The sequence below is a fragment of the Dermochelys coriacea genome, chromosome 1 (assembly GCF_009764565.3).
Source record: "Dermochelys coriacea isolate rDerCor1 chromosome 1, rDerCor1.pri.v4, whole genome shotgun sequence".
Lineage (NCBI taxonomy): Eukaryota > Metazoa > Chordata > Testudines > Dermochelyidae > Dermochelys > Dermochelys coriacea.
In genome coordinates this window covers 186,433,304-186,566,633 of record NC_050068.2, presented here as the reverse complement: position 1 = coordinate 186,566,633, position 133,330 = coordinate 186,433,304, and the positions used below count along the sequence as shown (strand labels likewise).

Sequence of the window (133,330 nt, the reverse complement as noted above, 5' to 3'; positions counted from 1 at the left end):
ACTGGGAATGGATGAGTCATTACACAAAGTAAAACTATTTCCCCATGGTATTTCTCCCTTCCCCCCCCCACTGTTCCTCTGATATTCTTGTTAACTGCTGGAATTAGCCTACCTTGCTTGTCACCATGAAAGGTTTTCCTCCTTCCCCCCCCCCCCCCCCGCTGCTGGTGATGGCTTATCTTAAGTGATCACTCTCCTTACAGTGTGTATGATAAACCCATTGTTTCATGTTGTCTGTGTGTGTGTATATAAATCTCTCCTCTGCTTTTTCCACCAAATGCATCCGATGAAGTGAGCTGTAGCTCACGAAAGCTTATGCTCTAATAAATTTGTTAGTCTCTAAGGTGCCACAAATACTCCTTTTCTTTTTGCGAATACAGACTAACACGGCTGCTACTCTGAAACCAATGAAGCACAAAGTGCATGAAGGACGAAAGCATTACTGCTTCCAACAAAATAAGCACACAGGAACTGCTGAAGAGAACAGGGGAAAGAGACAAAGACCTGCAATTCCCCCTAGCTTAAAATATTCCAGGTGTATTCATTTTAGCAGCAGAAACAGGCTAATGAACTGCAAACACATACTCAGCAAGAGAAGAACCAGGTAAAAGTAAAAGGGTAGGTCATCTTGTCTGTTTCTCATTCCATCTTCCCCCACATCCTAGCCAAATCCCAGTCTGCTTTCATAAATCACCTAAAAAACTACAGTTATCTTACCCACGATGCTTAGTAAGTTTTGAAAGCACAGCGAAGAGAGCTGCTTCCCCTACCCAAATCATGAGTTGGAGAGAGTCCTAAGCTGTTGCTGAGAATCAGGCTCCCCCTGTTCTTCTTGCAAGCAAGGAACACTCAATCAGAAAAACCAAGCCACCCAAGGGAGGGGGACAAGAGAAATCCCCAAATGACTGAGGTTTCCTTTTCACCTTTAGAATGCTCCGAGAAAATCAGCTTTTGGCTATCCCAGAGCTATAGCCATAGGAGGCACATATTGTAGGTGGGGGAAGGCTATGCCTCCCCAAACAGCCCTGCATGGCCATGCCCACACTCCACTCCGAGGCCCCCTCCTGCTTACCGCTTCCCCCTTGGCCCCAGCCCAGGCAGGCTGCTCCTCTTTCGGGAAGTGTGTGTGGGCTGGGGTGGCCAGCCTGTGGCCAGGACATGGGGTGGCTGAGGTTGCCCAGCAATGGGGTGCCCCCGGGCACTGGGGCTGCGCCACCCAGGGCTTCAGGGCTGAGGGTGCTGGGGCCTTGGCACCTCGTGCTCCAGGACTGGAGGCGCTGAGGCTTCCTACTCTGTGCTTGGTGGGGTTGGGGGCACTGGGGCTGAGGCCCCAGCAGCCGGCGCCCTTGGGCTGGGGGGAGTGGGCTGGTGGCCTTTGGCAGGAGCCTCTGGGCTTTGGCAGGAGAAGGGGGGGCAGGGGCTTGGGCAGAAGGGGAGGGCCAGACTGCGGGCTAGCCTCCCTGAGCCTGTGGTTCACCCATTGCTAAGGCTATGATTTACTCATGGATATTTTTAGTAAAAGTCATGGACTAGTCACAGGAAATAAACAAAAAGTCACAGCCCCTAACGTGTCTATGACTTTTACTAAAAATACCCCTAACTAAATCTTAGGTGCCGGGGGTGGGGGGTGTGCTTCCGTGGACACTACTGCTCTGGGGAGGACGCTCTTGGGGATGCTGCTGCTCCTTTGGGGGGGATGCTCTGGGGCCCCGCTGCTGCTGGGGGGTGGCCCAGGCCTCCCCCCCGCTGCTGCTGCTCCGGGTGGAGGACAGCGTCCCAGAGCCCTGCCGCCAGCACAGTGGCTGGGGGAGCAGTGCCCTGGGGCTCCATTGGTGCTGCTGCTGGGGAGGGGGCAGCCTGGGGTGCCACTGCTGCTCCCGGACTACTGCTCTGGGGCAGCGTCTGAGACCAACTATCTGGGGCCACCCAAGCAGTCGCCAGTGCAGCTGGCCCCGGGGCCACCCCAGCTGCTCAGGTGGCCCTGGGGTCAGCCGCACCAGCTGCTGCAGAAGTCCGGGAGGTCCCAGAAAATCATGGAATCCGTGACTTCCGTGACCTGAGTGAAAGACTCGCAGCCTTACCCATCGCCCATGTCTATAGTTAACATAGCAGCATGGCATACACCGAACTGCTTCTTTGTTACACAGCCCCTAAAGGGAGTCTCTCTTTTTGCTGGAATCTCAGTGTATCATGCTCTGTAGTGTCTCCCTCACTCTGCCCTCCACCCCACCCCACCTCCACTATCAACAGGTACTTCATCTCTGCTTCCCAGGATGATTCTCTGGCTTCAAACTTTGCTGCAAGCAGATCCTTTAGCTTGGGAGTTGCTTGGGACAGGCACAATTCGGAACCTGATTTTTTAGAAGCAGCTAAGGAGGCATAGCAATAGTGATGTCATGAGTTAGGATACACATTTCCATCCCTGTTGGTTGGGAGAAGCTCCTGTCTCTCTCCTGGCAGATCATCCAGGCAGAGAATTTGAATTAGCAATTTCTCTGAATTGTGTATGAGTTATAAACTCTGTCTGCTCCTGTCATGCTTCCAGCCTCATTTTAAATCCATAGCACATTTTTAGAACCCTCTCCCCAGCCCAAAGAGGTATTTAAATACTTCAACCTAAGGATTAAGAGTCCAAATGAACGATCAGGTAAGGGCTGCTGGAACCTTGAGAAAGGTCTCATATCTGTGAACATTATCCTCCCCTAGTTGCTACAAGAGGATTCCAGCTGACTGGCACCCACACTGCCCCCAGACTTGCTCAGTTTCATACCTTTGGCCTCAAGGCAAGCATTGGCTCACCTTGTTGCACAAACACACGTTTTTTATGTCCTAAGCACACAATACTGAATTAAAGGGGGGCTGAGGGGACTACACCCCTCAAGCCTCTGCTTTTCTGGGAGACTTCCAATCCATCACATATAGACTATAGACAAGGGAGATTTTATTTATGCTAACACTAAAAAAGAAAAGAAAAACAACTAAAACATAGATGCTCCTTGCTGACACTGATTTTGTTTTTAAGCTTTCAGTTAGGGTTTAATTTTTTTCAGACGTTCAGTTGCTGGCGATGGGGGTCTGAATTGGAAGCGCTAACCGCTGGCTGCTATTGGCTGCACTTCCCAGTACTTCTTTAGTATTGTTTTAATTCCCAAGCGGAGGGAGCAGCGAAAAGGAAAGCTAAGTTAGAAAGAGAGAAAACTGTAAACAAATTACCAAAACTTGTTGCTAGTACTACTTCAGAATCATTTTCCAAAGAAGCTGAACAGTCTCTCTCAGAAATGATAATCAAAGGGAAGATAAATACATATGAACTCATTCCCTCAGGAGAGGGCAGAAAAAAAGGCAAACATTCTTGAAATCCAGGACAAAAGTGATACTGAGAATGATGACCCATTTTTTCTACCACTGTACAGAAGGCAAAGAGAATAATAGTAATAAAGAGAATAACATCATTAGTGTTTAACAATATCCAGTTCAATGGCCTGCTTTGATAGCAGGGGAGTTTCACCCCCAATGTATTGAGAAAGGTCTGCGCTGTCTTCAGAATCCCAATGACAAATTTATAGCTTCTGAGCAGCAGTATAAACATCAGAAAAATTCTCTCTCCTCTTTTCTTTTTGAATAAAAATTACCGAATGGAGCGTATTATCAGAGGCATGGCTTGATGTATTCTAAATCCACAGGAACAGTATTCTCTTTCATGTGCAAACTATTTTCCTCACCTAACAATCTTAGCACCTTTGTAGCCCCTGGCTTTTCCAACTGGAAAAAAGGAGAGATGACTTGTTACAGTGTGAAACATCATGATGCCACGGTTACTTGGCTAGCCCGGTTGCATAGCTAGCCCATTTGCAAGGCAAGAATCACATTGACAGGGAGATGGTGTGGCTGCTTCTAACAAAAACTGCCTACTTGAAGGAAGTTTTAAGGTGTATTGTGGTAGTTGGTAAGTTTCTTGCTCAATGTGGTTTAGCATTTAGAGGAAGGCAGGAAATTACCGTCTCTCCTCAGAATTCAGAGTAGCAGCCGTGTTAGTCTGTATTCGCAAAAAGAAAAGGAGTACTTGTGGCACCTTAGAGACTAACAAATTTATTAGAGCATAAGCTTTCGTGAGCTACAGCTCACTTCATCGGATGCATTTGGTGGAAAAAACAGAGGAGAGATTTATATACACACACACACAGAGAACATGAAACAATGGGTTTATCATACACACTGTAAGGAGAGTGATCACTTAAGATAAGCCATCACCAGCAGCAGGGGGGGGAAAGGAGGAAAACCTTTCATGGTGACAAGCAAGGTAGGCTAATTCCAGCAGTTAACAAGAATATCAGAGGAACAGTGGGGGGTGTGATGGGGTGGGGGGGAGAAATACCATGGGGAAATAGTTTTACTTTGTGTAATGACTCATCCATTCCCAGTCTCTATTCAAGCCTAAGTTAATTATATCCAGTTTGCAAATTAATTTCAATTCAGCAGTCTCTCGTTGGAGTCTGTTTTTGAAGCTTTTTTGTTGAAGGATAGCCACTCTTAGGTCTGTAATCGAGTGACCAGAGAGATTGAAGTGTTCTCCAACTGGTTTTTGAATGTTATAATTCTTGACGTCTGATTTGTGTCCATTCATTCTTTTACGTAGAGACTGTCCAGTTTGGCCAATGTACATGGCAGAGGGGCATTGCTGGCACATGACGGCATATATCACATTGGTAGATACGCAGGTGAACAAGCCTCTGATAGTGTGGCTGATGTGATTAGGCCCTATGATGGTATCCCCTGAATAGATATGTGGACAGAGTTGGCAACGGGCTTTGTTGCAAGGATAGGTTCCTGGGTTAGTGGTTCTGTTGTGTGGTGTATGGTTGCTGGTGAGTATTTGCTTCAGATTGGGGGGCTGTCTGTAAGCAAGGACTGGCCTGTCTCCCAAGATCTGTGAGAGTGATGGGTCGTCCTTCAGGATAGGTTGTAGATCCTTGATGATGAGTTGGAGAGGTTTTAGTTGGGGGCTGAAGGTGATGGCTAGTGGCGTTCTGTTGTTTTCTTTGTTGGGCCTGTCCTGTAGTAGGTGACTTCTGGGTACTCTTCTGGCTCTGTCAATCTGTTTCTTCCTTTCAGCAGGTGGGTATTGTAGTTGTAGGAATGCAAGATAGAGATCTTGTAGGTGTTTGTCTCTGTCTGAGGGGTTGGAGCAAATGTGGTTATATGGTAGAGCTTGGCTGTAGACAATGGATCGTGTGGTGTGATCTGGATGAAAGCTAGAGGCATGTAGGTAGGAATAGTGGTCAGTAGGTTTCCGATATAGAGTGGTGTTTATGTGACCATCGCTTATTAGCACCGTAGTGTCCAGGAAGTGGATCTCTTCTGTGAACTGGTCCAGGCTGAGGTTGATGGTGGGATGGAAATTGTTGAAATCCTGGTGGAATTCCTCAAGGGCTTCTTTTCCATGGGTCCAGATGATGAAGATGTCATCAATGTAGCGCAAGTAGAGTAGGGGCATTAGGGGACGAGAGCTGAGGAAGCGTTGTTCTAAGTCAGCCATAAAAATGTTGGCATACTGTGGGGCCATGCAAGTACCCATCGCAGTGCCGCTGATTTGAAGATATACATTGTCCCCAAATGTGAAATAGTTATGGGTGAGGACAAAGTCAGAAAGTTCAGCCACCAGGTTAGCCGTGACATTATCGGGGATACTGTTCCTGACGGCTTGTAGTCCATCTTTGTGTGGAATGTTGGTGAAGAGGGCTTCATCCATAGTGGCTACGATGGTGTTTTTAGGAAGATCACCAATGGACTGTAGTTTCCTCAGGAAGTCAGTGGTGTCTCAAAGATAGCTGGGAGTGCTGGTAACGTAGGGCCTGAGGAGGGAGTCTACATAGCCAGACAATCCTGCTGTCAGGGTGCCAATGCCTGAGATGATGGGGCGTCCAGGATTTCCAGGTTTATGGATCTTGGGTAGCAGATAGAATACCCCAGGTCGAGGTTCTAGGGGTGTGTCAAAGGAGGTGCTGTCGTCATCATGAGTAGGTCGGAGTATGAACAAGAGGCTACTAGGCAGTTCTCCAACACGACTTTCTACAAGCCATTACCCTCTGATCCCACTGAGAGTTACCAAAAGAAACTACAGCATTTGCTCAAGAAACTCCCTGAAAAAGCACAAGAACAAATCCGCACAGACACACCGGTACGTAGCTATATGAATTAACATAAGGCCATTTGCTTTTTCCTTCACCATTCACAGTATATTTCAGAGAGAGATGAATACCAAGATATCCTGTAAAAAGAAAAGGAGTACTTGTGGCACCTTAGAGACTAACAAATTTATTAGAGCATAAGCTTTCGTGAGCTACAGCTCACTTCATCGCATGCATTCACGATGTAGCTCACGAAAGCTTATGCTCTAATAAATTTGTTAGTCTCTAAGGTGCCACAAGTACTCCTTTTCTTTTTGCGAATACAGACTAACACGGCTGCTACTCCGAAAGATATCCCGTGTTTACAATTAATTTAAATGATATAAGAATACAGCATAGGCAGGTACTGTTGATTACATTGGCGACTCTACTCATACATATGTAAATACACAAAACCACAAACATTATCTCCCTACATGTCTTTTGAGGGTTATCTATTTTCCAGGATGTTTAACTCTTTCTAGCCATGCGTCACAATGAATTAGCTAATTCAAAGGCAGAAGCAGCTAATTCAAAAGCAGAAGCTGACATTCTAAGGTTTCAGAGTAGCAGCCGTCTTAGTCTGTATTCGCAAAAAGAAAAGGAGTACTTGTGGCACCTTAGAGACTAACAAATTTATTAGAGCATAAGCTTTCGTGAGCTACAGCTCACTGCATCCGATGAAGTGAGCTGTAGCTCACGAAAGCTTATGCTCTAATAAATTTGTTAGTCTCTAAGGTGCCACAAGTACTCCTTTTCTTTTGACATTCTAAGGTTTCAGAATAGCAGCCGTGTTAGTCTGTATTCGCAAAAAAGAAAAGAGGACTTGTGGCACCTTAGAGACTAACAAATTTATTTGAGCATAAGCTTTCGTGAGCTACATCGTGAATGCATGCGATGAAGTGAGCTGTAGCTCATGAAAGCTTATGCTCAAATAAATTTGTTAGTCTCTAAGGTGCCACAAGTCCTCCTGTTCTTTGACATTCTAAGAACAGGGTTCAGAGGGGTAGCCGCATAGGCGCCGACTCCGTGAGTGCTCCGGGGCTGGAGCACCCACTGGCAGCCAGGCTCGCCCCCCCGCCCCGCACCTCCTCCTCCGGCTCCTCCCCTGAGCACGCTGTGTCCCCACTCCTCCGCCTACCTCCCAGCGCTTGCCACTGCCAAACAACTGTAGCAAGCTCCAGAAGGGAGGAGGGAGGAGTGTGGCATGCTCAGGGGAGGAGGCGGGGCCAGGGCGGGGATTTGGGGAAGGAGTAGGAATACGGGCAGGGAGGGGGTGGAGTTGGGGTGGGGACTTTGGAGAAGGGGTTGGAATGGGGGCAGGAGGGGGCAGGGCAGGGGTGGCATCCGGTGGGGCCAGGGACAGAGGGGAGTCGAGCACCCACCGGCACCAGTAGAAGTCGGCGCCTATGGGTAGCCATGTTAGTCTATATCAGTTTGTTATGCCCAAATAAATTTGTTAGTCTCTACGGTGCCACAAGGACTCCTCGTTGTTTTTATTCTAAGAGCAGAGGTTGACAATTTGAGAACCACTACTTCAACACAGGCAGCTCAAACTGCAGCCACGCAGAAGGAATTAATCAATTCAAAAGTAAAGATTAAATGACTGCTTTCATAAGCATTAGAAGCCACTCAAAAGGCAAATCTTCAAAAATCATTTAAACACAGCCCACAATGTGCGACAAGATAAGAAGCAGGACTTAAATCAGGCAAACACTCAGTTAAATCAGGCGACAGGCTAGCATGAAGACAAGCAAACATGCTGTACAAAGTTGGAAGCCAGCCTCAAAAAGTATAAAGAGAAACACCTTTGTCCAGAACAGAAATTGGAAATGGTAGAGGAGCAGTTTAAGAAATTTAATGCTGATATTCTTGAGGTTAAAGCAAGCAAAGAACAAGCTCTTCAGAAGTTACCAGAGCAGCACTGTACGCAGCTAGGTCTCAAAATGATAGAATTAATTCAACAGCTTAAAATAGAAAACAAAAATCTAGCAGAGATACAGAAAATGGCAGTTCATAATGCACCACAAGCTGAAGGGACTCTGGTTTTGGAATTAGGCTTGGCAGTAGAAAGCGCGGTGGTAATTCAGATGCTGCTGTGGGTAATGTAGAAAAGGCTGTATATAAAATACAAAAGGAAGCATTTCCACCCCCAGAGAAAAAGCCTGAAAAGGTATTAGCAGTAACTGTCACTAATAATGATCCTCAGCGAAAAGGGAGCCAGCAAGGTAGACAGAATGGGGAAAATAAAAGTAGAAATTTTAGTAGGGAACAGCAGAAACCTTCTAATTCACTGAGGAATTTCATTTGGAAGTGGCTGTTACAATATGAGAGTAGGGAATCAAATTGATGGATTGTCCACTGCAGAGCTGCTCTGGAGGTTAGCAGACCATGAGGGAGCATGAACCACCCACTCCCTGACCCTTCAAGGAGATAGCCTAGGGAAGCAGGGTGCCCCTGATCTTTCCAGTTTCAGCACAAGATCATGCTTGTTTGGTGACACATTTAGATCAGGATACCTGGGGAGACCCATAATCTAAGTGAATTTTTAGTAAGCAGCGCAGTTAAAATATGTTGATAAATCATTAATCAGTATTAGTCTTGAGATTAGTAAAAATATGAAAAGCATTAAGTAACCCTAATTATATTTCTTTGAATAATATGGAGGGGAAATGGGCAACCGTGGAAAGTTTTCATCAAGAAATAAGGTTAAGCAGATGCCGGAGGTAACCAGCTTGAATAAGGATTTCCAAGAAGGAAAAACCCAAGAATAGGGACTAGCATGTCGTACAGGACCTGTGCCCAAAGATTTATATTTTGAAAAATCCCCTGTTCCAGTATGGCATCCTGGGGCAGTAGTGTGTCTAACACCAGATGAATGGGGAAGACCCATGGTATATGTGGTCACTGAAGGAGGGGTATTCATCCAAATGATGTATTTGGATACAGGGGCCACCTGCTCCTTCCTAAATACCACCATCAATCAGCAAGCAACGAAAGTAATTAGCTACTTAATAGCATTCATCACAATACAATTTTGACAATTTCGCTACCCCTTTTATGATTTATGTTCTGCCCGCTGGTCTCATATCTGGATCTTACATTTTTGGTGCGATTGGCCATTTTGAAACTTTTTTTCCCCATTTTTTTAATGGGGAATGTTAGGGATGGTTTCTGTGTGTGTGTTTTTGCATTTGAAGGTTAAAAAAATAGGTTTATAGGTGTTTTTAGATAATTTAGAAAATAAGGCAGATTATGAGAGTTTTAAAAGTGCTTTAGAGAAAAATAAAGTTTTTTAGAAAAAAATAAGGATTCTGCATATAGGTTATTAAAGAAAGAGGGTTATGAGTGTAGAGATATGTTTGTAGAAGATTATAATTTAGAGATGCTTCCTCATAAGGGACAGTATTATGAACATAGACATTTGGAGATGTGTCCAGGAGGCGGGGGTTGGGAACATGCATCGCTGTGTGCAGCAGCTCACTACAGAAGCTCTCCAATTTGTTTTATTAAAGTTTTATTATTTTCTCATTCACTAGTTTGTTCTTTAGTGACTCCCAAGATGGTGTCAGAAGTGCTGAATGACAAGGAAACTGCAATCTTTTGAAGTTAACTCCTGTGTTTGCAACTGAAAGCAGAGACAAAGGGAGGCACAGAGAAGCATGTGGAATACCAGATACAGAGGTTTTTGCATGTATTTGGTGAGCACAATAGTAGCTTGATTAGCTTAAGAATGGGAAAAAGCCAGTCTGCAATTGTCAGGCAATGTTGCAGAGAATTGGAAAAAATTCAGACAGAGATTTGAATTGTATTTATCAGCCAGAGAGGCAGAGGAGAAAAAATGATAAAGTGAAATCATCAATCTTTTTGCATGTTGTTGGAGACTAATCATTGGATGTTTATAACAACTTTAAGTTTGAAGAAGGTGAAAGCATGAAGTTAAGTAAAATACTAACTACATTTGAGGAACATTGCATGCCAAAAAGGAATGAAATCTTTGACACACAATTTTTTTATGTGCATGCAAAAAAACTGATGACACCATAGAGCAGTATGTCACAGTATTAGGGAAACTTAATAAAACCTGTGACTATGGTGAGCTGACAGAGTCTCTGGTCAGAGAGAGAATCATTTGTGGCATTAAAGACAATGTGTTAAGAGAGAGACTTCTCCGTGAAGGAGACTTAACTTTAGAAAAAGCTCTCCAAATATGCAGAGTAGCAGAAACTGTGAAAGCACAAGCCAAAGAGCTGAATTCACCGGAAGGGGTTATCCATGTATTAAGTACTAAAGAATATAGCCAGAATAGATCAAATCAGAAAGTGGAACCATTCACTATGAAAATCACTGCTAGGGGGAAGACTGGATACAACGACTATGTGGAAGGTGTGGCGCACAGCATGGCTCTAAACAATGTATTGCCTTTGGGAAAATCTCTCATAAATATGGGGAAAACAATCATTTTTCAAAATGCTGCAGTTCCCAAATGCAACTATATTCAGTTAAAGACAATCTGGTTGAGGAGTTTTTCATAGATGTACTGGGATCTACCAAACCTGATGAGAGACATTGGATACTGCCTGTGACAATGAATGGAATAATTATTTCACTGAAACTGGACACTCAGGTTAATATTCTGACTGAACAAGATTATGAGAGATTGAAAATAAGACCAAAACTGTAACCAACAAAAATAAAAGTAACTGGTTATTCTGGAACAAATATACCAGTGAAGGGAGGTGCATTGCTAGCATCAACCATAAAAACACCACATACAGCCTCCCATTCATTGTAGTTGCAAAAGAGGTGATGCCAATTTTAGGCCTGGCTGCATGTGAGAAACTCTATTTAGTAAAATGGGTGATCTCGCCACAAGATGAACCACAACCCTGGCTATGAGGCCTCTTTTGGGAATATCATGACCTGTTTCAAGGACTAGGTTGCTTGCAGGGTGAACATACAATCTAGATAAACAAGCATGTCCCTCCAGATATCCATCCGTGTAGAAAGGTGCTATTTGCACTCCGTGAGAAACTCAAGGCTGAGCTTGCAAGGATGAAAGCAATGCAAGTAATACAAAAAATTGGGAAGCAAACAGAGTGCGTGAGCGCCTCCCATCATTGAAAAAAGTAACAGTCAGCTATGCAAAAAGAGAACATTTCAAACTAACAACCAGAGAAGAGATTATGGCTCAATTTGCAAATGCTCAATATTTCAGTAAATTGGATGCATCGTCAAGGTTTTGACAGCTAAAATTAACTGAAGAAAGCTCAGAGCTATGCCCATTTAATACCCCATTTAGAAGATACAAATTTTTACACTTACACTTTGGCAAGCTTCAGTACCAGAAATGTACCACAAAACCATACATATGATCTATGAACATATTAATGGTGTGGACACCTCAATGGATGACATTATCATCTGGGGCTCAATGAAAGAGGAGCGTGTTCATAGACTTCAGGAAGTCCTGGATGTAACTAGAGTTGCAAACCTCAAACTAAAGAGGGAGAAATGTATTTTAGGAGTCATAGAACTGACGTTTGTTGGGGACATTATTTCCAATGAAGGTGTAAAATCTGATCAGAGGAATATTTCAGCCATTGAAATGATGAGACATCCCCAGTGAAAGAAAGATGTCCAACAGTTCCTGGGAATGGTTAACTACCTTGGAAAAGTCAGACCTAATCTATCTACCAAAGCAGCAGCTTTGAGAAAACTCCTAGAGAATAAAAATGAAAGGTATTGGGGTGCAGAACAGGAGGAATTGTGGGAAGGTTTAAAACAACAACTGATACAAGAGCCAGTATTGAAGTTCTATGCATCAGGAAAGCCTATTAATATTGCAGCAGATGCTTCACAGCCTGGGTTAGGTGCAGTGATTTTACAGAAGCATGAGGACTGTTGGCAACCAGTGGCACATGCATCCAAATCACTGACTGAGGCAGAAACCAGATACACACAGATTGAAAGGAGCTTTTAGGAATATTAGTCTGTGAGAGATTCAATAAGTATATTTATGGATGGACAGTGGAAGTTGAAATGGACCATAGGCCCCTGATAGCGTTATTTAGCAAACCACTAAATGACTGGTCTTAAGGCAGTGGTTCTCAACCAGGGGTACGCGTACTCCTGGGAGTATGCAGAAGTCTTTCAGGGGGTATATCAGCTTACCTAGAATTTGCTTTTTTATAACAGGCTACATAAAAAGGACTAGCAAAATCAGTACAAACTAAAATTTCATACAGACAATGATTTATTTATATTGCTCTCTATACTACATTATATGGTAATGTAATGTGCATATATGCACTGTACTAGATATAAGTTTTATATCACTTACTGATGCGTACAAGCACATTAATGAGGTTGAAGTTGTCATGGTTTGGTATGCAGTTGTGATGTAAAACTAAAGAGATTTTTAAAACGAGAAGCGATAGGGGTGACAGTGAAAATTGTAAGAAATTGAAAATGACTGAAAAAAACCCCCCACTGTCAGTTCTGTGAGGAATATATTGCTTTTGGATTCACATCTACAAATAGTTATCCACAAGCTTTATTTCCTTTGCGGAGAAACTCTATTCAATAACAGTATGAAGCCACTGCATTTGCAACGACATTTGAAGACAAAAATATGTGTTCATGCGAGTAAGCTAATAGAATTTTTTCAAAGAAAGCTTTCTGACAGACTTGCCAGCTTAAAATGAAAAAAGCTTTTATAAGCATTATACCATCTGCAAATATTGCAAGTAGTTTTTAAGTGAGATGAAACTTGGGGTATGCAAGACAAATCAGACTCCTGAAAGGGGTACAATAGTCTGGAAAGTTAGAGAACCACTGCATTAAGGATTCAAAGAATGAGGATAAAACTGCAAAAGCATGATTTGGTTGTGTTAATTCATGTTCACTGCTGAAGCATTTTCCAGAGCAGTGTAGCAAGAAGGCATGACCTCCCTCGGAGATTGACAGCAAAGGAGGTCTGCTGCCCACCCCATGATGGGCAGAGCCACATAAAGGCCAGCCTGCCCCGCCAGAAGCAGAAGGGCGGGACAGGAAAGGAAGGATAAAAGACAGGCCCTGCAGCTCAGTTGAGCCGGAACTGCCATGGGAGACAGATACATCCTGCCTGCTGCTGGAGCCTGCAGAGGAGCCCCGCTACCAACCCTGGTGCGACACAGAACACCTACAACATGGAGGTACCAAATCCTGGGGACATAGGTAGTAGCCCAGGGGCAGCTGACTGCAGGCTGGCTGTGTTGCTTTCTGAGTACAGGTCAGCGTGTTGTGGTTGGATTCCCCGCTGACCCAGTGACAGAGCACTGCGCCACTGTTGGGGCCCTCGGCTGGCACCTGATGTAGTCGTGGGCTTGGGGCCCCCTGCCACCCCACCCCTGTGGTGGCAACCTCCCCATATTTGGCCAGGAGGCCTGTGTCTGGTGCTCACCCCGCCTGAGCCCCTAGACTGTTTGCTGCCCTGCCCTGACTGAGGGCCTGGGCTCACAGACCCTTTGCTGGTCTGTCCTGACTGCAGGCCAGAGCCTTTGACTGTTTTTTGCTCCATACTGCCTGAGGGCCTGGGCTCCGGGACTTTGTATTGCTCTGTCTGGCCTAAGAGCCTGAACACTAGAAGCAGCTGATTTACCCCTGCTGAAATCACCTTCACAGGTGCGTGACAGCGAGGAGGTGTGGCCTCCCTCAGAGATTGACGGCGAGGGACGGCCACGTACTCCTACAAGCAGTGGCTCCCACAAAACCAGAGAAGACTTTAGAGATGCAATCTCATGTAAATCTGACTGTAAAATAAGTTCCCATAGCTAACAGGAAACTGCAACAAATAAGAGAGAAAACAGAGAATCATTGGGAATCCTTAAAGAGATGATAATTAAAGGGTGGCCTGAAGAAATAAGCAGTTGCTGTCCAAGTATAAGAGACTATTGGAACTGCAGACATAAACTTACTGTTAATGATGGGGTGATTTTCAATGGCAGTACGGATGTAATTCCAACGAATCTCTGAAAAGAACTGCTACAGAAGATCCATGAGGGTCATTTAGGAATTGAGAAGTGCAAACAATGAGCATGAGAGAAGCTGTACTGGCCATGGATTAATCATGACATTACTAATGTGGTAGGAAACTGCTTTTCATGCTTGAAATGCAAGCTATGCCAACTGCAGTTCCACAAAGGCTTATGAGAAGGTAGGCACTGAATTATTTACCTGGCAATCAAAGGATTATTTAATAGTCACAGATTATTATTCTCTGTATCCAGAAATTTACACACTGCACAGTACTAATAGTAAGTTAGTTATAGCCAGCATGAACAGAATCTTCTCCAGACATGGAATTCCAGATGAAGTCTTTAGTGGTAATGGGCCACAATTTTCCAGTGCAGATTTAAGGCAATTGTCATAGATTGGGATTTTCATCACAAAACATCAAGCCAGTTATCCCCAATCAAATGGATTTGTTGAACGGTCTATACGGACAATAAAGAACCTTATGAAAAAGACTTTTGACAGTGGGGGGTGATTTGTATAAAGTGTTAATGGTTCACCAAAATACACCCCTGGAGAATGGCTTTTCTCCAGTTCAGCTGTTAATGGGAAGAAAGATGAGATCTAATTTACCAATTACTGATACCCTGCTGAAATCTCATAACAATGAAACCATACAGAAGATGAAAGAAAATCAGAAATGGAAGAAGAAATACTATTTTGACAAAAGGGCCCTTTATCTCCTCTCTCTTAACTCAGGTGATAGAATGTGCCTGAGGAATCACACCTCTAATACTTGGAGCCAAAGAGGTACAGTTAAAGAACAGCTGCATCAATTTTATGTAGTCCAGACAGACCAGGGGACACATTTGGATGTAATCAAAAGGATCTGCGAATAATCCCAGAAAGTTTCAATGCATGGACAGTAGATGTGGACTTTGGCTCTTCCCATCTGATTGTGCATTGATGATAAAGGATCAAAAGAGAAACTGTCAAGGAAAAAGAGAGCAAATCAGACTCAAATGAAAAGCCGAAACTGAGAAGATCAGAGCGGGAGATTAAATGTCCTGAAAGATTCATAGAGTCTTACTAACCTGCCCGGAGAAGGGGTATTTGAGGAAAGTGAATCGTAAAAAAATGTGTTGATAACCTCTCCTCTCTAAATAGTTGATACATTGGGTTTATGGAAATGTACTACATGGGTTGAGAATTTAGAGCATGTGTTATTACATTGGTGTTAGCTGCTTATATATAGATATAGATATGTGTGTGTGTGTCTATATGTAAGAGTTACTTTTTTTTCTTTAAGAGGGAAGATGTAGAGATATATTTGTAGAAGATTATAATTTAGAGATGCTCCCTCATAAGGGACAGTATTAATAACATAGGAATTTGGAGATGTGTCCTGGAGGCAGGGATTGGGAACCACATGGCTGTTTGCAGGATCTTACTACAGAAGCTCTGCAATTTGTTTTATTAAATTTTTATTCCTTTCTCAGTCACTGGTTAAGAACCCCAAGATCGTTACAATGAGACTTCTTCTTCAAGTGCTTGCTCATGTCGATTCCATGCTAGGTATGTGCATGCCCATGTTGAACGGCTGTTGCAAATTTTCCCCTTAGTGGTATCCATAGGGCCGACTGTGGTGCCCCCAGGATCCCCATGCTCATGTGCCAGTATATTGGGTACCACTGGCCCTGGGCCCTCTCACTTCCTTCTTACCGCCCATAATGGTTGTTGAAACACTCCTTGCTCTCGCAAGTTCCCTAGTGGTATTTGTTCTTGGACTCTGAGTTTTTTCCTTGTAAATAGTTGAAAGTACTGAATAGTTTTTTAATTAGTTAGTTATTAGTGGGAGTCCCATCAGGGACATAGCCCCAGGGATGGGGAATGCCCTGGTCCCCAGGATTTAAGCCGTGTGCCGCATGTCACAAACCTATTCCAGTTAGTGACCCACACACAAGCTGCCTTAAGTGTCTCGGGAAGGCACATCTTAAAGAGAAGTGCAGGATCTGTAAAAGTTTCAGATCTCAGACTCTCAAAGACAGGGACATTGGGCTGAAAGCCCTGTTGAGGGAGGTGGCCCTATGCCCTATGTTGGAAACGTGCCACTCCAACTCGGCACCGAGCACATCAGCCTTGGTGTGGAGTGCTCCAGTGGCACCAGACCCTTCCTGGCGCTGCCCCCCATTCCCCATCACCCGTTCCCAAGAAGAGCCACAAAAAGTTGTCATTGGATAGAAGTCGCTCTCTGGCACCACAGACAGCTACACGGAGTCTCCAAACGAGACAAATCCCGTGTGGCCACTTGTCATCACCGGAGCAGCAACCGACAGGGGGGCAGGGGCACTGCCTAGGGCACCGAGTCCAATTTGGGACCCGCCACCAACTCCCAGGCCCCCTCGACACTGGATGCTTTTCATGCTGTGAGGGACCTGATGTCTCTCCCAGTGCTGCCCACATCTTGAGACCTGTGTCCAATTTCGGGAGAATTCTTGAAAGTGGTCCCCTCTAAGGGTAAACCCTTGATGAGGCCACCGTCTTGGTCTTTAATGTGGCACTGATGGCTGTTGCAGCACTGGTCACTAGCTTGACACTTCCCATCATGGTGGCATTGTTTGCTGGCCTCCTGGTCTCCACCCTCCTGGCACTGGTCGGTGCATTTTCGCCACTGAGACACCAGCACTGCTCCACAGTGTGGCACCGATCTTCAGCCCACCACAGCCACCAGCAAGAGGCAGCAACAGCTCCACCCTACTGTCCCTGGAGGAGTGTCCCTGGCACTGTTCCTACTGGCCAGACTTCACTGCAGGCCCGCAATCTGCTCAGTGGCCACCGCAATGGCAGTATTGGAACCCTTAGGGGTTCCTTATCATGCCAGGCACATATTCTCAGCAGGTGTCCTCAGTAGTTTCTGAGGGACAGGCTCCAACACATCTGGCACCAGAGATCTACTCGGAACTAGACTCCAGTACCAAAACCCTGGCAGCCCCGGCGCAGTCAGCTCCAGTGGTAGAGGGAGAACCTGCCACACCACCTTTGCCTGCCTCCTCCTCCTGTTCCACCAATGAGGCGGTGGCTGGACCAGCCAGCCTACTACTGCCTGACAATTTTCGGCCCATCAAGAACTCCTCAAGAGAATAGCTGCCAATCTAGAGCTAGAGATTGAGGAGCTTAAGGAGCTGACCAATAGCCTTTTTCATATTCTGACTGTGGCAGCTCCATCCAAGGTGGCCCTACCAGTGCATAATGGTGTGTTAAAACTTGTCAAAGCACTGTAGGAAATGCCACCATCTCTATCCCCAACATCTAAAAGGACAGAGAAAAAGTACTATGTCCCTTCCCTGGGCTGCGATTACATGTACTCTCACCCACTCCCAGGGTTACTGGTGGTCTCAGCTACCAACAAACAGGGCAATCTAGCACAACCCCTAAAAATAAAGAAACTTGACCTTTTTGGTAGAAAAGTATATTCTACTGCCAGTCTGCAACTACATATCACCAGTCAGCATGCATTGCTGGGGCAATACGATTACAACACTTGGGACTTGATGGCCAAAGTTCAAGGACTCTCTGCCCCAGGAGTCAAGGCAGGAGTTCTTGGCTATCTTGGAAGAGGGAAAGACAGTGGCCAGGGTTTCTCTTCAAATGGTGTTAGACATGGCTGATTTGGTAGTACGGTCAACGGTATTGACCATCTCCATGCAATGCAGTTCATGGCTGCAGTCCTCAGGGCTCGCGAACGAGGTCCAACTATCCATCCAGGACCTCCCCTTTGAAGGCAACACCCTGTTTTCACAGCAGATGGACACCAAGCTGCACAGGCTAAAGGACTTGAGGACCACCCCTGTGCTCCCTTGGCTCTACACATCTCTGACCTCAAGAAGATACTTCTGGCCACCTTCGTTGCTGCCCAGTTACTTGGGTCCACCCCGACAAAACTCCTAGAGGAGGAAAGACAGAGGCTTTAAATGCTGTCAATCTTCCCCATCCTCCTCAACCCCACAGTCGGGTCCCACAGTTGGGTCCCACAGTCGGGTGGCCTGCAGCAGACATTTTGAGGGTGTGTCTGAGGGCAACACACTGAATTCACCCCACAATCCAGCCCCCTTTTATTTTTGGACTGGTTGTCCCCGTTCCTTTCTGCATGCATAACCCACGCACCTCCAGGGTGTGGTGTCCTGTCCCATCTATTGGCACTGAGGGGTGGAGGGGGGAGAGAGAAAAAAAATGAGTCTGCTCTAAGGCCTAAGCTTTCAGCCAGTTGGCTTTTAACTCATGCGGTAGTCTCATGCACTAAGCTCCAGAGGTCCCAGATTTGATCCCGGCTGCTGGTGCTGGGTCTATTGGCTTTACGCATGCTCAACAACATAATGTCTGGTTACACCCTGCAGTTCTTCTCCAACACTCCACTGTCCCTCTTCAGGCACCCTTCTCACGAGAATCTTCTCATCCAGGAGCTGAAACCCCTCCTATAGGAAGGGGCCGTAGAGGAAGTTCCTCAAAATATGAAGGGAAAAGGGTTTTATTCCCACTATTTCCTAATCCCAAGGGAGGCCTCAGACCCATCCTAGACCTTTGTCGCCTCAACATCTAGCTCAAAAAATTGAAGTTCCGCATGGTCTCCCTGGCCTCCATCATCCCCTCTCCGGATCCAGGAGACTGGTATCCTCCCTCAACTTAAAGGATTCATATTTCTATTTTCCAAGGTCACAGGAGATTCTCCTATTCATAGTGGGCCAGCACCATTACCAATTTACGGCACTGTCCTTTGGTCTTTTGTCTGCTCTATGGGTCTTCACAAAGTGTGTGGTAGTAGTGGCTGCTGTGACAAAGCTCTGTCCTTGCCTCCGTGGGTCCCGCGTTTCCTGGCAGATTTTGCTAGCCTCAGAGGCTCACTGTGACCCTCCACGTAACCCTTCTTTCTCTAGAGACAAGGGTCACAGTCTACTGAGCCATTTTCATCATAAGCCAGCGAGGCAGGTGAGGAGAAGTTATCCTTCCTTGCACAGTCTCTGTTGTCTCTCAGTCTCAGTGATTAAACAGGGGGAAAGGAGGGGGAGCCCGGGCCCACCCTCTACTCCGGGCTCCAGCCCAGGGACCCTAATAGTATCAGCTACAGTAGCTGACCTTTTAGAAACATGACATGTACAATTCCCTGGGCTACTTCCCCCACAGCAGCCCTCACTTCCTCAAGCTCCACTTCACCCTTACCTCAGGGCCTCCTTCCTTGTGCCTGATACGGTGTGTACTACTCAGCCTCTCCAGCCGCGCAACTTCTTCCCACAGCTCCTGACATGCACACCCACCTGACTGGGAGGCTTTTAACTAGTTTCAGCCAGCACCGATTGGCTTCAGGTGTCCCAATCAACCTAGCCTTCTCCCTGCCTTCTGGAAAGTTCTTAACTGGCCCCAGGTGTCTTAATTGACCTGGAGCAACATCCATTTCACTTACCCTGGTACTAGGGATTTGTTTAGCCTGGAGCGAATCTCTCTCTCCCTCCCACTGCTCTCCCATAGCCTTCTAGCTTGGAGGGAGGTGGGAAGCTGCTACTCCTCTTGTTGCTGCTAGGACCTAAGCTCTCCCTGCTGCACCAGCTGCTCCCCTGGCTGGGCCAGACACCACCACCCCCCCCGGTTCTCTGCTATCTGGTTGCTGGACCCCCCATTCTCGGGTGCTGCTACTGCTGCAACTGCAGCCCCGGGGGGGGCTGCTAGCCCACTCCCCAGAGAGGAGGAGTGAGGGACCCCAGCCACTGCTGTTGTGGACACCACCACCACCACCTGAGAGGGGTCCTTTCTGCCTGCCTGGACCACCACCTGGAGTTCCTGGAGCTGCTGCTGCTGCAGAGGCCGCTGCCTGGAGCTGCTGAAGCCCGAGGAGGAGAAGAAGAGGACCATCTACCAGTGGGGGAGCACCTAGAGACTCTGCAGACCACCGTGGAGGGGGCCCTAAGACTGAGTAATTTTCAAACTTTGCTCTTGTGGTGGGGGTCCTGACTGTGTTTGTAGGGACACAGGGGGTATGGCGTGGAGCTGCCCCCCGATCCATCTGTGTGTCCCCCCAACCCCCACCACTACTACCACCACCGCTGCCCCCTCCACCACCCCCACTGGCTGTATACCATCTACCTCAGCTCCTGCCTCTGAACTCAGCTGCTTGCTTGGCTTGCCACGCCCTATTTCCACCCTTTGGGCCAGAAGCAGCAGCCAGCTAAAAAAGACTTGTGCAAGTGCACGTGGGCACATGTGCCCCCCCCCGGACTGCCTACCCCCCAGCTTTGCCCTTTACTACCGGCTCCATTTGCCACTTGTAGCTTTGCCGTCCCTTTTGTCCCAGACCCCCTTACTAGCTACAGTTTGTTTGCCTGCCCCGCCCATTTCCTTCTGCAGCCTTTGTTTCTTTGCCCCGCCCCAGCCTCTGAAGCTAGCCCCTTGGTTTCCCTGTTCTACCTCCAGACAGCTTAGCCCCTCGCTCCGTGTGCCCATGCCCCCTTCCATGCGCTTGTGCAATTCCCCATTTTAGTTGCAACCCTCTTCACTGCACCCCCAATGTTGTTGTATCTCCCCCTCCCCTAGTGCACCAAGAGGAGCTGGAATTCCACCTTGGGTCGGTGACTGACCCCTAACCCCTGATTACCCCCTGTCCAGCCCACCCCTTTTGGCGCCCTCCTACCCTGCCTGCAGCCTAGTGGGGAGGAGTGGTTGACCTGCTTCCCCTCTCCCCTCCTCCTTCTGGTGTCCCCCCTTCCCTCCTTGCTCATGATGGCGGGGGATGAAATGGGTGGGACCCCTCCAGTAGCCCGAGCTTCCCCTCCCCCGCATGCCCCTCTGTCACCCCCCCAAGCTTCTACTTCCGCTGCCAAACCATCTGCCACCGCCCCGGCTGGGGCACCAGCAGCGACGGGCACTGGGATGACCTCCACTGCTACCACGTCTCTCACCTCCTCAGATTCGGGGGGAGCCCCCACAGCCGGCGGGAAAGGCCAGGGGAAGAAGAAAGGGAAGGGCCCTGCTAAGAAGACCAGGCCCTCCATGGCAGGGGCTGCCCCCAATGCCCCGGCCCCACCGCCAGCTGGGGCATCCCTCCCCGCTGTTCCCTCCACCAGCTCTGCGGGTGTCCCTCCCCCGGCCCCCAGGGCGTACGCCCAGGTGGCGGCAGCCCCCCTGCCTGCCGCGACGTTATCTCTCCTGCCCACCGCCTCCACTACCATCTATAGCGGCCGGGGTCCTTTCCCACCATGACCAGGAAGCACGGCATCCGTTGCCTCCCGGTGCCCGCCTCGCCCCACGTGGAGACCTATGTGCGGGCGTTGGCGAGGGTGGTGGGGCCCACGGCCATTGTGGCGGCCTCCAAAATGTATGGCAAGGTCGTCTTCTTCTTAACATCGGAGGGCGCTGCCCAGGAGGCGGTGGAGAAGGGCCTGGCGGTGGGGGGCGTCTTTGTCCCCTTAGAGCCGCTAGAGGACCTGGGCGTCCGCCTGGTCCTGACCTCCGTCCCTCCCTTTCTCCCCAATGCCGCCCTGTTACCTGCCCTTTCTACCTTGGGGAAGCCCATCTCTGTCATCAGCCCTCTCCCGTTGGGCTGCAAAGACCCCGCCCTCCGTCACGTCCTCTCGTTCCGCCGGCAAGTGCAGCTTCAACTACCGCCGGCGGCACGTGACCTAGAGGTGCTGGAGGGGTCCTTCCTAGTCCCCTACCAGGGGGCCCGTTACAGGGTGCATTATTCCACGGGGGAGGCCTGGTGCTATCTCTGCCGGGCGATGGGGCACGTCCAGAGGGACTGCCCCTTGGCCCGGCAAGGAGGGGCATCCGGGACCCCCGAGCCCGGGCAGGGCACCGGCCCCGTCATCGCCGGTGCCCCTGGCTGCCCGGCGCCCAAAACCACCCCTCCTCCTTCCCAGTCCACCATTGCTCCCGCTCGGGCCCAAGGGGCACCTCCCCCACTATGCCCAGACGAGCGGGAGAGCCCCGCCCCCGCTGCTTGCAATCTGGCGGGGCCTGTGGAGGAGGGTGCATCAGGGACACCGCCGGGCACAGGAGAGGGCCCGCCCCAAGGGGAATCTTCCCTCCTTTGTGCTGCCCCACCGTTACCCCCTCGAGTCCCTGAGCCATCGCCTCTGCCCCCTGACACAACCGCTACTAGCCAGCCCCCGGATGATGCCATGGAGGGCTGGGCCCTAGTCCAGGGGAAGCGAGGCAAGCGGAAGGCTCGAGCTCTGCTCCTCCCATCTGATGCGGAGGCCCCCCGAAAGACCAGGAAGGGGGGCACCAATGCCGAGCCTTCCGCTCTACCCACGGGTGTGTTCCATCCACCAGAGCCGGCTGGGGAAGACGTGGCAGCACTGGAAGGCGGTATCTCCCCTCCATGGGAGTCCGTCCCCTCCAAGACCCCCGAGGCACCATCCGAAACCCCAGTGTGCCCCGAAGCAATCGTTGCGTCAGGTGCTGGCAGGGAGAATCCCGGGGTAGCGGAAAACAATTTCCCATCTATATATGAGGAGATTGAGGCCCTGGGTCTGACCCCGGTCACCCAGGGGGAGGACGATCCTATGCCAGCGGGCCTCGATCTGGGCGACCTCACTCCAGCCCCCCTTTCCCCATGTTCCCTCCCCCTAACCGTTGCTTCCGCTCCCACCTCCGAGGAGCCCCTGGACTCCTCCATCAACCCGGCTGCAGAGGGCACCCCGCTGAGAGCCGCCGAGCCTGTTGAGGCGATGGCCAGTGCCACGCGGCTGGAACCTGAGCCACCAGCGGCACCCCTCGCTGGTGAGGAGCATTCGACCTCCTTCCCGGGAGAGGGCCCTACAGAAGAGAGTCCACCTCCTGATGCCGTGGCTGCCAAATCCACCAGAGAGCCTGTGCCCGGCATCACTGAGAGCCCTTTCCCGCCCACACTCTCACCTCGACCCCTGCCCCTGCCCTTATCCCGTCCACCTCCCGAGATGTTATTGCCACCCTGGGACTGTCTCCTTCCCCTTTCCAACAGATGACTCCCAGGGAATGGCCTTTGTGTTTACCCGTCCTGACCCACCAGGGGCTGCTATCCTCCCTCCGCCGCCCCCTATCGCCCCAGCATTCAGGTCAACCCATCAGGAGCCCCGTCGGGGGTCCGCATCCTGTCTGCCCGTCTTGGTGGGCCACGGGACTGTACTAAGGGTGTCGTCGGGGAGTAACCAGATTGTAACCCCAGCCCCCCATGCGCTGCGAGAGGAGTTGCGGGAGTTTCTAGAAGACGTCCGTGGCTCCCGCAACAAAGTCCAGCTTGCCCTCCAGCAATGGGGGGACTTTAATCAAATCCTCCGGGCCGCAAGGGCCCTCATGGGGGAGGGTAAAAGGACCGGGAGGCAGGGCGCCGCGGCCTACCAGCGGGTCCGCCTCTTCCGTGACTCTTTACTCACCTACAGGGTGGGTCACGGACTGCTGCGCGGCCCATCGGGAGCCGCGAGCGTCCCTGCCGGTGAGGATCCCCCCCAGCCCTCCTCATGGCACCCTTTACCATCGCAACATTGAACACCCGCGGCTGTAGGATGGGTCTCCGCAGGTCCCAGGTGCTCTCCTTCCTTCGAGAGGGGAGGTACTCTGTGGTTTTCCTGCAGGAGACCCATACAGATCCGACCGCCGAAGACAGCTGGCGGCTGGATTGGGGGGACAGGGTCTACTTTAGCCACCTCACAGTTCGTACGGCTGGAGTGGCGACCCTGTTCTCCCCCGACCTACGGCCCGAGGTGCTGGGGGTCGCCAAGGCTGTGCTGGGCTGCCAGCTGCACCTCCGGGTCCGCATGGAGGGGCTCATAGTCAACCTCGTCAACATCTATGCCCCAGCAGCGAGCCCGGAGTGGCTGCAATTCTATCAGCAGGCGTCTGCCTTCCTCGGCACCTTGGATCCTCAGGAGTGCCTGGTCCTGGGCGGGGACTTTAACATCACCCTTGAGGAGCGGGACCACTCGGGGACCGAGCAGAGCCGGCCGCTGTCGCCGTCCTCCAGGAGATAGTCGAACACCACTCCCTGGTGGACGTCTGGCGCGACCACCACCCGGATGACACTTCCACGTTCACCTTTGTCCAGGTGGAGGCCCATCGGTCGCGCCACTCCCGGTTGGACCGCATTTATTTATCACGCTTTCACCTTTCACGAGCCCACTCCTCCAGCATCCGGCCAGCCCCTTTTTCTGACCATCATATAGCCACCGTGACAGCCTCCCTCTGCGCAGAGAGGCCAGGGCCGGCCTATTGGCATTTTAACAACAGCTTGCTGGAGGATGCGGGCTTTGTGGTGTCCTTCCGGGAGTTCTGGCTGGCCTGGCGAGGGCAGCGGTATGCCTTTCCCTCGGCGCGGCGGTGGTGGGACCTAGGGAAGGTGCGCGCCCGGCTCTTCTGCCGTGACTACACCCGGGGCGCCAGCCGACGGAGGGATGCGGCAATAGAGCAGTTGGAACGGGAGGTCTTAGAGCTGGAGAGGCGTCTGGCCGCCAGCCCCGAGGATCCACCCCTCTGTGGAGCGTGCCGGGAGAAGTGGGAGGAGCTCCGGACCCTCGAGGACCATCGGGCCCGGGGGGCCTTTGTTCGATCCCGCATCCATCTCCTTTGGGAGATGGATCACAGCTCCCGCTTCTTCTACACCCTGGAGAAAAAGAGGGGGGCAAAAAACCATGTCATCTGCCTACTGGCAGAAGATGGCACCCCCCTCACGGATCCGGTGGAGATGTGCGGGAGGGCGAGAGCCTTCTACGCAAGCCTTTTCTCCCCGGATCCAACCGATCCTAATGCTTGCAGAGTGCTTTGGGAGGAGCTCCCGACGGTCAGCGCGGGCGACCGAGACCGGCTAGAGCTGCCTCTCACTCTGGCCGAGTTCTCGGAAGCCCTCCGTCGCATGCCCACCAATAAATCTCCGGGCATGGACGGGCTGACTGTGGAGTTCTACCGCGTGTTCTGGGACGTCCTGGGCCCAGACCTAGTCACCGTCTGGGCCGAGTCTTTGCAGAGTGGGGTCCTCCCTCTTTCGTGCAGGTGAGCCTTGTTGGCCTTATTGCCGAAGAAGGGGGACCTCCGCGATTTACGAAATTGGCGTCCCGTCTCGATCCTCAGCACGGACTACAAAGTCGTGGCAAAAGCCATCTCGCTGCGGCTAGGGTCCGTGCTGGCGGACGTGGTCCACCCAGACCAGACCTACACCGTCCTAGGCCGCAGCATCTTCGACAATCTATATCTAGTCCAGGACCTATTGGAACTTGGGTGTAGGGATGGTCTGTCGTTCGCCCTCCTGTCCTTAGATCAGGAGAAGGCGTTAGACAGGGTGGATCACGGGTATCTCCTGAGCACTCTGCAAGCGTTTGGCTTTGGACCCAGGTTTGTGAGTTTTCTACGGGTGCTGTACGCCTCCGCAGAGTGTTTGGTCAGGCTCAACTGGACCCTGACCGAACCGGTCAGCTTTGGGCGAGGAGTACAGCAGGGGTGCCCCCTCTCGGGCCAGCTGTACGCTCTGGCGATTGAGCCCTTCCTCTGTCTCCTCTGAAGGAGGTTGACAGGGTTGGTGCTGCGGGAGCCGGAGCTGCGGCTGGTCCTGTCGGCGTACGCTGATGACGTGCTCCTCATGGTCCAGGACCCGGGCGACTTGGCGCGGGTGGAGGCTTGCCAGGCCATCTATTCGGCAGCCTCCTCTGCGCAGGTCAACTGGGTCAAGAACTCTGGCTTGGTGGTAGGGGACTGGCGGCAGGCGAGCTCCCTCCCACCCACGCTTCAGGCCATCCGGTGGAGCACGGGTCCGCTGCTCTATCTGGGCGTTTACCTTTCTGCCACGCATCCCTCTCCGCCGGAGAAATGGCAGAACTGCAGCCCAAGGTTCTAGCCATTTGGCTCAGTGGCAAACTGCAACCCTTCACTGGCCATTCCCCTCAGTGACAAATAAAGGCAAGGGTGGTGGAGACGACCCTGGCCCGCCCACTACTCCGGGTCTTGACCCAGGGATCCTCTAGACAGCAGCCACATGCTGCATCTCCTTCAATTCCAGCTGTCTGTTTCCCTGGGCCACTTCCTCGGAGCCCTAGCACCTTCTCTGCCCCGTATCCAGGCTTCAGTCTTTCAGCCAGTCAGGTTGGAGCTCCCTCTTGCTCCCCTGACCAGGCCCAGCACTGCTCTGTCCAGAGTGCTGGCAGTTCCCTCAGCCCTTCAGGGACTCAATCCTTTCTCCCTGGGCTCCCCAGAGGGAACTGACTCCTCTGCCCTGCAGCTCTCTTTATGTATGGGCCTGCTCTGCCCTGATTGGTTGCTCCTTGAAGACTCTTACTGATTGGCTGTCTGCTGTGCAGTCTCCCCAGGGCTGCTTTCAACCCTTTCTCCACCAGTGTGGGGAAGACTCCCCATCACACACCCTCCCCCTTAAGACAATTCCCTGTGGCGGGGAGGATTCTATCTCCCCAGCTTCCCTCTCAGCTGGGCCAGCAGGGAAACCCTTCCCTGCTGCAGGTTCTCCACTGTCCGGAGCAACCTGCTTCCCTCTTCCAGGGTTTGGGTCCCCACCGTAGCCTTCTCGGCTCTCAGGTGGGTTCCCCCTTCTGTTTGGGTCCCCATCATAGCCCGTCACACTTTGGTGTGGGTTCCCCTTTCTATCTGAGGCCTCTCTGCCCCAGCCGATGTTTCTCTGAGGGTCCTGGTCCTCACTGCCACTCTCTTTTGGCCAGTCGCAGCCTGAGCCCGTGTCTCAGACATCCCCCCCTTCTGCCTCTGGGGGCAATGCCGTTTTATATGGCCCTCTTGGTGGCATTGGACACACTCCTCGTGCTTTCCCTTGGCCATGGCCTTCTCCACACCTACCCCGGCACAGCCCCTCCCTCGGGGCTAGCCTGGGCCCTGCAAGTCCCGTAAGGGCACTCCCTTTTCAGGTGCCCTGGCTTCCTGGTGCCCCAGGCCCAACATGCCTGTTGCTCTCCTGTTTGCTTCACAGAGGAGCCTCTATTGGGCTTCTCTTCCTTAGTCTCTGGGTGGAGCCTCCACGCCCCATCCCGGTATGGGCACTCCTTTCTGAAGTGTCCCGGTTGCCCACAGGCGAAACAATTTCTTGGACCAGACACCTGCCTCCAGCCCCTGATGCCTGGCCTGCAATGGGTGCCATGGGCCCCCTTCTACAGCAGCTGGAATAACCCCCATTGCTGCTTGATGAACCAGGCCACCCAGGCTCTCCAATAAGAGTCCATTCCCATGGTCTTCACTTTGAGCCTCTTAAACAGGCAATTGTCCCACAGTCCTCTCTCTTCCCCCTTGTATCAGGGGTGACTACATGCCTGCATTCTCCACCATGTGTAGCGGTTCTGCCTCACCACTGTGGTGCCTCCTGCTTGTCGTTATGAGAATTAGCTCAGTCTTTTCTCAGGGCACCCTCCTCTGGCGGTGTGTCTTCTGCCATCACTTCTCCTCCAGACTGCTCCGGTCCTGCGTCGCCTCAAGCATCGTGACGTCCTCTTCAGAACATAGCCCTCCAGCCATGCCTCACACCAGGTCAGAGCCTTTCTGCCAGAGGCATGATTCCAGATCATGTTGGACTTCATCATGCATATAAGATCCCATCCACTCATGACTGCCTGGGTATGCCTCAAGCTGCTGGGCCACATAGCAGCATGTACATACATGGTCCAACATTCGCATCTATGCCTGAGACCCCTGCAGATATGGCTGGTGTCTGTCTGTGCTCCCGGCAGACAAGATTTGGACCCAGTGATCACCGTCCCATCGCACTTCCTTTCACCCCTGCCTTGGTGGACAGACCCCCAGTTGGTGTTGGAGGGGATTCTCTTCGTGGCCCCATCTCCATCAGTGATAGTGGTCTCTGATGTCTCAGATCTGGGGTGGGGAGCCCAAGTCAATGACCTCAGAACACAAGATCTCTGGTCTCAGGAGGAATGTTCCCTCCATATAAATGTCAGGGAACTTACGGGCAATATGCTTAGCTTGCCAGGCATTTCTTCCCTACCTGATGGGAAGAGTTGTTCAAATCCTGTTAGACAATCCCGTTGCAATGTTCTATATCAACAGGTAAGGTGGAGCTCTCTTGTCAGCCCTGTGCCAAGGCCCAAGAGACTATCTGGTTATGGGACTTCTGTATGCAGCATGCCATTGGTCTCATGGCTTCGCACCTCCCGGGAGCCAGGAATTCGCGGGCTCATCTCTTCAGCACATCCTTCTTGTCTCACCACAAGCGGTCACTCCACCCAGAAATGGTAAATGCGATCTTCAGAGGTGGGGGACGCCCCAGGTAGACCAGTTTGCGTCCAAACTGAACAGGATGAGTCAGCAATTTTGTTTATTTTGTGGGCTCGACAGCGGCGTGTAAATATAAAAACCCACCAAATCTATTATTTTTATATAATCACATTATTTTCCAATCTCATGATTTTTGGTGAGCCTGATTCTTGGTATTTGAACATTTGGGGTTGGCAATACTATGGGAGTGACTTGAAAGCGTTGGTTTCACTCCTATTTAAAGTCATTTTCTAGTCTATTATTTGTAGTGGGATAACACCCCTAGCGCCCCAGGCAGGTGCAGTATAAACTCATGGGGCCTTGCCTTACTAGGATATTTCCAGAAGTTAAATGATCTATTCCAAGCTTGATGAACTGCAAAAAAGTGATAGAAAAAAATCTAGGTTTTTCTACAACAGTTTCAATTGTTGTATTCAAGAGTTAGTAACAAAGTAAGAATATACATTAATTTTTTAAACCTAACCAGGCTTGCTCTCAAGGAAACCAGGCAAAAAGGATAAGAAACGAGTTGCTTTGCAAGGACTCCTGCTTGCAACCACAACTCTAGATACAGAAATGAATAAAGCATTAAAGAGAACTAAGAAAAGAAAAAGTTAATCTAACAGCAGAAGCTGATACACTGAGAGCCACTATTCTGACTCAAATGCTCCAGATTGTTGAGTCAGAGAAATAATTACATTAAATAAAAGAAGAGCAAAAGAAGCTCATAGTAGAATTTGAAGAATGGAAACAAAAGACAATAGATAGAGAAGCTGCAATGAAATTAATCATTTCAGACACAAAGGAGAAAGAATTAAATCATGAAGCATGCAGAAGGAAAATTCATGCACCAAAGGAAGAACTGAAAGCCAATAAAGGAGCTATAGCGGCAATAAAACACCTAAGCGGTGAAGAGGTGGAATCTGATGAAGAAGATATGGGTCCTCCTCAGGCTTGCTGATGGAGGTGGGGGGAGGAGGGGGCAAAGGGGGCAACTGCTCAGGGGCCTGGGTGATGTAAAATGGCCAGGGGACCCCTGGCTGCCACTGCTATGGTGGTGGCCGGGGGCCCCCGGGCCCTTTTAAATCACCCGGGCAGGTGGCAGGGCTCCTAGGCGTGAGTGAGGTGGTACCAACGGTGGCCAAGGCAGTCAGGTGGGCATGTGGAAGCCCTGGCCTTGCCAGATGAGCACACCCAGCAGCGCAGCCGACAGCTCGCTGGGCACCAGCAGCACAAATGGCAGCAGCTTGCTGGGCACCAGCCAGCACAGCACCTCCCAAATATCAGGCAGGCCTTTCTAGGGGCCCCATTGACTGTTCTGCCATGGGAAGAGCTGTCCCTAGGGTATGGCTAATTGGGGCGACCATTCTGGTCCGGATGCTTTGGCGGGCTCCGCGGGCTGGTGCAATTGACTAGCGCGGTTGGTCCCGGAGGTGACGGGTCGGTCCCAGAAGTGATGGATTCACCACTTCCACCCCGGCCTCTGCACCGCCCTAAGGACAGCCTTGGCTCTGGGGCCCGGAATTGCTATCAGTGGGCCTGGTCCTCCTTGTTATGAATATCCCAAGGAGTCCATTCTGGAATTTTATAACTAACCATGGGAAGAGCTGGAAGAATATCAAAGACCACCTCCCGTAGCTCCAATTATTACCTCCGCAGTAACCAAAACTACTGCATAAGGAAACGGGGTACAGAACAGAAGATAGAGGAAAGACCCAACACCCCTGAGCAAATTAAAGCTCTAGGAAAATCCCTGGGTCCTTTGAACAGGAACACAGTGATTGGATGGCTAGCAAAGACAATGGGGATACCTGGATTAACAGGAGGTGATCTCTCTTCATTAATGAAAGAATTCATAAATTCAGATGAATTTGTTGGACTTCCTTACAACATCCAGGGAGGAGGAAAAGGTGATACTGATATAATAGGATAAGAAATGTTGAAATTTTTCTTTCCTGGAGAATATCCAGTGATGTGGTTTCATCAGGAGAAGCAAAGACCAAACGAAAGACCTGAACCGTATAGAAATATAGAAATTAGAAAGAAATTATTGTACAAACATGGGGGGGAAGGAGGGGGCAAAGGGGGTAACTGCTCAGGGGCCTGGGTGATGTAAAAGGGCCAGGGGGCCCCCGGCTGCCACTGCCATGGTGGTGGCTGGGGGCCCCCGGGCCCTTTTAAATCACCCGGGGATGATGTGGGAATCATCCCATTGAGATATCAATTGATATGTGATTCCCCAGTTTAAGAGCATTAATGCTAGGCTTTGATCCAAAGATCAGAATGGCGATGGTCTCTGATAATCCTGTGCAAACCCCTCTGCACATCATAGAAGATAAAGTAAAAAAACCTTTTTTTTTTTTTTTACAAAGAGAGCTAATGCCACCTCAAAAGTCATTCCAGAAAGGAAAATCTGAGAAAGTATCAGTAGTAACTTTCTCTAATAATGGTATTAGAGGACGAGGAAATCAGCAGAACCAGCAAAATTGAGAAGGATCGAAGCAAGAAGAAAATAGGAATAGAAGGATTGTTCCTTATGAACAAAAAAGAGGTGATCCTGGAAGAAACTGACTTTGGAAAGAATTTTTACACTATGAAGCTAAAGAACAAATTGATAGGCTTTCCACAGGCAAAATGCTTTGACGGCTAACAAATCATACAAGGAGCATGCCCACAGCTACATTCCATTCTCAAAATCAAGCATAGGGAGGCCGATCACCCCCTATTTCCCCAATATTGGCAAAAGAAGATCATGCTAATTTAGTAGCACATTTACAAACGGATGACTGGGAGACACCCACTGTATATGGTTCACTGTCCTAGATTTAGCCAGTGTATTCTTTGCAATCCCTTTACACCCAGACTTCTGGGACAAGTTTGTCTTTAACTTCCAGGGAAGACAGTTCTGTTTCTGTTGGACACCACATGATTTCCATAACAGCCCTGCTATCTGCCTTATGCACGTGAACAAAATGTGGGATAACATGCCTAATAAGGATAACATCATATCGTATAAAGAAAAGGAGTACTTGTGGCACCTTAGAGACTAACAAATTTATTAGAGCATAAGCTTTCGTGAGCTACAGCTCACTTCATCGGATGCAAATGCATCCGATGAAGTGAGCTGTAGCTCACGAAAGCTTATGCTCTAATAAATTTGTTAGTCTCTAAGGTGCCACAAATACTCCTTTTCTTTTTGCGAATACAGACTAACACGGCTGCTACTCTGAAACCTATCATATCGTATGTAGATGATATCCTTTTAAGCACAAAAACTAAGGAAGAAAATTTAGAAATATTAGATCAGGTACTGCAGAAAATAAAGGAAACTGGGTTTACGTTTAGTCCAGAAAAAGCCCAAATATGCCAACAGCAAGTAAACTACTTAGAAGTAATGTTAGGACAAAAGGGATAATCATCAGATAAACAAAGGGTAGAATTATTGCAAAACTTACCAGCCCCTACAGATATATCTACTTTAAGGTCATTTTTGTGTATGACAAATTTCTCAAGAGAATTCGTAGAGAATTATGCAGAGAAAGCCAGCCCCACTGAATATATGATTAAAAAAGGGTAATAACTGGGGATGGGGATTAGAACAGCAGGAAGCTTCTGCACAGCTTAAAAAAGTGTTAGCACAAGCCCCAGCTTTAACATATCCAAAAGTAGGACATCCTTTTGTGCTCCAATTGGCTACTACTGGCATAGTTCCCTGTAAGGTGCATGCCCGCACACGAAGCAATGAAGGGCCACACACCTAATTACTGGAGCGACGCAGTGTGGCTCCAATAATCAGGTGCCTGCTCCTGAGTCCTCACCCTGCAGACAGAGAACATGAAGAAGGTGAGCTGATGGGCTTGACGGGGAAAATACGGGCTGGGTGGGGTGAGTGGAGGGAGTAGGGGATGGGTGGGGGTCAGTGGGGTGAGGTGGGGACGTGGGGTGGGAGAGGCAAATCAGAGATGAGTCCGACTCTCTCCCAGGCAGCCCCAAGCTAGGCTGCGGTGTACAAGTGGCAGTCAGGAAAGGCGGGACAAGAGAGTCCCAGGCAACCCCATCTGGGCTGCAGACTTTGCAGTGGGCAGGCAGTGGCTGGGAGAGACTGAACAAGGGAGTCCCACAGGCAGTCCCAGCTGAGCTGTGGGCAGCGGCCGGAAGAGACAGACAACTGCCACAATACAGTAAGAAAGATTTAACTTAGAGTTTGTCTACACTGCCCATGTTACAGCACAGCTGCGGCCGCGCTGTTGCATGGGCAGTGTAGTCACGCTTTATCACTGGGGGAGAGCTCTCCTGGCAATAAAAAATAACCACCCCTATCTATATTGGCGCTTTTCAGCACTAAAACTTTTGTCGCTCGGGGGGGGAGTGTTTTTTCACACCCCTGAACGACTAAAGTTTTAGCGCTGAAAGTGGCAGTGTAGACACAGCCTAAATGTTACTTTTTAAATGTTATATTTGTTTGTCACTATGTTGAAGATTACCCCATATGTGCCATTTACAAATATATGCATTTTGCAGGATTTTACCTCTCTCTGCCTTTTTAATGTAAAAAACTAACAGATTCAATCATCAAATGTATTAAGCTTCATTTTCATTATTCTACCACTGATTGTATCTGAATTTTGTACAGAAGTCAAGTCAAGGCAACTGAATAGAAAAAGTAGAAACAGGATTTGAGATGTGCTTTATATACAACTGCTATTATTTTTCCAAAAGGGAGATCCCCATAGATAAGTAGTTCTGGCTGGAGAATAAGTAATTGTTTTTTAAAAAAGAATCCAAATTAATCATCTCCCCAAAACTGTCATTAAAAATTGCATTTAATAACTATATAATCACGAAAGTGACAATGTATTATTTATGCCTAGCTTTTGCATTGGATGGTATTTCAGAATTGCTTAACTGGTATATAGGTTAATTAATCTAGTTCCTAAAATTAATACTACCTCCACCAGCTGCTTAAAATGTTTGGATTTAGTTTTGTCTGGGAAATCTATTACACCTTTAAAGTTTGATTTGGAGTAATATTCTTTTATTTTCTAACCTGTCATGTCTCAGCCCCAGCTCCGGGGCTGTAGTGGCAGGAGAGATGCCTCCAGACAAGTGATTTCCATTAAGTTTCAGAATTTGTTTGGGAAGAAGTCCTGAAATCTATTAAGGTCAGATCTTTGCTATCTGGTATAGTTCTGGCTCTTCAGAATACTCCCATTGACTCATAAGTAGCAACTAGCAAGCGCTTGGTGCGAGGTGTTTTGTAGAATGAAGACTTTATTTGCAAGTTTTTTGAAGCAGGGGTCTGTCTGCAAACTCCGAAGTCATGTGTTAATGTGCTCCATTTACTTAAGGCCTGTAAAAACTTAATGAGCCTACTCCCTCTGAGTTTTTGAGTTGGTGAAACACAAAAATTACAATGTGAAACCAGGAGAACTTTGTCTTTTTCTACAGGGCTGAGAGGGCTCTGTTGCACGTTCAAAGAAACACTCATTTAATATATCCATAATAACAACCAACCAATTGATGTTTTACTTCCCTTTGTATTTTCAGTGTTAGTTTTATTTGCTGTCTGTGTCACTTTATTACTTATTTTTACTGTTCTTTGTGTGTGAAGTGTTAATCAAATTAAGAGTTGACATCTCATAGAAATTGTATAAGCCTGAGTGAATGCCTTTTACTCTCCTTTCTAGTATCAGAAAATATTGTATTAATATTTGCAAGGAGAGCATGACTATTTCTAGTTGACTCATAGATTTGTTTTGCATCTTAAAGCTGAGCTATGTGTGCAAATAATATGCATGCAAGAGGTATAGTTTCGTGGACTGCAAAAGTCCGTACCATGCTAGTGTTTTAGCAGATGCTTTAATTTTTGAGAGCAGATTTCCCTGAAGATTTAGTGGTCCATGGGAGTAAGTTATTAAATTGGGCCTCTGTGTCATATTTTTTATGTTTTCACTTAATGGCCATGTCTTTGTTTTATTTATACAGCTATTTTCAGTATGCCACATTTTGGTGTCAGAGTAGCAGCCGTGTTAGTCTGTATTCGCAAAAAGAAAAGGAGTACTTGTGGCACCTTAGAGACTAACAAATTTATTAGAGCATAAGCTTTCGTGAGCTACAGCTCACTTCATCGGATGCATTTTGGTGTGGTTACTAGTTTGAGTTGTTAGAAAGGATGATAAAATGCATGTACACCATTCCAAGGGATACTTAGTCAGCTCCTCTCCTAAGATAGTATGGGCTATAACTGAGGCTGGGTGGCACCACAGCAGTGGTGCCCCACATTGTGAGAAGACAATCAATCACATATAGAGAGTCTACTGTCTTGTCTCTGTCCTATTTCAGTGTAATACAGCCATCAGCCCAAGCCCAGCCACTATTTCTCTGGCTCTGGTTCATTGTGTGATGTTTATGATTGAAAAATTCTGGTTCTACCATGGGTTTGAGTAGATAGGAAGTAAGAGCAGATGACTTAAAATATCTCCAGGCTTCCCTCTCTGAGTGTGCACCAACAAAACAGAGAGAGCAATCCAGATCTGAGAATGAGACTGCTAACTTGGTGCTAAAATGCTGAAGCTGTCCATCCATTGCTTAGGTGCAGAAATAAAAATAAATGAATAAAACATTCAGAAGGATTTCATTCCTCAGTCTTTCCCAGAGCAGAATCACACCCTCTTTGATGAATGGCAAAGCAAATTGCTCTGGGTTGTCTGCAAGTTTTGAGATGTGTAAACAGAAATATTAAAAAATCCTATTTTGCTGATAATAGGGAGCAATTTGTGAACAAAAAGCATTCAGAAGTGAACCCATTAAATAACATTTAACCAGTAGCTGAAAACAATTTAAAACATCTATTCCAACCCAATCACTGCCAGTTCAGGCCCCAGTGCCTTCAGCTCTACTTTCCTGATTTAGCCATGGCAAAGGCAACAGGAGGAGATGCCTTTTTAATAACAGCTGCATATACCTCATACGTGCCCATGATTTTTTCCTAAAAGCAGGATACATAACATTACATGACCTCCTTCTGCTTCTTTTAACAGCCATGTGTAAATGAAGGCACGCAGCATCAATCAACAAAGGAACAAATCCTAAGAAGAAATGCTGCCTCACATTCTAAGCAGAGTGGCTGGATGAAATAGTTGAAACAGAATCTCAACAATCTAGAGGCAAGATTCATGTACAACTGAGAGAAATATTCCAGTACATTGCTGATGTGAGCTTGAGCTGCAAAATTTGTGCTCAAGCTAGAATATCCAGCGACTTCTCTATAGTCAAGAAATGGGAAGATGGATGGAAGTTGGATTACATGAAATGGCATTTATCAAGCAAAGGTCATGAATCTGCTGTACATGTTCTTAGACGCATACATTCTCGTCCACTGGGATTTGACTTGCGAAGTATTGTAATAGAAACCACTAATGATAGACAGAACAGCCTGGAACTGCTGGAAAGATAACAATGAAAGCCAGAAGAAATAAAAATTCTCATAGACAATGTTCTGCTTGCAGTACAGATGAACAGCTCCATGACCTATGTGCAAAATATAAATGACCACATGGCAAAGAATCTGCATGTAAAAGCTGGCGTAGCAAAAACTATGCTTTTGAGTTTTTGGAGTCAATCAACAGTGTTGTCCATGAAGAAATCATGTCAGCTATTCGCCGGTCTTCCTATCATACACTTATTATTGATGAAAGCACAGATATTTCTGTTGACAAGATAATTTACTTTAAATTCAGAGATGCAGCATCTGCAGTGCATAAGACTGTGTTCGATGGAATTATTAAATGATTTGCTTGTAATGCGCAAGCTATTACAGCAGCTATCAAAGATTTTTACACTCTGAATAAGCTGAACATGATGAAAATGGTGATGTTCATTTCAGATGGTGCTTCTCTTATGCTAGGGAAAAACAATGATGTTGCCACACAACTCAAGCAGTGCATTCCACATTTAATAGAACAACACTGTGTGGCCCATTGAGAAGCTCTGGGGTTAGTTGATGCGTCGAACAAAGTACCAGTGATGAAGACAATAGAGACACTTTTGAAGACCAATTATACAGTCTTCTGCAGATCTTCAATCCGAAGAGGACAATTTGAGGAAATGGCAAATGTCACAGATAATGAGACTGTATCATTTAAACCTCTAAATGAAGTGAGGTTTCTATATAGACATAGGTGCTTTGATACGCAATTATGAAACCCTTCTTAAATATTTTGAACATGAAATCTCAGAAAATAATGACCCAATAGCAAAGTACTGCCTGAATAAGCTCTCTGACACTAATTACCATATCACTCTAACTGCATTAAATGTCTTACATGAATTAGCATAACTGACCAAATGCTTTCAGAAGAGCTCTTTAACAGCAGTTGAAGCTGTACAGTTAGCAAGGGCCCATATCCGCAAGATGAGAGGACAGTATCTCAGAGAAACAGTCTCTTGGTGCAACAGTGTGAAAATCTAATTGTATCAAGCACCAGAGATGAACAATTCAGCGGTGAATCTATTCTAAATTTCATATCCCTACTGTGTGATCATCTGAATAAAAATCCAGAAAAAGAACTAAATGAATGGGCAGCTTTTGACTTTGCCTCACTTTCATCACAGCAAATCAGTTATGAATTTGGCACTGGAAACATTAGCAAGCCACTTGACAACTACAGAAAAATTTTGGACCTTAGTTAAGTGAAGTCATCTGCCCAAAACAACATGGGGAAGAAGGAGTTCATTGTGAACCAATACAATGATTACAAATACATAATTGCAGAAAAACACGAAGCAAAGATTATGACTAATTTCCAGGAAATGGTGACTTTCGCTCTATAGAATGCAGAACAATACAGTGTAGTTTCACAACTAGTGGATATATGTGCAGCCTTTTCAAGCTTTCAGTGCTGATTGTGAGCTTGGCTTTAGCCTTATGCATAATATCAAAACTAAATCATGAAACAGATTGAAAGATCACCTGGATATGCTAATGAAGATCAAATTTCACACTTCGGGTGGTGGAGAAGTAAACCTTAACACTGTATGTAAACACTGGAAGAATTGTAAAGACAGAAGAGAAAAGATTCATGACCAGCAGCAAGTATCTCCCCCATTATCTAGCCTGTCAACGACTGGCTCAGGGTCTCATTCCAGTAACTGTGATTAGTGGCCTCCTAAATCAAGAAAATAAATGAACTAATTTCTTTCATGTGTCAAAACAAATGTTTAATTTTATGTGTCACAAGTTACAACAAAAGGGAATATATATACATTTTTGCATATATTAAGATACTAGATAAAAACTTTTTTCATGTGTGTCAAGCCAAGAGACAATCTTTAATTTCAAGCATAAAGTGTAACAATTATTTCATTTCATGCGTCAATTCTAATGATAAAATATTTTGTTTCCTATATCAAGAAAATGGACAATTTTGTTTTATGCCTCAAAGGAACAGATATATGTAAGATTCTAAAAGGCTACTGAAAATTTTGCAGTGTTAATTTTCTTTGTATTTGATTTCGTATTAAACAAACATTTAAAGTTGTGCACCTTGTTAATTATCCCTTGTTTTAATATTCTTTCTTCTTCTTCCATAACTTTTTACAAATATATATTATTATATCTAGCATTTTTGTTTGTACTGGTGGGTACCACAGTTGCATACATCCGCACAAGTGCACATTACCTCAATATTGGTGTGCATAACAAAACTCATTCCGCTCATGGATGGAAAAAATTAGAGGGAACATTGACATTTTGCTCTTTAAAGCCTTCGGCCTTAGGCTATGTCTACACTTGCCATTTAAAGTGCAAAATGTCCCTTTTTTGCTCTAAAACTGTGGGAGCGTCTACACTTGTTAATGACTTTTTGCGGTGAAACTCGGAAGTTTCACCGCAAAAAGAAAACCACCTTCATGAGAGGCATACAGCTCTTTCTGCTGTTCTTTTTGCACTGTTGTGAAAGTGAAGACACATTCTACCTGTGTAAATATCTTTTGGCCTCCGGAGGATGTCCCACAGTTCCAAAAGCGACCACTCTGGCCAGCATCTCCGCTGCTCTGACGCCAGGTAAACGGATTTCCACCCCTCCCCATGTAAGCCCCAGGAAGTTTGAAACTCCCTTTCCCTTTGCTTGTAGATCTGGCGGGAAAAGCAGCCAGACAGCAGGGGGTTTAAAAAAATGCCACCAAAGAAACAAGAAAGTAATGGGGCTGCTGGGATATCAAGTGGTGCACCATGAGGTACTGAGCAGGGACCCAGAATGCCTTCCACTCACCCCCCTTCCCACAAGACCTATCGAGAGAGCTGCACTGTGGGATAGCTGCCCTACAGTGCTGCTCTCATCGACAATGGAAGTGCTGCTAGTGTAAGCACTCTCTGACACCTGAGGAATTAAATGAATAAGCAAACCTGCACTTTTCTTTCACTGGTTCCTTATCACCAGTGAAATTTACAGCACAAAAACTCTGCAAGTGTAGACATATCCTAATATTGAGGGCTATCACGGGAACTGTAGCGTCACATGTTGCAACTATGTTTAAAACCATGACAGGGAGAGATATGAGGTTGCTTGAACAATGGTGAGTAATTGGTGCACCGCCAGAGGGTTTCAACCCAGAGTGCTAACAGACAAATGGATGCAGCAATTACTAAAATCTATTGCTGAAATGCATAAACAGATAGTAATAGCACTTAAAGCGAATGTTCAGCAAATGGATAGAAAGATGGGACCAATCTTGCACCCTAAAGAATGGCAGATAGGTGATATGGTCATGTACAGACAAATAAGAGAAAAAGGCCATATCTTAAGCCCTATATGGGAAGGACAAGTTAGAATAGTTAGTAAAGCAAGTCCCACAGTGTATCAGTTGGATATGCAACAAGGAAAAAGGAATGTATCAAAATGGTTTCACTCATCACAGTTGAAAAGGTGGAAGGGAGATCAAAATTAGATACAATGATATTTCTCTTATTATAGGGATAGGAGAAAGATAAGATAGGAAAAATGGAGTGAGAAGGAATGTTGAATGATATATGAGATGAGGAAGATTGGTGTTCACCTTTCGTTTCCTTTACCTGGACAGAGCAGGAGTTAGAGGAGTTTATGGAAAATTTACCTGTTCTGGAACCAACTAGTCAGAGTTCAAGGTTGGACTAATCATCCCAAATGGAAGCTGTACCAAATGGAAGGACAACCCCTTCAAGTTATAACTCCTTTATGTAGAGATCAAAGTGGAAGACCAACAGTTACAATGTACATAAAGGGGGGAAAGATATGTCAAGCAGGTTATCTAGACTCGGGATCGTCATACTCTGTGTTAAACAATGTATATAACCTCTCAGATTTTTTACCCTATATCTCCTCAGATATAGTAGAAGTACAAGGAGTATTAGGGATAAAAAGGGAAATTCCTGTAACAATCCCATTGAAAGTTAAGATAGGGAATAGGGAGATACATAATATATGTTTTGGAGTCATGAATTTGGGGCTAAATGAACTCGAAATAATGGGAATGGACATCCTTACTGCATTGCGATGTTCAATAGATTTGGATAGAAGTATCTTGTGGGCAAAATAAAGATGATTTTTATCAATAAAATAGATGTACATACAGATAAAGTAGTGTTTTGTCTTTATTATTTTTATTTTGTTAGAGAAAGAAAAGGGAAGAATAGAATAGAGAAATAAAATGGCAGGATGATTTGAGGAAATTCCAAATATGGAGGAAGAAGAAACAGGTGATTTGATGGATGATGAAGAAATAAAGAGATGTATTAAATGTAGATATGCCAATAGAGGAACTTATATTACTAGGTGTGCAATGAAGGAAAGAGATACGGATGAAGGATGGATGGAATGGATGGAGGAATGGATGGAGGAAGAAGAAGAGGGAACTCCCCCACTAATTGTGTACCAGATAAATTTAGATCAGTATATGAGGCCAATGGTTCCAATCCAAATTATTGGAGCAGAAATTCAAATACTCTGCTATATGGATCCTGGATCATTGGTTTTAATGATAAGTACAGCAGTAGATGTGGATATTACACAATATATGTCAAGAGACATGTATATGCTTACGGAACTATTGGGAGAACAGATACCCATTCCCTTAAGTGTTCCTCTATCCATCAACATAGGTATTTGACAGATAGATAATGTGCAATTTGGTTTAGCAAATATGGGAATCAGTAGTAGAGGACTCATTGGCATAGATATTATAAGAAGATTGAATTGTATGATAGATATAAAAGCAAAAGTACTGTGGAATGTTGACTAAGACCATAAGAAGCAAGAAAAAGAAGTATACAATTCAGAAGATTCAGTTGGGTAATGGATGAATGTTAAGTGTAGTAATAAGAGTAATCATAAGCATAGAGCATAAGCTATAAAATAAGTTTAGTAATAATAAATAAGTTCAGTGTAATAAGTAAGACTAACAGTAATATCTGTAAGTATAGAAATAAGTTATACTAACAATAGGATCATAAAAATTAGGACTAATAGTAAGTGAAGAAATAAGATGAACTAACAATAATAAGTTAGTGATAGTAAAATAATAATACTTTTGTTTTAAAAATAAGAGAGGAAAAAGTAGAGAGACAGACAAAGAAAAGAAAGGAAGTAAGAAAGAATATGGCCGAAAATTGGTTCAGAAATATCCCAGGGATAGACAAGGAGGAAATAATAAACTTAATGAACATGCCCGAGTAGGAACTGGAGGAAATAAAGATATAGAGAATATAGAGGAAGAAGTGGAGATAGTGGCGTAGAAGAATCAGAAAATGAAGATGCAATACCCCAAATAATAATTATGCCATTATTTTTAGACCAAACTAGAAAGCCATTAGTTCCAATTATTTTTAATAATCTCAATATCAAAGTAAGAATGTTGTGTCATATTGATTTGAGCTCAACCCTATCAATTTTAAACATTAATACGGAAATTGATCTAATGCCATTTGCTTCACAGGAGTTTTGTGTGATAAATGTAGTGGGAGGACAAATTTTTATTCCATTAAGTGTGCCAATATCGATTAACGTAGGCCAAAGACAAGTGAACACTAGATTCAGTTTTATGCATAGAGAAGTGGCAGCATATGGAATTATAGGGATTGACATAATAGAAGTACTGAATTGTTTTACTGATGTCAACAACCAGGTGTTATGGAGCAGAATTTAATGTTCTCTATTCGTTTAATGTTATTGGTATAGAAATGTTTAAGAAGCATTTTTTATTATATATGATAATTGCTAATGATAGGGAAATATTAAAGTAAACTTAACTAAGGAAATGTATATATATGAAAAATAATAAATATTATGTTATAGTTAAGAAATAATGAAGGAAAGCTATTGTTAGTACTGAGAAGAATGTAGCTATATTTTATGCAAAGGAATTTTGTTTTACCGTTAAGTTTTTATATTACTAAAATAAAAGATAAATTTGTCTGAAAAAGAATACCATCTCTCATTCTTTATATCTTTCAGAAGGGGAAGCCAAATGGTAGACGATGCGGTTCTATTCATCTTGGCTCTTCTGGGTATTTGTGTCTACAGGATTATGCTATAGTGGTGCGGACAAAACACCAATGATCCAATGGGCGAAGTCTCATCCCAATTATAAGGATTTGGCTAATAGGATTGAGGAATGTGTTTTAATCCCAAAATTAAAGAATACATCAATAAAAGTAGTAATGAGGCCTGTTCAATTTATAGAGTTTATGGCACAAAATCATATGGATAGGGTACTCATCAGAGATGATGCCCACAAATATAATATTTTATTCAGAGATCAAGAAAAGGGAATATTGATATGGCAGAGGTCTGATGAGAAACCACCACAACCTTCAAATTATATGTGGAAGTCTGATGAAGGAATGGGAACCATACATGATAGAGTAATTAGGGTCGGACTATGGCAGTGTGCACTATTAGAAGGATTAAAGATAATTGCACGCTAGCCGAATCTGTTAGTAAGTGCAGAAGAGAGAGTAGATTCAGGTATAGAGACCACAATCAAACCCCAGAAAATGATTATGAAAAGAACAATGAAGGCAAACACAGACACAACACTACAATGGATCAAACCTAATACCACAACCACTGTCAACAGTATTCAAGGATGTAAGTTCACAGTTCAAAAGAATGATAGAGCTAAAGCAATAACCATTATCATGGGTCCTATAAAAGCTATAGAACAAAGTTTGGAAAACAGGAAGTTTATTACAACCTATTATGATGCTAATAAGTGCTCCATTATTTATGTCTCCTAAGGGTGAGGACACTTAATGACCCATCCGGATTATCATAACTCTCCAAAACCATCAAACTGTGATTGGGATGCTACAGATAAAAGGGGTAAAATATACAGGAAAGTGATAAGAGCATGGCAATGGCAATGTGCAATAATAGAGAGACCTAATGTAATGACATGATCAGATAATTTGACCATATATCCAAATAAGAATTCTTCATGTGCTGTCATACCAGAAACCTGGTATGTCCCTGAGTGGAGTAAGGAGAGTTTAAGAACAATTGTTGGTATCATAATTTTGTTAATTTGACAGAAATCCAATTTCAAATTATGGACCCGCAAGGAGGGGGTCAGTGGAATATATATTTGGTGGCAATTATGAATTGAAATTGTATATAAAAGTCAGATGAAATTACAGATACCATGGTATGCACATATGATAGAAAGTGACATGCGAAAAAGGAAATTTGGGTCAAATTTTATTTCCATTATTGGAGTGAAGGTACTGCAAATATAAATAAAAGGTGAGGAAGTGGAACATGGAGAATTAACGGTCCTCATTTTAGTTATCCTTCTCTTTTACATGGATATCTAAACCGGGGTCAATGGGCTTTGTGTAGCACTGTTTTATGCATATGCATTAGGTACTTGTATGTTACATTGTAATAAGTCCAATGTTATTATATTAGAGGTCTTATGCATATGTATGAAAAGTTCTGTGTGTACCAACTTGCAACATTGTATTTGTCTCATAGTCTGTTTAATCTTCTGAGTCAAACTGAATGCGTGATCTTTAAAAATAATCCAATTGTGCCTTATTACCTATGATACATTGTAATTATTTTCCTTTCCTTTCTTACTTTACTGAATAATATACATTGTAACCTTTTCCTTTGCTTTCTTGCTTTACTGAATATACTGTAATCACCTCATTTTCTCTCAATAAATAAGACTTTGTTTTTGAAGTATTACTGCTTGTGTGCCTATTCTTGATCAGAAGGCTGTATCCATGTCCTTTCAAGGGTTAGCAGGATTAGCTCTGGGGAGTCCTCTGCAGGTCAGAGAAAAAACCTCTGGCAATACCCTGGCAATTCCTTTAGGGTGGATAACCACTTTTCTCCACATTTCAACAGAATAATTATAAGCAGGCCAGTATTTGGATACGTGAAGTCCGAATAGTGGGGTAATACTACGGTGACACTGCACCCCATATTCTTCACAGTGATATTATTATGATATGATTATGACATAATTATAATGTATTTTATGCAAGATAAGTCATGTGAGGTGTCATTGGAAAAGTTATGATTTTCTGAATATATTGTTCTATTTGTATGCATGTATCATTTTTGTATCTGAAGTTATGAATGTTGACTATGTATCTGTTTTAAATATAGTTACACCTGGGTAATGCCCACTAGACAAGATGATTTTAGTCTAGATAGTGAGTGAGGAAGGGCCTATTCAGGGCAATGGGCCATTAGGAAAAAACAATAGGCCTTAGGAAAAGCTTATCTTCCACCTGGGGAGCTTTCCTGAGAATGCTACAGACGGCCTCTGAGTAATGGCTGCTATGACTCTACAAGGTAATGTAATGAGACCACACGTCTCTAGACTCTATCTTAGGATGTAAGTATTTCCCACAGCTTTGGGAACAAATGGTTCCCACTATATGCAAAAGCTATATAAGACAGGGAGTGACATCATCTGGTGTTCTTCACTCCCCACCCAAGAACACTCCTAGAAACACCTGAGGAACAAAGACTGAACTGGGAGAAGTGCTGGACCCAGGTTAAAGGGATTTTTAGCCCATGAGTGAAACACCTGGGGATTCCAAGCTGTAAAGCGAGTGCAGCTTGCCTCTTAAGAATCTGCAGCCTGCTTGTATCATCTCTTAGGGTGAGAATCTGCTATTCATATCAATCTATCTAGTATAGTAAGCTTAGTTTGCGTTTTTTGTTTATTTGCGAGGTAATCTGCTTTGATTTGTTTGCTATCACTTATAATCACTTAAAAGCTATCTTTTGTAGTTAATTTAAACATGTTTTTGCTTTATTTAAACCCATGACTTGGAGTGAAGCGTGTGAGAATCATAACTCTCACAAGTAAATAAAAATAATTTATTTTTGTGGGACATTTAAAGCAATAGTAAGTGGTGCAAGGAAATGTTCATTTGACTAAGCTATTTAAGAAAATCGCTTTATCAAAACTATATTGACCATATCTGATTCAAAGTAAAATACAATAGAAAAACCTAAGTTTATATAGTTTCATCTGTAAGATATGGACTTGTTAGCAAATGAGCTTTCAGATGTTTTTCAGTATTACTATGCCTGATGTGACCCATTAAAAAAAACCTTGAGGAAAGACTGTTTCACTTCAAAGGTTAAAACACAATGCCAAGTTCAAACTTTATTCTCCTGGAATTGTGAAATTTGACAATAAGCAGTTCTTTAGGATCCTGACCAAGTCGCTATTTTATTTTAACAATGTGAAAACACTTAGAATATTTGTACAGATCTAAAAGTTTTGGAATTATAGAGAGGTTATGTGCAATCTTAGGACTTAATTGGAAAACTGTCTTAGATTTTTTTTTTGAAGCGCTATTACTAAATGTTCTTGTGCCACTTAGAGGATATTTTTAAAACACAGTTATGATCGTATGTGAAGCTATGATTTTTTTGTAGACTTCCAGGTGTTCTGTACCACAGATGGAATAGCCATAGGAGAAGTGTTTCCAAGCTTCTTTTAAATTGAGACTTTTCTTTGTATAACTTCCTGCAGTTACCACATCTACAGTGTTATTTCTGTTTTAGGCACACAAGTTTCCCACTTCTACATATATCTGTTATAGCACTGACAAACTAACAATGTTCCATTTGCAACTGCTGTACGAGTTCTGATTAGCTACGCACCCAGTGTTGCACTATACAGCGATTTTCCCAATGAAATTATTTTCTTCAGTAGGATTTTAAAATGTAGGTTTATTAGTTGAAATAGCTTACACATTTCTAGAATGCCTCATCTCAAGAGATCCCAGTGTTTAACAAGTGATAACTTGTTTAACTTGTTTGTGATAAACAAGTTAGTCACTTCAGCCACCTCTAAAACATAGGTGAAAGTCCCTATATCTTTTGAGGCAAAACAACAATTATCAGGAACAATTGTGTATAATTGCCCCAAAACTTCATTAACATTAATGTCATTAAGGTTGCCTAGCACTGGCTCATTCCCTTACAGGAGAGTTGCAGCTACTTTTAGAAAAACAAAACTCTGTTTCATTATTCAGGAAACGGGAGGTGCCCAAGTCATGATTATATTACCCTAATGCAGCTGCTTAGAGTCTATCAACCTCGCCTCTATTTTTCTTGACAATTTTTCAAACATAAAATCAGTGTATGTTGATTTTTGAGCACTTCGAAATTGTGGCTGTTAAACTAAAAGCTTTATCTCAGGGTAAAGCTTCCAGAAGAAGCACCTCACTTGAAGAACGCAGGCCCCCTGTGAGGAATGCACACACAATGTTCTCAGAGAGCTGCCAAGGCACCACTCAGATTCACAGTATATGGGCAGTGCTCAGGTTCTCGGGGTGTCCATGAGTAAGAGTCACACTTGTACACCCTGCCTCCAGCAAGAGAGAGATTTGCTTGTGCTTAACAGGGCTGTGTCAGGGTGAACAGCGAGCCCACCACAGTCCCAGATTACACACTGGGGGGATCTAGTCACATAGAGTGTTGGGTTCTTAGGGATTGGCTTGTTTTGGCCTTGTTCTGAAAGGGTATTAGCTTGATTTTTGGCTTATTGTGAAAGTCAGGGTGCTTATTTACTGCGTGAAAGTTGGCAACTATGGTTTGTGCGCCTGTGCGCAGTCCTTGCGTGCGCGGCCCTGCCTGTGCCCTGTGGTGGGTTGGGTGTCAGGGAGGCTGCAGCAATTGCGGGGCCGGGTGGCTCTCAAGCAGTGTCTGCATGAGGAATAGTGCTGCATGCTCACTTCCCCCGCTAGCACACCTAGAGCCAGCTAGGAGCGTCAGAAGGGGCTGTGCTCAAAATCCCGCCTTTCTGAAGTGGCTGCAGGGTCATATCCAAGTGGCTGAGACAGGCTAAGGCTCTGAGGCATGCTGCAAAACCATGGCGAGGCTAGGAATGTAGCAAGGTGTGGACTGAAGCTCTGGGTTTTGGTCTCTGCTCTCTGATGCAGTTCTTTTGTATCACATCTAAGTTGCTCTGTCCAGAAAAATGGAGCTGCTGATACCCCTCTTCGTGATCCGCTGAGATCTGTACATGAGTGGTGCATGCATACAGCAATTACTATATCTTTAATACTATCCAAATGTAATAGTTGACTGTAATACACTCTCGTCTATCTGTGAGCCTGCTGGTAACAGCATATGCAATACCACGTATGTGACATACTGATCTTCTCCAAAGCAAAAATCATACATCTTGTCATATTAGCAATAATCACTTTCATGTTTAAAAGAAAAGGTCAAACCCCTGTTGCCACAATTTCCCCTGTGATCATCTGAAATTTTGCAGGCTTAGCAGGCTTGTCTTAATACTTAAAAAATGTGTCATGCCAAAGAAGCAGTATGCTCTTGAGCCCCTTGAGCTACTGGAAATGACTTTTAATAGAAGACTTGGATTATGATCTTACTTCTTTAAATTCCCCTGAAGCTTCAGTCAGTTCTCAGCCACTTGTAGTAATTTAGTCACCATTATGCCAGAGGGGTAGCTATGCTAAAGTTTAGATGAGCTTACTTTCTAGAGCACTTTAAAAAAGTCTGCATGCTTGATTGTATTGTCCTGAAAATTATTGTGCATCATCAGGGTCTGAAGTAGGATTAGAGATCAGACTCTGCAGTTGTGGAAGCAAGGTGTTCCTGAGCTAGTGTCCCCAAAAACGCTGTATCAAAATTTTAGTTTGCGTCTGTCCTACATACATTTGAGGCTCAAACAGCAGCTCTGATCTTGCCCTCTGCCGGTGTCTGTGGTACAATCTGGCCCTTTGAGGAAGCAATATTTTAAAGTCTATTTAAGGTGTAATTTGCAACTGCTATTAGAGACAGCATGAACTGTGTGGCTAGTTGTAGCGGCGAGGTGGGAATGGGGACTACTGAGCTTTGGTAGAGGATTGGCTAAGCCGTAGCAAATGAGAGGAGGCACTGAACAGTGGGAGCAAGAGAAGTGGTTCATGGCAATTGGGAGGCAGGGATTGCAAACAGCAGGGTGTGTATCAGGTAGGTAGCAGCAGCTGGAAGGCTCCTGAACTGTGAGGAACAGTCAGACAGACACAGCAGTTGGGAATCAGGCAAGTGAGGTGAGCAGAGTACCTTGAGCAGTATGGGAGGGTCAGGAAAGGGAGTCACCATTGTTGTTGTGATTGTTACTATTTATTTGTATTAATGTAGCTCCTAGGCGCCCCAGTTAGGGACCAGGATTCCATTGTGGCAAGGCACTGTACAAAAACAAAACAAAAAGCGTTTACAATCTACGTATAAGACAAGAGACAACAAATGAATACAGACTGATGGGGGAGTACAAGGAGACTATGAGACACTATTGATCAGCATGATAGGCAGTGGTATCACTGCACCAGCACCCTAACTGTAGTCAAGTTTTTTGTAGGCCTAATGGCAAAGGAGAGTTTTGATGGAGGATAATGAATTAGTTTTGAGGATGTTTATGGGGAGCTTCTGTCAAGTGTGTGAGACAGCATGGGAGAAAGCACATAGCTGCTTGAAAATTTAACTAGTGGGTGATAGAGACTGATATCATGGGCTGATCAGAGGTGAGAATCAACCTTTTGATGCTGAATGAGAGATGATAGGTCGGGTGCAGGTAGGTTGTGAAGGGCCTTGATATTGAAGACATGTAGCGAAGAAGTGATCAACCATGTGTACAATGGATTACAGCTCACAGGAAAGCATTTAGCAATGCTTTGTTTATACGGCTTATAATTAACTCTGTTTAAGTTTTGATAAAGTTTTTTACTTAAAGAAATGCTCTGGTGCATTAAAAGAGGCAGGTGGTTTAGCATCTAACATTTTAATATCTTAGTAATTGTGCATTTGTATACAGAAGAGGGCAGCCTCTCTGTTTCTTCCTTCAGAAAGTCAGTGAAAGTAGCATAGAAGTGTAATGATAGTAGATACAGGAACTGAGCTATGTTAACATGATAATTTGCTTATACATATTGCTGGGTAAAACATGGTAATTGATAGTGGCCTGGGGTATCATTGCAGTTTTGTCTAATGTGGGTTAAACAAATAAGAAGCTAAATTGTATGCCTAAGTTACACTGTACGTTTCTTGGAACAGCGACCGTATCTTCTTATATGTCTGTAAATTTCCATGCACACCAATGCCGCTCTATTACGTTACAAAACTGACATGAAAATTTGCCAGACAAAACCACCCATTTACTAGCCAGCATGTTAATATGATGACTGACAATATTACAAATGGTATTCTACATCCCCATTCAAAATAAAATACTTGCCTCAGGTGAGTGAGGGAACAAAGTCTTGCAAAACTGTGCTATAAAAATAATTTGTCCATTAATTGCTGTGTTTGCAAGATTATTTCTTGGAGCCCCATCAGTAATGACAGAGTATCTCCAGCTGGCAAATGATCAAACATTCTGTCTCCTCCCAAAGAGTTTTGCTATATCTTTTTGGTGAGAGGAAGGTTGTCACAGTATCTATTTCAGCCCCATCCAAAACAGGAAAAAATCTTTAACAGTGGGAAGGCAGAAACCATAATTTCTTCCAGCTGATGCAAAAAAACATCAAAGTTGGAACTCCAGTACCCAGCATCTCTGCCCAAATGATCACACCACAAATTGGATTACACTTTCTCCGAGCAAGGTTCAGAAGCACCAGGTCATTCTGCACTAGTGCAGTCCTGGTATAAGCAAGTACTAGTGTAACAACTCCATCCATGCAATTAATCCTTCCACCCCAGTACTACAGTGCACCAGTCACTGCGTAGGTGGCCTTGGGTTTCTGTACACTACTGACCCGGAGTCAAGATTTCTGTAAACTTGTCACCGCACACGACTGAAATCCCATTGCATGACTTTGTCACCAGCACCCACTTCCTTGCTATTGCTTTGTTACCAAGTTGCTTTTGGAGCATTTCTGAGGAGAAGTCATCGTCACAAGAGGTTGCTAATAGCCAGCCTGAGGCATACATCAGAGCATTTGTAAATATCTGGTACTATGAGGCGATTCAGTCTCAGCTGACCTGTTATTTGGAATACCCAGAGATCAGTTATTCCTTTTTTTGTAGCCCCTACATCATCTTGTTTTGTGTTTGTGTGTGTGTATGTATGTGCGTACGTGCAAGCGCGGGTCTTTGTTTTGTTGTTTTCATTGGTTACTTATTGCAGCTAGCTTGAGTGTTTTTGTGTTAAAAAAGTTAGTTTGCAGTATTTACCTCTTTCCTTAGCGTTTATTAAGCATACCTTTATTAAGCTTCAGATAATTACTGCTTCGGTATTCCATAATCTCCCTCATTCAGACTCACATAACTTCACAAAAGTAAAATGATAAAGAGACCAGCAAAGAGCTGTGCCTCCAGGAATTAAACCCACCACCACCAAAGGGAGCAAGGATAACAATAATAGCAAATGAGAACAGTAAATGTAGCAGTTTTCAAATCTCTGCTGCATCAGCCCTTCACACACCCTGCACTAGCAAGAGAGATGCACAAAACCTCCCTGATGATAAGGATCACACATCTTGTGCAGGCACTTCTGACCATGTCAGGTGGTTCTGATTACCTGTGCGGCAGCCTAATTTGCAGCAAGGCCTAAGGCCTCAGTTTACTGTCTGTTAGATACTCCACTCTTATTTTCACAAATGTTGTGTTGAATACTATAAGCAGATTTTGCGATACCCATGTTGTAGATTGTGCTGTGGCTGCAAGTCACCAGACACCTTCAACTTGCTTTAAGTCTCCCAAATGCACACTCGACCACTACTCGACCCGCTGAGTCTATAGTTAAAACAAAACTAGACGGACAGCAGTTTATCAGGAGTAGCTGGGGAGCCATTGGTATGGAAGGGCACAGAGTATCAAGGTGGGGATGGAGTACCTATTAATATCTCTGTAATGTGTGGGGGAAGGGGAGAAGTGTGCACCTCTTTTCCACTTCTGAAAAGTTCAGAACTTTCCAAAATCTGGTATCATGCACTTTGCCTGGCCACCCAATGTAAATACTCAGCCAAGAATGGCCATAATAATCGAGTGGTACCTTTTCTGATTAAGATACTTGCTAGTTTGATATGGCAAACACACAGAAGCTGAAAACCTGGTCTGAGGAGGTCATTTAATGTGGAGGGTTAAAATACACAGGAAAAAAATGTCCCCACTGCATTCCTGGTCGTCAGCAAACTCAGAGGAGAGGAGTCTTGTTTCCTCATTTGGAAGTTCTGCAAATGTCTCAAATTGCTCTGCTCCATGTCTCTGTGGTCATGGTCCTGACCCAAAAGTGGTGCTCCACTCTGAGGAAGAGTGAACACTGACAATTCAGGTTGGCTTCCATTTTGAGAATATGTTGCAGACTGGCATAATTTCTGAGGGACTTTTGTTTCCTTTCTCACACAATTCCCTTGGGCTCCCAAAAGGCCTTTCCTTCAGGGCTCTGTGCTGGAACTCTACGTTAGGTATCAGAAAGCAAAGCAGTTACAGTATTTGTTTAGGTTTCAGAGTAGCAGTCGTGTTAGTCTGTATTCGCAAAAAGAAAAGGAGTACTTGTGGCACCTTAGAGACTAACAAATTTATTAGAGCATAAGCTTTCGTGAGCTACAGCTCACTTCATCGGATGCATCCGATGAAGTGAGCTGTAGCTCACGAAAGCTTATGCTCTAATAAATTTGTTAGTCTCTCCGATGAAGTGAGCTGTAGCTCACGAAAGCTTATGCTCTAATAAATTTGTTAGTCTCTAAGGTGCCACAAGTACTCCTTTAGTATTTGTTTAGAACACTGTGTATGCATGCAGGGCACAACTCAGCCCAAATAGGATACCTAATGTGGATTCACTGCACTATTGTTATTTGCACAGGTGCAGTCCCTCTGGTCCAGTTAGCCACAGTACTGTTCTTTATTGTAGACACACCCAGGACCTTTGTTTCTAAAACCAATAAGCCTCTACCACTTGAACTAAAGAAGACTCTCTTTTACTAATTCATGGCTGCCTGTCATGCTTGACCAATATTATCTCATGATTTCCTTGTACCTCCCTGTGTGTTTGTAACCATCTGTTTTCTTATACTTTAGATTGTAAACTCTTTGGGGCAGAGACTGTCTGTGTTCAGACAGTGCCTATTCAATAGGGTCCTGGTCCGTGACTGAGGCTCCTAGGAACTATGAAAATATAGACAATACTAATAATAACAACACAAACATGCATGCATAGCCTTACTTCAGCTCTATCTTCGTTCTGGTGTGTGCTCACAAAATAGGGACGAGAAAAGCCTTATTTCTCCAGCTTTATTTTGCTGTGAAATATCTTATGCCGTGCTGACCTTCACCTGCTGCAGCAGCTGCTATGACATGGAAAACAAGGAAGTTTATTTACAAATTCTTACCTCACGCCTGTCTGACACAGTGGTTGAAGCCACAATGTTTCGCTTCCAAAATATCCACTGTCCCTTTGTGAGAACTCTAGTTCTGAGTCAGTAAGGAAGTAATTGAAAAATAGAAACAGCCTTTAAGCATTTCTGCAGTTCACAGTCTTCAAGACACACCACTCAGTATGGATTAAGTTAGTTGAATGTAGAGGTTTCCTCAAAAAAGTACAGTGTATGTGAAATACTAGAACAAAAATCATTTCTGAAATGTCATCTAGTTTTACCTTCCAGTCTACATTGTTTGCACTTATTATTCTCCAGGGTAAGCCATCTTTCTTTCTTTCTTTCTGTCTTGCTTTCTTGATTTCTTGCTTTCTTTTTAAGAGTGGAATGTGTTTATACTAAATTCAGATTAGACATGTGATTCTGTTCCAAATTAAATCAAGGGGAGTTTTGCCATTGTGTTCAGTGGTTGCAGGATTGGGGCAATACTGAAGCATGTTTTAGGATGAAGTAGAAGTACTTCCTCAGAGTGTTTCAGTCTGTTCATTTCTGTATGTAGCCTTAGCTTATAGTCATGTTGTTCATTGAAGAAGAAATGACCTCAGTATAAGAGGATTTCAGAGTATCTGTAAAATAACCAAAGACAAGCATAATAAGAAATTCATTTATTATAATAAAATATATTGTACATTTAATGTTGGAAAGACTACTGCACTGAATTGTGTTCAGATGATAGTAAGAAGCTGAAAAAACTTTAAGGATGCTAGGTGCGGTATTTCTGAGTTTATATTTTTTTGTGTTTCCAGAAGGCAAAAACAAATAATTTGACTAGTATTAGCTGCTGAAAATTACCCACACTTGGCATTAGGATATACTGATAGTGGCATCTTTTCATCAAAGGATCTTAAAGCACTTTAGAAACATTACTTAATTAAGCATCAGAAGGCTGTTAAAAGAGAATAAAAGTTGTAAAACATTTGACAGATGGGGAAAGTGTAGCATTAAGAAGCAAAGTGATTTGCCCAAGATCATACAGTTAGGACCCAGGCATCCTGATTTCTAGTTTCCTGCTCTAGCCATGAGGATACATTTCTGTCTTAGAATTTAGAAATCTGCATCATTTATTTCAGTATGGTGCCCAGAAACATATTGTGTTGTTCTGTAACTAAAAATGTTTTGCATGTATTATATTTCCAGTGCACATTGAAGTGACAACTGTAAATGGGATGCTGGGTAGTCCTGTTACACTGCATCATGAGTATCCTGACTTGGAACACCCTGTTCACATCACTCGGAACAAGGGAAAGACTTTGTTAAGTAGCTGGACACATCGTACCAGTAAGTTTACTATCTTTTTTGATGGAACTGTAGCATTTTACAATACAGAGAAAAAGGATGAGGGACAATATACAGTGAATGTGTGTAACAGAACTAGAAATCATGTCTACCAAAGAGTTTTTCAGCTACACATACATGCTAGGCATAAAAGTAATATCCTAATGTCTTACTCTGTAGGGATGTGTGCTGCAGACCCATCCAGGTTTGTTATGGCTTCTTATGTTTTTCAACTTGTTATCATATGCTCCTCACTTTAGTGTCTGCTAGTTTTGAATTTGTTTGGTCCCATGAGTGACCCGAGGTTTTGAGATGCACTCAATGATAATATTTATTAGTCATTCATAGCACCCACCCTTGGGCCAAGACTTCCAAAGCCAAAAGCCTAAAGTCAGTCTCCTACAAACTTTACTTAGGCTCTGAAATGAGTAACCTGATTTTCAGAGGTGCGAAACACCCATCAGCTCCCTTTGGGAAATCTGCTGGATGCTTAGCCCACTGATTTAGAGCTAAATTAGTTTTTGAAATATAATTTTAGGCATCTGTTTTTTTAAATCTTGGCCTTACTGTCTCTAGATCATGTTTTAGAATGTTCCAGCCTATACCATGAGAAGTGTGAAAATAAATGAAAGATTTAGTTTTTTATTTTAAATTGTGGTTTGAAGAAACAGCAGTTAGAACGCAAGATGCATTTGCAAACCAAGTCAAGTAAGATTTCTACAAATTTACATTGAAAATTCAAAGTCTGCACTCTGTCCAAGCTCTACTCAAATGGAGCGGAGAACTGGGGGGCTAGTTGTGGCTCCCTGATTCTCAGCCACCAGGCCCAGTGCAAACTAGTTTCTCAGGGACCTCGTGCAAGTGGAAGTCTGGACATTACTGCCCTCCAGACAGTCTGCCTTCACTGCACTCCTGATACACGGTCTCCCTCCTCTTTTGCCAGTAGTGGTGGGGCTTCAGGCAGAGCAGGCAGCTGAACATCCTCTGCCAGAGAGACTTGCACAGGAGAAATTCTCCATTGGCCATCTCAGCTTTAAAGTTGAGTGGCACAAAGTAGCCTTAGCAGACTAGAGAAGCCGACCAAATGACATAACTGTTCTTATGACATCTTCTTTCTGTGTTTCAATTACAGTGAGAATGACCCTCCTCTCTTTAGGAGAGGGAAAAGTCAGAGGAGAAGTTGGTAATTTTTATTATAAAGTGGATGGATGGACAGAAGGACCCATAAATGAGAGACCTTAGTCCCTTCCTGCTATAGCTAGCTATCCATTTTAAGCCACATTTTGACACACAACCAATCTTACTATAGTCATTATGAAGCAATCTGTGTGAAATCTCATGTAGGTGATTTTATGTTAGGGTAGAATTTGGTATAAATTGGACATGGGTGTTTAGATTATATGAGTGTGCAAAATGAATTGCTTGCACTTTCTGAAAAGTTTCCTAACATTTTTATTTTTTGGCTCCTGCTATTGCAGAAATTACTTGGTCTAGAAACTCCAAATTTTTTTGGTTCTACTGGCCTCAATGATGCATCCACTAGTTATGGCGAATTTGGGTCAGAAAATGATTAAAAGCCAATGATATATTAGGGACTTTGCATACTGGCTTTTATATACTTTACCAAATACCTGTATGGAGCTGTTGTCTTTTCTAAGCATGAATTTGAGCAGGATGTCTGCAGCTGGATTGGAGTTGTTCTCATTCACACATTAGGGTTAAAGGCTTCTTAAAGCTCATATCTGTACCAAGTTCAGCTTAGTGTGCCACAGATTTTTAGAGCTGCTTGTTTCTGACAATAGGGTAGCCAAATACCAGGAATCCATCCCTGAACCATGATAATAAACCTTAGGACCTTTTTCTGGAAAATATTTACATCTATTACTCTGTGTCTACATGGCCTAGCACAATGGGGCCCTATTCTCATTTGGTCCTTAGGTGCTGCCATAATAAACGTGATAATAATGGTATGGTCCAGGAATGTTTCTTCTGTAAACAGGCTGTGCACGTTTCAGTAGGAGTCTCCATTCCCAAAACAAGTCCAAGTAAATCATGCTCTCTTGGCATGACTTTGGTCAAGGAAATAGGCCTTCCCATGATTCCAAGGAAATTATTCATAGACTTAAACAATTGCAGTTTCTTTATTAAAAGCAAACGGTTGGTAGGTAGGTTCCATTATCACAACACTGCTAATTAACCTGGGAATCTGTCTGTAAAATGTCTTCAAGCTAGTAAAAGATTTTAAAAGCAAATGTATATAATTTCATGCAGTGTGTAATCACCCTGAATGTAAAATGTACATTCTGTAAGCAAACGTTCTCATGCACATGTATTCTTTCTTTTTTATCAGGAGCCACCGAAGGGATGCACACTGTCAGAGGAACTGTAGATGACTGTGTTATGCTTGATCTGCACAATTTCACAAACAGGCGTATTCATGTTACCTGGAAGAAAGGCAATAAGCAAGTGGCCAAGATGAAAGGTCATCCTGTACAGGGCTCTGGAACATACAGCGAGAGATTTCGTGCATTCCCCAATGGCAGCTTGAGTGTTTGCCCCATGCAGCCAGGGGATGAGGGCCAGTACACAGCAGAAGTGTTTGATCATGACGGGGCAGGTTTGGACCATCAAAAAATTCTACTAGAGCATAGCGGTAAGTATCAGCCCACTATGCAATGCCTGTCAGGGCCTGTAGATTATATCAATAACATGCAAATGTGAAAGTGTAGTTTTAGTATGCGTCAGTGTATTGTTCAGGTCAGTGATCTCTATCTGTAGTTGAAAAATTGGTCTGAAAAGGTCTTTTAATGAACTCAGTTTTTGAGGAGGATTAAAATACCCAGAAAAATGTTCCCATATTCCTGAACTGCATTCCTGGTCTTCTGCACCATGTGATCCCACAGTGGGTTATTAACCAGAAACAGCAGAAAGTCGATCTCCTTGTAGAGATGGAAGACCTACTGCAGATAAAATAAGAAACACACATTTTTATAACCAAACTTGAACCAAAACTTTTTAGAGACTCTAATGTATTAGGAAAAAGAAAAGGAGTACTTGTGGCACCTTAGAGACTAACAAATTTATTAGAGCATAAGCTTTCGTGAGCTACAGCTCACTTCATCGGATGCATTTGGTGGAAAAAACAGAGGAGAGATTTATATACACACACACACACACAGAGAACATGAAACAATGGGTTTATCATACACACTGTAAGGAGAGTGATCACTTAAGATAAGCCATCACCAACAGCAGGGGGGGGAAGGAGGAAAACCTTTCATGGTGACAAGCAGGTAGGCTAATTCCAGCAGTTAACAAGAATATCAGAGGAACAGTGGGGGGTGGGGTGGGAGGGAGAAATACCATGGGGAAATAGTTTTACTTTGTGTAATGACTCATCCATTCCCAGTCTCTATTCAAGCCTAAGTTAATTGTATCCAGTTTGCAAATTAATTCCAATTCAGCAGTCTCTCGTTGGAGTCTGTTTTTGAAGCTTTTTTGTTGAAGTATAGCCACTCTTAGGTCTGTGATCGAGTGACCAGAGAGATTGAAGTGTTCTCCAACTGGTTTTTGAATGTTATAATTCTTGACGTCTGATTTGTGTCCATTCATTCTTTTACGTAGAGACTGTCCAGTTTGGCCAATGTACATGGCAGAGGGGCATTGCTGGCACATGATGGCATATATCACATTGGTAGATGCACAGGTGAACGAGCCTCTGATGGTGTGGCTGATGTGATTAGGCCCTATGATGGTATCCCCTGAATAGATATGTGGACAGAGTTGGCAACGGGCTTTGTTGCAAGGATAGGTTCCTGGGTTAGTGGTTCTGTTGTGTGGTGTGTGGTTGCTGGTGAGTATTTGCTTCAGATTGGGGGGCTGTCTGTAAGCAAGGACTGGTCTGTCTCCCAAGATCTGAGAGAGCGATGGCTCGTCCTTCAGGATAGGTTGTAGATCCTTGATGATGCGTTGGAGGGGTTTTAGTTGGGGGCTGAAGGTGATGGCTAGTGGCGTTCTGTTGTTTTCTTTGTTGGGCCTGTCCTGTAGTAGGTGACTTCTGGGTACTCTTCTGGCTCTGTCAATCTGTTTCTTCACTTCAGCAGGTGGGTACTGTAGTTGTCTACATTGTCTACAGCCAAGCGCTACGATATAACCGCATTTGCTCCAACCCCTCAGACAGAGACAAACACCTACAAGATCTCTATCATGCATTCCTACAACTACAGTACCCACCTGCTGAAGTGAAGAAACAGATTGACAGAGCTTAGGGTTATACTTCAACAAAAAAGCTTCAAAAACAGACTCCAACGAGAGACTGCTGAATTGGAATTAATTTGCAAACTGGATACAATTAACTTAGGCTTGAATAGAGACTGGGAATGGATGAGTCATTACACAAAGTAAAACTATTTCCCCATGGTATTTCTCCCTCCCACCCCACCCCCCACTGTTCCTCTGATATTCTTGTTAACTGCTGGAATTAGCCTACCTGCTTGTCACCATGAAAGGTTTTCCTCCTTCCCCCCCCTGCTGTTGGTGATGGCTTATCTTAAGTGATCACTCTCCTTACAGTGTGTATGATAAACCCATTGTTTCATGTTCTCTGTGTGTGTGTGTATATAAATCTCTCCTCTGTTTTTTCCACCAAATGCATCCGATGAAGTGAGCTGTAGCTCACGAAAGCTTATGCTCTAATAAATTTGTTAGTCTCTAAGGTGCCACAAGTACTCCTTTTCTTTTTGCGAATACAGACTAACACGGCTGCTACTCTGAAACTAATGTATTAGGGTATGTTTAATTTTCCATTTTTGCATAGTGTACTCTTTTCTCTTCTGGGGTCCAGCCCAGACTGGAGCCAGAACTGCTCAGATTCCCATGGGATAGGATGGTCTAATGGTTTACTGACGAGGACTGCAATACCGAAGTGCAGGGCCCTCCAATAGAGAGCTTTCTAATGAGATTTTTCAGACCAGCGTTCAGACTACAAAGATTTGGGTAACCTTTGGCTAAGCCTCAAATACAGTAAAATATCCAAATATGTGGACACTTATCAGAAACAAACCCAAACTCCAAACCTTCCTTGGGTTTCCAGTACAACAGTAAATCAGAATATGTAGGAGAAGAGTTCAGTTTACACCAGTATTTATTGGTGTGACTATTGGGTTGTATTTGCCCAATGTCTGCCAATAAGTATTTTAAATGTTGAAACGTGGTCCAATTGTACATGCATTTAAGAAAGTTCTGCCTATTCTAGCTCTCCTTTTATTCCTTGCCCTGCTGTGTTTTGATCTCACAGACTAAACAGTTGCAAGCCACCTTCAAGTTGTCTCCTTATTTGCATAGGAGAGCATCAAGTGCTGCATGAAGCTGTGCTGGTGATTCAATTGGTGGCACTTCCATCTGTATCAGAACTGAACCTAGACCTTGGCCAAGTGCTAGGGGGCATTGTTTTGCAGGAAGTGCTGACTTTTGGATGAGAGATAAAAAACTGAAGCCAAGACTACTCAGAAACATTAAGATTCCACACCACATTTTGTAAGAGAAGGGGCATTAGTTATAGTAATCTGGTCAAATTGTGCAGTCTGCCTTCTCTAAATTCTCCCAGCCGTTTTGATTGGATATTATTGCCGTTTTTTGACCTGAGTAGCTAGTTAAAGTTGGGGCCCTGTGGGTGTTGCAGTTGGGAGTAGAAATTGGTGATGGTCAGGCATTTCTTTGATGCACTTTTGTTTATTTACACAAGAATGTACAAAGTCTTGTGTCTCTGAATGCAGAAGAAATCAAATAGTGGGAAACATCTTCTTTTGCTCACAATACCAAGAGTGCTCTTTTCAGCCTGCGCCCCTGACCCAAACACCTTTTTCCAGGTTTCTTCTAGGATCCATTACACACTTTTAGCTGTTCCTTCGGGCTGCCTCTCTCACTCCATCTATTCATGTCTGACCTTAGTTTTCTGAGAGATCTTTCTTTGCATGTGCCCACACACACACACACACACACACACACACACACACACACACACACACTCGTACCCATGACAATACTCAGCCTAACGTTCACATACATCTTTTGTCTTAAGTGGTACTTATGTTTATGGTTATGTTAATTGAAGGATGAGTTTGCACTGACCAATCTCAATGGAGTTTGAACTCGACCTGTAACTAGGTTTCACCCAGTTTCTAACAATATAGTATTGTTCTTCACTTGCTTTTCTAAACTGTTGTGCAATGTGGCAGTGTGTAGTGTTCCCGTGTTTGCTCTTGATGTAGTGTATAAACTACATTATGATCATTTGGGATGGAAAAAGTACAATAAATATGCAGGAAAGCATTATTTTTATTTTAAGTCCATATGTATGAAACTAGGTTTAACAAACATACTCCCCAGCACTTGACTTCATTCCTCCATTTTGAAAAGATACAACAGAAAAGTGATCACTCAGAGTTAAAAGGGAACATAAGGAATGCTCCCTCCCTTAAATTTAACAGTGATGGCTTTTCCCCTTCAGGAAATAAAACAGCACCTGTTCAAGAACTAACAGGAATTGTTGGCAGCTCTGTGTTCCTACCTCTAGCAGCCAAGGATTGGAATGACTTGGTCCAGATAATGTGGAAGAAAGACAGCTTGTTGGTTGCTGAGTTAAATTACTCCCGGTCGGAGTCCAATGCGGGAAACTCCTACAAATCTCAGATCCTATCTGATGGCACGCTCAGACTTGACAGGCTTCAGGAAAGTGATAGTGGACGATATTCAGCTGAAGTGCGAAACAGAGATGGGAAGATTATATACCAGAGAATGATTGATGTGAAAGTGGGTGAGTATTTCTCAATTTAAAATGTTAGCAAAAATGGGACAGTGTTAATATTCTGTCTACTTTAAAAGCTATTTTATTCCTCAGTTAAATATTGCAATAACACTCATTCCAGGTTCAAAATGTGAGCACAGAAGAACCATGTCAGAGACATTCCATAACTAGTTAACCATTAATTGATTAATACATTCATGAAATAGAGGCTAGAGCTGGGTGAAAATTTTAAGCTGAAACATTTTTAGTGAAAAATAAAGTTTGGGCAACACTGAAATATTTTGCGAATTTGTGTTGATTTTGCAGAACTGTTTCACTCAAAAAAATGTTTAAAAAATTCTGAAAAAATATGAACTTTTTTTCCCCAACATTTTTGAAAAAAAAAAAAAAAAGGTTTGATTTTTTTGGTTCAAAACTACTTTTTATTTTGAAATTTCCTTTAGTTTTAACTGTTAAACATTAAAAACATTTTTAAATGCTCAAAATTGTAAAAAAATGTTTTGGTTTTGGTCAAACTAAATGTTCAATTCGACCTAAAATATTTTTTTCTGACACTTCAATGCACTGAACATTTTGAAAATTTTTTGTTTGGGGTCAACTCAAAACAAAGCTTTCATTCTGATTTTTTGTAATTGAAACACCTTTATACCAACATAAGACCTTTATGACAATATAACTGTGCCCACATTAGTGGGGTCTGGACCTTCATACTAGTATAGTTAAAGTTGTACAAATTTTGTGTACGGAAAAGCCCTTAGAGAGGAGAAGATAGAATTCTGACACTAAACTGGACCAGAGAGAAAGGAAACATTGCTTCAGGCCTCTCCCTTATTATTCTTTCTAAAAAGATTAGCCTTCTTACTTGCCGAGAAACATTAAACTCAGTTTGGGCTGAAATTAATTATTATGAAAAGGAATTCAGATTAGGGTTAGCTTTCTCCCCCATTTGTTTTAATGCCATCAGAACTGATAGCTGTAATCAGCTAAAGCAGTGGTTCCCAACCTTTCCAGACTACTGTACTACTTTCAGGAATTTGATTTGTCTTGCGTACCCTCAAGTTTTCTCTCACTTAAAAACTACTTGCTTACAAAATCAGACATAAAAAATACAAAAATGTCACAGAAACTATTACTGAAAAATTGCTTACTTTCTCATTTTGACCATCATCATTATATTCCTATTACACCTCTGGCGTTTAGGGCAGTGATGAAGCTCCTCTGCTCCTGTCTGTTTCTGGCAAGTCTTTCAATGGTTCCCCAGCTGTGCCCCAGGTTTTCAGGTCTGCTTCCTAAAATCAAATTTTTACCATGTAATTATAAAATAAATCAGCTGGAATATAAAAATTGTACTTACATTTCAGTAAAAAGAAAAGGAGGATTTGTGGCACCTTAGAGATGAACAAATTTATTTGAGCATAAGCTTTTGAGAGCTACAGCTCACTTCGTCGGATGCATTCAGTGGAAAATACAGAGGGGAGATTTATATACACACACACAGAGAACATCATACAATGGGTGTTATCATACACACTGTAAGGAGAGCGATCACTTAAGATGAGCTATTACCAGCAGGAGGGGACGGGGTGGGGTGGAGGAAGTGATAATCAAGGTTTTGCCATTTTGTAGTGATAATCAAGGTGGGCCATTTCCAGCAGTTGACAAGAATGTCTGAGGAACTTGATTATCACTACAAAAGGTTTTCTTCCTCCCCCTCCCCCGTCTCCTCCTGCTGGTAATAGCTCATCTTAAGTGATCACTCTCCTTACAGTGTGTATGGTAACACCTATTGTATGATGTTCTCTGTGTATATAAATCATCTCCCCACTCTATTTTCCACTGAATGCATCCGATGAAGTGAGCTGTAGCTCACGAAAGCTTATGCTCAAATAAATTTGTTAGTCTCTAAGGTGCCACAAGTACTCCTTTTCTTTTTGCGAATACAGACTAACACTAACTAAAACCTTACATTTCAGTGTACAGTATATAGAGCAGTATAAACAAGTCCTTGTCTGTATGAAATTTTAGTTTGTACTGACTTTGCTAGGGCTTTTTATGTAGCCTGTTATAAAACTAAGCAAATATCTAGATGAGTTGATGTACCCCCTAGAAGACCTCCGTGTATCTCCAGGGGTATGTGTACTCCTGGTTGAGAGCCACTGAGCTAAATTACTTTAGCTAACAGCTCCCTGATTTAAATGGAAGAGAGGGGGCTCAACTGTGCAGGGTCTCAACTGTGCAGCTCACTTCCCTAGTGTCCCTTGTCCAGGGGCGGCAAGTTGTATGGGTCTCTGGTTCCTGGGCTCCAGCAAATTCGGGGCCCAGGGGGCCTGGCTCCACCAATGTTCGGGAACAGGTCTCTCCCCCGGCCCCGCCTGCCACCCCCACACACCTCCCCCCGAGCTTCCCTGCCTGCCCTGGGCAGTGGGCAGCTACCCCCTGCAGTTCCGCTCTGCACTCCCTCTCCAGGCACTGCTGCGGCCGGGTACAAGGGAGCGGTGCCAGGGGCAGGCTGAGGCAGCTACTGTGCCTGCAGAGGGATGAGGGGAGGAGGCACATGGCAGGCGCCCCCCGTCCTCCGGCAGGCAACTCCTCAGCAGCAGCCTGGGGGGGCTTGGGTGAGTGTTGGGCTGGGGGGGGCAGGGAGGACCCCCCCTCCCCTTGATCTCACTGCTGCTGGCAGGGAGAGGGCTGGGGGGAGTCCTCCTCTCTGGCCCCCTGTCCTAGCCCAAAGCCTGTACCCAGCACCCAAACTCCATCCCAGAGACTGCATCCCTCCCGCACCCAAACTTCCTCCCAGAGCCTTAGGCTGGTGTGGGGGCGGAGGGGGGTGGTGGGACTTGGACCCATTCTGGGTACTACCAAAAATTATACAAACCTGCCACTCCTGCCCCTGTCTTCCTGTAATCTGCGTCTTACGCTGTTATTTTGCTGTGTGGATAAGACCCCCTAACGATGGCGGTATACATGCATTGGCTTTTCTCCTCCTTGTTCGCTGTGCAGTAGGACATCCCAGAGTGCATTGCCTCATGCACTGTTGCTGCCACTCTTTGTGCATGTCCTTCAATCACTCTGTCTCATACGAGGCACTATGGGATAGCTGCCCAGATTTTCCCAGTATGTGCAATAGGGTGACCAGATAGCAAGTGTGAAAAATCGGGATGGGGTGGGGGGTAATAGGAGCCTATGTAAGAAAAAGCCCCAAATATCAGGACTGTCCCTATAAAATTGGGACATCTGGTCACCCTAATGTGCAAAGACAGTCAGGATGATAGGTATGGACTCACAAATTCAGTTGGTGAATGGTTGTGTTGTGAAAATAGCTGCTGTGTAGATGTAGTTCACCAACTGAGCAGAAAAATGTTTGTATTTGTCACTTGATCAAGGTCCTTACTCAGATCCAGAATAGTTTGCTTTTTTGTTGACACTGTCACCTTTCATTTTCAGACAGTAATAACCACAGCGACCAAACAGTTTGATTTCAGGTACTGTACATACAGTTGATACTCAGGCATTCTCAGGCTGCACCAAACTTTTATAAAACGCAAGATTGCCAGCCTCTAAGTCAGATGAGTTATACGATAATGACAAAAATCTTTAGTGCAGGAGAAAGCTTAACTAGAAGAACTTCTATCTTTGGACTGAATTCATTCCTGTCATGGCTCCACTAGAGTTACACCAATGTGGAATATGACCCAGATACTTTAAACCAGGGGTGGGCAAACTACGGCCTGCAGGCCGGATCCGGCCCACGAGCTGTTTTAAACTGGCCTGTGAGCTGTACCACGCGGCTCAGCCCTGCTCTGGCACTCTGGCTGGGGCGCTAGGTCGGGGGCGCATAATGTGGTTCGGCCCCGCTCCAGCTGGGCCACTGGGTCGGGGCCACACCACGCAGCTCCCAGAAGCCATGGCATGGCCCCGCTCTGGCTCTTATGCGCTCCAGTGGGGTGCCTGCGGATGGGGCAGCGTGCGGAGCCGCTTGGCCGCACCTCCGCGTAGGAGCCAGAGAAGGGACATGCCACCTCTTCTGGGAGCTGTTTGATGTAAGCGCTGCTCGGAGCCTGCATTCCCTCAGCCCCCTGCCCCAGCCTGGATTCCCCTCCCGCTCTCCAAACCCCTCATTATTTGCCCAGAGCACCCTCCTGCCCCCCAAACCTCTCATCCCAGCCCCCCCCAGAGCCCGCACCCCTTCCCACACCCCAACCCCAATTCCGTGAGCATTCATGGCCCGTCATACAATTTCTATTCCCTGATGTGGCCCTTGGGCCAAAAAATTTGCCCACCAATGCTTTAAAGGAATGTTATGGTCAGACAGACTGTGAAAATATCCTCTTCTTGCCCAGTGGTTCAGCTCTCTGTGTGCTTTTACGTCACATGTTGACTTCACACAGACCAAAACAAGGTTTTTTCTCCTCATAGCTCCTCAAGGGCAAGCCAAGCTAGAGGACAGAGATCTGGAGCCTATACTGCCTCACAAATCTTCAATAGTGTCACCAGCTTGCGTCTGACCACGAACTCTTTATTTCTGGTAATTTTGTATGAGGCAGAAGGAGCACAGCTGGATCGTCAGATACCATGCTGGGTTTGCAATGCCAGCTGTTAGGAAATCTCATTTGGCTTGTAAACTGGGCCACTTTAATTTGAAGACACTGAGAAAAAATAAATAGGGAATCCCACAGCTTTGTTTCATCAGGTCACTTTTCTGACTCGACTGAACTTGAAGGGAAGTCAGAAAAACAGAACAGATAAATAAGGCCTTGTTGTACTGTTGTTCAGTTTGTGATCTTTTTATACTGTCTGTATATGAATGGAAATTACAAAAAGAACCATGTGTAACACTAACAGAATGGGGCAGAAGGCATTTTAAGTCAATGATTTTTTTTTTGCCATTTTATTCTCATTTTAGAACAAGCGACGGTGGCCTCACCGGTTAACCCGCATTTACTGTTATTCACCATAGTGGGAGTGCATGTTGCTGTATTCATTGTTGTGTTGGGTTCACTTATATGGCATTTTGGAAAGTGCAAACACAGAACAGGTAAGGATTCCCTCTTCAACTCTGTAACAGAATGGGGTAAACCGTTGTCACTAAAAATCAGTACATAGGGACAGGTTTCAGAGTAGCAGCCGTGTTAGTCTGTATTCGCAAAAAGAAAAGGAGTACTTGTGGCACCTTAGAGACTAACAAATTTATTAGAGCATAAGCTTTCGTGAGCTACAGGATCAGGAACAGTCAGCATGGATTCACCAAGGGAAGGTCATGCCTGACTAATCTAATCGCCTTTTATGATGAGATTACTGGTTCTGTGGATGAAGGGAAAGCAGTGGATGTATTGTTTCTTGACTTTAGCAAAGCTTTTGACACGGTCTCCCACAGCATTCTTGTCAGCAAGTTAAGGAAGTATGGGCTGGATGAATGCACTATAAGGTGGGTAGAAAGCTGGCTAGATTGTCGGGCTCAACGGGTAGTGATCAATGGCTCCATGTCTAGTTGGCAGCCGGTGTCAAGTGGAGTGCCCCAGGGGTCGGTCCTGGGGCCCGTTTTGTTCAATATCTTCATAAATGATCTGGAGGATGGTGTGGATTGCACTCTCAGCAAATTTGCGGATGATACTAAACTGGGAGGAGTGGTAGATACGCTGGAGGGGAGGGATAGGATACAGAAGGACCTAGACAAATTGGAAGATTGGGCCAAAAGAAATCTAATGAGGTTCAATAAGGATAAGTGCAGGGTCCTGCACTTAGGATGGAAGAATCCAATGCACCGCTACAGACTAGGGACCGAATGGCTCGGCAGCAGCTCTGCGGAAAAGGACCTAGGGGTGACAGTGGACGAGAAGCTGGATATGAGTCAGCAGTGTGCCCTTGTTGCCAAGAAGGCCAATGGCATTTTGGGATGTATAAGTAGGGGCATAGCGAGCAGATCGAGGGACGTGATCGTTCCCCTCTATTCGACATTGGTGAGGCCTCATCTGGAGTACTGTGTCCAGTTTTGGGCCCCACACTACAAGAAGGATGTGGATAAATTGGAAAGAGTACAGCGAAGGGCAACAAAAATGATTAGGGGTCTAGAGCACATGACTTATGAGGAGAGGCTGAGGGAGCTGGGATTGTTTAGTCTGCAGAAGAGAAGAATGAGGGGGGATTTGATAGCTGCTTTCAACTACCTGAAAGGGGGTTTCAAAGAGGATGGCTCTAGACTGTTCTCAATGGTAGCAGATGACAGAACGAGGAGTAATGGTCTCAAGTTGCAATGGGGGAGGTTTAGATTGGATATTAGGAAAAACTTTTTCACTAAGAGGGTGGTGAAACACTGGAATGCGTTACCTAGGGAGGTGGTAGAATCTCCTTCCTTAGAGGTTTTTAAGGTCAGGCTTGACAAAGCCCTGGCTAGGATGATTTAACTGGGACTTGGTCCTGCTTTGAGCAGGGGGTTGGACTAGATGACCTTCTGGGGTCCCTTCCAACCCTGATATTCTATGATTCTATGACTTCATCGGATGCATTACATAGGGACAGTCCACCTTACATTGTGGTTCCTAATTTATTTTTTGGCTCGCTCTGTTTACCTAACTAAGGGCCAGATTTTTAAAGGTATTCAGTTGCTTAATTTCCATTGATTTTCTGTGGAAGTTAGGTGCCCCAATAACTAAAAATGTGGCCCAACCACCTTAACTGTACCAGAAATCTGCTGCCATCTAATAGGCTGTGAAATTTGGATTGCTTCAAAATGCAATCTCAGTTGTGAGACTAGGATTTGGAAGAATGGAATATAATGACCTGAGATAGAATTTGGCCATGATACCACGATGATACCACTCTGACTTTTGTTAAAAGGACCTGAGATTTAAAGGTCAGAAGTGCCCAGGACCTCAGTTTTATGTCTCATTTAAGAGTTGTATCTCAAGTATCCCTGGCTCTGTCCTGAAGTGGTTCAGTTCTGACTCCAGGTGCCACCTGGGCCTTGTCTACATTACCGTGTCTGAAAATGGTTATGAAGAGCTGAGATTGCTGATCTGATGCTGACCAGTGAGTGTGGACTAAGACAAATTACATTCACTATTGAGTGGAAGGATGACCAGTCCTTAACCCCGCTGGTTGACACAGGACTGAACAAGATCTGTCCCAGTCTACACTGGCCTCTAAGTCATCGTCAGCATTGTGTCAGCTAACTCTGTCTCTCAGAACCTTGTTCGGCCATTGTAACACTTTGTAACGGGGTCGTAGCCCTACTGAACCTCCAATCCTCTCTGCTGCACCTGAGTTTAGGCTGGAGGTCTCCTGTCCAAGTACTGACAGACCATCTTTTAGCTCGTGAGTTTTGATAAGTGCACAGCCCTGTATGGCATAGTCATGGGCATGACTCTAGGGGATGGGAGTGAGGAACAAATGCCTCCAAGTCTAGTTGAGGGGAGATAACTTTGTCTTTCTTTCCACACCCTCCTGCCGTAGATGGGAGGAGGAGTTCAGTATGTCCCAGAAAGACCTCGGTTAGGCAAGTCTCCCCATCCCCCGGAAGCCATTAGTCAGCTATTGACTGGATGTTCTTTGCTGCACAGAGACAGAGGGGGTCCTGCACACAGGCAGCATGAGGAGCAACAAGTAGGACATACCATACCTTTCCTGCCAGCTGTGTGAGGCAGGAAAGAGAAAGGAGACCAATCAGCCCTTTGCTCCCACACCCCACAGGCAAATGGAGAGAGAGAGGGGGAAGCTCACCCCAGCATAGCATTCAGGAAGGGCAGAGAGGAGGAATAAAAGTAGGAATAGAAGGGGAGAGCAGTATTATTACCATCTGTAACGTCAAGACATACACATTTTCAAAATGATGCACCTCTGGGAGGGGCAATGAGGAACAGATGTGGTCCTCTTGCTCCATGAAGGAGGTGAGAAATTAAATGGGATGAATGGACTAGTAGTTTGGGAGTCTTTGAAATGTCTCGGGGGGAGGGGGGGAGGATGTGATAGAGGGGAAATGAAAGAGCAGAATAAAAGGAGAGTGATCATATTGAAGGGACAAGTAAACAGGCAGCAATATATGAGATTGAAGAGGGAGGCAAAATGGGGGAAGCAAGATGTCCTGAATGGCAGAGTGGTAAGAAATAATAGGCATAAACTGAGCAGTTCAAGAGGCATTAAAATTATCCACATAACACATTCATTGTTTCAAATTCATCAGCTGGTCTTCACTTTCCCAGGACTCTCAGATACCAGGAGGGGTGATGGAAAGCAGTCCTTAGTAGATTATACTAGTTTTATCTTTCATTGAGAGTCTTTCCCAAACATCTCATGCTTTTCTTATTTTATTTGAGTTAAGGTCGCATGACAAACCTAAGCTTCCGGCATGTGACTTTGGGCCGAAGCGGCTATGACGAGGACCTTGTAGAATGTGGAGAAGGAGACATGAGCAGCCCTGACCAAGGTGAGTACTCCGGCTGCCTGAGAATGGTTCTGGGACCAGGAGAGTAAAGACTCTGCTGACAATGTGATGTATTTGATACTGCTGGTCGTGTTTGAAGCAGAGCCAGACAGAAGAGGAATTCTTAACCATGAAAGCAACTAGTATCACAGCAGTTACCTAACACAAGCACTCAGGGATGGTAGCAGGGTATCCACAAAAACACCAGTGGGCCTTAGGTGATACCAACACTGAGCCTTAGTACCACTGAGATTGGCTGGCTCAGTGGTCTCGGTGTTATGGCTGTTATAACAGGCCCTTCCTGCCCTTCACATCAAGCTACCCATGGGGTAGGATTGCTAATAACAACAAAGTGCTGTAGATTAATACTGTGACACTTGATGTAGGCTTTTGGCCCTCCCCAGCCCTGTTTTTTCAATATCTTTCCCAGGGTGGGTTGACTTCTATGCCTGATAAGTTTGCAGTGGGTAAGTTTCTTCTGGGCTGTCAAGAGAATTGCTGGCAGTGATACTGCAGCCATATGCATGTTACATACAGTACATACCATTGGCAGTGGCCAGGAGGAGCAGTGCTGGCTGCCCCTCTGCCAACGCCGGTTTGGAGTGAGTGACATTGTAACCTGGTGCACAGGGGTCACAGTGCCAAACCGGAGCAGCACCACAACCTCCATGGTCACAACCTGGTCACCACGCCACTTGCTCAGTTTTGGGCCCACATCTCCCTGTCACGATGGAAGGTGGGTGGGGCCAAACCTGAGCAGGTGGTGGGGTATCCAGCGCTGCTCCTTCTCACTGCTGCTGTGGGTCTGGCTTCTGTACTAGGGATCCCCCCACGGGCCTGCCCAGGCTCACCCCACTTCCGGCAGCCTATGTCCCGCCCAGGCTGGAAGCATGGGGCTGAGCATGGCACAGATTCAGCAGGCATGGTGCTGGGGCCAGTGGCTTCAGTGGGGATGGCTCCACAGGTACTGATGGTGTATACCATGGGAAAAGTTTCTCTTTTCTTTAGCTCTATTTGGTCACCCTTCTCTCCTTCCTTTATCCCTCTCTCCCACCCCCATTAAAAAGACATATCTTGAAAAGGCTCATTGCACTGATAAGGACCATTCCTCCTTCTGCTTCAGAGCCAAGTCTGCTCTTTATTTATTATGCTGTGTTCCTCACAAATAGCACCTCCATTAACATTGCAAGAGCACTGACAGTTCCCTCAACACCATCAGTAGGAATCAGAGGGACCACAGAGTTTTTTCAAAAACAGTTAAAAATGTTATTTCTAATATGTGTCCCTTAGGAGCTGTAGGGCCTTCGCTATGGATGCGACTTAGTTCCAGCAGGTGCAAACTGAACAGTGCAAACCCAAGAGAAACAACACATTCACCCGGGTTACTCAAATGAAGTAACTGCATTCCACCAGCCCCTCTGCTCACACTCTCTGTAACAGCAGGGATTGCAGAGCACAGTGAGTAGAGTCCTGCGGAGCTCAGCTGTTCCACTTTGGAGGAAGTGGCTGAACTGTTGGGATTGGTTCACATGCCCATGAATTTTGAGATCTACTGAACCCAAATCTGAAAGCAAAGCTCAGCCAGAGCTCCAGAAACCTCCTGAATTGTGCTTGGTGTCAGGCTGTAACAATGGGACTATTCTGAGTTTTGCTTGCTTTCCACTTCAAACAATAATTCTCTTCTTAGTGCCTGGAACTTTATACAAATTCACTGAAATGCCTAGGAATCTCTGCAAGCCAGGCCTGTGTTTTGAGTCTGTAACAAAACCTTGCTACCAGCTCTAATGGTGGCATCAGGGGAAGTAACCTGCTGAATGGAGTTCTTTAGTAGGTGCCATCAGCGATATGCATGGGTCTGAGGTTCTGATACTAGGCTTTGATGTACAGTGTGGGTTTAGTCATATTCAGAAATTGTATATTTTAAACATTGATTGAGATCCTGAAAAATCTCAGAAAAGTGGATAAGGGACCCCATGTGAGACTTTGGTGAACTCCAGTCTGAGACAAATATCAATTTCCATTGACTTTATCAAGGGTGAGCCATGTTTTTAGGCCACAGGTATGTGCAGTAATGTAGAACGTGAACCATGGCTTGGAAAAAATGGAAGAAAATCAAATGGGGCTCTCAGACCTACTCATGTGAAACCCAAGAGAATTAGATGCAGCTACTATTGAATTGGGCTGCCACTAGCATTACTCAGTCTCTTGCCTCATCTGAGTCACTGCTTAGCAAGCCAGTGCCTCAGCATTGCTGGATTCATCCACCAGCCCCAGGAAATGAAATTCTAAAAATACAAGCTTTCCAACGGGGAATAATTTATACAATTTCTAATCACTGTAGTGTGAAAATGCTGTAACTGTATATGACAAAGAGCCTTTCCTGGCCAAAGCCCCTGTCTCTCCTCCTCATGATGCTGTGGCTCAAACCGCAGTTTTAATTTTTTACCTCTGAAGACATCTTTACCCAGCTTGCAGTTGCCACTGAGACAGGCATCTCAGAGCACCAAGGCATTGTCCAGGGAGAAAAGCTACCTCAGAGCATCAAGGCAATATCCAGATAGGAAGGCACTTTGTGAGCCACTAGCCCGGCACCCAAGCCGTAGGGCACTCTCTGAGCTGCTAGCCCAATGCCCAGGTCTTAGGACACTCTACGAGTCACTAGCCCAGGGATGTCAAACTCACTCTGACGAGGTCAGATTCCATTTTTAATTATGTTTAGTGGGGTAGGACATAAATATAGGACTACACACTCTTCTCAGTCCAGAGATGATTTCCCACTCATGTCAATGGGAAATTTGCCCTGAGAACAAGAGGGAGAATATGGCCTTTATGTGGTAATTAAAGTTTTAGTTAATATTTTTATTTATTGTTTATCCGGTGCCTTAGTGTTTCATTTGGCATCAATGAGCAAAAAGGGAGCATGTGTGTGTCCTTTCTTTCTCTACCTTCCACAGCCTCCTTTCTCTGTTTCTCTCCCTCCCCCCGTCTTTGTGTGCCTCCTATGTTTTTCCCTCTGCATTTCCTTCCCTGCAGTCACTCCCAGGCAGCTCCCACCTTTGCATGGGCTTTGCTCCCATCACCTTTCCTTGTGCTGTAGCAGTGGGAGTTATGACATGGCAAGCTGGTGCACTGTAGATTCACACACTGGCTTGCCACGCAGTAACTCACCATGTAGACAAGCCCTGGGTTCATGTTTGGAGGGTTGGGTTTTTTGGCAATCATGAAAGCTAGAAACTTACCTTTTTTTCTTAAAGATTCTGCCCAATCTTAATATATCATGTGGGCATCATAATTACACATGAGAAGGGTGGAATCAGGTCCACTTGCCATATGTTTGACAATCCTACCCTAGGGCAATGCCTACATTCTGTATCTGTTTACTTAGATATCTTTTGCTTTCTTGGTTTGAAGAGAATGGAAATCCAGCTTCACAGGAACCAGGGGCTGCAAATTCCACTAAGCAAGAGAATGAAGCTTTCATTAAGGAGACTAAAGGGGCAACAGCTGCAAGCTTTTACACTGAGCAACCTCTGTCTTTAAATATCTCCACTTTTCAAGGTAAGCAGAGACAAAAACAAACACAAACCCCAAACCACATTTCAAACAGGAAAGCAGATTATTAACCTAACTGAAGAGTTTCCTGTGACACTAAAGTCCAGGGCTCTCTTCGATGCGATTGCAGCATAACTGTAATGAGCTCTATTTCAAGTCTTGCGGGAGGCAGAAGCTGCAGATCGTGCAGTGCTGCAGGACGCAGTGCATAGTCTACGCTCCAGGTGACTATATTTGGATTACACACACACACACATGCTGTGTACAGTTGCTCCAAAATTAATGATACCACAAGCCAAGGGTCTTTTCAGCCAATCAGAGCAGCAGCCAGGTTTGGTTTCTCTGAAATTCTTTGCTCACATCACTAACTGGTGCTGAAGCAGGAAGCAGTAAAACTGTGACCAGCACCCTGCTCCCACTAAATAACTGTATAGGAAAGAAGCAGCTTGTAAAGGAAAGCTCTGTGTTTAATACTAGTTATAATTATTATTAATACATATTTCCAGAATGCCCTTCAAAGTGGTATCTGGGTGCATTTAAATAGCTTAAATAGAATCACAGATATTCCTAAACAGGAGTAAAACCCACCAGACTCACCTTCTGCCTGCAGCTTTGAGAAAGAGGGTGGACAGGGATTTGGCCACTTCGCCCAGGATTACATAGCACAATGAGTTGGAACCCTGGGAAGGATGCATCTTGTAACTCTCTCTGAATGTGGCTGACTAGGTTTGTATTGCTCTAGCCTTGCCTTCCACTGGAAGAGCTTAAGGCATTTTGCAAATTTTAATAAATTAAGCTCTGTGAGGCACAGCAGGTGAATATTATCTCTGACTTACAGATAGGGAAATTGAGTGGCTTGCTTGAGGTCATTTTGTTCTGTAGTGGAGTCAAGAATAGAACCCTAAATTGCTGGCCAACACCTCTAGCCCACACTCCCTCTTGTAATGGTTATGAAGACAGAAACGAGAACAGTGAAGTTATAAATAGACACAGTGTCACACATCCTTACTTCCTGTTATTTCTTTTCACCAGGTTTGCTCTTGTTCATCTGTTTTCTCCTTCTCTGCGCTACCTTTTTGACCAAAAGTGGCCATTCGGGCTTACAAAGCCCAGGGCCATAGGCCCCATCCTGATTTCGGGACCTTATCAATGCCAGTGCTAAGATCATGTTTAATTAATCAATCAATCAATCAATGCTAAGATCAGGTTAATATAAAGCAGAAAGTAAGTCTCTAGCCCTTCTTCTTGTGGGAAGATCCTGGAAAATGTAACCAGTGCAATCTGCTTGCTTGAGTTTGGAAGCTTGTCCCTTACTTCAGAGCTTCAGCCAGTTACCTCCAGGAGTCAGGAGGAACATTTTTCCCAATGAACAATTAGTTAAATGTATTTTGGGTGGTTTATTTTGCCTTCCTCTGATGCATCGGTGACTGACCACGGTTGGAGACAGGACATTGGATGGGGCGGATCAGAACTCTGAGATGGTACAGAGAATCCTCTGGCTTAGATGTCGGGCTGCTGTGCCTTGTTCATCTGCTCAGGGTCAAACTGATTGCCAGATTTGGGGTTGGTAACGAATTTTCACTCGGGTCAGATTGGCAGAGATCTGGGGTTTTGTGTATGTTTTTTTCTTTCCTCTGCAGCATGGGGCATGGATCCCCTGCTGGACCATCTGGGCATCTCTCACTTAATCAATTCCCTGCCATTGCAGAGGCTTCAGGCATTTGTCCTTGATCCTTCCAGTTCTCTGCCTGTGGCACACATCATTTTAGTCTCCTGAAGACTGAAATGCTTTAGTTTACCTAAAGCAGTTGTGTGAAGTTTAAGAACCTGTGATATACAGGAGGTCAGACTAGATGACCTAATTGTCCCTTCTGGCTTTAGTGTCTGTGAACACTATACTTTTTCCTGAAACTCTCATGTTATTCACCATCCTCACATACAGCTATCCAAGGCTGGACTATGTGGTGAATGAATCCAACAGCAATTTGAAGCTGTGGGGAATGCTGCTGACAGCTCCAGCGATGCTGTAAGCTCCCTCTGGGCTGTCAGTCAGCTGCTTGTAGCTGAGCCACTTCATTGGTGAACAGTTCTAGCCACAAAAGATGCTGCCTTACAGCATGAAAAGCAGTGTGGGATAGTGGAGTAAACATGGGCCAGGGAGCAAGGGACTCCTGTATTCTAACCCTGACTCTGCTCCCTCTGTTACCTTGGGCAAGTCTCTCAAACTTTCTGCCTCAATTTTCCCATCTGTAAAACTGGGCTAGCAATACTAACTTCCCTCATAGTGAGATGGTAGCTAACATTTGTAGAGTACTATGTAAGTGGCAAGTATTAAGAGTGAGGAGAGTTATGGGAGAACCTTGGGGCATTAGGGAAAGAGACAACGTAACGGGGAAAGGAGTAGAGGGGTGGATAACAGAATGAATATGAAAGAAAAAGGAGAGGAAAGAAGATGCTGCTTTCTAAAGAAAGGAAAGAGGGGTGATTAACTAAGAAGAGAGAAAAACATTACCCAGAAATAAGAGAACTGAACAGAGAAGAAAAGTATGAGGTAGCAAATGAAAGGAACGGGATGAAGGAATAGAAGAGAATGGGCAAGAAATCACATGTATGACTTCTAGCTTAATGACATTTATGCTTAGTGACATAATACACTTCCGTGGAAACATGTAACTTCTCTATACATTTGGGGCGGTGGTATTTTAAACCCTTGTTGTTATACTAATATTGCTAGCTCCTCTGGCTTCTATATTTAAATAAAAGGAGCAGGAGACAGAGAAAATAACCTAAAATGCACAAAGAAAGCATACAGACCCCTGCAATTCACTGTGCAAATTCTGCAGTGATGTAAAAACATGGTTTAAATGGGCCAGAAAAACAGGGCAAATAAGTGTGAGGGGTAAAGCATTGTGTGACCCACTCCTCCAGTGTAAATTACATTAACATAGACTTTGGTGAGGGTGCCAATGAATATCTGGGACTCGATTTTTAAAACCGCTCAGCTCCCATTTAGGCACCTAAATAGGGGCTAGATATTGAAAGAGTTCAGCACCCAATGTGCTGAAAATGTGGCCCTAATAGGGGTAGTAGGATGGTGTATAGAAAGAAAGCAAATAACAGGGGTGTATGAGATACCAGGAGAGAACTGCTTTTTATTAAACTCTTCTGTTCGAGATTTTTCTTGATACTCTCCCCCATCTTTTCTTCAATATGTAAATTCCAGTGTACTCATTTTGCACACCCAGAGTGCCAAATTGGAATAAAGGACATTCCTTTGGCACTTACACCATGCCCACCTTTAGGTTACCCCAAACTTTGGCCCACTCTATACAATCCATGCTTAAATGGTAGGATAATAATGTATAATATGGGATATGTTATTAATTTACTTTTTTCCTTCAAGGGAAGGAAGGACCTAAATCACAGCCCAGGCCTGTGCATGCTGGAAACAATGTTGCCTCAGTTACTAAAGACTGTATTCCTCTGAAAGATGGGAACTATATTCCTCAGGATGACAGGGACTGCGTCCCCCCAGACTTTGACGACTGTGTCCCCCCAGACTTTGACGACTGTGTTCCTCCAGACTTTGACAACTTCATCCCTCCAGCCTTTGACAACTGTGCTCCTCCAGACTTTGACAACTTAATCCCCCCAGCCTTTGACAACTGTGCTCCTCCAGCCTTTGACAACTGTGTTCCTCCAGACTTTGACAACTGCATCCCCCCAGACTTCGATGACTGTGATCCCTCAGAATATGATGACTGTGGTCTCCCAACATTCAATGATTCTGGTCCTATAGATGGCAGGAACTATACTCCTGTGGTCAATGGGGACCATATTCCTCTGGATTTTGGGGATTAAGTCCCTCTGGACATTGAAGACTAAGTTGAAAGATGGAGCTGAATGAAGGGAGCAAGCCAGGGTTCTACTGCCAGCAGAGATTGAAACAAAATTTCCGGAGGACATATCTGAAGATCTTCACATTAGATTTTGCCAGGTCATATGTAGCATGTGCCTGTTGATGGTATAACTGTAAAATCTGACTGTTGGATCCACATGTTGTCTCTCATCTGGTGATGAGCCAACCTCCAAATTCTGGATTATCCAAATTCTGTAATGCTTATCCATTCCTTATTCAAGTTATCCAAACCTCTTTGAGTCTGAAGAATTGGGCTGGTAAGCTTAAGAGAACCCATCATCTATAGCACTTTAGTTTGCAGTCATGGATGTAAACACAGAGAAAGGAGCTTTGCTCGTTATATTTCAGCACTTCCAGCTCGGAGCCCGGTTGCATACCAAACACAGAAAATAAATTCATATTTTTTGGAATCTCAAAAAAAGGTTTGATTTTGCTTTTGTTTCTAAAAACAAGGAATGGTTTAGAGACGAGAAGGATTTCCTAGTTTTCTGGACCTATGTGCTTAGCCCTAGTCTCGACACCAGTCTTCTTTTCTGCTTAATCCACAGGTGAATGTGCGAAGAGGGGAATATCAAAGTCAAGATGCCCCATCTCAGTGGATCTGATTGCTTGGTGTTGCTGCTAGCATGGCATTTCGGGCCAAATAGGCTGTAGTTTAATGTAGTGAAGTTAGACAGAGGTTTATCTCATGAGTTGGTTTGTTTAACTGTATGAACAGTATATCTGGTAATTTATTCTACTAAAGTCACATTAAAAAGGAAGCTACATTGAACTTGTGCCTGGCTAGAGGCTGAACACATGGTTATTTTGACAAAAAAACCATTGAATTGCTAGCAAATTGTCTGAATTTTAAGCATATACTGTTGAACTTGTGATAATTTACATCCTTAATAATTTGAAACTGTATTTCTTGAGCTTCTTAGAGTGTAATAACACCTCTGTTAAAGATGTGTAATTTTTATTATAATAAAGCTTTTCACTTTTATTTTGTAGTGTGGTGTATGTGCCGGTTATTAAAGTGTTAATTTGTTTTTTAGATGGCAACAGAAACAATGTCATGTCCTTTTGGGTAGGACCAGCCAGTGAACATTTGCTCTGATGTCTAATATGTCTAACTTGTGTTTGATTGGTTCATTGTGCTGTCACTAGACTTCCTTCTAGAGAATTTAGAGGTTGGATTCTGTGTAAGCTCAAAGATTCTCTCTAACACATACAGTTCTAATAAACTCTTACTAAACTCGATTGTTATTTTTCTAACTCACCTCCAAACTCTGAAATTCTGTTGCTCTAACCAGGATGTAGAATGTTTTATTGCTAAGGAGGCCAAACTACTTTGGCATGGATTAAATGCACAATTTAATAAGGCGCTCATTCTCAACAACCAGTTTTGTCTGTACTTGCAGTTGATTCAGTCATGACTAACTTAATATCTGAGCTCCCTTTCCTCAGATCTATGTCCTGTAAAAAATACCTTTGACATAATTCATCACCCAAATGTTCACAATTCTCCAAAACAGATTAAGAACCAGGATCTGGTATGAGGAAAATGGGAAATTATCTTTTTTAAAGAACTAACACCTCAGAACAAAACAGTAATCTTCAAACTTACTGTATCAATAATTCCTAAATATTGTACAGCTGTGCATATTTATTTTTAGTTTATGGTTTATCTTATGCTTTAGTCAAATTCTGATAAACAGCCTGTGTAATGCATGATAATTGTTGAAGTGTTGACTCACTAACACTTTCCACACAACATATATCCTGGAATTGCCCCCATCTGGAGAACCTGAAAGGCCATTGAGAAAGCTCTGTGAAATTTGAGGAGAGGCGATGACTCTGGAACCATAGCTGGGTTCTGCTGGATTTAATGATCCAACACTGCCTGGCATTAGTTTGGCACTAAGTCTGAATATAATCTCAGTAGGAAATGCAAAGACATGTTTCACTGAACAGTGGAAAGAAGAAAGCCACGATGGTTGAAGACTGGTTATGAGGTGGCACAGCATCACCTATCTGAGGGAAAAGTGTATGGAAGGAGATTGATTATTTTTGCCCTCTGGCATCCATCCTCCCAGGCTCAGGGAGGAGGCATGACCAACAAACTTCTCTGTATAATTACAATATTATAAGTAATTTGAAGGAGAAACTGCCAATATTTAATATGTGTCACACTTATGTTTATCCAAAATGGCTGCCATGATTGCTTTTGAAGTGCTGCTATTGTCTATAGGTCACATGACCCTGTGTGCTAAAACATGCCAACCTTAGGAGTGGGTAACTATATGCAGACTTGCCTAGTGTCAGGCATCACATGTGAGAATATGCAGTGGCCCCTCACACATTTCCTCAGCCTGAGTGAATCTAACCTATTCAGCTGAGCTGCACGAATGGTCTGCAATTCGCCAGAGGCCGCTGTGTCTCCAGCTGAGCAGCCACATGACCTCTGCCTCCGCATTCATCATGCTGGATCTCAGAGGGAGAGTCTCGTTGGGAGCAGTAGGCCAGCAGATTGAGTGGTGGGGAGAGAAGGTGAAGGAACCTGGTATTGGTCCCAGTCTTTCCCAGGTAGCCCCACCCACTGACAGATCTCAACTGCCACCCAGCCTTCAGCTGCCACATCCAATTAGCCCCATCTTCCACCAGTCACCCCAACCCAGCTCCTACAAAGTCACTCCGGCCACACTGATTTTCATGCCTCCCAACAATTCTGGGTTTCGTCGGACTGTTCTGCTTTGCCCCGCCCCGCCCCCCGCATCCCGGTTGAAGTATGATATTTCCCACATTCAGTGTCACCTGCAGCTGACCACACGAAATGCACGGTGCATGCCATTGGCAGCGGTTGAGCTAGGGAGGGCAGTGGCTTCAATGGCATCTGGCCATGGTCAGTGGCTGCAGGGGAACTCAGGGATGGGGACTGACAGTGAACTCGGGGGCACCAGGCTGAAAGGCAGGGGCTGAGCGTGGGGTGGGCAAGGTGCTGGGGCTGTCATGACTGGGATGTGGCTGGACTGGCCTAGAGGGTAGGATAGGAGTCAGGCCTACTTGTTAGAGCAGGAGTGGGCCTGGTGGCTGGAGCAGGTGCCAGGATCAAGGCAGGAGTTGTAGCAAGAGTCAGAAACTAAAAGTCAAGAATCAGCAGTCTAGTCAGAGATTGTAGCCAGAGTCAAGGATCAGGAATCAAGCCAACGGTCAGAGCCTGAGAGCAGAGCTGGAATCCGAAGCAGGGTGTGCTCTAGCAGCCGATCGGGTACAGCTGGGTTGCACAGACAGCTTCCTGCACCTGGCCCTATCAGAGGTCCCAGGTTGTGTGTGTTGCCAATGGGGTCTTCTGTGGTTGTCACTTCCTGTGGTGCCCCATCTTCTCAGGGTATATAGTACATGGATCGCAGCTGTGCCACGGCTGCTGTGTGGTGGTGGTGAGGAAGCATTGGTCACCTGTAGCCCTGCAGACTTGGGTTCTAGTTCTCCACTTCCTTACAGCTGGGATGGCTCAACAGGATTGGCAGTGACCAGCTGCCTCTCACTTTAGAGACCTGAAATGTTGGGAGGTATGCAGGTATGTTAAGAGGATGCTGAAGCTGGCAGTCATTGAAGAATCCCATAGTCACTTGTTTAGCCCAGTTGTTCTGGTACTTAAGCCCGATGGTACCACAAGATTCTGCAATGACTTCTGAAAATTAAATGAGGTGTCCCAGTTCAAGGCCTACCTCAGACAGATAAGCTAAATTCCAATTGGGAAAAGCATAATTCTTGTCTACCCTTGACCTGACCAAAGGTTATTGGCAAATCCCTCTGGCAAAAAAGCCAAAGACAAGTCTGCCTTTTCTACACCAGGAGTCTTATACTAATACATCATCCTCTCTTTTGGATTATATGGGGCTCCAGCAACTTTCCAGCGACTCATAGAAAGCTATTACCTCCACATACCAAGTATGCTGCTGCTACCTGGATAATGTGGTCATACACAGCCAAGACTGGGGGATGCACCTAGAAAAGACGGAATTAGTACTGGGTACCCTGATGAAAGCAGGTCTCATCGCTAATCTATCCAAATGTGCAATAGGGCTAGCAGAAGCCAAATACCTTGGGTACATTGTGGGGAGAGGTATAGTGAAACCCCAACTGAACAATTTGGCGGCAATACAAAATTGGCTTAGACCAATCCAGAAGAAACAGGGCAGAGCATTTCTGAAGACAGTGGGATATTACAGGTGATTAATTTGCCACTTCACATACCCTTTGATGGACCTGATAAAGGCCCGGGGCCCAAACATAGTGAAGTGGATCAGTGTGGCTGCAGAAGCTTTTGATCTGAGGCCAGCCTTCTGCAGTAATTGGTGCTAGTAACCCCAGACTTTGAGAAAGAATTCATGTTGCAAATGGATGCCTCCAAGTTAGGACTGGGAGCTGTACTTTCTCAAATGGTAGGAGAGGAAGAACTCCCAGTCTTGTACCTTAGTAGGAAACTCCTTCCCAGAGAACAAAAGAACGCTGTGGTGGAGAAGGAATGCTATACAGTAAAATGGGCCCTGGTAACCCTCCGGCACTATCTGCTCAGATGGTGGTTTACCCTCATTACAGACCGTAGCCCACCTGAAGTGGATACACCAGAACAAAGAAAAAAATGCAAGGGTAACAAGATGGTTCCTGTCATTACAATGCTTCCACTCACAGTGCAACATAGGGTAGGAATCAGGTATGTCAATGCTGATGGTCTGTCAAGGGTACACCGGTTGTCTGCCCAAGTAGCCCAACCCCATAGTGTTGGGGGAAAGGAGGATGGGGTATATGGCAAAGTCAGACTGGACAGCTATAAGAGCGGAGGAAGGCAGATATATGAGCCCTAGAATGGTAAAGCCCCTTTTCCCCATGGGCTAAAAAGAGTTTACCTCAGGTCAACTAGGGACACCTGAGTCCTGTTAAGGGCTGCCTGTGATCTTTAAAAATCCCTCCTCTGGTGAGGGAGAAGGAGGAGAGACAAGCTGCAGCAGGGCTAGTGGTAACAGACAGAAAAGGCTTCTCCAGGGTGGAAGGGTGCTCTCCTCGCTATAGGGGAAGCAACTAAGCTAACTGCCTGTTTGGGGAAGGACTGGCATCCCGGGGTCAGCAAAACAGGGAAACACCCCAGAGAGCGGACAGGGAAAGGTAGTCCTTTTTGTGTGTCCTGTTATGAGTTTGTTTCTTTGGTTTGGCTGACGGGTCCTCCTTGGGCCTACTCTGAGGCCCACCTTCTAAATACTGAAAAATAAAACGTGAATGAGGAAAAAAAACTCTCCAGAGTGGGACTGATTTACTCCAGGCCTTCCCCTCCCCCGCCATCCCCCCACTGCCAGAGGGGGAAATGCTGAGCCCAGTAAGGAAAAGGAGGTGCCTTGCCCCATCCTCTGTAACTCCCAGATCCTTTTGTGCAGTACCCCTTCTTAGGTGGTCATTTCCCATTTATAATGACAGGTTTCAGAGTAGCAGCCGTGTTAGTCTGTATTCGCAAAAAGAAAAGGAGTACTTGTGGCACCTTAGAGACTAACAAATTTATTAGAGCATAGGCTTTCGTGAGCTACAGCTCACTTCATCGTAATGCATGCGATGAAGTGAGCTGTAGCTCACGAAAGCTTATGCTCTAATAAATTTGTTAGTCTCTAAGGTGCCACAAGTACTCCTTTTCTATTTCCCATTTAGTATTTGTGCAATTGATTGTTCCTTCCTAAGGAAGGTACGTTTGTATAGGGAAAGAATGCCTGATATGCTGTACAATTTGGAGGGGGAGTAATGTGAACACCACACGATTGCTCGTTACCTTTTTCCTCCAAAACCACACAACCAGCCCCTTTTCCAGCTTTGACTAGTGCTCTAGCACATTCGCATATTAGGGATATGAAAAGCCTGATTTTGCTGTAAGGCGGCTCATACAAGGCTCACTTCCCACTGCTGCAGCAGTGATGTGGAAATCATAAAGTTTATTAGCATTCTCTTGCCTGATAGAGTTGGATGCTGTTTGATATAGTGGTCAAAGGCATAAGGTATCTATTTCATTAGAGCCACTGTCGCGTTGTGTGTTTGAGTCAGTAAGGCTAGTAAGAAAATGATTAAACAGCCTTGTCGCTGATTCCTGATATGGGCCTTTGGAGGGTCGCTGCTGCCCTTGCCAAGACCTCCTTAGCTTGTCCCAGTCAGGGCAGGTCTTTGACTCTGATTTTTGAGTCCAGAAGTGTGCCTTGGTCTCTTCGCTTTATTCAGGGAGGCAGCCTGGTGCAAAGGCGTTACCCCTTTGCCATCCCAGACCTTTCTGCCTCCCCTTCCTTCTCTGCACTCTCTCCTTTTGTCCGAGGCCTTGTTTCCTCTATTGGGCAGGGCTGTGAATGCCTGCCTGTATTACTGGCAGTTCTGGCAGCTGCATGGGGGTGTGGTCAATCTGCTTGCCTGCAGACAAGAGTGGCTCCCCTCCTGCCTTCTTACAATGTATAAATGTGAAGGAAGAAATTAAGGATGTTATGGTCCCCTGCTAAGAAATCACAGGTATGGTTGTCCCTGAATTAGGATCTATCACCTAATTGATCTCAGTGCAAATAAGGATAAGGGACGAGAAAAGGTAAACTAAAAAGGTGCTTTATTTAACATAAGGTAAGTATATGGACAAAATATCTCAGTGGCTTGCATGGGCATGAAGCCCAGAACCCTCTCCCTCTACAAATGACAGGTAAAGGTATTTATACTTTACAGATCAAAGATTGTCTGATTGTCTGCCTCAGCCTGGAGATGTTGGATCTGGACCTACCACTGGGCTTGGGGATGACAGGCAGTGCAAGAGGGACTCAGACCTTTGATGACTGCTGAACCAGGATTAGGATCAGGATCAGGATTACTTCTCAGGTAAGTTGCTGTGGTGATTTCTCTCAGAGATCTTCCAGTGATTCTTGATCCAATAACTTGAGCGCGGGCTGCCACAAGGGAGGACAGCACCCTAGAGCCTGTGTGCAGGGCTTTTATATCCTCTAGTCTCTAAGAAGATCAGGGACCACCTGACCAGTCCTTTTCCCACCTGTACACAAAAGAGTGCCAGACTCAAACAAAAGGCGGGTAAAGTTCCAAAGAGAAGGGTAACCAACATGGCTGCCCAACAACTGCTAGACACCATTCACAATGGCGATTTTAACAGATTTTTGACATTACCATTTCCCAGGTAAATAATACAAGATACCACATAGACATAAATCAGAGCATGCATATTAAAACATAAATACATGAATAACGTTGTACAGCCTAAACACAGTATTGGGTTTGTAGACTCTATTACAGAGCCTCTAAGCATTTCTGAAGATTCACGATCTTCAAGAACACCAGTCTGTGGTGACTAAAACTATTGTGATGTAGTGGATTCCTGAAAAAGCTCTAGAACAAATATCAGAGACTAAATTGTTCTAAAATGCTATCTAGTTTTACTTTCCAGTCTATGTTGTGTGCGCTTATTATTCTTCATGGTAAGACCTTTTTATGTTTATAATTTTCAGTAAAACTTTTACAGTGAAATCTGTTTAAAGTAAACACAGATTAAACATCTGATCCTGCTCTTACTGACATTAATTTGCCATGGAGTTCAGTTGATGTAGGTTTGGTCCCATAGTGAGACATGGTGAGGTGGGTGCACAGCATTGCATTTCTAGAAGTACTGAGCCTGTTTGCATAGCGAAGTTGCTCTTTGGGGGGCGAAATGCCCTTACCATAACATGGTTTTGGGATATTTGAAAAATTGTCAAAGAAGATTTATGTGGAATACAAGACTATTAACAAGAAGTGTGATCTATTTATTATAATACCAATAGTATAGTTTTAATGTTGGAAAGAGGTATGCACTCAGTTTTATGTAGATGGTGATAATAAACTGAATAGACTTAAAGTATTAATAAAGAGTTTGTATTTTCTGTATGTTTACAAAAAGTAAAAGCAAACAATTTAATTAGCAGTTTGGGAATTCCCCAACTACTTCTTTAAAAGAGGCAAATAGTTGCATTCTGTTCTTATTATAGCTACTTTCATCTAAGTCTATCAAAATCCTTTAAAAACAACATTTAATTAAGCCTCTCAAACCTTGAGAAGTAGGTAGATATATCCTCAATCACTTTACATATGGAAAAACCGAAGAACAAAAATCATACCTCAAGTCAGTGGAAGAGATGGGCCTAGACATGGCCCCAGGCATGGCTGGGGGCGGCCTGGACCCAGCCACGGCTGGATTGGGCCCAGGCCAGCCCCAGCAATGGCCTGACCCCAGGCGTGGCCCGGGTGGCCCTCCCACGGCCTGGACCTGCTAGGGCCGGGAGAGAGGTGTCTATCCTGCAGCCCCAGACCCAGAGCTCCTGTGGCGAGGACAGGCACCTCTCCCCACCAGCCCAGGTACTGCTGTGGGGAAAGAACGCTGGGGGGAGTCCTCTCTCCCTGCAGTAGCCCCAGAGCACCCTCCTGCAGCTCAAACCCCTCATCCCCAGCCCCACCCCAGACTGGAGCCTTCACAACCCTGCACCCCAACCTTCTGCCCCAGCCCTGAGCCCCTTCCCACAAGAACCCATCGGCCCTACCACATGCATTTTGTTATGTGCACCAATATGGAGGTGATGTGTCACAATCACCTCTATATTGGTGCACATAACAAAATTAATTCCACACATGGGTGGGAAAAATTAGATGGAACACTGTCCAGCACCCCTTTTACCAGTGCACAATGATGTGATAAATATAACTGGAGCCCTGGGTGGTTCTGCTACTCTTCACCTGGAGGGTCCAGACCTGAGACACCTTGTTAATATCACCTGGAAAAAGGGAAACCTCTTCTCTGGTAACTGGACAGTTCAAACTACTGAACACTGCAAGAAAGGATATACCAACATTTAGCTCTGATACCATGGACATTGACTTGCTTCTTGTGCCTCCCCCTGTATACATAGGTCCTCTCAGGGATCCCAGTGTCAGTGCTTGTACTCACAGGCCCTTCGTACCCTTCACATCAATAGAAGCAGAGGCAGGAGCAAATGACCAAAGCAAACACAAAACCTATACAGCATTTCCCAAAGGAAAGAAGGTTATTTAACCTCACTGAAGAGTTTCTTGTGACACTAAAGTCTGGAGCCCTTTCTGGTGCGTGTGCACCCTCATTCAGCCTCGTGGGGGCTGATGCTGCAAGACCATGCAGCTTTGTGGCGCTCGGTGCACCGTCCATGCTCCAGGTGACCTTATTTGAACAACGCTTAAGCTTGCTGTCTACAGTGACTCCAAAATTAATGATACCACAAACCAAGGCTCTTCTCAGCCAATCAGAGCACAGAGCAGCAGCCGGTTCCTTCTTGCTGAAATGCTCTGCTGCCTCTGACTGCTGTCGCTAACAGGTGCTGAAGCAGGAGGAAGTAAAACTATGACCAGTGACCTGTCTCTGCTATGTAACTGTGCAGGGGAGAAGTAGCTTGTAAGAGAAAGGCTCCGGAGTTTATTAATAATACACATGAATATTCATTCATCTATTTATTATACATATTTCGACGGTCCCTTGCACAATGGTATGTGGGGGGTATTTAAATGGCTTAAAATGAGTCATTGACAGTAAAAAAAAAAAAAGTAGAGAGGGACAGGGATGTGGCCAGTCAGCTACATAGATCAGTCAATTGACTGCCTTTGCAAACAGATGTGTTTCATACATGTGGCAAGGTTAATGCTGAAGTGTACCCCTAACCTTGCATTTCCCTAGCACTTCCTGCCATCCAAGCGTTTTAAAAAATTTTGTAAGCATGAGTGTATTAAGCCTCGTGAGATACAGTAGGTATTAGCTCCATCTTGTGCATGAGAACATTGAGCGGGGAAGGCCGACATTTTCAAAGTGACTAGGAATATTGGCGGCCAACTTGTGATGCCATGAAGGACCTGATTTTTCAGAAAGTGCTGAGCCCCCACCCTCAGAAATGTAGTCCTTGAACTGGACACCAAAAACTAAGGGACCCAAAAATACTAGTCACCTTTGGAAATCTAGGCATGTGATTTGCTCTCAATACCCTACCTTAACTACCTACCCACACTCCCTCTTCTAATTGTTTCAATTAAGGGAAATAAGGTACTATAGGTTAATGGAGACAATGTCCCAGATACTCACTGTCATTTCTTCCCATCAGATTTCTTCTCCATTCACATTCCTCCTCTCTATTTTACTGCCTCAACCAGAAAAGGCTGTTGGGGCTCATGAAACTCCTGGCCTACAGCCTTATCCTGATTTGGGGATGTTATCAACGAGAGTCTCAGTGTCCCCTGTATGACCCCACGTGGCTTCCAAGTGCCATGGAATGTTGTGGGACCAACATTTTTCAAAAGGACAGTTGTGCTAAATTAAGGGTTAGTCTTTGAAAGATATGTTTACTATCAAACATAACAGCCCACTCTGGCAGGGGGCAGAGAGGGGTGCACCTCACTGCGCCTTCCCCAGGGTTTCCCTCATTCCTCTCCTCCCCTTGTACACTCACACTCCTTTTATTTTAAAAAATAAATATCAGATTTCCAACCCTTTCCCAGCTACATTCTAGTGTAGATTTCTTGACTCCATGTTTAGGCACGAGCTGTGCTTGTGCAATGAGTTGAGAGACTTTTCCGAGTACTGTAGATATATTCCCTCTAGATACCATGGTAATCAGGTCCTCTGTAAATTCATTGATAGATGGATACTGCTAGTGAGAGAGTGAGTCAGTGTGTACAATATTTTTTTTTTTGCTATAACTTATTCCCAAAGAAAAGCTACAATCTGCACCCTAATAGATGCAATCAAAAGACACTCCAATGTTAACGCCTCCCCTTTTGTGGCCTGTGCATGTGATTCTGGAATGTGTTTCCTACAGGCTGTAACTCACGAAAGCTTATGCTCAAATAAATTTGTTAGTCTCTAAGGTGCCACAACTACTCCTTTTCTTTCTGTGTATATAAAATCTCCCCACTATATTTTCCACTGTATGCATCCAATGAAGTGAGCTTCACAAAAGCTTATGCTCTAATAAATTTGTTCGTCTCTAAGGTGCCACAAGTCCTCCTTTTCTTTTTACGGATACAGACTAACACGGCTGCTATTCTGAAACCTGTCATTATGCAAGGCACCGAATTGAAGCAAATTACACTCTTTTGCCACTTGTACCCAAAGTAAATGTTTCAATTATTGATGGATTTAGCTTATCCTGCACAACATGTCATGTAGCCAGTCTTTGGTTAAAGGATTCCCATAGCAGAGAGAGAGATATCTCATCAACATACTCATTCCTTCCAGAGAAACAAAGATCTAAATGACAGTTTATGGCTACCAAGAGTGGAAATTGTTGCTCTGGTTGCTGAAGAGTAAGTTAAAGATGGAGAGGAATGAAGGGGCCACACTGGGTTACTGCTACCTGCAAAGACTACAACAAAATCCTTGGAGACAAGTGTGAAGGTGTGAGCTGGAGTTCTTTCCATTAGGTTTTTCCGGTCCTTATGTAGTGCGCATATTTACAGTGTCCAAGTAAAGTGTGGCTTTCAAATCACACGTTGGCTCTCACCCATTAATGAATGAATCTCAGAGGGATCAGAGACCGGGTACCTATCTGAACAGAGAACCAAACTTTAGAATGATCTTTCCACTTATCTTATCAGAGGTGTGAAAATAATGTGCGTTTACAAAATTAGGCTGGAATGTTCAGGAGAAGATACCATGTCTATCACTTCAGCTTCCAGTCGTTGAGGTAAACATTATGAAAGCAGCCTTTGCTCATTGCATTCCAGTTCTGGGCTCAATTGCAAAGTAGACAGAAGAAAAATCATTGGAATTTTTTCACAATCGTTACTCTCTATAAATAACATAGATGCTAATTCTACTAAAGTCACATTCGAAAGGAAGCTACATTGAGCATCAGCCTGGAGGTTGCACACAGGGCTACTTCAGAAAAAAGCTGTTGCATTGTTAGCGAATGGGCTGAATTTTAAACATATTAACTTGCAATAATTTCAGATACTGTATTTTCTGAGTTTCTTATGTTAGATGGTGTATAATTGTTATAATAAAGCATTTTGCTTTCATCTTGTAGTATGTTGTACATGTCAGCTATAAAAGTGTTTAATTTGGCTTTCACTTGCTGATAGAAACAATGCCATGTTCTTTGGATATGACCAGCCAATGAGAGGTAGCTTTCATGGTGTAATACTTCTAAACTGTGTTTCACTGCTTCACTGTGCCATCACTTGATATCCTGCTGAAGAGTTTTATGGGTTGGGTTTTGTGAAGCTCATACAAGATTCTCTAACACAGTTCAGTTAAACTCAGTTGTTATTTTTCTAACTCATCTCCAGACTATAAATTACTGTTGCTATAAGCAGAATGTAGAGCGTGTTTTGTCCTACGATGCCAAAATCTTAATGAGCATTAATTAAGTCTCGTGGCATCCCTGTGATGTAGGCAAGTATTACACCTTGTGTTACAGATGAGTTAAACAGGCACAATTTAATGAGGAGCTCATTCTCAGCAACTAGTATTTTTTTTCAGTGTCAGCAGTTGATTCACTGAGTCATGATGAACCTAATGCCTGAGCTCCATTTCCTCAGACGGGGTTCCACTTTAAAAAAAAAAAAACCTTTGACAAAACTCAAAACCCAATGTATAAAATTCTCCAAGGGATCTTAACTATGACCTAGAATTTGAAATTGGGAGCACGGGGAATTATTTTTAATAACATTTTAACACTTCAGAATAAAAGCAGCAAGCTTCAAACTGATTGCATTAATAAACCCTAAATACTGTGTAGCATTGCACACTTCTTAGTTTATGGTTTACACTAAACACTAGTGAAATGTTGAAAATCAGTCTGTGTAATGGATGATAATTGTTGGAGACTCAATTCATTAACACTGTCCATGCAACAGATAGCCTGGACATGCACCCAGCTGCAAAGAACCTGAATGGCCATAAAGGGCCAAGTGAAATTTGGGGGGAGTAGCTGACTCTGGAACCACAGATGGTTCTATTGGATTTAATGATCTAACAATGCCTGCAATTAGATCATATTCAGCCTTGAGGCAAGTCTCAGTAGGAAAAGCAAGGATGTGTTTCACTGAATCCTTAAACATATTGACCGAAGTGTTTGGTTTATCGGGGAAACACTTCTCTCTGGGTCATGACAATTGGTAAAATGACCATTTGTGGGGAATCTTTCTTACTGATAGTCAACATCAAAAGAGCATGAGTTTTCCACTTTAAATATCAGTCCCCCATCAGTATAGTTTATTCATGATGGCAGAAGCTCTGGAAGAAAAGTTTGCCAGTTATGCTTCCAGTTATGGCTAGGTTAATCTACTTCAGCAAGTAAACTTAAGGTGCAGTATGCAATTACCCAGATTTAGGTGATCAAATGGATGGGTTCTATAATCAGTTGAACCTGAACCTCAAAAAGTGGGGAGGAGGGTGTACATCATCTGCCTGGAAGAAGAGTTGGTCCAGATTCCTATATCTGTATCTGAGATTGTGGGTGGGTGGGTTTCCTGACCATTTTGTACTTTCTCCTGTGTGTCTGGATCTGTACTTTTCCTGAAATGTTCTGACTTCTTCTCTGTCTGTACCTTAGCCAGAGAAGCAAGTCCAGATTTTTGCTTTTCTATAGGCAGAAAGATCCTGATCATACCTCTCAACTTTGTGAACCCTAAATGTATATGGTATTTGATGGGTCTGGCCATTCATCTGTAAGTATAGGTGTCAAAATGCCCAGCAATGCCCCTCTGCCATGTACATTGGCCAAACTGGACAGTCTCTCCGTAAAAGAATGAATGGACACAAATCAGACATCAAGAATTATAACATTCAAAAACCAGTTGGAGAACACTTCAATCTCTCTGGTCACTCGATCACAGACCTAAGAGTGGCTATACTTCAACAAAAAAGCTTCAAAAACAGACTCCAACGAGAGACTGCTGAATTGGAATTAATTTGCAAACTGGATACAATTAACTTAGGCTTGAATAGAGACTGGGAATGGATGAGTCATTACACAAAGTAAAACTATTTCCCCATGGTATTTCTCCCTCCCACCCCACCCCCCACTGTCCCTCTGATATTCTTGTTAACTGCTGGAATTAGCCTACCTGCTTGTCACCATGAAAGGTTTTCCTCCTTCCCCCCCCTGCTGTTGGTGATGGCTTATCTTAAGTGATCACTCTCCTTACAGTGTGTATGATAAACCCATTGTTTCATGTTCTCTGTGTGTGTGTATATAAATCTCTCCTCTGTTTTTTCCACCAAATGCATCCGATGAAGTGAGCTGTAGCTCACGAAAGCTTATGCTCTAATAAATTTGTTAGTCTCTAAGGTGCCACAAGTACTCCTTTTCTTTGTGTCAAAATGGTGACTCTTATGAATATTGGCCCTTTCTTCTGCACAATTTGGAGGGTGGGTAGTTTGAGCACTCTGCACCATTGCTATTTACACCACTGCAATCCTAATTGGCAGCCCAATAATTCCCTAGTTTAGCAGCAGCTCCTCGTGGCTCCAAAACCAAACAAACCAGCACTTTTTCATTTTTGACCTTTGTCTCCATTTTTGCTCGAGTGAGTTCTCGTACATTAGGGATATGAAAAATGTTATTTTCTGCTGTGAAATGGCTTGTGTAGTGCACACTTCTAAGCAGCTGCAATGCTGTGGACAATATGCAAGTTTATTAGCATGCATGTATGTAACAGGTTTGGAATCTGTCTGATAGAATGAGGAAAGCCACAAAGTATCTATTTCAGTAGATCAACTGTCGCTAGGTGAGGACTTTATTTTGAGTCATTGAGGAAATGATTAAAGAGACTCTAAGCATCATTTCTGAATGTTCACTATCTTCAAGAGACATCAGACAGGAGTCTGAAAAGCTATTGGGATGTAGAGGGTTCCTGATAAAAAGTCCATAAACTTATGTGTATATATAATATCTGAGCAAAAATCAATCCTGACATGTCATCTAGTTTTGCCTTCCATTTCACGCTGTGTGCACTTATTATTATCCAAGGTAAGACTTATTTACTTGTAGACTTCTTTTTTTATTTCTCAGTAAATCACTAGCACTGCAATATGTTTCTGTTAAACTCAGAGGAAACATCTGATCCTGCTCCAGCTAAAATCAGCAGGAGTTTTGTCATTGAATTCAAAGTGTGCAGGATCAGCCCATACTGATACATAGTTTAGAGTGAAGTAAAATGAAATTACCTGATTGTTTCATTACATTGTATTTCTGGCCATACTAACCTTTGGCTTATAGTGAAGTTGTTTTTGAAAAAAATAGACAACCTCACTACAAAATGGTTTCAATATGTTTTTAAAAGTGTCAAAGACAATGTTGACTTGAAATACAATAATAATAATTAATTAATAAAATTCATGATCTATTTATTACAGTAAGTTGATAGCATTGCTTTCATGCTGAAAAGAGGGCTGCACTGAATTGTGTTCAGATGATGGTAAAGAAACTGTAGATACTTCAACAATCAATAGAGGATTTGTATTTTTTTGCATGTTTGCAAAAAGTAACTTGATTTGAATTAGCTGCTGGAACTTCCCCATCTTCTGTCTGACGATATATTGGTTAGTGACATCCTACACCAGTGGTTTTCAACTTTTTTTTTCATTTTTGGACCCCTAAAATTTCAAATGAAGGTGCAGACCTCTTTGGAAATCTTAGATATATTCAGCGGATCCCCAGGGGTCCACAAAACACAGGTTGAAAACCACTATCCTATACTTTATGTCATCCTTCATCTGGGGATGTCAAACAATTTAGAAAAATTACTTCTTTGACCCTCATAAATATGAAGAGGTAGATATTGACAATATTAGCCCATTTACAAATGGAGAAACTGACAAAGAGAGAAATTAAATGATTTGCCCAGGACCATAAAGCAAGTTAGTAGCAGAGCTGGAATAGGACTCAGGAATCATACCTTCTAGTCTCCTGATCTAGCCATTAGGATAGTTAGTGCACATTTCTTAATTTTAATACATCTATCTGTTTGATTAGCATGTCCAGGAACATACTGTGCTGCTCTGTAACTAAAATTATTTTCCATGTGTTATATTTCCAGTGCACAGTGATGTGACAACTGTAAATGGGATCCTGGGTGGTTTTGTTACATTTCACCTCGATTATCCTGATTTCAAACACCCTGCTGAGATCATCTGGAAGAAGGGGAATACTTCGTTACACAACAACACAGATAGGTTTACTATCTTTCCTAATGGAACCTTAACACTTAAGAATACAGAGAAAGAGGATGAAGGACAATACACAGTGAGTGTGTATAACATAACTAGAAATCCTGTCTACCAAAGAATTTTTCAACTACATGTACATGGTAAGTGTAAAAGTATAATCTCAGTATCTTCCTCTGTAGGTCTGGGTGGAACAGACTCCCCCAAAGGTTGTTATAGCCGGTTATGGTTTCTCTACCTATTCTCATATGCTCCTCATTTTGTTTTCTGATAGTTTTGAGTGTGTTTGCTCCCTTATTGAGTGATCTAAAGTTCTAAAATGCACTTTATTATTGTATTATTGGTAAATCATAACACCCATCCCGGGCCAACATTTCCAAATATAAAAACCTTAAATTAGGCTCCTAAAACCTTATTTAGGCTCTAAAATAAGCAATCTCAGGAGGAGAGGTGGGGTCCCAGAGGACTCGAAGGGGCAAACATAGTACCTATATTTAACATGGGAAATAAAAAGGACATAGGGAAGTACAGACCAGTCAGCCTAACTTTGATTCCTGGAAAGATACTGGAAAGATAAACAGAACATTTGTAAGCACCTGGAGGATAATAGGGTAATAAGTAATAGCCAACATGGATTTGTCAAGAACAAATCATGTCAAACCAACCAAATTTCCTTCTTAGACAGGGTTACTGGCATGGTGGATAGGCGGAAGTTGTAGATGTGATATATCTTGATGTTAATAACCTTTGAGACGACCAGGAGAACTGCATGGTAAATTGCCTGCCAGATGTGAAGGTAGCAGATATCATGAGACATCTAGATAGCCTAATAGGTAGTGCTGGGGAGGAGCCAGTGGTCGTGGTAATGTAGGTGCCAGTGACATAGGGAAAGGTAGGAGAGAGGTCCCGAAGGCCAAATTTAGGCTGCTAGATAAGAGATTAAAGTCCAGGACCTCCATGGTAGCATTCTATGAAACGCTTCCAGTTCCACACACAGGGTCAGAAAGACAGACAGAACTTCAGGTATCAATGCTTGGATGAATGATAGTGTAGGGAGGAGGGATTTAGGTTTATTAGGGTATACAGGAACCTTTTGTGGAAGTAGTGGTCTGTATAGGAGGGCTAGGCTCCATCTAAAACAAAATGAAACCAGCCTGCTAGTATGTAAAATCAAAAAGATTGTAGATGATATTTTAAACTAAAGAGGTTGCCAAGGGGGCAGAGGATTGCGCAGTTCGGGCAGAGACTTAGCAATGAATTTATTAAAGGGGGAACTCTGTATCCTAGTAAAGAGGATACGGAAGAAGTTGGCAAAAGACAGGTAGGAGCTAGTAAAAAATGCTCAAAAGTAAAAGAATCTCACTTAAAAATAACACATGAAGGCAAGCTACTGAATATTGACAAAAGGTAACAATGTTTATATAGAAATGTTAGAAGTCTTAATACTAAGATGGATGAACTAGAGTGCCTGGCATTAAATGAGAACATAGGTATAATATGCATCACAGAAACTTGGTGGAATGAGGATAATCAATGAGACATGGTAATAGCAGGGTACAAAATGTATGAGAATGACAGAGCAGATCATCCTGGTGGGGGAAAGGCACAATATGGGAAAGAAAGCATAGAGCCAAATAAAGTAAAAATCTTAAATGAACTAAACTGTACCATAGAATCTCTATGGATAGAAATTCCATGCTTGAATAATAAGAATACAGCAGTAGGAATATATTACTGACCAGGCTGGTGACAGTGATTGTGAAATGCTAAGGGAAGTTAGAGACTACAAAAGCAGAAAACGCAGTATTAATGGATGATTTCAAATATCCCCATATTGACTGGGTAAATGTCACTTCAGGGCCTGATGCAAATATAAATTTTCTAGACACCATAAAAGACTGCTTTTTGGAGCAGCTAGTCCTGGAACCCACAAGGAGAGTAGCAATTCTCGATTTAGTCCTAAGTGAGCACAGGATCTGGTCCAAGAACTAACTGTAGCTGAACCAATCGGCAATAGTGAGCATAATGTAATTAAATTTAACATCCTCGTAGGGGGGATAATACCAGAAAAACCTACTATAGTAACATTTGAAAAGGGGAACTACACAAAAATGGGAACACTTGTTAGACTGAAATTAAAAGGAGCTGTCACAAGGGTTAAATGTCTGCAAGCAGCCAGGGGACTGTTTAAAAAAACAACATAATAGAGGCTCAGACTAATTGTATACCGCAAATCGGAAGACATAATAAGAGGACCAAGAGAATGCCACCGTGGCTAAATACCAGAGTAAAGGAGGCAGTCAGAAGCAATAAAATGTCCTGTAAAATTTGGAAGTTAAATCCTAGTGAGGATAATAGGAAGGTGCTCAAACTCTGGCAGGTTAAGTGTAAAAGCATAGTAAGGCAGGCCAGGAAAGAATTTGAGAAGAAACTTGTTTAAGATGCAAAAACTAATGGTAAGAATGTTTGTAAGTACAGCAGAAGCAGGGACCACTAGATGACACAGGTGTTAAAGGACCACTCAGGGAAGACAAGACCATTTCAGAAAAGCTAAATGAATTTTTTGCATTGGTCTTTACTGCAGAGGATGTGGAGGAGATACTCACATCAGACCTATTCTTTTGGAGTGACAGATCTGCAGTACAGTGCCACGCTGATGTGTCAATAGAAGAGGCTTTAGAACAAATCAATAAACAGAAGTAAGTCACCAGGACTATTCACTATTTACCCAAGAGTTCTGAAGGAACTCAAATATTAAATTAAAGAACTACTAACTGTAGTATTTAACCTATTGCTGAAACAAACCTCACTACCAGATGACTGGAAGGTAGCTATTGTAACGTTGATTTTTTAAAAGGGTTTCAGAGGTGATCTTGGCAATTACAGTACTGGGTAGATTAGTAGAAACTATAGTAAAAAACAGAATTATCAGACACATAGATTAACCCAATTTGTTGGGAAAGAGTCAACACGGCTTTTGTAAAGGGAAGTCATGCGTCACCAAAGTATTAGAATTTTTTGAGAGTACCAAGAAGCATGTGGACAAGGGTGATCCCGGGGATATAGTGTACAGTAACTCCTCACTTAAAGTCGTCCTGGTTAACGTTGTTTCATTGTTATGTTGCTGATCAATTAGGGAACATGCTCATTTAAAGTTGTGCAATGTTCCCTTATAACGTTGTTTGGCAGCCACTTGCTTTGTCCACTGCCTGCAGAAAGAGCAGCCCGTTGGAGCTCATGGTGGGGGCTTGGAACCAGGATGGACCAGCAGTCCCCTTATCGGCTCCCTGCTTCCCTAAGTTCCCTGTGCAGCAACCACCCAGCAGGCTATCAATTGCCGGACAGTTCACCTGTCCCTCCCCCCACTGCCGTGTGCTGCTCCTGCCCTCTGCCTTGGAGCTGCTCCCAGGAGCCTCCTGCTTGCTGTGCAGGGCGGGATGAGGATATAGTTAAAAAGGCAATGTACTTAGAGTGGGGTCAACATACTTAAAGGGGCAATGTGCATCTTTCTCTCTCACACACTGTGTGTGTCTCTGTTTCTGTCTGCCATGCTGTCTCCCCTCCCTCCATTTGTGCTGTCTTGTAGAGTGTGAGGCTACATTAACAACAATATGTTAACCCTTGAGTGCTCAGCCAAGTGCTAGTTCATCATTTAGCAGTAAGGCATTCCCTGGGAAATATCCCACCCTCTGACTTCACCACCTCAACCAAGCTTCACAATCATCATCGCTGTGTACAGTATTAAATTGTTTGTCTAAAACATATACTGTGTGTATATATAAAATATAGTCTTTTGTCTGGTGAAAAAAATTTCCCTGGAACCTAACCCTCCTTATTTGTATTAATTCTTATGGGGAAATTGGATTCGCTTAACATTGTTTTGCTTAAAGTCGCATTTTTCAGGAACATAACTACAAGGTTAAGTGAGGAGTTACTGTACTGGGGTTTCCAGAAAGCCTTTGACAAGTTCCCTCACCAAAGGCTCTTAAGGAAAGTAAGTAGTCATGAGATAAGAGGGAAGGTCCTCTCCTGAATCAGTAATTGGTTTAAAAAATAGGAACAAAGAGTAGGAATAAAAGGTCAGTTTTCACAATGAGGAGAGGTAAACAGTGGGGTCCTCCAGGTTTCTATACTGGCACCTGTACTGGTCAACATATTCATTAATGATCGGGAAAAGGGGATGAACAGTTAAATGGCAGAATTTGCAGATTATACAAAGTTATTCAAGATAATTAAGTCCAAAGCTGACTGCAAAGAATTACAGGGGGAATCTCACAAAACTGGGTGACTCAAGAAAATGGCAGATAAAATTCAACAATGATAAGTGCAAAGTAATGCACACTGGATGCATGATTTTTAAGTGCTTGGGTGTGGCAATACATTGGTAATGGCTCCCTGATTTGGAGTTGCCATGTCACAATGTAAGTTAGGCGTGCTCAGGAACCTTATGCCAGCGGAAGACTGAGCATTAGATTGCTTTGTCCTGCCCCTCATTCCGCCCATATCATGCCCCTGGGGTGCCCCCTTCCAAACCTTCTGACAGGAGTGGTGGGGCTGCCAGTTCAGGAGGCAGCTTTACCGCTTCCTCCAGACCATCCCTGCACTGGGAAAATGCTTCACTGTCCATCTGGCCCAACCACAGAACTGTTGTTACACCTCCTCCATTTCTGTGTTTCTCTCTCCCCCATCTCAGTCCATCCCAAGTAAACCCTCTATCACATGGCTCATGAGCAATGGTGGTGTAACACATGTAGCTGGGCATAGCAGGCAGGCAGGTGTTCATGGAGCCAGCCATGCAGATCTTTCATCTTTTGGGGTCAGCGTGGGGAAATCACTCACAGATGTTTTACAGAATGAGAGAGAGAGAAAAAAGAGAACAAATCATCCCCTGGGCATAAAGGCAGTTTCCTGCTGGGCCTCGATCAGTCTTATCAGCATCTAAGTTAGAGGTGCAATGGGAAACTCCCCATATATAGAGCTTTATAAAATGGAAGGGCTCTGTAACAATTCAGTGGGCTTCAATCTGAAACAGTGAGGGGTCTTGAGCATCACCTGTTTGTGAGTATGGGGTGGTCCCATGCATTTCTAGGTTTCTGTCTATCTGTACCTGAGAGTGTGTGCACAGGACTATAGGTTCTGTTCTATCTGTAAACTGTTTGGGGCTGAGACTGTCCCTTTTTGTTTTGTTTGTACAGCACCTAGCACAATGGGAGTCCTTGTCCATGACTGGGGCTCCTACATCCTACAATAATATAAATAATAACATCCCTCTATATTGTATCTGAAGGACATTGTGTCTGGATTCCTATATGTCTGCCTTTTATCTGCATTTTATCCAAGGGAGCATGTTCAGGTTCCTGCCTCTGGCAAGGCCGCAAACACACCTCTCAACTTTCTAGACACCACAAAGTGTAGCCAAGATCTCCAAATTGCATAGCAAAAGGGCCAAAATGCATAGCAGGCATTTTATTGCCTTCTTTACATGCAGCTCTGTGGCTATAACTCAGAAAAGTATATATGTTCATGATTCCCTACCTCCAGGAAGTATTCAGAACCTGAGTATGTGGCTTTACCTCATTATTTTAAAAATAAAATAAAAAACATGCATTTATTCTCTTCCCCCACTCCCACTTCACCCTACAGTCAGTTGGCTCTCTGTTGGAATCCTGAATATGCTTTCTTCCCCCTTCATTCTCTGACTATATTCTTTCTTTTACCACCCTCACCCCTGCACCACCCACTGCTGCTTTTGTACCTTGGAGAGAAGGAGTCTGACATTGCGCTGGAACAGGCTGCATTGACCACAGCAGGAGCAAATGTAGAGCAGATGTATGGGGGAAGGAGAAGGAACACTTACAATTTCCCTGCCAGGATGCGAAGAATTCCATAAAATAGAATCATACTGACGTAGGGCTGGAAGGGACATCAAGAGGTCATCTAGCCCAGCCCAGTCATCTTGTCTAGTCCAGAGGCAGGACTAAGTACACCTAGGGCATGTCTGTATTGCCCCGCAGTTCAAACAACAGGGGTGTGAATAACAGTGTGCACCAAAGTATCAATGATGTGAGCACAAACTTAAAGATCCCTTTAAGTTTGCATTGACAGCATCCATGAAGGGGCATTACAGCGCAGCACATCCCCATTGTTTGAACCGTGGGGCAGTTTAGACAAGCCCTTTAGACCATCCTGACAGGTGTTTGTCTAATCTATTCTTAAAAATTTCCAGTTACATAGATTTCATACCCTCCGCCGCTAACCTGGTCCAGTGCTTAACTAGCTTCATAGTTAGTTGTTCCTAATATCTAACCTAAATCTCCCTTACTGCAAACTAAGCCAGTTACTTCTTGTCCTATCCTTGGTAGATATGGAAAACAATTGCTCACCATCCTCTTTATAACAACCTTTTACATATTTGAAGACTATTATCTTGTTCCCACTCAGCTGTCTCTTCTTAAGACTAAACAGGTCCAGTTTTTTAATCTCTTTTGTTGTTGTTGTTGTTGCTCACCTCTGGACTCTCTCCAGGGGTCAGTAATGTGTCTGTACACAGAAACAAGTGTCCATGGTAAATATTTTGAAGTCCATGATAATTTTTAAAAAAATTAAATGACTGAATGACATAACTCCTCCCCCCACCAAGTCTGTCACTAAGTGCGGTAATTTTGTCAAGTGTCCTTTGCGCAATATGGTGGTGCTGACCCCTGACTCTCTCCAATTTATATACATCTTTCTGAAAGTGTGGAGCCCAAAATTGGCACTGGTACTCCAGCACGAGTGCCAAGTGGAGTGGAGCAATTGTATACTGTGTCTTCTTTACAATGCTCCTATTAATATACCCCAGAATGACATTTGTCTTTTTCAAAGCAGCATCATATATTCAGTTTGTGATCCACCATAACCCCACATCCTTTTCTGCAATGCTACCACCTAGCCTGCTATTCTCCATTTTGTATTTGTGCACTTCATTTTTTTTCCCTAAGTGTGGTACTTTGCACATCCTGATTGAATTTCATCTTGTTGATTTCAGACCAATTCTCCAATTTATTATTTTTAATTCTAATCCTGTCCTCCAAAGTGTTTGCAACCCCTCCCAGCCTGATGTCATCTGCAAGTTTTACAAGTACACTCTCCTGTCATCCAAGTTGTTAACAAAATTACCGAATAGCGTCAGACCCAGGACCAACCCTGCAGCACCCCACTTGGTATGTCTTCCCAGTTTGACAGTGAACCACTGATAACTACTCTCTTAATACAGTTTTGCAACCAGTTGCTAATGAAGAGCTCTTGAGATGACTGGTCCCGATTCCCATCGCTCAAAGGGGGATAATATCCCCATCTAGCAGGGAGGCAGTAGAGGCCTGCAGTCCCATGTCTGTCTGTACTATCTCCGAAGGCAGCCTCTTCTTTTGATTCACTATCCCCACACTCAGCTTCCCTTGGTGCAATATCTTCTGTTCCACCTATGAACTGGTTGTGCTGCCCCCCTGCAGAGAGATCTGCTTCTCCCGCAGACCCACCCACTGTTCCTGCCCTCTGGTTTCATGATTAACTTTAGTAGGAGTGGGTTCCAGAGGACTGTTGCTTTAAAAATATATCGCCCATTAATGGTGATCTGAAATATATTAATAATAATAATTAATAATAATAATCAAAATCAGATCCCAACTCATTAAAGAGAATAGATGTGCAGAGTTAGCATTTGCAAATAAGTACATTTATACATCAAAATATTTGAGCCTGTTGCAGGCACCGTGTGCCCGAGGCAAGCAACAGCTGGATTCGTTGCCCGGTGTGTGTCGCCCAATAATCACAACGGGGTGGAGAAGTAGAAAAGTTTATTTGAAGCTTCAAGTGGTACAGGGAGACAACAATCTCAAATCCTGCACACCAGTGCAAGCAGTTACACATATTTTATACATTCATTCTTTAGCATACTTATCCAATAGCAAGCTGCCCTGAGTATCCATATAGCCAATCCGGTATACCAGCCAGTTCCCCTTTTTCCTCTTATGATCTATTCCCCCATATATGGAGTTGTTTGTTCAGCATTATCTAACATTCTTGTCCTGCTTGACCTAATCGTGCTCCAGCCAATCTGCGCCTGCAATACACTGTTGCAAACTTCTCAGTGTGACTGCTGTGAGTATCTCCGGGCAGAAAAGGGAAGGGCGGGGCCATCTGGGCCTAGAGCGAGGGGGCTTCATCGACACTTGTGGTCTTCCATCCCCTTGAGTTACCTAGTGGCCATGCCCGGTGTCCCCAGCAACTCCCTCCTTTGAGAATACTCAACAGCCTTGTCTCTGAGTTTTCTCACTTGGGCTCTTATCTTTTTATAAGAGGACTTTGCATAAGCACTTTGTGGTAGCCCTGAAGGGAATGCATTACCATGTTTTTTACAAGGGCTCTGACACAAGATATTGCACAACATAACACCATCAGTACGATTAAAACAGGAAGAAAACTTTTCAACAACAGACTAAATAAACCACCAAGCCAAGATGACAAACCCCAGCCTGAAAACAAGGTTTGCAACCAATCACTCTCGGGGGCAGTGTAGGCAGCCTGTGCTCTGGCTCGGGCATGGGCCTCAGCCTGTACTACCTTATCATAAATCTCATAACTGCTGTCATTTACATATACACAACATCGGGACCTGACAAGGGCACAAACACCCCCTTGGAATGCCAAAAGGTAGTCTAAGGCCAGCCTGTTTTGGAGGGAATATGTTCTGAGCTGCTGTACCTCCTTATTTAATGTTACTACTGCTGACCCCAGATCACGAATCGAGTCCTCTAATTCTAAGGCTACTTTTTCATTTGAAGCCTTACAATATAGCGGCCTACGCATGCTATGGCTGGCCCGGTAATCAGTGGCACAATTCCCAGTATGGAGCACCCTTTAAGCTTTTCAGTTGTGAGGGGATTCTTAGCATTGCCCTCCAAAGCCGCATTGAGTCGCCGCAGGGTCTCTTCTCGTGACTCAACAGAGGTATTTCTGGTATGCCTAATCTTTCCTTTGGGCAGTGTGGTGATTATTGAAAGATGAGGAACTCCATAAGCTATATAACAGCTACCTGTCCAATTGGCTGGCAATTCCTTTTGGCCACATACAAAATAGTGACCCTGTAGGGCCCAGTATGGACTGTTTCTCAGATGGATTCCTGGGATATTTAAGGCCGCTTTTCCAAACAATTCATATACCCCCAGGGGGGCTTCCCATCCTCCCGAGTGGGTACAAGGGGGGTATTCCTAATTGTGCCGTTCAAATTGCACTCACCATAAGGACCGCTGCAAACCCACCATTGGCCTGCTATAGTGGAAATATTAACTGAACGGCAATTTATATTTCCTGACCCTCCTTTTGTGGAAGGATCATTCGTAAGAGTTTCCCTGAAGGGGAGGAACCATTACATCCACACTGTTGACCTCCCCTCTTGGTTTTTATCCAATATCCATCAGCCCACTGTGTAATAACACAGGAGCTCCTTCCCACAGGACGCCTATAGTGATCAGATTGGTTTCGGGTAAAACAAAACACTCCCTCAGTGAGCACTGCAACTGAATACAACTGATCCTGGTAGGTAGCTTGCTGCAAAGAGCTCTTATCCCAGAATGGTGAGTCCGTTCGATTTCTACTTTCCTGCTCTTTGGTGGTGGCTAATTCTGCTAGGGTTAAGGGCAGCATGACAAGGGGCACTCCTGTTCTGGGGGAAAGTGGAGTCGGAGCACACACCCAGCAATCAGTTTGGTTTGTTAAAGTAGCAACATGGTGCGCAAGTAAAACAAAGGAATTATGTTCCCGATATGCACAGTTTAGAAATAACAGCATAGAAAATAACAGGGTTACACGATTAATTATTACCGGGGTCCCCCCGGTCCAGGGTTTCCAGTTTCTGAGTGGTCCATTTTGGCACTAAGGTGCCCGCTGTTTGTGTCTCTTAAACAGTAACTTTAGCCTGAGATCATCACTAGATGAGGAGTCAACGGGGTGGACGGTCCACTGCTCTGCTGATGAAGGGATGTGAACTGCCTTCAGACGCGAGTGATGGATCCAGTTCATGTGTCCCTCGACCTTTGCCATATGGGAGATCAGCAGGATGATGTAGGGTGCTTTCCACTTTTCCTGGTGAGGCTCGTCTTTCCAGGTGCGAACAAGCACAGAGTCGCCGGGCTGTAAGGAGTGGACGAGAGAGTCCAAGGGAAGAGGCTGGGAGTCTTTAGTATACCTGTGAAGAGACAAGAGAACAGCAGACAGGGAACACATATACTGAGACAAAAAACCATTACCCAGCTCCCACTCCCCTGACAGAACCGGTGTGCCATTCATAGGCCATACCCTCCCAAACATAATTTCAAAGGGACTAATCCCTAATCTACCCTTTGGGAGAGCGCGGATGCAGAGCAGGATGAGGGGTAAGGCATCAGGCCATCGCAGGGAGGCTTCTTGGCACACTTTTGAAAGATGTCGTTTAAGGGTCTGATTGGTACACTCTACTACGCCGCTGGCTTGTGGTCTCCAGGGCGTATGGCGTTTCCAAAGGGATCTGCAAGGCATTCGAGATGCTTTGGACGATCTTTGATGTGAAGTGTGTCCTGTTGTCAGATTCCATCCACTGGGGAAGTCCGAAGCAAGGAATGACCTCCTTAACAAACTTAAGGGCCACAGTCCTGGCAGTGCAATTGCGGCATGGGAAGGCTTCTGGCCATCTGCTGAATCGATCCACTAAGACAAGGAGATATTTGTACCTTTGGGTCCGAGGAAACTCAGTAAAATCTATTTGCCACATCCGTCCGGGGCCCGGAGTGGGTTCCAGAGTAGCGGGTGGCCCTGGATGTCCTGGTCGTGGATTATTCTTTTGGCGGACTAAGCAGTCCCTGTACCTGGGTAGCCAGGGGTCGGAGTCCAGAAGTTATAAAGTGTTTTCCCATCAGTTGGATAAGTGCTTCCCTGCCAGCATGAGTGGTTTGATGTAATTTCTGTAACACTGGCTGGATCAGGGCCTTCGGTAGAAGGACCTTCCCTTCCGGGGAATGGAGCCATCCCTCCTTTTCCTGGAGACTGAGTTTGTCGGTTAGCTGTCTCCCCTCTCTAGAGTACTGGGGGGGGGGGGTCGGAAGCTCCCCTACGGATGGGATAAGGGCATGCATATGGGCATTCTCAGTCTGAGGGGATATCAGGGTGGCAGCATGCTTAGCCTCTCTATCTGCCTGGGCATTACCCCTGGCCACATCTTGATCTTCCCTTTGATGGGCTTTACAGTGTACCACGGCCACTTCCGAGGGGAATTGTACGGCTTCTAGGAGCCGGAGGATTTGGGGCCCGTACTTGACTGGGGAGCCTTGAGCTGTCAGCATTTCTGTTTGCTTCCAGAAGCCAGCATGAGCATGTAGCACTCCAAAGACATATTTTGAATAGGTAAAAACATTGACCTGCTTTCCTTTTGACAGTTCAAGCGCACGGGTCAGGGCGACTAGTTCAGCCAGCTGGGCAGAGGTCCCAGTGGGCAAACCCTTGGCTTCCACAGTGTCATGGAGGGTTACGACAGCATAGCCCGCCCTCCTTTGCCCATCTATCACAGTGCTGCTACCATCAGTACCACTCATGATCTGCATTTAGGAGGGGTATATCTTTTAAGTCCAGACGGCTAGAGTATTGGGCATCTATGATCTCTAAACAATCATGTTCCTGTTCCTCAGTCTCTGGTAAGAGGGTGGCGGGGTTAAGGAAGGGGCAAGACTGTAAGGTGACTTCAGAGTTCTCTACAAGTTTAGCCTGGTACTTAGCCATCTGAGCCTGGGTGAGCCAAAGGCCTCCCTTTGCATCCAATAAGGCTCAGACCATATGAGGGGTATATATCTGTATTGTCCCTCCCAAAGTTAGTTTCTCAGCTTCAGCCAGCATCAGGGCTGTGGCTGCAACTGCCCGCAGGCATGCTGGCCATCCCTTTGCCACTTTGTCCAGCTGCTTAGAGAAATAGGCCACGGGACGTTTCCATGCTCCCAACAACTGTGTGAGCACTCCTAGGGCCACCCCCTTTCATTCATGTACATACAACTGAAATGGCTTAGTGAGATCCAGGAGGCCCAGAGCTGGAGCTTCCATCAACTTCCTTTTCAAGATTTTAAATGCCCTGTTGGCCTCTGGAGTCCAATAGAAGGGGTCATGATCTGCTCCTTTTACACAACCATACAGGGGTCTAGCCCACAGTCCAAATTCCGGGATCCATATCCGACAGAACCCTGCCATGCCCAGGAAGGCTCTGAGGCATTGACGATTAATGGGAACGGGAACCTGGCAGACAGCCTCCTTCCTCTCATTGGAAAGCTGATGCTTCCCCTGCCTTTTGTGGAACCCCAGGAGTTGTACCATCGGGAGCGCAATTTGAGCCTTGCTTCTCGATACCCGATATTCTTGGAGGCCAATAAAATTCAGGAGACCCACAGTGGCTTTGAGGCATGGGGTTAGGCCCACTGTAGCAATTAACAAATTATCTACATATTGAAGAAGAAGAGCCCCCTCCTTGTTGTTCCACTCTTCCAGATCCCTGGACAAAGCCTGGCCAAAAAGGGTGGGGGAATTTTTAAATCCCTGGGCCAATACTGTCCAGCATAGTTGCTTTTTAACCCTTTTTGTGTCCTCCCACTCGAAAGAAAAGATTTCTTGGGACGAGGTATCTACGGGAATAGCGAAGAACGCATCTTTCAAATTGAGGACTGAAAAATGGGTATACTGGCCTCCTATAGAAGCCAGTAAGGTATATGGATTCGGAATCAGGGGGTGCAGAGTTTTAACCCATTCATTAACCGCCCTCAGATCCTGTACCAAGCAATATGTGCCATCAGGTTTTTGTACGGGCAGGATGGGAGTGTTCCAGGCTGACTGGCATTCCCGGAGGATTCCATATGTTAGGAACCGATCTATAGTGTCCTGTAAACCTTCTCTGGCTTCCCTCGCAATTGGATACTGTTTAACTTGCACCGGGGCTTTTCCTGGTAGGAGCTGAACCTTAACAGGGACTTGATGGGTAGCTTTTCCTGGGACCCCTGCTGCCCACACTAGAGGGTACACCCGGTCTTCCCACAGGCTCCATTCTGGGGCTTGCATAGCTGAGGGCTCAACTGTAAGGGTCATGTTCCATGCATTCTCGGGGGGTAGGGTAAGGGTTATTTCGTCTGCAAGGTGGCGCCTAGGCGACAAAGCAGATCCCGTCCCAGCAGATTTCAGAGTAGCAGCCGTGTTAGTCTGTATTTGCAAAAAGAAAAGGAGTACTTGTGGCACCTTAGAGACTAACAAATTTATTAGAGCATAAGCTTTCGTGAGCTACAGCTCACTTCAGAGGAGACGGGCACTCGGGGAGATAGACCAGCTTGTGAGATATAGTCCTATTTCCGAAAGCACATTCCGCTGGGGCATACACTGGGCACTTGGTGCCTCTGCCCATGGCACCCACTATGGTAAGGGAGTCTGCTACCGGCAACTGAAGGGGTTGATTCACGGCAGTTCGTGCCGCTCCAGAATCCACCAAAAAGTCTATTTCTGAACTTCCCACCCGCATCTTTACTCGGGGTTCCGGGGGCAGGGCGGTCCGTCCCCCCTGACACCCCTATTCCTGTTCCTCCATTGCCATCATAGGGGCACCCCCCTTTCCATTCCTCTCTGGGCACTCATTCTTCCAGTGTCCTTCTTGTCTACACAAGGCACACTGGTTGCGACCCAGTCGTCTCTCCTGCGGGCCCAGACATCTGCGTCCACGACCCCTTCCTTCCCGGCCACTTCCTATAGTGCCAGTCTGTACTGCCGCTACCATCATTCTAACTTGCTTTTTCTCCTTTTCTGCCTCCCTTAGACTATAAGCTCAGTTTGCAGTCTCTAAGATTTGTGCCATGGTCATGCCCCTCAGATCCTCTTTTTTCTGTAACTTTCTCTTAATATCAGGGGCTGCTCTGCTCGTGAAAATTCCCTTAATGATTGCCTCAGTTTTCTGATCATTGGGGTCTGCACTGGTGTTCTGTCGAATAGCGTCCCGAATACACTGTAGGAAGGCCCCTGGGCTTTCCTTTAGATCCTGCATTACCTCATACGGTTTTGCCCAATTATTATGTCGGACAGCCAAGTGACAGAGTCCATGCAAAGCAACTGCTTATAGGTGGTAAGCCGGGTCAAACCTGCAGGATCATTTGGATTCCACCTGGGGTCTACTCGGGGGACCTGCTCATCCGGGTCAGGGACATTATTACGTTCCTGGTCGTACCGTCTCTGTGCCTCCTCCCTTGCCTTGGACACGATCTGTTGTCGTTCAACCTCAGACAATAAGGTGCACAGGAGGACGTTGCAATCATCCCAATCCGGCTTATAGCTGCTAAGGCAGCCTTCAAAAACTGAAATAAACTTACTCGGATTGGTGGAAAACTCCCCTGCCTTTACTTTGAAAGCAGCCAAATCCATAGGATTAAAGGGCACATGAGTATAGACCTGCATAGTCGTGGCCGGACGCCCTTCCGCACCAGTACGGGAGATTTTAGTTTCGGTAAGTAAAGGATATAAGCCCACTGTAGGGGCCCTATCAGGCGGGGGCATGAGGGCCGAAGGGGACACCGGACCTGCCATCACAGTTGGGGTGGGGGTCTGGGGACTAACATTAGCCACTACCGAACCAGTCGGAGTCAAATTACATCGCTGTAAGACATTTGATCGATTACACAAAGCCAAAAACAAGTGTGCATATGGATGTCCATTCCATTTCCCCGTTCGCTGACAGAACAAAAATAACTGGAGGATCGTATTGTAATGAATTGACCCTGCTGGTGGCCACCGCTCCTGGTCCTCTAGTTGATATAGAGGCCAGTCAACTGTACAGTATCGTTTGAATTTATTCTTAGTCATCGGATCCGATCCAAATACCTTCCAATTTGCTAGGATACACTCTAGGGGCGTACACTGTACCTTCCCTCCCGAGCTCTGTCCCTGTCCCATGCCTACAGGGTAACTCTGGGCGTCCCCAGGTTCAAAACAGAGCAGACAATCCAGATTTCAAAAGATTCCTTTTTTATCCGAATGACCAGTTCCCCACTGTCGCCCGTGGCACTTCTCCACTTATCAGGCACGTTGCACCATTGTGCCCTACGGGGCCGGTTGGGCTATGCCCCTCCGAGGCCCCCGGGAATCACACCGGTGTGCACTGGGTGTCGATCGGAGTCCTCACCCGCCAGTCCCTGCAAGGGATCCGGACAAGGCTTGTGTTGTAGCCTATAGCCCACCCAGGGACACCAAAAACTGTTGCAGGCACCGAGTGCCCAAGGCAAGCAACAGCTGGATTCATTGCCCAGTGTGCGTCGCCCAATAATCACAATGGTGTGGAGAAGTAGAAAAGTTTATTTGAAGCTTCAAGCGGTACAGGGAGGAGATAATCTCAAATCCTGCACACCAGTGCAAGCAGTTACACATATATTATACATTCATTCTTTAGCATACTTATCCAATAGCAAGCTGCCCTGAGTATCCATATAGCCAATCTGGTATACCAGCCAGTTCCCCTTTTTCCTTTTATCATCTATGCCCCCATATATGGAGTTGTTTGTTCAGCATTATCTAACATTCTTGTCCTGCTTGACCTAATCTTGCTCCAGCCAGTCTGCGCCTGCAATACACTGTTGCAAACTTCTCAGCGTGACTGCTGTGAGTATCTCCGGGCAGAAAAGGGAAGGAAGGGGGCCATCTGAGCCTAGAGCGAGGGGGCTTCATCGACACTTGTGGTCTTCCATCCCCTTGAGTTACCTAGTGGCCATGCCCGGTGTCCCCAACAAGCCTTATTTCCTCCTTTTCTTACCTGCTTAGACGTGAAATCAGGCCTCTATCTTTTCCTTGCTCCACCCACTCCTAATGTACTGAAAGGAACCAAGCTCCTTTCTCTGCTATAGTGGTTAGTGATGCTCATAGCTGTGGAAGGAGAAAATGGAACATTGAACTTAGGTCTTGGCAGGTAACAGTGTTTCAGTTCACCTTCAAAATGTATATATTTTTCATTTTTACATCTACGTGTGGTTTCTGTTAATGATCTGAAACCCTCAATAGGGTTTTTTTTAATACCTATGTAAAGACTTCAGTGCCTTTACACAAAAATGGGAAGTGCTTTCTCTGAGAAGTTCTAACTTCTGAGGATTTGTTAGTTAATGTCTGAAGATGCAAAGGCCGAGATAATTGCTCATTACAATCATTGTATTGAGAAGAATCTTTCAGGTACTATGTTCACCACCTTCTGAAATACTTAAAGTATGACAATGTACAGGTCTTTGGAAACAAAATCAAGCCATTTAATCCAAAAGGAAGTTGTTGGGGGGTGGGAGGAGGAGACTGGGAGACCGGGAGTTGAGGTGGCTGGAGATGGTTTATACAACAAATCAAGCTGCAGCCTGTCCTGCCGTGTGTACAGGCGACAGGCTCATTACCTCCATTCTAGCTGCAGCAAAAGGCAGAAAGAGCCCACATGCTGGGTGATTTATGGGGCACTGGAAGTTAGAAATATCACCATTTGGATTCATAAATGGAACTCATTTGGTCTGGAATCATCGAGAGAGACTCAAGACAGGATACTGCAATATCACAGTCACAGGGTCTTTTTTCTAACAGTCTAGCTGCAATCGGAAAGCCAAATTTTTCTCTGTAAATCTCTACATGATCTCAGTAGGGTTGCCCTGCAGTGACTGAGGGGATAATGTGTCCTTAAATCTGCATGATATTTTTCCTGACTTCCCAGCATTAGAAGATTTTTGCCTGGGAGTTTTTTTCTAACATTCTGATCTTTTCAGTATTCCATTTTTAATTCCCCTCTACCCTCCCTCTCTCTTGCCTCTAGAATAGCAAAAAAGACAGCAGCCAGGCAGGCAGCCCCAAAACATAAGGGCAAAAATATACTCTGGGGATGGAAAGTGAGTATCTGAGGATGATATGTAGCCCTAAGTCTGCAAGTGACATTTTCCTCAATTAATTTTAGCAGCAGAGCAGGAAATGAAAGGGTAGTGCTTACTGTAAATGCCTTTCTCCCCTCTCCCCACCACTGCGGGTGTCTGAAGATGCACATCACTGCTCTTCTCAGAGAGGGCTATTTCTGTCATGTCATAGATCAGTTCAGGTCTGTCCTTTGCTCCTATGATAGTGACAGGATGAAGCTGCTGTGGCCTTCAGCCATTTTGCAGATTTTGGATACAGATAACTGAGAACTGATTTTAACTGACATTGCTAAGAGAGAGACAAAACAAGAGGCTGGGAGGCCAAACAGTCAAGATGAGGAGATAGTCTAATATGGAAAGAGTTTAAACAATAATGGGTGTGATTTTAAATGTCTCACCAAAACACACACAAAAAATATCCACAAATCCACACCTCAGAACTGCCTTCAGATTACCCTGACCAAGCCAAATGAGATGTATGTGCTTTGTATGAAGTTAAGCAACGTTGAGAAGTGCTGTATTCAAGTTGTACTCTGAAGTCATGTCCTAATCTCACTGCAACCCAAGTGCACCTTAAAAGTTTGAGTTTAGATATTTTGCCATGAGATCCTCCTTCCCCCAAGTGGGTGAGATTTGGCTGATCTTAAATGTTACTAGTGGGCTGTATTTTCAAATGGGATAAATAAGTGTAGCTCTATTTATAGCAATAACATCATCTGAGGATCTGGCCCACTGACACTTGGATTAGGGTTGGGACCAGGGGAGCAGGTCTAAACCCTTTGCTGTGGCATGTAGACACCTGGTTTATATTACCAGTGTTTAGGTAATGCATCTTGTTCCTAAAACTCCATCCTGCATACTACAGAATCCAGACAGACTCCTACGTGAGACGTCATTGGAGTCCAGATATTATTACACACTGATTCTCTCTCTGTCTCCTCTCTGCCAGTCATATCAAATCAAACACTGCATGACCAGCACCAGCCTGGTGGGTCTCCTTATCAACCCATCTCAACTTCCTGTAGCCATCAGTCTCCAATGGGGGTTGCGCATGGCCCATTCAGGCATGATATATTTCTCCCATGGCACTGACAAAAGAATCTGTCCCTGAGAGAACATCATGAAGTTCAGGCTCATAATGCTGGCCTGATCTTCAAAGATGGCCTCTCCCACATCTCCCACTGACTGCAGTGGCAGTTGTTGGTGCTCAATACCTCTGAAAAACAGGGTGTGGTTGTACAGATTGCTTTCTTTGACCATAGCCATTCTCTTTTGAGCTGCACTTTAAACCAATCAACCAAAGACTGAAAAAGAACAAGGGAGTGTAGGAAACAGGTGTTTCCTCCTTTGCTCAATATAGGCTTTACACTTGCTTTTTCCTAAATCTGATCAGATGGCCGGGAGAGTCCTTTCTCCTCCCTTTCTGAATCCCATTCTGATACACACCCAGCTCCTGGATGCGGGGCCTTGCAAGCAGATCGTGGCTCATGTCACTGCAGCATGAGTTCAGCCACCTGGAACCTTAAAGATCTATTCTGATACGTTATTCAACATGGGGTGTGTTGATTTTTTTTTTGTTCCTGCTTCTGACATCATTTCCTGAGCAGCAGATTCGTTTAGCCGTGTAGCCAGATCCCGTTCTTAACAGATGATGCAAAAAGCTCTTTAAAATGGATTTCAAATCTCCTTTTACCCTGCAGTGTGTGCTGATGATCATAATCATGATTGATGGTAAGTGTGGGTTTTTCTTTATGAAACTGGCATGGATTCACCCAGGTGAGCGGAAACGTTCATTTTGCTTGGATACCTTTGTAAGGTCACCACTGGGCATTGGGAAGTATCAAGTGTTGTAATTGCTAAAGCATGAAAAGGGGCCATCATACCAAAATAAGACAGATTTTTTACAAACTAATAGTAACTAACAATGCATTATTGCCTTGATGTACTGCAGCCGTGAACGCACCTGAAAATTATAGCCTTGGAGGATTTGTATGTGGCATACTGGTTAAAGCAGGAGATGGGAATGTGAGACTCTGAGGTTCTAGTCCCAACTCTTCATATGACCTGGGCAGTCCTTTAGCAGTAGCCACTATGTCCCTCCAATGATAGTGATAGTTACCTATGCAAGGGGACAGTGTGAATCTTAATTGATTCATGTTTGCAAAAGGCTTTGAGATCCTCAGATGAACAGTGCTATATTGGTGTAAGTTATTTTAATTTCCATACATACTATTAGCCTGCTGAGTGTTGGACTCCCTATACACTGTCTCAGCCTCTAAGCTCTGAGGAGGTGGAGCTGTTGGAGGTAGGAATTTAAGAGGAAAAGAAGAGGGGGTATGCTCATGTTTTTGTCTCTGTAGTTCTGGCTTTATGATGTGCCCCTTGCCTTGATCCTTGCAGTATAGCAGAGTTAGCCTTCACTTTAGGTTTAACCCCCTCTCTTCCCACCTTCCCACTGTGATCCAATTTACCATGTTTCTGTCTTATCTGGAGTTTTGCCTTTTGTGAGTCAGCCAGATCAGAACCAATGGACGAACACACAGTAAAATCAGTGACTATGTTTTATTATTATTGCTGAGGCCACATTAGTGAGGAAGCAGACACTGTCAATGGAATCATTGGTGGCTCAGTCGACTTTCCTTTGGGAATTCAAAGCCTAAAAAATCTCGCTAGTGTAACCTGGGCAGATGATCCATGTGAGAAGCCCATGCCTTATGATACTTCATCTACAGACTGTGACACTTATTGTAACAAGATTATGTGCTTGCAGAGCAGATCTCTGCAACTGAAGAATTTGTTGAAGAAGGATGAAGGAAAGTATGAATTTGCTCTTACAAACACAATCAAAAATCTTCCTTATTGAAAGTATCCAGTAAGTGACCTTCGTTTGGAATCAATCATTCTTGAATCTGAGAACTTAAATGAAGGATCAGTTCTTTCCAAGATGTCAGTTTGGCTCTCAGTAGCTGTAGGTGTCTCTGGATTAGCAGACACAGTTTGTAGGTCTTCGGCTCTGCAGAATGCCATAGTGCTGCATGCAAATGAAAGGATATTTTCTGCACCCACATTGCCAACTTCCCATATCCTTTGAGCCCACTGAGAGCATAAAGGTGCTGGGAGAAGATGCTTTTGCCCCCAACTTCAGAGACAGCAGTGTGGGATGTGTGTTTCTGGAGAGCAGATTTTAGGCATGGAGTTGTGGATTTTAGTCCATTTCCATAGTGGGACAGGTGGTAGCTGTCACAAAAACTGTCACATTGCCACTGTTGGCACTAATTGACCCCTTGCTGGCAATCTCACCTGGTAGGCTAAGGACTGACTGGATGATGGTGACTGAACTCTTTTCTCACCCCCAAGAGCTGGTCTCTCTGGGTCAGGTTTGAAATACACCTGGGCTTGTTTCTCAGCTGCTCAGTGCAATGCAGAAGTGGGTCTGACAAGGATGCTGTTGCTACTCCCTGATTCTCAACTGTTGACCCCCAGTGTGCAGATTTAACTTATGCTGATGACATCAGGCCCCTCAGAGGTATTATACCACTTAGAAGTTGGTCATAGTGGCCCCTTTCTCCACCATGCCCTCTGTCCCCAACCTTCCTGCTCCCTTTGTTCACTGGATGGCACAGCTCTGGCATAGGAGACAGCAGAGCTGGTGTGGGAAGTAGCAAAACCACTTCTGCCAGCTTTACGTCAGTGGTGCTTCTCCTCACACAGGGACAGGGTGAATCACCCGGCTAATGGAAGCTCACTTAGTCTATTGGAGACTCCAGCCCATCAGTGGGGTAGTGTGGGGAGGCTTGCACTGCCATTGCCTACTTTATACCACTGCCATAGATAAACTGAGGACTTCAGTCTCCATGATGTCATTCTGACACCTTGCACTGCCCCCTCCAGGATTCAGATAGGCTGGTACCTTGCACCACATTCTCTCGGGTCCTGTTCTACGCTGCATTCACTTTACAATGTCCCAGATTTTTAAGAGAAAATGGAGTTTATGGGATTATAATGAAAATGTCAAAGTGGACTGATCTCAGTGAAGACAAATGAAACTTAATGCCAGCCAAGTGCAGACAAGCTGAATGAACTCCAGCTGAGAGCTGGTCAAAGACAGGGCTCCTTGGCCCAAAGGGCTTAGATGAGAATTGGGCAAATCCTTCAGAAAATGTTCAGGCCTACTTTTTCCTATATTTAAATCCATTTGCTTTGGTGTGTTTACAACCCTTATGTGTTCACTTGCCACACATCTTCTAGTGAAAGAATTTACTGGCAGGAATACTCATAGGTGCAATGTCTTTTAGGTGAATATTGGATAGTATTCAAGGAAAGTGAATTTTGAGCTTGTGAACATGAATATTCACACCAGACACCTATGTGTGAGTTACTTATATAGTCAGGGAACAGAAATACACCATGTGACCTGTCTGTCTAGTCCATACTTCACTACCTGCCAAGGCTCAGTTATAGAAAATAATCTATTGTCATGGGCCAAACTGATGGAGATACAAATGTATTCACTCGGGAAACTTAAAAGGATCTGGGATTCATTTATTTAGTGTAAAGAACTCTTTTGATAACCTCAGTTTAATTATTCTTTATTTCCGAAATAAATAATTTTCAACAAGAAAACCAAAGAGACCCCAAATTTGTGTGAAATGTAGGTAAATTAAGATGAATGACATCTATCAGAATGAGGGAGATTTGAGAAAGATCTGATTAACATAACCACACAGCTCAATTTCAAATACTCTCAACAAACTGCAAGCTACAGGCCAGAAATTATTCAGAGTTTATGCTACAAATAATTTTGAACACTGAATCTGGAAAATTCAATAGAATGATCATCTGTTTGCAGGCAATATGTGAACAGAAGAAGAGGTGAGGAATAAATTACTGCTTATTGTTTGCTCAGCTCTAGCTTGAGTCAATTCTCCTTCAAGAGTACTCTCTATCTATTTATCTATCTATATATATGATGCTGTGAAATTAAAGGTTTGAGATGACCAAATAAGTTTCATAAGAGGTCTCCAAGATCAAGGGCTGTTGGTATGATGGAATTACAATTCTTTTGGAAGGAGTTGCAATCAGTATCTCATGAGGATTCAGGTAAATAGTTAATTGAATTAATCAGTAACAGAAAAATGTGGGCGCATCTGGAAATTAACCAAACCAAACCAGGAGTTTTGATTACATTCATGTGACAGATTTTCTTCTCAGATGGCAATCAGCCTCTGGAATTATTTGCTCCAGTGCCACTGGAAAATTCAAATTAATGGCATTCAAGAGAATAATAGCCAATAACTTGGGCATCAGAAGTATTTCAGGGTGGAAATGACATTAGATACTCATCTACTGTACAGTGATGTTTGATCACATGCACAGGGTTGAATTGATCACCGGATATGGGGTGGGGAAAGGATATTCTCCTGTTGCGTATTGACCAAGACCTTGGAAGTTTCTGCCCTCTCTTGGAGCATTGTGCAGGATTTGACCATTAGGATCAGGTGGGAGTATCCCACAAATGATCTCTTGCAGTTGCTGGGGAGCTGATGGGCACTGCTGAGACTGAAGGAGGAGGGACCAACATTGGTGAAGCTGCATATGCAGCTCTCTATGTGTTATGTGGGCCACATCTGCACAATATATACTCCTTATTTGGCCCTGAGGATGTCACATAGGCTGCATGTGTGCTGATTGGGCTGCGGGGTTGAGGACCACTGCACTATTGGATGGATTGCCTGGGGGTGGGCAGACTCGGGGAGGATTTCAGAATTAGGAGAGACAACTGTGGGATCGCAGAAGAAGAAAATGGAAATTGGTGGGACTGCAGGGTTGCCACAGGCTATCGTGGGATTTCAGAGGGATGGCCAGGTGTTGGTGGGATTGCAGGCATTGGTGAACCTCATTCTTTTCCATCTTTTATTTCTGTGCAAACTAACACGTGGCAAATGCTGTTGTGGTCTGTGTTCGAATGGCAGAAATACCCACTTTTGTTCATGTTCATTGCCATGTCTGGTTAACTTGTCTCTGTTCTCTCTCCTGTTTTCATAACTCCCATCTTGTGTGACAAGAGCCAACCCAAATCCCAGCTGTTCATGTCTCCGGCCACATTGATGAGGGAGGAGAATTACTTTGTGAGGAGGGCTAACCATTCCCGTGTCCGCTTCGTTGGAAGCTGAATGGACAGGATGTGGATCTAACTGAGACTGAGGATGATGGCAAGAGGATTATTCTGGGGAAAGAGGTGACTGGAAAGCTTGACTGTGAGATTCACCATAAAACAGGCATCAACGAGACTTTCCTCATAGAACTGGAGGTGTAAGGAAGGTAATGATGTTAGCCACAGTTTAATCTTCATTTCCCCCCTCTCAGGATAAGGGTAAGAGGAGTTGTCAGTGTCTGTATCTGCATGCAGAGACAAGTGCGTCTTGACTTCCTCGCCCTCCCTCTTCTCCACCCCACAGCTCTATATCCATGTCCTACAAACAACAGTTCTGAACTGGGGATCCATGGCCCCCTGGAGGGTCCGTGAGCCCCTTTAGGAGGGCCCTTGGAGCCTTTCGGCTGAAACCCGGTCCCCCGAGCCCCAGCGCTGAAGCAGGGAGCAGCGCAGGCTGAAGCCAGTGGCCCGCCCCCAAGCCAGGAGCAGTGGATGGCTGAACCTGGGAACCCCAGTGCCCCCTGGTCCCCAAAGCTAGGAGTCTCAGTGGGAGCCCCCCTGCCTGCACACAGACCCTAGCTACCCCATGACTGCACCCTGAGCTACCCTCTGCCTGAATACAGCCCCTAGCTACCCGCTGCCTGCACACAGCCCCTAGCTACCCTCTCCTTGCACCCTGAGCTACCCCGCACCTGCACATAGCCCCAGCTACCCCCTGCCTGCACCCTGAACTACCTCCCTGCCTGCACACAGCCCCTAGCTACCGTCTCCTTGCACCCTGAGCTACCCCCTGCCTGCACACAGCCCCTAGCTACCCTCTCCTTGCACCTTGAGCTACCCCCTGCCGCACATACCCCCTAGCTACGCCCTCCCTGTACCCTGAGCTACCCTTTGCCTGCACACAGCCCCTAGCTACTCCCTCCCTGTATCCTGAGCTACTGGGAGCCCCCCTGCTTGCATACAGCCCCTAGCTACCCACTGCCCACGCACAGCCCTTAGTTACCCTCTCCTTGCACCCTGAGCTACCTCTACCCGCACATAGCCCCGAGCTACCCCCTCCCTGCCCCCTGAGCTACCCCCTGCCTGCACACATCCCCTAGCTACCCTCTCCTTGCACCCTGAGCTACCCCTCTGCCTGCACACAGCCCCTAGCTAACCCTTTCCCTGCACCCTGAGCTACCCCCCTGCCCGCACACAGCCCCCTAGCTACCCTCACCCTGTATCATGAGCTACCCCTGCCTGCACACAGCTCCTAGCTTCCCCCCTCCCTGTATCTTGAGCTACCTTCCTCACTCAACCTTTCAGCACCTCCAGAAATAAAGCAGCACCCACTACCCGAATTCTTCAGCTCCTGGGCTCAGCTGCTGTATTGTGCTTTGCTTTATTACCCTCCACGTAGGTCAGCTGTACAAAATCGTCAAGAAGATTAACCAGCTCATAAATCAGAGGGGTAGCCGTGTGTAGTCTGGATCTGTAAAGCGGCAAAGAGTCCTATGGCACCTTATTGACTAACAGACGTATTGGAACATAAGCTTTTGTGGGTGAATACCTACTTCATCGGACGCATGCAGTGGGTATTCACCCATGAAAGCTTATGCTCCAATACGTCTATTAGTCTATAACGTGTCACAGGACTCTTTGCCGCTTTTACAGGTCATAGATATCGCCTCAGCCTCCCTCACAGTTAGTGTTGGGCAAACAATTCACCACAAATAATTTATTTATTTAGCTCTAACCTTTTTCCCTGTTTGCAAGTTGTCTGTGGACTCTGATTTTCATAATTTGTTTATTGTACACAATTGATGTCCCTTTCGTGTGAACAAATTTCACCCAATGGATTGATCACAAACTGTTTAGTGCAGTGGATCAGGCCCTGTGATAATTCATGTAAGGATCTGCTAATCACCCTGCAGTATATGCACTGTGGGGCCACCTCAGTGACAAAGTGTAATATCTGTTCCCTATTTCCAGTCCACAAACCCATCAAGGAATTTCATGATAGCTGTGTAAGCACTGCTGATGTGAAAAGTTGTATGAACACATATTGGCATGAGTATTAGCACAGTTTTGGGAACTGGTGATACTTTTGCTTTCTGTGAACAAATACTTACTTTGTTCTAATGTTCACAAACAGTGAGTAAAAGGGGTTTTGAATACCAATGTAGAGAATTCATGGGTTTTAATTCTTTTTAAATGACCAATTATTTTTGTTGTATTCTTTCCCCCTCTACTTACCATTATGATGATGATAATTAGAAAAAGACTGATGATATTCTACTCACTAGTCAGAAAAAAATTACTTGCTCCAGGCAAATGGACGAATGAAGTTTTTGTAAGGTTGATAATGAATCTAAATACACTGGGCATTAGACAACTGATGGCAGATGAAATTTTATTCTGGATAATTGTTACCATAAAACATATTGACCCAAAATAATTTAAACTTCTCAGGAACACTGAAGGGCTATGAACATGTGGGATCCAAAGAAAATGACTTGGGAGTTATAAGTAGCTGAATAAAGAGGGTCTGCTCCAGCATGCGGAAGTAGTTTTAAATAAGCAAGAAGATGCACAGGACATTTTAAAGGGAATTAATTATTATTAGGGCTGTAAAGCAATTAAAAAAGTTAATCACAATTAATAGTGTGAATAATTGCACTGTTAAACAGTAATGAAATACCATTTATTTAAATATTTTTGAATGTTTTCTACATTTTCAAATATATTAATTTCAGTTACAACACAGAATACAAAGTGTACAGTGCTCACTTTATATTTATTTTTATTACAAATATTTGCACTGTAAAAACAAAAGAAATAGTATATTTCAAATCACCTAACACAAGTACAGTAGTGCAATTCTCTTTATCATGAAAGTTGAATTTACAAATGTAGAATTATGTAAAAAAATAACTGCATTCAAAAATAAAACAATGTAAAACTTTAGAGCCTACAAGTCCACTCTGACCTACTTCAGCCAATCACTTCAGACAAACAAGTTTGTGTTACAATTTGCAGGAGAAACTGCTGTCCCACATCTTGTTACAATGTCACCTGAAAGTGAGAACCGGCATTCACATGGCACTGTTGTAGCCGGCATCGCAAGATATTTATGTGCCAGATGCGCTAAGATTCATATGTCCCTTCATGCTTCTACCACCATTCCAGAAGATATGCGTCCATGCTGGTGACAGATTCTGCTCAATAACGATCCAAAGCAGTGCAGACCGAAGCATGTTCATTTTCATCATCTGAGTCGGATGCCACCAGCAGAAAGTTGATTTTCTTTTCTAGTGGTTCGGGTTCTGTAGTTTCCGCATCAGAGTGTTGCTCCTTTAAGACAATTTGAAAGCATGCTCCACACCTCGTCCCTCTCAGATTTGAAGGCACTCCAGATTCTTAACACTTGGGTCGAGTGCTGTATCTATCTTAGAAATTTCACATTGGTACCTTCTTTGCATTCTTGTCAAATCTGTTGTGAAAGTTGTTCTTAAAATGAACATGTGCTGGGTCATCATCTGGAGACTGCTATAACATGAACATATGGCAGAATGAGGGTTAAAACAGAACAGGAGACATACAATTCTCTGCCAAGGAGTCAGTCACAAATTTAATTACCGGATAATTTTTTTAATGTGCATCATCAGCATGGAAGCATATCCTGTGGAATGATGCTGAAGCATGAAGGGACATATGAAATTTTAGCATATCTGCACATAAATACCTTGCAACGCTGGCTACAAAAGTGCCATGCGAATGCCTGTTCTCACTTCAGGTGACATTGTAAATAAGAGCAGTCAGCAGTATCTCTCGTAAAATGTGAACAAACTTGTTTGTCTTAGAATTGGCCGAACAAGAAGTAGGACTGAGTGGCCTTGTAGGTTCTAAAGTTTTACATTGGTTTTGTTTTTGAGTGCAGTTATTGTGACAAAAAAATCTACATTTGTAAGTTACACTTTCACGATAAGAGATTGCACTAGAGTACCTGTATGAGTGAATTGAAAATACTATTTCTTTTGTTTATCATTTTTACAGTGCAAATATTTGTAATAAAAATAATAATATAAAGTGAGCACTGTACACTGTATTCTGTGTTGTAATAGAAATCAATATATTTGAAAATGTAGAAAACATCCAAAATATTTAATAAATTTCAGTTGGTATTCTATTGTTTAACAATGCAATTAATTGTGATTAATTTTTTTAATTGCAGTAATTTTTTGAGTTAATTGCGTGAGTTAACTGTGATTAATTGACAGCCCTAATTATTATTATTTCAAGTATTTGCATAGTGTATTCAGTTTGGTCCCTGTGGAGAGAGACACTGTAGATAGATAAATTGACTAGATAGACAAGCTAGCTAAACAACCTACTGTAGTTAGCTAGACAAGGTGATTAACTAAACAGACTAACAGGTATACTTAGTTCAAGGTGTGGGAATAGTAGATGAAAAAGGAACCAAGTGATAATAAATCAATGGTTCAAATCTATCCCTGGTGCAATTCCCTTGACTTCAGTGAATTTATACCGGCGTTAAATTTGGTTCCATACATTTATCGTATTGGAAGAAGAGTGTTTTCTTCTGAATGTCCTATGTTTGAATAAACCATCCTTACATAGGAGGAGTGCTTTGGAGGATCTCTGTCCGTTTGTAAATCTGTTGCGCCATCTGCCTGTATTTCTGTCCATTTCCTCTCTACCGCTCTGAAGTAAATTCAGTTCCTAGCTAAATCTACGAAGTTGACAATCCCCAGTCCAGTGAGCGAGGTGCTGGATAATATTTACCAACCTTGTGTGTGACCTTCTGACAGGCTATCTGCAGTCCGTGCCCCATGCTGGTAGCTTCACATTAGCTCCGGCTGAAAAGGGGAATCAAGCAAAAATCAGTTAGGAACCACATAGTCCATCCTTTCTTCCTAATTCCCCCAGCCCACCCACCTCTTCAATATTCTTCACTGACTTTAATTCAGCTTAATTAAATTTATTAGTCTCTAAGGTGCCACAAGTACTCCTTTTCTTTTTAATTCAGCTGCAGGGCTTCTTCAGCTCAGGAGGACGTGCTCTAGTTCCTCTGACTAACATACTGTGTCCTTCTTGCAGGAGACCTGCTGCAGCAACCTTTGTTCCTTTACACCCTGGCAGCATGTGGAGGGGGTGCAATTGTCCTGGCTGTTATAGCATCACTGATAACATTCTGCTGCCTGAAAGCAAACAGCAGTTCATTCCGGTTGCCTTCAGGTGAGTGGGGATTTCTCTGCTTCCTACTGGATTGAGAAGAGTCTGTCCTAGGACATTCTAAACACAGCTCCATTTCCCAACTTGCTTGATGCAGCTTCTCCATAGGTCCTGACTAGAATTTGAGGCTAGTCTTGTCTTCCTTCCTTTCCTACCCTTGTTCCAGTAAAGCTGAGCTTTGTAAAAACCTGCTCGTTGCTGGGGAAAAGTCTCCTGCTGAAGGAACATTTTTATTTTCACCTCAAATTTGCTGGCAGGAGCTATTTGTGCTGAAAACATCAGTGTGGGCACATTAAAGAAGCCCTACTGCTCTGTCTAGGCTTGATCCTGAAGGCAGCTGAGTACCTGTTCCTCCCACTGAATCTCCTGTCTGGAGCAGGCCCTTTGTGCTCTGAATTCAGACATAGCCAGGCCACCTCAGGTGGCAATCCTGTCAGCTCTCCAAATTTGGAAAGTTTATAGTGTCAATACCCTGTATCAATCTTCTCTGGGAATGGAGCCATGGCCATGTGAAATGGAGACAAAGAAGAGTGTGAAAAGCCAGGCTTCACACAATATTTCCAGAGTTTATGGAGGATGGGTCCTGGTTCCTTGCAGTCTTTCATCTGCTTTTCTACAGAGGAGGAAAAGGAAGAGGGAATGACGATGTCAGTCATCTCCAATGAAGAAACAAAGAGCCCTCCAAATGGAGACCACCGTGAGGCGCCATCTGCCCCGGATGACAGCCCTCCAAACCCTGGTTGGTACAGGGACTTGGTTTGTAGCTGCCTGAGAAATAACTCATTTAGGAAATTGGAGGAGGATAAAATTGATGTATGCTATTGAGGGTTGAAAGAGTTGGCTGGACAGTCTGGAAACGGAACAAGAGAGGATATACCGCATGACCACTGGCAGTGCAAGTTTCCCAGCACTGTCCTATCAATACCTCATTAAGCCACATCAGTATGTGCATTTGTCAGGTCTTGGTACATTGTGGCCTTGTGCCTTTAATACCCAATAAGTACACCAATACCCCACTAATGCACCTCCTCCGTGGGGCAGAGGATGGGCTCATCCATTTTACCTTCTGGGTATTAAAAATATCTTTTTACAAATAGCTTTGCAATTTTACTGTAATGTTAGCTCCCCATGCTGCATATCCAGTATATTTGTAAGCTGGAGTCACTAACATTGACTCCATTTCTAGAAATCATTCTTATTCAGCACAGTGCTTAAGAATGTGCTAAGCCAGAAGTCAGAAGTACTTGAGTATATGCTGTGTTGCTTTCTTGAATCAGGACCACAATTAGTAATATATTCATATTTAAATCTACCAAAAAAATCGGGAATGGAAAACATGGTATATGTGTAATGCGGCCAGGTTAATGTGGGGATAGAAACTGTTTTTTTAATCTTCTATTTGAGTGCTTGATGCATTAAACTCATTTTTTTGCATTTACTTTCCCTGATTTTTTTAAATTAACATTAACAGCAGCATATCCGTTACTAACCATATTAACCGAAGTTACCTTAACTGGGAGACTTTTAAGTGAGCCTTCCTTATCTCCGGCATCTTTAACTGTGGCCTCAATTTAACTGTCCTTTACTGAGATGTCCTTAACTGAGTTATCCATAATCTACCATCAGTTCAATCATTCTTAGGCAAAACTGCATGCCCTCGGTTTTCAGCGGTTATTGACAAGGGTGCCACAAAAATAAATCAAGTGTGCTTGATAAACAGAGCACTGGATTGGGACTCAGGAAATACGAGTTCTGCTCCTAGCTCTGTCCTTGACGTGTTGGGTGACCTTGAAACTGACCTCTTTGGGAAGGTTCTTTGCACTCTGCTGATGCAAAGCATTATGTCAGATGTCCGTATCATTGTTAATGCACATGTGCAATCATTCCAGATTTAATGAGCCAACCTTTTAAAAAATTGACCTGATTTTCTTCCAATTTAAAATCCCCCTTCTTCATTATGGAGGTCTATAAAACAAGGTAGGTTTACATTTTCTGGCAGTGTACCAAGAGAAACTGAGGTATGCATGTGCTGCATTTCAGTAGGAGTCTGTGTAAGAAGTTTTTTTTAACTTGCTTCTCTGATTCAAAAATGTCTGAAAATCGTTTTGCTCTAACTTCATAAATAAATTGCATTTGGGGTTTTTAGGCATCGAAAATCCCAGCACCAAAGAATCTGGTTGAGAAAGTTGAACAAGTGAAAAATGAGGGGTTAGAAAGGAAACTGAAACTCAGCGCTAACTAGGGTGACCAGATGTCCTGAATTTTATAGGGACAGTCCAGATTTTGGGGGCTTTTTCTTATATAGGCACCTATTACCTCCCACCCTCATTCCGATTTTTCACACTTGCCCTCTGGTCACCCTAGCCCTAACTCTAGCTGCTTCTACCACAGGAGCCATAATAAAATACAGTTTTATCTTGTATTGCATCTTACAAATGTATTGTATCCCTTAAAATGCTTGGCAGAGTTAAAAAATACAGTTACAGAGCAAGATACTGCAATAATAGTGGAGGAGGAGATAAATGTAGAGAAATAGGCAAGGGAGAATTGATATGGTTTGGATCAGAGATTTGAAAATACATGGAAAGTTCATAAGGCAGAGAGAGATGACAAGAGCTTGTCTCAAAGCAATAGTTGCTGGATTGTACTGAAGGACAGAGAGGAATCCAGTTCTGGGTGAGAAGAAATTAAACAGAGAGGGGACTAGGGAAAGATGAGTTCTGTGATGTTGTCTGTGGCAAATCCACAGAGGGATTTAAAAACAAGGGAGGTGATTTTGAACTGGATCCTGAATTGAATGGGGAATCAGTGGAGCAGTTCGCAGCATGTGCTGAAGCAGTTGTGCTTCATTGTGCCTGTCAGAAGGTACACAACAGCGTCTGAGTGTGCTGGAGACCAGAGAGCTAGGACTGGGGCAGGCCATAGAGAAGGGAGTTGCAATTATCAAGGCAAAAGGAGATGAAGGCTAGGGTGAAGATTCCAGCAGAGGTGGAGTTAAGACAGTAGCAAATGTTTATAACCATTTCTCACTTGTTTTCCAGAAAGCACAGAGACCTGTCAAGGCCTTGAGGCAGAGCCCAAGATGGAGGCAGAGTCTGAGGTGACACCGGATCCAGAGGTGGTTGTTGACATCAACAACGAGGAATTTTTGTGCGACTCTTTCCCTGATCCTATTGATCCCTGACAGACACACTCACTGTACCGTCTCGGGGGGATATTCCCCTGTATTCCATAGTCTCATTCCATGTAAGAACTTGTCTGCAAAATAACTGAATTAGAGGGTGAAAGTCCACATGCACACAGATTACAGGCCTGCAAACCTTATTAAAAACCATGCTTGGGCGCTATCATTAGCAATGGGTAAACAGGTTCAAATATTAATAAGACTCTCCCAATTCCATGAACATTTGCCTATTTATAAGACTGCACCTGAGCTATGAAGCTGTTTAGCATGCTCTGAAATGAGCTGGGTAAGATAACTCTCCCCCACCCCATTATTTCTCATGTCTTTGCCCCTCTGAGATTCCTGGCTAGGCACCAGGATGGACACAACATTTAATCTGAGACCAAAACCAGGATGTGTCAGAAATTTCCTGGGAAAGCCTATACTCATGAGATTTCCAGCCACATTTTGTAAACTTGAAGTCGGGGAAGGCTGAGATAAGCATTCTTTGTGATGGGTGTTTATCTGAACCACACCTCCAAACTCTTTGCATTTCACCTATAACTAGTTATTATGTGATGCTGAGAGATGTAAACCAGCTGCGATGGCTGGACCTATTGGAAGAGGATGACTTTGGGTCTCTCAGTATGTTTGTTGCTCAGTAATGACCAACAGGTAGTTATGTGTTTTCCTTCCACTGATGCTGATTGCATAGTGAGATGAGTGATTTGCAGCTGGTGTGCCACTGGGCTGCTTGCCTTTATCATAAGGATTTTCATGGCATCCACCTGTGATTCTGAAAAGGTGTCTAGTGTAAAGCTGGGATTGTTGAGCGGTGTAGTCCTTAAGGCATTACTGCCTGAAATATAATGGTCTGGCTACTGCAGGCTGATTAAGCTGGTCCTCTGTATGTGCTTGGGCTTTTTCTCCTCTGTGTTATCTACACAGACAGCTGTAGTTTAGAGAATTCCTTAAGTGGGCTTGTCCTGGAGCCTACTCAATATTATACCCATTGACTTTGCTTAGAAGAGACTTGGGAATGGAGTAGTGGGGTTCTGATAGAGACTTGTTAGCAGAGTTATATAGGGGAATCAAGGTAGCAGGGGAGCCTGCAGGCCAGGAGAAAGGAGCACTGGCAAAACTACAGGTGAGTCTATCTTGGGGAACTGCTGGTCTGGGCTAGGCTGAGCTGTGTCTGCAGTGTGGGGGATGAGGGCTAGAGGGGGTTCAAGAAATCAAGCTTCCCTTGCTTTGAGAGAGCTGTGGAGGCAAGGGTCAGTTTAAAGTCAAAGCAGGTGATGCAGTTCAGGGCTGAGTTGTATTGGCAAAGCTGTGATGGCTGAGAACATTGCATTTTCTCTAGTGAATGCTGTTATGTCCTCCATTTTGTCACCATTCACACACCCTTCCCTGCCCCCAAAAATCCTATGGAAACAGAACTGAGTGAGGTTTGTACATGCTCTCTGATGTGGGCTGCAAGCACCTAAGTAAGGAAACATTCCCTGTCTCCTGGCCTGGGAGCTGGAGAGAGTGGCTTACAATACCTGAAGGATCACTTGGCACATTTGGATGGCAAAGCTCTGTATTGGTGATGCCAGAGGGTAGTTTGTTCCTGTTCTGTTTTCTCTGATTTTAGGACTCCATTTATAAGATCTTGCAGGTCTAGTAGCAGGGAGGGGGTGGTTCTTAGATGTCAGGTTGAACAGTCACCTGTGGCACAATCTCAGCTGCTAGGAAATACACCATCTGTTAGGCACAGACTTTCCATGATGTGAAGGGGTTGGCCCTTTGGCTTTTCTCAAGGTGTTAGGCCATCCCCTCTCAGTTGGAATGTTGCTCAGAGCCCACTACATGCATGTGGCCATATGTGGGAGAGTTATATCCCATCCCTCCTGGGACCATCCAGATAGAAATGTGGGGATACCTATTGATGGTGTGCTGTGGGGGAGCTGGAGAGGGGAGGGAGAGTTCAGTAGTGCCAAAGAAGTGCTGGGTGCAGTCAACTCTAGGCTTTCCAACCTGTCTGCTGCACGTTGTCGCTGATAAAGCTAGAGGCAAACAGGGTGACATTAACCTTGGGGAGGTGCTTCAGCCCAGGGCTCAGTGATTCTCCTCTTCACAGGCACAGTTCTGAGATGTTTCTGCTACTGACCGCATAGTCTCAGTTGAGGTCTAGAGCTGGATTGAGCTTCCCTGTATCCAGGAAATAGAGGGGAATGAGGCTTCTGTTGTGGGAACTGGTAACTTAGGGTGCAGGATCTCCATAGCAGTCTTCTTTCCCTTCCCTGCAGGCAGACACCTACCCCCAAACTCTACCATGAGACAGTCTGATGAGAATGTGCATGAGTAGGGTTCACCCCTTGAACGTGGTGCTGGTCATTAGTGCTGTCAGTTGTGGAGTCCTGTCCTGGCTCATGTGTTGGGAGAAGGTCTAGGGAAAGCTAAGATGGTAGCCAGCTTTGGATGCTCTGCAGGCAGACAGAACACTCCATTTCTCTTTGTTCCCTCCCTGCAGCTGTACAGCAATGGCTGAAGATTTTTATTACTGCAATATAAGGCCACAAGGGGAATCTCTTTAGCTTTTGCTTTTCTTTTTTGTTTTTAATTGAAAATGCTTATGCTCAGTTGCAGATTTTGTTTTGATGATTCTCTTCCTAATAAAGAGATTAAACTTTCCACAAGAGGTTATTTAAAAAAAAAAAAATTCTGTTCTTTGGCACATGCCTTGTGTTCTTGTCATTGTGGTTGCCAGCTGGCAGGTTTTTGACCAGCCTTGTGGATGTTTGTACTGCCTTGCTGGTTAAAAGATTGAATGTACAGTTTGTTTCCACTGGGGCCAACATTCCTTGTAAGCTGTGTGTATGCATTGCAGCGTTGCGATCTGGTAATGTCCGTGCATGTCATAAGTCTGGGAGCCAGGTCAGCACCCAGGTCTGGCTCTGTCGGGCCAGGCCCTACACCTGCTGAAACCACAATAGCTCCTCTTGGTACCAAGGACCAGAAAACAGGACAGACTCAAGGCTCGCCTGCTGGGGTGGGTGCAAATGATCCTGGGGGAGAGGGGGCAGTAAGAGGGCTCCCTCAGGGGCTCAGGTGTGGGAAATATCCAGTGCAGGGGTACGCAAACATTGGGGAATAGAAATTGTATGGCAGGCCATGAATGATTATAAAATTGGGGTTGGGGATGAGAGGCTTGTGGTGCAGGAGGGTGCTCTGGGCAGGGATCAAGGGGTTTGGAGAATGGGAGGGGTTCAGGGCTGGTTGGGGCATGAGCGCTTACCTCAAGCGGCTCCCAGAAGCAGTGGCATATCCCTTCTCTAGCTCCTATGTGGAGGTATGGCCAGGCAGCTCTGCATGCTGCTTCAGCTGGAGGCCTCTCCCCTGCAGCTCCCATTGGAGCAAGTAGGAGCCAGAGTGGGGCCATGCTGTGGCTTCTGGGATCCACGTGACCCAGCACCCCAGCCAGAGCAGGGCCGAGCCATGTGGTGCGGCTCACGGGCCAGATGCGGCCCGTGGGCCAAGATAGTTTGCCCACCCCTGGTCCAGTGGCTGGCTCTTCTAAATCTCAGAGGTGGTGATTCCACTTGTCACTGGAGGAACTGTCATTTCAAGACTGACTAATCGTTGCTGGAGATGAGACAAGGAGATTCCAAGTTTATGCTATTTGGAACTGTCTGACCATGTTCAGGAAAGGTGATGTTAGTGTCATTTTTAAACGAGCGAATAGCAAGTTAAAGGGAAGAGGGGGAAATGTGTGAATTTATGGTGACTGACTGGAAGGGCAAGGAAGTCATGGGGCTTGAAGAACTACCAGTAATAATAATCCTAATACTGAATAATATCACATGTAATGCCAAACTATGTAAGACTGGATAATACCCACATCCACACACATTGTGAGTACTCATTTACAGACATGCAGTTTTGCAAAATGACCACTAGGGAGCAGCAAACTAACACAAAACCCCAAAGTGCTGCATGTTTCTAGATAGACATGTAGGTGAGCAAAAGTCTGCTCTTTGCTAGCACACCAAAGATGGACTGAAAAGAATAATTCACTATTAAATGGGTGTATTAAAGCCAGGGGCCTGGCTATGGGTCTTTCAGGGAGAGGAGCCTAGGTAATTGTGTGGGCCCCTTTGGGCTCAGACCTGGAGCTGGGATGTGGGAAGGACAAGCAGGAAAGCTGATCTCCGGCTGAGGTCAGCCACTGGCCTGTGATGAGAGGGGGCATATGCAGTGAGATCAGGCATGGGGTGGAGAACAGGAGGTGCATATTGCATGATTTTTGAGGGGCTTTTCAGCTAAAATGGTGACTTGTGCATTCTTTGCCCTGACAAAGCCATCATTTTGGCCATGCCAGCCAGTGCATAAACCAGGTTTAAATGGCACCTTAGCTCCATCCATGCTAAAGCCTAGCTAAGAGATAAAACTCTGCTGGCCCAATGAGCTCTGGGCTGTAGAGCAGCTGGGAAGCACTGCAGTCTGAGAACGGCAGCACGGGGCCCTGTTGGAAGAGGGTTTGAGGGGCAGCCTGTAATGGAGCCTTGGAGTGGGTGCCTGCAGCACTGTTTCTCTCAGTGCACACTCCAGGCAGAGTGGAATCTGGTGTGTTAACAGCTGATGCATCAGTTTCTTGCCTACAGCTACGTAATGGGCAGGGTCAGGAGCCTGCTCGGCTGGGGTGATACAACACCCTGATACACTTCCATACTTCCCCAGAGGCATGAAGCATACATCAGAAAATCTCTCAGCCCTGTGAAGTTTTTGAAAGCAAACTTTCTCAAAAATGCAACGACACTGTACACCAAAAAAGGATTCTGATATTGCCAGCTAACAGAAGCAGTGAGGGTAACATGTTCTGAAAGATGCATGACTTTGCTCCTGTATGTTCCACCTCCTATGAAAGGCCAGCCAATTTCTGCTGTGCTTGTAACCTGGCCTTGTGACTGTTTCTGCTAAGCAGATTTGATGAGTACTTGGAGGGGAGATTTCTAAGAAAAGCTTGTTGTAAGTTCAGGCTGTGGCATGCAGGTGGCTCTCTCCATTCTGCATCAGAGCTGATGCAGCGCTCCAACATGGGGCTGGAGGCATTGTGCTGCTGGAGGCTCTGACTTTCATAAAACATAAAAACAAGGCACTGACTATTCATGACCCTCCTGCCTCTCCCTGTAGGACCCTCAGCCAGCTCCCTAGGGTGTTGGATACAGAATCCTGGCCATGTTCCAACATAGATAATTCCATCCTGTTTCCCTAAATGCCCGTGTAGTACTGACTCCTTAATCTGTTGTGTCGTGTTGCTTTGTGGTGCATTCCAGTTGCTGCTTTCCATTTCAGTGGTGGCCAAGGCGAATCTTATATGGAGAGTTTGTCAGGTGCCTTGAGCCCCTTCAGTATAAAAGTTGCTAGTGGAATTAATACTATCTATTTGTCTGAGCTGAGACCCAGAATAACTTGGCATTTTCTCCAGAGTTTCTGCCTTATAAGAGCTGCCTGCACCTCTGTCATGCCCAGCTGTTGACAGGAAAACAGTGTCCTCCTCTGGTTATTGGATAAATGAGCCATGTTCTCCTTATTCCAATGCTATGAGACGTAATGAGAAATAGGAAAGGCTAGACAGCTCGGGTATGGACTCGGGATGGTTTCACTGAGCCCTGCATCTTGCCTTCTAGCTCCCATCCATCTGCTGCTGCATCCCTGATGATGGCTCACATTGCAGGAGAGATGTGCCAATTAAAAGTGCTGTTCCATGTCAGCAGGGGGAAAAAGATAATCAACCTGCTTGGCCATACTAGCGGTGCAGTTCTCTGTCCTAGTGTCTCACGCTCTGGACTTGCAAGGTCACGAAGGCTGTCTCTAGCAATTATTGCTCTATGCTGCCAGGTGCAAGATTCCAGTTCCATTTTCTGCCCCAGTCTCTCACATCAGGTGGAAGGAGCACTGAGGCTAACAGGCTGTATTTACAAGCTATGGGACAGATCCAATAGGCTTAGAGCTGGCAGATGGAAGCAGAAGAAGTCAGGGAGATCTGGATGTGGGCAGGCGAAACTGACTTGTAAAGCTAGGGCCAATTTATAGTAGCAAATAGGGCTCTTAAACCACCAGGCCATTGATCAGTTCCTATTATTACCCCTCTGTCCTAATAGTAGATGGAGGAGAGAGTCTTTACATGAGCACTAGCGACAGAATGGTGTTGTAGCTGCTCCTTCCAGCTACTGTCAATCAGTACAATCAATCAGCTATAAGAAATGCTCTGGAACTGCTCTAGTAATCATTGGGGGTGGGGGGAAGTGCCACGTCTGTGTTAGACAGGGGGGCAGATGAGATGATCACAATGATCCCTTCCAGCCTGGGAATCTGTGAGAAGGCGCTGGGTCTGCAGTGAACCGCTGTAATGTGCCTGGCAGAAGTGGGGAGCATTCAGGCCCCTACACATTGCTGCCCCTTTCCAGGTCCCCTGATCAGTCCAGGTGTGGCACAAGTGCCTGGCTGTTCCCTGTCTGATGGCAGGGCTGCGAAGGCTGGGCCGCTGGTTAATGATCTGCACCGGTGTGTGGGATGCCTGCTTCCATTCCCAATTCTGTCACCTGTGTGCATCTCCCTCCCACTCTGTCTCCATTGTCTCGGAATCACTTGAAAGACCAACAGCGCTGCATCCTGAGTGTGCTGGCCTGACTGCTCTCAAAACCACAGCTCTCACCTCCTACCCACCCTCCTCTGCTACTGCCCCCGGCCCCTATGTTCAGCTTATCTTCGTTATCTAGAGACAGTCAATTCCTCTCATCTCTCCAACTGCCTCGTGTGGCAAGAGTCCTCCTCAGGCTGCTGAACGCTCTTCACTCAGCCGGCCATGGCTCCCCTCACACTGCTTGTCAGCCTCGCTCTCGGTGCTGTGTTTGACATGATTGCTCACTGCATCCTTCCTGAATGCTCTGCCAGTGTCGCTTGCTCAGTCCCCCTCTGGCTTCACACCTTTCTTTCTCAAGCCGCTTGTTCTTCCTCTGAGGTGGTGGCTGTGTGCTGCACATTAGACCATTCCTCTAAGAGGTGCCCCATCGCTCTGTTCTTGGCTCCCTGCCTTTCTAGATCTATTCCCCACTCCCCTCTTTTGATCACAGTTTCGCAATATGACCTCAGCGCTCACTTTTACAGTGATAACAGCCTGCTCTGTCTACTCTGTCACTGACCAGTCCCTCCGCTTTCCTCAAGCACCTCACACTACCTTTCTTTAGTCGAATACTCTGTTTATTGCCTGAAGTAGAGGATAAGGTTTTCAAAAGAACCTGGGGCAGTGAAGTACCCAGCTCCCATTGAAAGTCAATGGCAATTGAACACCTAACTCACATTGGTGTTATTGAAAGTCCCCCTCTCCCCCCATAATCTCTTCTGGTCAGGGACTGTGTGTGTGTGTGCACACAGGGCTTAGCACAATGGAACCCTCAGACATAACAGGGGACCCTGGACACTATTGTACCACAATGCCAAAATAATAATAATAATCCTACCTCATAGCAATTGTTGCATCTATCAGAGCAAGTACACAGGCTGTTACCAGAAAATGTCGGGTGAATGTAGTGTGGGAACCCTGGTCCCAGCAATAGCACCTGCTGCACGTTCGAGTTCTTGAGGCGCTACTAGGGCTAGCAGCGTTGATGCAGCAGCAGCACCGAACATGGTCCTGAGCAGGAAGCCGCCAGAGGGAGAGTAGCTCAAGATGGGGCTCAGATCCCATGGGAAGGGGCGGCAGTTGAGGGTGGGAAAGCTTGTCAGAGAAGGAGGGGGAGAAGGATCTGGACACTGAGGTAGAGGATGAACCAGAGCCAGAGAGATGATTAAAATAAAAGAAGACCAGGAGAAGTAAAGTAGGGAACTGGGCAGTGAGAAGAAGGACAATAGGAAAGGTTTCAGGTCAGGAAAAGCAGAGATAACTGGTGGGAAAAGGGAACTGATCAAAAAGCTGCATTGAATGTTTACGGTGTCCCCTGAGATCGTAAGAGCTGTGGAGAGAGTGGGTAACAAAAGTGGACCTGAGAGTCCAGCTCTTTATGGCTTCTGGTAAGAGCTGCAGAGAGACACCGGCTTTGTCAGTTCTGTGAATGCTACATTATACACACCTCTGGCTGACTGTGTCCGAAGCCTGAGATTTCTAGCTGCGAAGTGGATTCATGAGAGATCAGAGAAACCCATCTGTAGCCACCTTCCCCGGGAGTCTCAGTAAAGATGCCAGTGGCAGCAGCACACTGTGGCTGCCGGGAGACCGCGCTTTTTCTAGCCTTGTGCTGGTTTCCTGTCTGGGTTGCTGCTGGCCCAAAAGTTGTTTATTGTATTTGTGAGGTGCTTTCTCTCTTATAGTTAGGTGAGGGATAGAGGTGCTGGCAGGAAGCAGGGGACAGTGAACCAGTTTGGAAAGAATCAGAATTGCCCTGAACTATAGCCCAGAGTTCAAACAGAATCCTGATCTTCTTCCCAGGGTGGGTTAAATAACCCTGCTACCCTCCCCCAGCCCACTCTTCCCCCTTTCTGGGCCAGATCCCCAGCTGGTGTAAATCAGTGTAGTGCCACTTAAGTCAGTGGCGCTAGTCTGATTTAAACCAGCTGAGAATTTGGCCCTCTGACTCCAGATCCCTCCTCCAGTCTCTCCTCCAGGTTAGAACACTCTCCTGCCCAAGGGAGTCAGTGCTGGTGGGGACTGAGAGAGACTCTGCTCCCTGGAAACCTTTGAAGGGAACTATATGAAGCATTTTACATATAAATTTTAAAGGAATCAGAGGGCATCAGGAGGATAAACACAATTTGTGAGGGTGTATCACGGCCTCCACATGCATTCCGGTTAGTAATCCAAATCTCTCCCACCTTCTAATGGAAACTCACTTTCTAATAACACCTAGCACACCCCTCAGATAACTCCCAGAATTACCCTCCTGTAACACCCAGAACTTCTCCCAGCAAGAGACCGAATTCTCACTCCAATGCAGAGATGACGTGTGGGGGGTGCACACAGGGTCATGCCCCTCCACCCCCATTAGATTCCTGCCATTCCTTTAGCAACAGCAGACTCTGCCCCACAGAGCAGTGGGGGATGGGCAAGGCCTGAGGCTGCCTTTTGCCAGGATGCCCAGCAGCAAGGAGGCAAAGGTTCCCTTTGGCGATGGCACTCGCCATGTGTCTGTGCAGCGTTGGGGTTGGGGGGAGGAAGCAACAGGGTGGCTGGCTGTGGCCTGAGCCCCTCTTCTCTCCCTCCCCCCACCCCGAATCCTGCTCCATGGGGCTGTTTCTCCTTCCTTCCTGGTGGAGGCCCAGTGCTTCCCACTGCCTGCTTTGCAGACTGTGAACACCCCCTGTCTGTTCCTAGGGCAGAG

General features: G+C 44.8%; 2 protein-coding genes, 2 long non-coding RNA genes and 1 pseudogene across 5 annotated transcripts; 4 read left to right on the top strand and 1 right to left on the bottom strand.

Annotated features, from left to right (window-relative positions):
* The first annotated feature begins 53,373 nt into the window (after positions 1-53,373).
* Positions 53,374-60,396, top strand: LOC122458213. Its single transcript, XM_043505770.1, has 3 exons — positions 53,374-53,565; positions 55,913-56,215; positions 60,071-60,396. The coding sequence occupies exons 1-3, from the start codon at positions 53,454-53,456 to the stop codon at positions 60,394-60,396; spliced, it is 741 nt and encodes a 246-aa protein (XP_043361705.1). The 5' UTR covers positions 53,374-53,453.
* Positions 60,397-65,278: 4,882 nt separating this feature from the next.
* Positions 65,279-72,641, top strand: LOC122459136. The gene is made up of 3 exons (XR_006279609.1): positions 65,279-65,402; positions 68,682-68,786; positions 72,195-72,641. It is a non-coding gene; the product is annotated as an uncharacterized LOC122459136 (long non-coding RNA).
* Positions 72,642-73,599: 958 nt separating this feature from the next.
* On the top strand, positions 73,600-77,331 carry LOC122459130 (circumsporozoite protein-like). Of its 2 annotated transcripts, none has more exons than XM_043509915.1 (2): positions 73,600-73,898; positions 75,739-77,331. In XM_043509915.1, the coding sequence occupies exons 1-2, from the start codon at positions 73,814-73,816 to the stop codon at positions 76,194-76,196; spliced, it is 543 nt and encodes a 180-aa protein (XP_043365850.1). In that variant the 5' UTR covers positions 73,600-73,813; the 3' UTR covers positions 76,197-77,331. The 2 variants fall into 2 exon arrangements, with proteins under 2 accessions (XP_043365850.1, XP_043365848.1); XM_043509913.1 differs by having other exon boundaries at positions 73,600-73,902; positions 75,739-77,330.
* A 5,513-nt stretch (positions 77,332-82,844) lies between these two features.
* On the bottom strand, positions 82,845-85,749 carry LOC122459134. Its single transcript, XR_006279606.1, has 2 exons — positions 85,338-85,749; positions 82,845-85,058 (listed from the first exon to the last, which is right to left on the bottom strand). It is a non-coding gene; the product is annotated as an uncharacterized LOC122459134 (long non-coding RNA).
* A 5,391-nt stretch (positions 85,750-91,140) lies between these two features.
* On the top strand, positions 91,141-126,690 carry LOC119846743 (annotated as a pseudogene).
* Positions 126,691-133,330: the final 6,640 nt, after the last annotated feature.

Coding starts and splice junctions, on each gene's coding strand:
- LOC122459130 (XM_043509913.1), top strand. CDS start 73,791: ATGGGGCGGATCAGAACTCTGAGATGGTACAGAGAATCCTCTGGCTTA. Junction 73,903..75,738: donor GATTGCCAGATTTGGGGTTG/GTAACGAATTTT, acceptor TTTTCCTTCAAG/GGAAGGAAGGACCTAAATCA.
- LOC122458213 (XM_043505770.1), top strand. CDS start 53,454: ATGCTGGGTAGTCCTGTTACACTGCATCATGAGTATCCTGACTTGGAA. Junction 53,566..55,912: donor TAGCTGGACACATCGTACCA/GTAAGTTTACTA, acceptor CTTTTTTATCAG/GAGCCACCGAAGGGATGCAC. Junction 56,216..60,070: donor AATTCTACTAGAGCATAGCG/GTAAGTATCAGC, acceptor TTTCCCCTTCAG/GAAATAAAACAGCACCTGTT.